Here is a 144,179-nt window from a genome sequence, read left to right as displayed (position 1 = left end):
CAAAACCTAGTCACTTTTATTTGTTGCCTGCTGAACAGCATAGACAGAGGCAAAGTGGGTAACCATAGAAAGATTATAAAAGGTTATGAGTGAATAAATCTGCGCATCACTGTAATATTCAAGACTATTCAAGGATTAGACTAGTCCAGCCAATCGTGTAAACCGACACTAAACCACTTTTGTCACGCATAGAACTTCATATTGTTATTTATGGGTTTATTATCCATGTTTCTCTAAAGGTTATGTGTGCAGAAAATTCAGTAAATCTGCTACCAGCTATCTTAAGCTCTACTCATCATTCCATCATGAGTGACACTTGAAAGTTGGCTGGAAGCCAATTGTTGTCACGCACTATGATAAAAGGTCTTTGAGTTAGCATGTTTGCAATATACATGAAAGAAAGTGTATATGGATGCCTAAAGTATACTGCTACACAAAGTGTGTTCCTTCACTTTATGTTGATTTCAGTGATCTCTCTATTCTGTCCGTTAAAAAGTACTGGCAGACGCATAACAGTTCCCATTTACAAAATTTGTCTAACCAGGCGTAGGAAGGTGTTGATGGTGTTGAAACTGTAAGCTAAATACCTGGACAGTCAGCATTACATCTCTCTTCATCTCTAGACCCAACTTCTACTCCATCACAGACCTCATTACCAGGTCTGTACTGTGCGAAGCGGATCAAGTAGTAGCAGCCATCAGTAAGACTTCTGTCGGTCTAACAATCAAGGTAAGTATACTCTGACTGTTTACCGCTGCACTGCCAGACACTTTTTCCTTCTGCAGGCGATGACATGATGTCCAGTAGCAGCAGGCAAACAAAGAAATGAAACTTCACACTGTCAAATAAAAGGGCACATGCAAACTTGTGTTGTCTCGCATTCCGTAGACATCTACCAATTTCTGAAGTAAATCTCAAAACTTACAATGATTAACAGGATGATCTGGTGTAGAAGTGAGTATTGTATGCATGATGCTTACCACCCAACTATCAGATCATATAAAAAAAAACAGAAAATATGAGAGACGTTACAATCTTGGATAAAATTATTTATTATATGTAGTTGCAGTACTTTTACAACATTATATGCATTTGCAGATGATGCCACATGATGATTTATTGTAATCTCTATATACAAATATTTTGAAATAAAACTAACTTTTAGCATACAATCTCAAAAAATTCTCTGAAAACTACAATTTTACAAGGGATGAGAAAAATGAGCTGGAAATTAAAACCGACACATAAAAATTCTGCAAAAATACCAAAAGTAAGTTAACTGGATAAAGGGTTATTTTTGACACCCATTTTATTACTAAACTTTCGTATTCCATCTGCTGGTCTCTACGACAAAGTTATCATAAACCTTTTCAGATTATTAGTTAATTAATTTTTAGCCAAAATTCAAGTTATAAATTTCTATTCAAAATGGCATCGCATAAAATGTTTTTCTCTGCTAAAAAAGTTGCTAGGAAGCTAAGATCAACTAGCTCAACTGGGCAGAAAAGGAATTAAGGTCAAAAGAAACGGTGGAAGGTATCGAACCGCCAGAAAAATATGAAATGGTTTCAAACGAAGGCAACAATCAGAACGCAACTGGCCGAGCAAACGATGCTAATATTTTTGTTTTAAAAATGTTAATATTTGTTTTAAAATGTTAATTTTGGTTGCCACATGTATTATAATTATGGTATGCTTATATTACTGGTTCTTGAATATATATTTAAAGTATTTGATAGATTATTATTATAATAAAACTCACAAATCCGCATATATATGGTATGATTGCGGTAATCTGAACTCAACTTACAATAGATCAATACTCGTACTCATGTTCTATGGCACATAAAAAACCAGTTTTAGCTTTGAGCTGTATCAAACATATCGATGAATGCAATGAGTTTTTATGCAATCTTGTAAATATAGTTATAAAATGAAAATCCTATTTGAAATTTAAAATGAAATGAAAAACTTAAAAACTTCAACAAATGGCAACTCGGGGTATAAGATCATTGTAGGTTAATTGTAGGCCATAGATATCCACCGGTAGAGACATTTATCAGCTTTGTCATGCGTATATATTTAAATAATCTACCACTAGTTGGAGGTATGTTAGCAATTTGTTGCCTCCAAAAGAGTTAATGTCGCACCGATCGAAGGAGAGTGCAAAATATAGGAGACATTCTCTTCACCTGTGAAAAGTTTAAATATATCTTCTCAACATCCTGATGAGGTATTTGAAAAATACAACGACATCTTTTATTTGAAGTCCAGGGTTGGCTTGATATATATCGCTTGATATATATCATCGATATATATCAAGGTGATATATATCATCGATATATATATATATCATTGATATATATCGCCGATAGATGTGATATTTTGGGTCAAAAAAATCGATATTTTTGAAAAACATTCATTTTATCATTCCGTTTTCACCTAACTACTATTGCTAACAGTCCAAAAATGCTAAATAACACTTAAAATCATCAAAAACTTGCATAGGGGCCTATTAGGCTTACCCAACACAGACAAACAAAGACAGCCAGACCAAGGAGGTGACATTGGCTGGAGTCCGCTAGGCCAATTAATTAGTGTTTGAGTTGAGAAGAGTTTTTCAGATCTAAATTGTATTCCTTCATCCCAGTACTATCTCCCTAACCTGATTATCTCATCTCATGTTAAACTGTTATATCTTATTGCCTTATTGGAAGACCAGCCTGCTGAAAACCCTTTGAACTTCATAGTCCATGATTTTGAATTGAACAATCTGACACCCAGAAACAGATTTGTAAACACATTACACTGAGATGACAGAGTAACTCATCTCATCATTGTCTGTAAAAATCTTTCAATGAATAGCTTCAAAGGATTCTGGCTCAGTATAAAATCTATAAATATGATGATATAACTCTGACTGCTAGTGTTGAGTGTGTGTTTTCATCATGTAGGCTGGTTCACAGCAAGTTGAGAAATCGTCTAGGTGTGGTGAAGGCTGGCAAGCTGGTGTTTGTTTACAAATACCTAAAGTTCTGAATGTCACCTCTAACAAAGCGCCACTGAGGTTGGTTGGAAAAATTGGGGAAAGGTTGAAAAATAGAACGCCATGGCATTCACTGTTTCGCGGTATGTTCACTCACGCAAGACAATTCACTACAATAGTACAGCCCACTTCAAAAAGACATATCAAGCATTCATCATAAATGATCTACTATTGCATAATTTCACCCGCGGAGCTATGCATGAGATTGCAAAAGTTGACTGCTAAATTATACAGGATAAATGCATTCATTTTTTATTCTTTCAATTTTATGCCATGACTAAACTATGTCCAAGTTTGGGAAATGGCCTTAACAGTCAGGGCTTATGTCAATAGTTTGAATAATCATGTACAGATTGCATTTACCAAAAAGTGATAGTCAAAGTTAGATGGCATTCTTATAACAAAATCTATTACCGTCACTGCAGCAACCCTACTACAGAAGTTAATTTTTCGAGATTTTATCTCCTAGTTTTAATTTACAATATTTGCTAGCTCATCCAAGTGCTTGCACAAATATTGCTATTTCGACAGTCTATCAGTACCTTATGAAGGTAATAAATGTAAACTTTTAGATGCTAAGATAAAATATCTAGTAGCTACAGAGAAATTGTCATATAGGTTAATTAATAGCTCACCTTAACATTGTAGCTAGAAATGTGAAGCTGGGTGTAAAACAGATAACGTTATGCTTTAGCCGCGTCTAATGCCTTAATGGTTATTTTATGTTCCGATCTTGTGAATCAATCAAGGATGGTGAGTATGGGGAAATCCCAGGTTTCCCACTTTTCCTTACTCGCTACTCATTTTCTATAAAATATAGAAATTGTAGATATCGTTTTTGTAAGAAGCCTGAATGGTTATTAACTTATTATATGTTGAAGGTTATTTGAAGCAATCAAGGACTGTGAGTGTGGGAAAGATTGCTTGACATGCACCACTTTTGTAAGATGCCAGAGCAGATGAGATAATAATATGGCTTGATAGTATCTTCTCACTCTTTCTCCATGTTAAAATGGTTCTCAGTGTTTTATAGTATTTACTTAAAATCTTAATAGCATACTTTTGGCCAGATTCATGTATCTTAAGTTACCCGCTTCACATCTTCGATAAAAGCATAGAACTAAAATACTGAAAAGGAATTAAAAATGATGTCTTGCTGTACGTGTCCAAGATGCTGGGTAGTGGTCCATGATAACCTTGGGTGGGGCACTATGCACCAGCAGATTCATAAATTGTAGCATTGTATGAACTTACATGTAACAAAATGGACATTGGACAATATAATAATATTGTAATAATAATAATTATATTGAATAATTATAATCAATCATGTTTATAATTGGACAAAATGTTGACATTCCGTTGTCTGCTTCTTAGTCCGTAGTACCCCAGTTACCTCCATATCTGGAACATTGCTCTTTGATCGTATTCAAATTTAGACTGTTCTTATACATTCTAGTGAGCTTCTCCCTGTTTGAATGCTTCCAAATAATTGGATGAAGCATAAAATTGTTGTTGATTTGATTTGCTGTGACACTTAGCTGTTTCACAACCTTTTAAGAAGACTTTCAACAGCTAGAACGAGCAGCTATGTATGTTATAATTGATTATAATCAATTTCTTTGAGTATCAATGAAAATATGTCATAAGTGATAAACCAGTGTCATCGTATTGACTAATTATGTACTGATGGATTCATCATGACTAGCAATCCTGTGTTGCTATGTAAATAAACACCTTCAGTCGCTTATTAATGTGTTGAAGTTTTTCTGAAGATTAATAAAAGGTGGTAAGTAGATATTAATGCTTCTGAAGATACAAAGACTAGAAACATAGTACTCAAGTTTCATATTTAGCTCTAAGCTATAATTCACCCAGAACAACACAGAACTGGGTGAGAACAACAGAGACATCCTTCATCTGACACATAAAAGCCATGCTAGCTATGACACAATTATATAGGCATTCCAAAGTGAGTTAATCAAATATGGATAATCATTTTAAACTCTACGAAAGGTCTGTTGCCAGCGACGGTTAAACTATTTACAAGGTCAACATTATTATGGCGACCATCAAATCATAAGTTTACGGCTTCCATAGCCTTAGCAGACCATCCTCAGAGTAAGTTCCAATAAGATTCTGGTGCGGGTGGTGGCAGATACCTATCACATCCATCTCATGCACCTGAAAAAAGATTTATGTGAAGACTAAACAAAAGCTATTTGAGACACGTACAACTCTTCAATGTCATGCCATTTTGCCACATTAGAAGATCAGTACAAATTAGGCCGATGCAAATGAAAACCTCAACGGAAGAATGATCAATGTCACAATTGTTCAAACTTGAGATATAGCCATTTTAAAGTTTACAAACTTTTTTTTAGAATGAATCACAACTTATATCATAGAAGTTATTGGTCAATAAAGATGTTACCTGGGAATGTGATCAACAAAGCTGTAGAAATAATTTGGTGAGGTACAACATGGCCTAAGTTAAAACCACTACACGGACATTGATCATTTTACTTTGGAAATCATTGACAACTCTCCACGCATTATGTTTTATTAGGTGATAATGTTATAATATTCTGATTTTAAACGCTATATTGCAGTAAAATATGGAGTTTCTAACATCTAAATTTTAACCAAACAAAAATGAACAGGTCACAATACTACAACAACAACTTCTTGACAGTGTCCTAGAAAAACTGTGATATTTTGTTTTGCATTACACTACACGCTTTTGCGCACACCTTTTTTGGCTTATCGAGTACTCTTCGAATATTTCCCTTCATATCCACTGCCTCTGTTCATTGTATCAAGTTATTAACCCTTTCACTGCCATCCATTAGAAATGTAGCTATCGGCCTACTGTCAGCCATTTTGCCAAAAATTGCCGATTCTGCTTCATGATATATGTACAATTTTTTTCAACTTCAAACTCTATCTAGAACATTTTTGTTATATATTTTATTTTGCCGACATGTTAACAAATAGTACTGCGCCAAAAATTCAATGTATCTATACTTTGTGCATTGCTAAAGCCATGTGAAGCTACGATTGCTACAAAGCTAAAACGATCCTCTACAATGTTCCTTACTTTTACAAAACTACTACTTTCACCACCATCAGAGTCAGTGCTGCAACTTTAATTATTTGTGTAATCACAAAAATATGAATGCGAATTAGCTATAATGTCACCAACATAAGTAATTCTCTGTTTTCTAACTCAGGAGGTACATAGAAAACCTACACAAAAAATGCTCGTTTTCAAGTTGGAAATTTCTAAACAAGTCATGCGTTGCTATTGGCTGAAAGTAATCATGTGACTGGACAATGATCGCTATTGCTTTGTAGCCCTTGGAGCTTGATGAGTTTTGCAAAGAGCTAGTTTATTTCAAGCAGGAATATCTCTGGACCTTGATAATTTTTGCTGAAAGTTTGTTAGAGACTAAACTTTGTGACCAGAACTATTTAAGGGAACATAACTCTAGAATTTTGAGAAAATGTGACATTGATCATTCTTCTGTAGAGGTCTTCAAATGTTTCATCGCAACATTTTCATGAGAACAGCTTTCATCCATTTTTTGCAAATTGGTAACCGCTAGGTTGATAAAAGTGTTGTCATACAATTGAAAACTGTTCTTAAAAAAGGTTGTTTCAAAACATCGATTGAAAGTTTTGAGAAAAAGAAATGGATGCAAAATAAAACTACTAAATTTAAGAGCTCAGCAGTTTCACATGAATTATTCAGAACTATAAAAAGGGTGAACCATCCAAAGCTTCAGTCTAGCAGAAAATAGTGTGATTTTGTGCATGAGCGAACACATTCTTCTAGACGGCCAATATTACTCCGATCAGTTACAATAGCTAATAGAAATAGCATAATCCCACGACCAAACACGAGCGGAGCAAATGTTTGAGTTTTATGATAAATGCGTGTGCACACAACTCACGAAAATTATTCATCAACAACGTCGCAAACCCTTGTACCGAAATCTCATCAACAAATTTAACCATTTTTCAATGGAGTCGTTTAAGTATAATAACGATACAAAACACATAAAAACCTATTTAATATGTTACCAAGTCTTTGCAAATTGTCGACAATATCTTAAAACTTACCCATCTGATCGGATTATACACAAATAGACAGATTAATTTGGCCGAAAATCGTTATTAAAACTTGCCAAGCCTTATTTTTATCAAAATTGGGACCGGCAAATGAAATGCCGAGCGACAGTGAATAGAACGACTAAGTCGTCCGCATTTCACGAAAAAATAACGTGCACATTTCACCAGTCTATAGCATTGTCGAATTGCCAAAGGTTTCTGTAAGTATCGTAAAAGTACTGAAATATAATTGTTTCTTTTTTGCCGATTTCAAAGTAACTGATATTTTGGACACTTTTGAGTACTCTGGTATTCTAACTAATGTCCAAAGCAGTGAAAGTAAAGGAAATGACGATGATATTTTTTTCTAACGATTCTTATGAGATTATTACAATATTTAATTATAAGTTTGGATGACTATTGAAGTCTTATAGTCACACTAACAACATCGATGATGGGCAATATGTTACTGTTAATATTTTTTCTAAATAGTTTTGTTAAATAGATTTTCTAAAAACTATATAAATATCACAACTTCTTGATATTGTTAGCTATGACGTTTTGAAATGTAAACAAAATTGTGCACTGGTTTTCTATTATTACTGTATTAAGTACTATATTAATAATATTGGTTAATCTAATAATATCAGTGCATTTTACTTCTAATATTGGCCAATATTGCATTTCTCCTATTGCAGGGGGAGAGATATAAACATATAATCTTTTCCATTCATTATTGCTGTTTGTTGTACATAATAACACCCACACCCAGTACATTACAGGTATCATTGCAGTTATCCTATTGCACTGCAGTGCCATTTGACTGCTAATATTGCATTTCTCAACCATCAGTACCTTTTCTTTTTTCCAATATCACTTTGGTCGTGGGCTGAATAACAGGGAAATTTCTAGTAGGGTTAAATTTAATGGTCAACTGGCAGAAAACAAAAAATAGCAATTTTGTGTGAAACATCTGGAAAAGGACATTATTGGCCGACCAGTGTAGCCGATGAAGGCGAGGTTCTTAGAAGTTATACAAGCACTTTCAGAATGGAGTTGAGAGCACTAAATAAACCAAGCTAGGTACAGAAGATACTCACACTAAGAGTTCGCTCCAGTTTGCCAGATTTAGCATTAAAACAGTAGAGAACAAGGTCCTCTCCCACGCAGTAGTACCAGTCCCCACGGGGAGAGATACAGGCAGAGACAAAGTCTCCTCCCTCCCTCTTACCACTTGTGAAGCTCCGTACGATCTACAACAACGAGCGGGGAGAGCAATTAGAGAATATGCGTGGCCAGAAGTGAAATGGAACAAACTTGTAGGATTAAAAAAAGGAAAAAGTTAGCGAGATACAAAAGCATAGAAACTGGTTAGGTGTAAAAGGGAACAACCTCTTACAAGGATCAGTCACATAAGTGGGCGAGGCTCTCTGAACCACGTAAACTTTTGACCTTTCGCTTTTAGATGCTATTAAATTGATAACAAAAAAGCCTACTAATCCTCTAGGTAATCTTCTTTGGTATGCACCTGATGCGTATGTCGTATCTGCATACCATGGCTAAGAATAGTTACTTACAAGGCCATATTAGATACCTTTTAACATGACTTTTAACATTTCGTAGCGATGGGTGTATGACAGCAAGTATTACATAAGCTGTCAGTTTAGACAGGGCACGCTGACTCATTGCTTAGTTGTTTTTCTATTTACGCCATGATTACTCAATAGAAACATTTGAATATATACAAAAAACAAAGGTTAGCACATGCTGAAAATTAGGTGATACTCGAGCATGCTTTATTGACCAATCAGTGACAAAGGGTGTGGGGATATTCACGGTAATCAATGAAAGGCAAGACCGTGGCAGCAAAAGGGCAGCGTACTTATATAATAATAATGAAACAGGTCACTACCCAACAAATACAAAGAGCTGAGAGGAAGGCAAGCTTCTAGTAAGTTTCTTTGAGATATACCTTTCACAACTCATTTTAAAATAACTGCAACGAATGATGGCCACCCCTTTCGGTCAATAATTTTTTTAAATTTCACTAAAGTACAAATATTTTTTTTTAATTTTAGTGGCTGAATGTCCGGGAAATAAAAAGTCTTTGGACAGAAAATTTATTTTTATTTAACATATACAACATTTACCATTCTAACGTTTAAACTTCATATCATAGGAAAAGTGTTTTTTGTGCAGTCCAAATGAATTAAGAGACACTTCGGCTTGAGTATTTCTAAGGAACAAAAACAATAAAAGCAAGTTTTCATTTACCAATCTTTGTTGATCTAACTTCTGTTCTTCATGTTTTAAATAATTTTATTTAATCCTTTTCTTTTAATAGCTCATGTAATTAATTAGATTTATTAAGAAATTTGTAGGTTTTTGGCTGTAGAATGAATGAGAAAAATTGGGGTGCAATCTCATTGGAATATTTTTTCCCATATACATGTATGACTAGTTTAGCAAACATGTACAAAGCAAATGTCGTGACTAGTAATTTTACGATGTAGACGTCTAACTGCAATCCGACTAAATGGAGGGTCTTAAATACTCGAGAATCGTCTACACTGAGTAACAAGAATAGACTCCAGACAAGTAGATCAGATAGTAAATGTGAGCGTACCTGCCCTTGCATGTTCATGATGGAGATAGTGTTGCTCCTATTGCACACGAGAAACTGGTCGGTGTTTTTGGGTAGAATATGCACACTGTGCACAGGAACATCTGCGGCTGTTGTACCCCCCAGGGATTTGAATGTGGATGTACACTCCGTTGACTTGAGACTCCACATTTTAATTGTACCATCTGAGCTCCCGCTGCGTGTGTAAATAATTTCCCCAATTAATATATATATATATATAATATTAAACAACAATCAATTAAATTTCACAAATTATTAGATATGTATTATACTAGCTGCGCCACCCGGCGTTGCCCGTGTAATAGAAGAGTCTATGAAGAGAAAATTGATTGGTATTTAACGTATAACAACATTTGCCATTCTAACTTTCAAATTACATATCATGAGAGAAGTGTGTCGTGTAGTTGAAATATATTAAGGGAAAAATAAAAACAACTGTAAAGGTTTTAAAACTTTGTCAGACAACTGTACCTTTCAAGCTAGTAGCCTGGCATATTGCCAATGGAAAATTCCACTAAGCTAGTTAATAAGGTTAGGCTTCCAATGACGGTAAGCCATGACTTTGAGTCTGCATTGTTGTCCAGCTCAGCTGTTCTAATAATAGCTATAGCCGAAAAACCTACACACATACGACAGACATACTTTGAGAAATATATATATATATAGATAATAGATATATATATATAGATATAAGATTAAAAAGCAATGAAACACTTACTGATCAGGCGATGATAATAGTGCTGATATCAATGCATGGATTTACTAAAAGAGCTTTAAGATGTTCATTACCAGTTAAATAGAACGCCCCCAACATGACAGGATAAAGGAATATAAATTGCACAAGTATTAAATGCATATCAGCTTCTGCATCAGCAGCCAAGTGATAAAGCAGTGTCACCCAATTGGCAACTTACATAACGTACTGAAGAATTCATCATGAGTAGCAAGTGAAAGGCTCAAGTGTTGCTATGTAAATAAACACTAACATATCCTTATCAATGCGTTGGAGTTCAATCAGGAAATTAATAAAGGTAGTAAGTATATATCAACACTTCTAAAATGGATACATAACAGATGTACTCAAGTTTCGTAGCTCAAACATTAGACGCGAGTTAAGCGAAATTTTTACCTTAGAATATAGTGGTTGTCTTGGGTGAATGAGACATCATTAACGAATGACATATGACCTTTAAACTCTTTCAGTAACTTGCCGGATTTCAGTCCATGGATCCTAAAATGACACAAAATAGTAACTCTATCAGCCGCCGTCAACGACAAACATGTGATCGACCTTCCGAACGATCAACTTTAGTAAAATATAAAGTCGCGACATTTGTCAGTCGATCCATGACTCCTCACAGGCTCGATATGAACACTAATTGAGTTCATGACGTCTCTCGCTGTGCATTGATGAACAATACGAAAACTGTAGCAGCCATTTGGAGGCAGCATTGATTACATATTCATGGTTTTAGTTCAGTTATTTGCATTGTTTTTAACAAAACATTTTATCATTGAAAATAATTCCAACAATACTTACTGATTTGTGATGCCTTGGCTATATTTTTGGAACAATTGACTCTATTTTATTACATAAACTATATTTTGACAAAGGTCTGATCTTTCTAACTGTATTGCAACAATTATATTGCCAACTTTTACTCGATCCTTGCTGATAAAAGGCTGACAAATGGCGACTTTTACCAATCTTCGAATGTATTTTTGTCAATCAGAGAATGTGATACGATTATATCTTTTTTTAATTATTATATAGTTATTAATTTCAAACATAAATTTTCAAAAATTTCTGTTTGAAATTATATAGGCCTACATACATAATTGACAGAAATTTAATTTCAAACAAATTTCTTCAAAGTTATGCTATGCAAGAAAAAAAGTGAAATGGTTAGTCAATCATCTCGAATAAATGGTGTGACTTATAGTTGACACATTCTTGGCAATAAGCCAATTCCCTTCCACATAACAAAGATTTCTATAAATTTGTCAGATTTCAAGTGCTTCAAATGCCCGAATTCCCAATTACTGTTGCTACAAGAAACAATGAGGGCGTAAACAGTTAACAGGTTCCTGGTGTGTGATTCGTTAGGCAAATTCTACATAACCAAATCATGATAAAACTTAAAGGCTGATTCACATATCACCATATTTCCTCCTTAATCTCACAATATATCAGTGATCGTCTGTGTTAACCATGTTCAGGATATAACAAATCCATCCACATTCACCTTAGCAAATAGTCCCGAGCTTAGCTTCATATAATTCAGCCTCAGAAGTGATGAAAAAGCCCTGCTGCAACTAGCATGAAGGGAAATATAGAATAAATAATCCGCGATAGTTAATCTCCGTGGAACAAGTGCACATGGAACAGGCTGTCTTTGATGTTAGGCAAATTGTCAGAAAACTTTGACAGTTGAAATATTTGCTGGCATATATTGCTCAGTCAAATATACAGTGAAACTCAGCTAACTCGATCTTCACGGGACCGAGAGAAAGCGTTTGAGTTATCAGAGCATTCAAGTTATGAGAACACTGTCACAAGTGCATGTATTATTGTATTTATCAGTACATATACAAACTATATATAAATCAAAAGCATTGATTGCTTGTTGCAAGTTAAGGGACCTCTCATGTAATGTTTTAACAATTTTTATCAGAAAGTATAAATATTTTCCATTATTACTTGAGATTCGTTTGCTTGTTTTTGGTGATGTGACTGCCAGGACGTTTTCGGGTTAAAATAGGCAAAACCTGATCGCGGTTGAAACTCTCAGAAAAAAAGACATATTTTTCTTTTGAGCGTTTTAATAAAAACCAGTTTTGCCGATTTTTCTTAAAGTTTATCTGCCGGTTACCTCGCTTCTCCTTGCTTGCGGAGGGCTATCCCCAAGCAGATGTTTGGTAAAAATTGGTTTTTTGCAAACCTTTAGAAAAGTCGTTAATGAAAATATTTTGCCGATAGTGGTAATAATGATGCCTAAGAACTACTAAAAGTTGTTGTTTATCTCTATGGCTTGGAATTAAGTGATATTCTAAAGCGATAACAACCGTCTCGGTAGCCATTGGGCAAAAAAACTGTTCGAGTTAACGAAGTTAGGGTCGAGTTATATAAAGCCATTTATCATTGCATGGGAACGGACCAAACAAATCCGTTCGAGTTACCCATGTGTTCGAGCTATCCGAGGGCAAGTTATCCGAGTTTCACTGTATATGGCTCTGCGTTGCCTCGGTGATAACTTTGGTTTGCGGCACACATAGTGAATGAATAATAGCTGAGAGGACAGCTACAACATGTGAACCAGCCTCTAGGAATTACATGGATTCACTCGTCATTAGACTATAGATCATTGTTTTTGTTATTTATTCCAGCTATATTATAAATATATTATATATTATTATATATTATAAATCAAGTCTTTCACTTGCAATGAAAGATCAAAACCGGAATTGCCTCATAAACTAAAGAGCGCCAGGTAAATTTTCTCCCAAAAAGCGACTCACTGGTAGTCAGCTTGAAAACGTTCTAGAAAACTCTTTTCTCAAGTGTCCTACCAATCTGACTAGCCCTTGAACTACTCATCTATCAACGGTAACAAAAGATTTATATCAGCCAAAGGAATTATATGATCAAAGCTCAACGACGGCGACGAAAAACCGTAAGCAGCAAGGGAAACACATTACCTTATGCTTTGATCAAAGGAGGCACTCACTATCTGCCCGTTATCCTTGGAAAACTGAACGCATGTTACCCCTTTGGTGTGAGCTTTTTCATACCGCCGCAGGCACTGTCCACTCACCACCTTCCAAACCTGCCAAAAGAAGCGTTGACTTACATATAAACTTACAGAAAATTTTAGTAGAATTCATCAAAATATATCACTATTTTTTTATCATTTGAGATTGCTTCTGTATGTTTGAGGTGATCTGACTGTCAGATTGTTTCAGGATTAGTCAACAAAACTTGAGCACGGTTAAAACCCTAAAATCAATTAAAAGTGCGATTATGACATGTATCTTTGCAATGAGACCGACAGAATAGAGACGTGTAACGCTACAACTTAACTCAATAACCGATATCAATAACAAGAGAGAGACAGGCAGAGCAACTAGTGACGTCATTTCAGCACATATTTATCTTCTGAGCGTTTTAACCGTGATAAGGTTTTATCAATTTCAACCTTAAAACATCTAGATGTTTTAAGAATCTCAAATCACCGCAAAAATAAAAATCGCAACTGATTGAAGAATACTTTCTGATAAAATCTAATGTAATTCTGAGTTTCACCTTTAAATACTGTGCGGTGTCAGGTTATAAGTACAGCTCATTTGTAAAGAGTGACAAGGTAACTCAGGTGCTACTGCAGTGTCAGGTTATAAGTACAGCACATTTGTAAAGAGTGACAAGGTAACTCAGGTGCTACTGCAGTGTCAGGTTATAAGTACAGCGCATTTGTAAAGAGTGACAAGGTAACTCAGGTGCTACTGCAGTGTCAGGTTATAAGCACAGCTCATTTGTAAAGAGTGACAAGGTAACTCAGGTGCTACTGCAGTGTCAGGTTATAAGTACAGCTCATTTGTAAAGAGTGACAAGGTAACTCAGGTGCTACTGCAGTGTCAGGTTATAAGCACAGCTCATTTGTAAAGAGTGACAAGGTAACTCAGGTGCTAAAGATGAAGGTATTAAATATATCCAAACAGTTTGAACCGAAACACTGACACATAAGCAGTTCTCATAGCACCGCCATTCCACAAGTGCTTGTATTTAAAATCACAACTGCAGGGCTGGCACAGGCTGTGTATAGGCAGTCAATACTGATATTGATTTATGAATCATGCTGATACACCAAAACCATAAGAACATCAACTTTATTTGCTTTAAAAGTATGATAAACAATCTAGGAATCTAAATAGGTGAGATGCGACTAAGCCAATGCTAATGCGCGTATCATCTTTGCCTAAACGCATTAGCATTGGCTTAGTCCTACTCCAATTATATTTTGCTATCATTTCATGCAATGTTCTTGTTTTGTGAATAAACGATAAAAATTTGCAGGCATCTGAGCCTCAACTGCAACCCTTTAGCATCAAATCACAAAACAAGAGCCGCATGAACAATAGCAAAAATGTAATTCAATTCTTTGTAGCACTATAGATAGGTCTATTGAATAAAGAAAGCTGCAGACGACTTCAGACTGGCATGTTCAGCTCTCGCATTATCTCCATGCTATCAAGTGTCGATTGGAGAGTTACAAAGAGCAAGACGTAAAAATATTAATGAGAACAGTCTGTCCTTCTTTTACTACACAGTATTTAAATGCACTTAACATTCAGAGAGAGCTATGCACACACCAGTGCTAGCTTCAACGCTCGCAATATATATATATATATATATATATTTCAGTTTGTATGCGTGTTTGTGCAGCTATAGCTGTTAGCATATTGGAATGAAAAATTCGCAACGCATAAGATATCATCTCGGACACTCCCGTTTACGAGTCCGATCCCTTACAAATTAAGCCACACGAGCTTGACGGATTCATTAGGCGATATATGTCGTTATATGGGTGCAAAATCGCTATCGTTCTCAGTTACGATGCAATGTGATGGCGCATCGTCACGGAAGTGTAACTTTATGTAGGCTCAATTGTGAGAGCAAGTAGTTAGCTCTTATTAGTAAGCTTACTCAAATTAGCCATTAGCAATAATGGCATTATAGCAATAATTAACAATTAATAACAATTAACCCATTCAGGACTGTTCCCGATCACTTCGGGAAGAGTTGTGCTCTCCAGGGCCCGTTCCCGAAGTCTTCGGGTTAAACTTTGATTTGCTCTATTGCTTAGCTGTTTAGGTACATCGGTTTTATTCATTCACCAAACGAAATTTAAGAGTCTGGGCATCATTTTGATACCAAATATGTGATTGGACAAGAAAGTTTTAACTAACAAATTACGAGATAGATATCAACTGTTTTGAAAATTTGTTGAGCGCCATTTCGGAAAAAGTTTATCCGAACGATGGCAAAATTTTTAAGTGAATTAGATGTGATAATCAGCTCAGGGGAAGAAAATAGCAACAAAAGTAATGTTCAAGAAGAAAATGAGAATTTTCTGATGGAAGAAGGTAAGTTTTATGTGGCTATTTATAGAATTTTACCGAAAAAAAAACGATAAAAAGCCGAAATTTTTCTTGTGAATTTCTAACAAACTTTATTCTAACAGTGTAAGATATGGATTTTTTCATGATACACATCATTATAACATTTTCAATCCAATAAAATTTAGATCTTTTTGCAGCATGAACTCATCACTCTATTACCCCATAATAAATAATAGTTTTATGATTTCCTTGTAGAACAACAAGATAATAAAAATTGCTTATTTCATTTATATCCAATTGTTCAACCCACAATTAGTCAAACATATAGTTCTCAGCCCCAACATCTACTATGAACTAGCCCCAACCACTAGGCTCTAATATTGGTTGATAGGGGAGACTTACCACAGTAATCATCTTCATGACTTTCTGTGTTTATATCTACAGTATCAAAAAATATTTGCAATTTGTATTACCAATTGTTAGCTGCAGTAGACTACTTATTTTCAATTTGTTATCAAGTATTTACCCTGAAAAGCTACTAAAGCACAATTTTTTTCTAGGTTGTATGAGAAGTTTGAAAGCAAATAGGTTGCTTACTACCGATCATATTTGCTACTTGAAGGTGAAGACAGTCAAGTGCTTGTGAGTGATGATGCCTAGTGCTTCAACACCAATATCTGATGAATACTGCATCAACTAACTTATAATGGGAGCAAATATGCATGTGTAGTTGGCATCAAATAACTCTCACCGTGTCATCATTTTTTTATGAACACACCCATATTATACATGTATATATTGTTTCGTTTTCATGCATATTCATTTTTACTGTATTTTTTACAATATATTTTACTGTATTTTTCACCTATTTTTTTCTGGTGATTGATTGTCTGTTAGCTGGTAATTTGAGTATCTTTTTTATGCATAATATATTCATAATAACCTCTGCAATGCATTTCAATACAAAATTAACAAATTGTTTGATTATATAATTGATAAAACTGTCAGTGACGTAGTGTTGGTTAGAAGCTAGTAACACCTGTTCTATTGCTTGAAATTGAGAGATCTTTTTTTATTTGCTGCTGATAAAGTTTGCTATCAATCTAACATAGGTCCAACAATGTCAGTACCAAAAACTGCTTGTGAGCTGCTATGAAACATAAAAAACAATTTTAATCAAAAAAAGTTCACAGAATGATTAGAAATTATGGTTAGTAGAATTTGTAAAGGTGCACAAAAATTTATATCAAATTGTAGCCTGGAATGTCTTTGTTAAGCTGCAAAAAACAAATCAAGATTATTTTGAAAAGAACTCTAGTTATACTCAATTTTGTGTAGCTCTATTTTAATTGTAAGGCTAGTGAAAAATTAATTGGGCTGGGGGAGCAGTCAACCAATAACTAATTAGTCCTGAATGGGTTAATGGCAATATCATTGGTGCCAGGCTAAGAGAAAATGGCAGGCAACTGCATTACCTCTCATGTTTATAAGGTGTTTTTAATACCCATGCAACGCCGGGCTTCCCGCTAGCCTTCACTATAATAAGAGCCGTGTCCCTCCATCCAAAGCCACGGATGGATGCTGGGAAAAATGATTTGCATGTATGGGATTCAAACTTAGGCATTTGGCTAACTGCCAGGGTAATACTATTAATAACTGACAACCTCTCAGAGTATACCATACTGCCAGGGTAATAGCATTAGTAACTGATAACCTCTCACAGTACACCATACTGTCAAGGTAATAGTATTAACAACTGTCAACCTCCCACAATACACCATACTGTCAGGGTAATAGTATTAACAACTGTCAACCTCTCACAGTACACCATACTGTCAGGGTAATAGCACTAATAACTCTCAGCCTCTCAGAGTACACCATACTGTCAGGGTAATAGTATTAATAACTGTCAACCTCTCACAGTACACCATACTGTCAGGGTAATAGCATTAATAACTGTCAACCTCTCGCAGTACACCATACTGTCAGGGTAATAGTATTAATAACTGTCAACCTCTCACAGTACACCATACTGTCAGGGTAATAGTATTAATAATTGTCAACCTCTCACAGTACACCATACTGTCAGGGTAATAGTATTAACAACTGTCAACCTCTCACAGTACACCATACTGTCAGGGTAATAGCACTAATAACTCTCAGCCTCTCAGAGTACACCATACTGTCAGGGTAATAGTATTAATAACTGTCAACCTCTCACAGTACACCATACTGTCAGGGTAATAGCATTCATAACTTTTTTTGGCGTAAATATCATTGCTTGGACTGGACACAAAGCTTCCTGATGTTAGCTTCTGCCATCAGACTGGAATAATTACCTTTTGCACAAAATCGGTAAAAAATGTTTATTCCGCATACCAAAGCAGAATAGTTTTTGCTAACATCATCTTTTTGCTTAAATCATGATGACTGGTATTTATCTGTTATTATCTGATATTCAATCAGTGATATCATTTGATATCACTGATTTGTTCAACAGAATATTGATTGATGGCTGTTTTCCTTTGGCATGGAAACATGGTTAATCCATAGTTTAAAGAAGGAGATAATAGCAACCCATCGAATTTCCGCCCTATCTCAGTACTCCCCATTTTATCTAAAGCCTTTGAAAAGCGTTTAAATATCCACATCTACTCTCATTTGTCCAAACATGATATTTTACATCATTATCTGTGTGGTTTCAGAAAAAGTCACTCATGCACTGATTCTGTTCATAAACTGATCTCAGACTGTCTATATTCGGTCAATTTCAAAAACCGACCCTAAATCATCGGGTTGATTTAGGGTCGGTTTTAAAATCGAACACAACCGATCCTGAATTGTATTAATTTCAAAATAGCATAGCTTGTTGAGTTCACCTTGATTTTACCATCCTGCGAACCAGTGGCAAGCATCTCTGAGTCTCTGCTGAAGGCCATGCAAAGTACGGCGGCATCCATCATCATGAAGTTGTCCTAAAACAATATTAGTAATACTATACCAAAATATATGGAGGGCCGAGTGAGGAAAAGGAAATTAAGCTATAGTCTGCAGGGATTTCATACGCAGTTATCAGTGCTCACAATACTTTAATGCCTTCGATCCGACAGCAAGAAATCGGAAACCGATGCTCTTATCTACATCTGAAGGAGAGGACTTGAGACATCAAAAATAAAACTAATCAGAACATTGTTCCCTGCAGCAGCCGGGATTGGACAAACTTAACTCATAACAATCATATCAATGTCCACAACTTGCTGTTCACTTATATCATAACACAAAATAATGAGAGCACAACTCCGAGAGATAGACAAGAAGACAGAACAAACCTGCGCTTGATATTTGAGATCTTTCCTAATCTTGCCTGTTGTAAAGTTCCAAACCTCTATGAATCCATCTACACTTCCTGTTACAAGATACTGCCCATCAGGGGAGAACCTCGCTGACTCTATATGAGACTTCTGTCCAAACTGTAATACAAGCATAGACGTACATGAAGAAGCCCTGGCAAACCCTGTGAGAGGAAATGGAAAACAGCCTCTAACTAAATCAAACACAATAATCCTTATGACTTGAGGACACTAACGTTTACACGCACACTGCTCTTTATCGCTTTTATGGTTGATGCGACAAAAATATCATCACTGTTTGCAGCTCACCGCAAGGAAACAACCATGAATGTTGTAGGAACTTAAGGTTTAATTACATTCTATTGGCTATTAGAGACTTTACACGGAAAAAAAACGGATTAAAAACTAGAAAGTTTTGCAACTTTCAAGTGAAATAACTATTTTGATGAAAATGAAGCATTTTTATGAAGCCCATAGACGAGTATTATTAAACAACTACAACAGCTTTGTAAAGTGCTCTAAACAGATTTGCCATGCCAAAACCAATATTTTAGAGCATTCATCTGCTTGTATAGTTTTTGTAGCATCATCATAATTAAACTGTTGCTAGAGTTTCAGCATAAGCGCTTCGAGGAACTAGTGGATTTCACGAGGAGGGAGACGAGAATATTTGTTTATCACTTATTTAGTTGATAATAAAGCGGGTTATAAAGCCAAGAACTATCATGATTGTTGATTGATCAAGGCAATTCAATTATTGAAGTTTATGACACATTGCTCATGAACCATGCAATAATGAGCGGTTTCATTGTTTTCACTGATGATACCTTCATATTACACTATGTAGACTGTAGAGGGTATGTGTTTGTGTGTTTGTGATCATGTGCAGTAGATGCTCCTATAATATTAACTTTCTGTAACATAAAATCCACATAATGTAAAGAATGATTTTAAAGTTTTTGGTGCGTACAATATAAAAAAGTTCCATACAACATAAAATGTTAAGTTGGTGTAAATTTTCAAATTTGATTTGAATAACAAGCATCTCACAGTTAACATTAAAAAATATCACTTCCTCTTTTGTCACACTTTGGAGAGAAAACGACGCATTGGCTTTATATCTATTATATATAATATTAACCTGGCAGACTAGTGCACCGTGAGAGATCATCATGTGTGCAGATAGAGCACAGAGAATAAGTAGCTGCACAAGTATTCACAACTACTTAGAGGCAATCGAATGGTGCAGGTGTTAGAGTCTCAGTATAACTAGATGAATGTCGCGAGTTGGAGTCCCGTCGAAAGCAATATTTTATCCTAACCTCTAACAATGACAACAGATGGATGGACAGACAGACACCACTCTTACAGTGTACAGTCATTAAATCAAAAAGTTAAGGTTAGTTTTTTCCCTTTTGGAAGGGCCAAAGGGGTGAGTTTAGGGAGATCCTTGAAGAGATTAGGCACTTTGCATACATTTTACTGTCCATACAACATAAAATCCTATAACCACTATGTTTCCATGGTGCCATGATGCACAAATTTGAGCCAAGCCACCGGTTAACCGCATCATGGCAACGTAAATCTGCAAGCTAAGCGAGTTCGAACGATTGCTGCTAAAGGGGTGGTCACACGAAAGCCGAAACGAACTAAACGATATCGCAGTTAGATGTAAACTGGTCGGCTGAAGACATCTCTGGCCGAAATGAACCATTTGAGTCTTGCTCAAAATTTCGTGGCTGAACCCTTGCTCTTATCGGCTGGTAAAAATTCTAGCGAGCACGTGTCACATTACTCGTTACGTGCGTGTGAGCCAAGTCAAAAAATACATGGAACGATCTTTTTATTTCGTTAAATAAACCACATGAAGATTTATGACAAGGCTCACCCGGACTTGTGATTGTGTTGTATAAATGTAAGATGTTGCACTCAAGTTTTGCATAAATGTAAGAAGATAGTTGTGGTTTTCTTTTGTGTAGAATAGAAGTAATGTGTCATACTCATCCTGATGAAGAATCGTTGACTGATTTATTTATGTAAAACCACAGTACTATGATAAAGACTGTTTTTGTTTGTCATGTACTCAACATAGAAAAACATTCATATGTTAACAAAAATATAATTTTGTTGATGGGAAGAGTTGGCAAAATCTTTGTATCCAGTGATTTATTTTGAGCAGCTGAACAATCGTCTGATAAATCTGCTGTGTAATTATAATTTATAATTGTTCCTCAAAGTTTTTTGTTCACAATAGAAATATTTAGCTCAAATACATAAATACTACCAATGAAACAGTGTCCTGTCTCCATGCGTATGGTATCTAGGAAACGAAACGAAGTGACTTCGGATGCCGTGTGACATGTGGCTTAGCCGAACCGAAGAAAAACAACCTCCGAATCAAACCTAAGTCGGTTCAGCCATCGTGTGACCACGGCTTAAGCTTAGCGTGACAAGACTGCGTAGCTTTTGAGTCATTAATTAGGTTATACTATGGGGTTATACTATGTTAGACCTATGGGGTCAAGTGCTGGCGTTAAATGCACTTCGTACAGATGTTCATTGAAATGCTCGATAGCAAATTAACACAGCGCACATTGGCGCACAGCCCCAAATGACTATCATATGAGTCATGGAAACACAGTGATTGCAAACAATCCCCAACTGGATTATTTACAGCAACAGGGCAGCAAATGACATAATTTACATTCACTCCTTGTTAAAGTAGGCCCTTTACAAGCACTTGTAAAAGAACTTCACATTGAAAGGTTTATGAGAATACACTACACAAACAAAAATTATATATAGATTTGCCATTAATTGTGATCCATTTATTATGTAGATACCAATGGTCCACTCTAAACTTCCCAAATTCTTTCTTATGCGCGTAGAAAGCTTCAAGTGTAATATGTTAACTTGTATGGTAGAACACATTTTCCAGATTAATTTTCATCTTCTTTTTCATCAAAGTTGACTCATCAAGCCTCTCAGGCTAGCCACCTATACGTAAGAGTATCAGAATGCATATTTGGTGTTCAAAAAACCATGATCCACTGGATCTGTGGCAAAAGTATCCTTTTATGACATGAATAAACATTTGAGAAGATAAGACATGTACTCCAGTTCTGATTAAGCAAAATGTATCAATAGCCAAAGTTTCATGTGTGGAATCAGTATACATGGTCAGTTGATACTTTGTTTTTCAGGTTTTTCATTGAAATTCTGTCCAAATAGGTGCAACTGCTTATGTATTGCTATAAACTCATTAGAGGAACTATGCCCAGCGTCTGTGTTTTTGTGTGGGTTACTCGATATGTCATGTTAATTAGAGTGAAGGAATAGTATTGATGGTAGTAGACCTTAAACATTATTGGTATTGATATAGTACTTCCTTCTGATAACTTCACAAAATCTAATTGTGTTTCTGTCATAGGAAAACCATCTAAATCAACTAGTACTAATAGCTATAGTTGGATGTTATATAACATGACTTTCACTTTATCTAGCTAATATTGGTGTCAAACGGCGTGAGCTATGTACATATTATCAGTATCATTGGCTTTTACATAGATGTCATCTGTGGACTTTCTCTCTTTGGCAAAGTTTTATTGTGATTTAAGCTGACCTTATTTGGAGATTGACACCCTCGAGAGACACCAACATGAGCCCCAACATATTTAGATGCTGCGGTGAAAAATTTACCACCTCGTTTGGTCAGCAATTAAAAAGCCGCTAGAGTTCAGAGTGAGAAATTTTGTCATAACCTTATACAGTGTCCCTCAGGATACGATTACCCTGATATACAATTTTTTCACCTTACGAAGTGGAACATGATGAGTTTTTCACCTCACCATACAAATCTTTTTCCACCATACGAATTCAACAAAATTTTCCCCGAGTTTAAATTTGGCAATCGGTAGGCTTATTACACATGTCAAAATAACAAAAATGTCAAAATGCTGTACACCGAAAATATTTTCACACGCCTGAAAGAAACACAATGACTGATTTTTTTCAGTTCAGCGATTCTTGTGAGTAAAACGGTAAGTTTCCCTTCAAAACCAATAGCAAAATTGGAGTCGCGATCTCTCCGAACGGAAGGTCAGACAACTTCTCTTAACCTGCCAACAAAAATATACTTCATGATTAAAGCAGCATACACTTTAGTTCGGTTTTTTTTTGCCAAATTAGGTTGAAAAATGTTTTAAACAGGTCCACTAAAAGTTATAGTGAAAGTGAAGACAGAAACTTATAAGTGATAAAACTTAAAACTTAGTAAAATAGTTAAAAATACATATTAAAGCTTAGCTTTAAAGGTTGACTTGCAACAAAATTCACATTACAGTTATTTGATATCAAAAGATTCACCATGTCTTACTCTGTTGTGTTGTAGGTGAAAAATATATGGGAATGTGATTACAAGCGCTTAAAAGCTAAAAACGAGCAGTTAATCGCAGCCACACGAGACCGCCGTAGTTTGGATTCTCTTTCCAAAATGACTCAAATGTGACGTAGTTGTGGTAGATGGTTTCTGTTTACACTTTCATGCAACCTTATTCGTCGAAATATTTTCCCAAATATACTTCACACATTCAATACAACCATGTCTATTGTTCTGACGCGTCTGTTTTATCGTCATTGTAATGCTATCGCTTTTAGCAGTGATATCTTATAACTTACCATAAAAATTCATTTAATTTTTTAGCCTTACCTCGAAGGAGTACATATCATTGTCTGATAATCATGACGAGTCTGTTGGTCACCTGTGATAATCGAAAAGTGGTACAAAAATTATTTGCAAAGTATTGGGTCACATGATAAAATTACGACTTGACGATTAGATCAAGCCGAAACAAAACTGTAAAGTAGCGAGCATCTATATTTGATACGGGGTCTTCGGTAAAACCCGAAGTGTTTGTCATAAACTAGTGCTACGATAAGTTTATATTGAGCTTTTTACTGGCCTTTCAATTCACGTAAGAACATCACGTGACAAGACAACCAAACTGTCATGACTACATCAGAGAAATAAACAGATTCCAATCTACGGCGGCTTTTCGTTTTGGAGCTTTTAAAAGCTTGTAATCACATTTCCACATATTTGGCACCAACCAGACAACAGAGTAAGACACGGTGAATCTTTTGATACCAAGTAACTGTAATGTGAATTTTGTTGCAAGTCAATCTTTAAGTGTGTGTTTAGTAAGCTAAACTTATTTGAGTTAAATTCGAAGTTTATGTAACACGTATGAATGTCTTGAAGGTAAAGAACTCCCTACGGTACATTATAATGCTACATTTTATTGCAGATCAACACCAAGTACAATAATGTTACTGTAGGTAACTATAGTTACTACGGTTAGCATACTATTTTGGAACTAAGTTTTAATATGTACAGCACGTATATGAAATTTTGATGATTTTTACTAGGAGATGTTTGCATTATATAGTTACTATGGTTTCTATACCCCTACATATGATTTTTTCACCATACGATTCCAACTCTGAAACGGATCAAAATCGTATGCTGAGGGTGAACAGTATTGTGACTTGACAAAATTCAAAGTTTCCCTCTAAATGCTCGGGCATACGCAAATATATCTTCTGTGCCAAAATGAACCCCATCAAGCGCAGATAAAATTGACGAATTGCAATCTGTCCGATGAATTCCAGCCTCAATCTCCTTCAGACGATCTTGTTAATTTAACTCTGTTTATACATCACTGGCCAATGAATATTGGCCCTTGAATAAATTGGGATTGTTCTAGATGTCAGAGTCTCCCTAATGACCAACCTGATTTTAGTTAAGGAAACTGAAAGTGCATGGATTATGTGTGGCCACATGTGGTAATTTATACGTCTTGACCAAACATCGATCAGTGGTAAAACATTACTTGTTGATTACGATACAAATACCTGAGGTTACATTGCTACTGCTGTTCATATCACCCTATCTACTTTTTTCATTTAAATCTCGGTGCTAAGACAATGAGACATAAAATGTTTCAAACTTTATGCAATAATAACTTTTTGATAATTACATATCAAAGCAAAAATTTGATTGAATTTTAAATTTGATTAGATTAAATTTGATTAAAAAACTCAGTCTGCCCTGCAAGCAAATGCTGTCAGTTAGACATTTTTGCTAGTGCTGGGACGATATCAAAAGTTCGTTTCGGTACGATATGATGGCGTAGTCAAACGATATATCGAAATATCGGTTACGTTATTTGGAGTTGTCTTGTCTGTCAGAAAAAGCTGCCATGAGAGAACAATTCCTTAATGAATCCATGTATCGGTATAATTCTTTGAAGAATCGTGTGTCAAAAAGAGTAGAAAATCCTTCGTTTTTTCTGACGTCATTATATCGTTGTCCGTCATCTTTATGGAGAACTTTTATCGTTAAAAACACGAAGCTTCTGCAATTAATTATTGCAAACAATGCTTTTGTTTGCAAAAATTTTTATTTTAGTATCAAAACAACTTGGAAAAATACTATTAATCATGTAAACATCAACGATACTTACACAGTTAGATCGTACAGACCATATTACACTCATCAAATTATTAATAACAATCAATCTTGCTACAATCAATACTCATAGAAGATCTATTGTTCAGACCTGAACTCTTGTATATAGTATCAATCAATTTATTTTTGTAAAAGTTATCATGCATTACTTACATTATTTGAATTCATCATCTCATGTAAATTTTCTTTTAATTTTTACACCAACAATCTCAAACTAAACATGAATTGCTCACTACTATCTTGCATTCAGGATACTTTCACAGTTTCCATTTTATTTGATGATATGCCTGCAAATAGAGGCTTTTTGTTATTTTGCTATCGGCACAATTAAATATTACTAACTAACATACTATTAATCAAGAGAATGATGATAGTTTTCTACAGATGGCGGCTTTTTCGTAGACGAGCGCAAATTCAAACAGGGCGATGACATCAAAAAACCGATGAATCTATATTATCGTCGATATCGTCAAATATCGACGATATCCGATATTTTGGTATGGGCAGAAAGCACTCGGTACAGTCGGTATCAGAGAGTGATATCGACGATATACCGAAATATCGTAATATCGTCCCAGCACTAATTTTTACTCCTGTTTATGCAATGCTTGATACAAAAAAATTAAAGAAATATGCCATATTTTTCATGCAGCTATAATTTAAAGAGCTTTCATGAGCTAATTTTTGCAAACACTAAACAAATTGAACAAAAATGAAACTAAAAATTGTGCAGACATGAACTTTAATGATTGCTGCATTAGAGACCAAATCTTACTTGTCATAAAACATCCTCATATCATAAGAAATACTTTTTAAAAATCTATTGAATTCCCATGTCATTATATTTCACTCATTTATTTTTTCAGTATTATTTGCTTTTGTCAGCAACGGCTGATGAAATAAAATTAAGATCGAATCAGCAAGAGTTCCTAATATAATACTTTAACATTTCAACTTTTTACTTTCTCAAAAATAATCGAATAACTACACAACTATAATTAATTTTTAGTAGAACCTGTTTTCATGGAAAATATTGCTTCATTATAAAACGAACAAAATTTTAACAACATTGGTGTAAAATAAATCGGTGTTGAGATATTATGCTGCCCATAGAATACAGTTATCCTTAGTAGATAGTTGACTACAGAGCCTCAAGGACAGTAGATTGTTTACCATTATCTTCTGCTACTTCTCGTGCGCAATCGCGCTGAATGATTATAAATTATTTCATTAAGAGGTTACTCCGGATTGAAGAAAGCTTTCGCAAAATAAAAAGGCTTTGCTGTTGTCAAAAATATTTTACACTCATTTCACAGGAATTGCGAAAACTCGCCAATGAAGAAATAATCCAAAAGTACCTTTATGGTTTTGGATAGCATTGTAGGACATTTTTCATCTTCCTGTTCCCTCACAGCAGCTTTTCCTCTAAATACGTCGATTGTAGTACCTGCGTTGGAAAAGTGCAAATACCATCTTACCTGATTATCATTGGTAGGTTTAAGAGATGCCTGTACTATCATGGAAATTGTGCAGACGAGATACTAATGCTATACTGGAGGAAGGATGAAACACTGAATCAAATAAGGGAGTTGTCTTTTCCTGTACAATATAGGGAGAACAACTTCAAATATTAACATTTCTCAACTGAAACTTTCAACTAGTAGGTTATGGAGGAAAAAGCTTTTTGAAGAGCAGTATTGAACAAGGGAAACGTTGAACAAGGTTATGATGGAAAGAGCTCTTTGAAAAACAACTACATTTCAATATTGGTCCCAAAAACTAATCTTATCCTTAATATCATCAACCCGATACTTCGGAATAGGCACAGCTGAGGAACTAAGTCTATAGAGTATCATTATATTGTAAAAGTTCAAACCTAAGCAATACTTGTGGAGTTTTTATCAAACTATTTAAATGTGTCAAAAAACAAAAAAAAAACTAACAATTATAGTAGTAATATAAAAATAAATCAACTTTCTAATTTTCTCACTACAGTGCTCCGCGCGGTTACGGTGTCTGTTTTATGGTTTATCCACCTTACGATGTCGAACACGATGTTTGTTCGTCTTGTCGTTATCACATTTTTTCACCATATGACATCAAAAAGTATTTCTCGACATTCAAATCCAGCAGTCGGTGTGCTGAATACGTCGGAATCATGGAGATGCCGATATGCTATTCACTGAAATCCGTGCTAAACGCCTGAAAGAGACATGATGCTCGCTCGACATAATGTTTGATATTGCGTGAGTGAAACAAAAATTAGTGAAAGGTAAACAAAAGTGAGATTTTATTGAAATTTTTGGCACTTAATATAATATTTACTATTAATATGATTCATATTACATATCTATATCTATAAATTTGCTGTTTAAAATGAAACAGTGCCTGACAGCACTGTTTCATATTAATCGATGCCTTTTAACCTAGTGCCTAACGGAACAGTACCGTTAGGCACTGTTCCGTATTTTCTTTCACCGCTAGAGGCACACTAACCGGAGATTCTGGTTAATGGGCACTAGCGGTAAAAGAGAAAGCCACAGAATATCCACACCCTTATATAAGCCGCATGGCTCAAATCGTCAGAAAAAAGTAGCGGCTAATAGTCCGAAAAGTATGGTACTTAAATTAGCTATTGACAATTTGCAGGGCTGATGGCAAGTGGGATTGTTTATAAGCTGAGTTTATAAGTGTGACATGGGAATCACTGTTTATAAGTTTATTTTTAATATCCATGCAACACCGGACATACTGCTAGTATAACTAGCTATATTATATAACTTTAATTCGTTAGCCATGGGTCCTAAAATTGATAACGACGTTAATGGAAGAGGTATAAAAACGATTCCCATGACAACAAAGCTAGCGTTAGTAGGTTACCTATAAGTTTATTCAAGTTACTAAGGTTAATATGCTATTTTGTTACTAACTTTTAAATATGTATACAAAATTTTGATGTTTTTTACCAGTGGGTGTTTGCATTAGATTATCACTATGTGTTTCTATATCACTCTACACGACATTTTCGTCTTACGATGCTAACGCTGAGAGGAATTAATGTCGTATGGCGTGGGTCGACTGTACATGCATATTTCTGAAGTGATAGTCAACAGTCTACCACGATGTTGAAAGCAATCCATGATGGAAGAAAGAAACAATTTGTCTGCACAAGAAATCATTAAAGTTAAGTTGCTAAATTTTTGTGTCAAACCACCTTCAAAGTATGTAATCGTTGCTCTGATAAAATAAACAGTTGAAACCCACCAGGAGGCAACAGCCCTTGGTGCTGCTGCCATTTCAGGGCTTGACCCAGCAAAGACAGCAGTCTAGAAGGGGGGACAACATGTACCTCTGTGCTCAGGGCCTGCGCTATAGCTGCCCTCCGCTTTTCTTTTGATTGACCATCAGGATAGCCCTTCAATACACATCGGAGTGGAGGCTTAACTTAGTCATGTGCAACAGTATAAGACCACTATATCATGTTCATACTGATGAACTTTAGTACTCAAGCCCACTATAGTCAACACACAAAAAAGAAAGTTACATAATTATCGTTTTAATCTTTTATATGTAGACCTTTCTGTGATGTTATTGCGTATTGTTGGCGACTTGACATGTATCCCTCCTAATTACATAATACTCTCACACGATGAGATCTTCTCCGTATTAATTAAAGATTAGCAAAAGTGAACAAGTGGTTATTCTTTCTTTCCAGCTAATGTGCTAATGTTTATGAATTTCTGTTAAATTTTTGACATTTCTACTTTCTTAGCCAACATTCAGACATGTTCGAAATTTTAAAAATTTGATGTCAGCGATAATTTGTAGCTTGATAGTTTAGGAGTGCGATTCTTTCTTTGAGTGCGAGAGGTTTAAATACAAATCCCGGTTAGACTCAAACATAATTTTAACAACAATATGAAAGTACGTTTCCATATAAATGTCTCTTTTCATGTTGCTATGGAAACAATACTAGCCAGTTGGAATTTGTTTACCATTTCCAAATATCTGATTAATTAAGGCTTGATGGTCTAAGGAGGGTCTTGAGACTCATTTCTCAAAATAGCATTTAGTAGAAAACATTTATTCGACGCAACAGCCAGATTACTGTTTTAGCACTAGTAAATAAGAACAGCAGATAGAGAAGACTCTGAACACTAAAATGACATCAAGTTACTGTATCCGCACAATTTTTAAGATAAATTCCAACTGATTATATATATTTCAGAAATACTAGAATATTGCAATGCGTACTATACTTTTACACATGACCATAAATGTGGAATACACATAACCCTGAATAATCAAAAACAGAATTGAAGTAAAGCTTTTAAAACTTGTTTTTGAATCAGATATCGGGACACTATAAAGCAGCAACATAACGCTATCAACAAACTATAAAGTTAAGATGATTTAAGGTACAAAAAACTATACGCGATCAAATACATCGAAACTTCCCAAATACTTGCTCTCATGAGAACATTCTAAACAAATCCAAATGTTCAAAGCAAACAATGGTGAGGAGCCCTCACGTATCCAGTCCTTTTGGCACTGCACTAAAGAGTCACGAATAATTTTGAATGCAGAATACGGTTCTCGAAGCTAGATTGACGGATAAATTATATAAAGGATGATACAAAGCATTTCTCTGCATATATTCTTAATATAAGACAGCTGTTTGTCATACAGTAGCACTTTATTAAGTCTTCACGCTTACATGGGTAAGACAACTCCCAAAGTAGGACAACTTACAAATCAGCCATTCTGTAAAAAACAACTAACCAAACTACTAATTCTCCACTCCTTGTTCCAGCACTAGCATGGGCTTTCCTCTCACACGTTAATAAATAACTCCCATGAAAATGATTTTTTTTGATAAACTTGTGTCCATTCATTTTTGTTCCAAACTATTTTTAAACTTCAGTTAAAAATAAACTTACAAAATTTTAGTAGAGTTTATCCGAAAGCGTTGATATTTATTCATCAATTGGGATCGTTTTTGATGTTTCAGGTGATCTGACTGCAACGATGTTTCAAGACAAAACTTGACCACGGTTAAAAAGCATGATGAAAAATACTGATACTTTCTGAGAAAATCAACTAAAATTTTGTTAAGTTCATCCGTAATCTCGCTAGCTGTCTCTAACAACAATAACATTCACAGTTACGAACAAAATGAATTACCTCTCGTGGATCAAAATAGGATCGAGCGAGCATGTTTTCTAGGTGAACATATCTGTCTGCCTGGTTCTGCTTCAGCATGATCATTGGATCAGTCTGTCTGAGAAGGGAGCGTGCTGCTCCCAACTCACGTAGCTCTATCAGCTCCAAAACTATCTGCAATCACATCTGGCATGACACAGCAAGTGCATACAATGCTAGTCAGCAATTATTTAATACAGTTACAGTACACGCTCCTACAACATAAATAATCCGTTCCAATAACGTTTACATTATATAGGGATTTTACGTTATAAAAACAGTAAAATACATGTCAATTGCGTACTCTGTTCCAAGATATTTTCAAACTGACCCCTTTGAGCATACAGAAACGAAAAACTTGACTGTTTAATTTGTGGGCTGTACCATAACTGCAGCATTTCTAGTTTGCATCGACAACGTTTTTCTTTTTTATGATTATCTCACTGGGACCAGTAATTATCGCGGTAATTTTACAATAACTTTATGGGGAGCGCACATCTTCAATGTTCATTTAAAACGATTTGCTTATTTTTCTAAAAAGCAAAGTGCACTCTGTGAAGTAAAACTAATAACAAATATTTTATACATCTACAACAAAGCAAAACAACCCAAATATGTTACCAAAAGCAGTACTGCCTGTTCATCGTCTATCAGTATCTAGGGGTCAAGGTTAGAATAAAAGAGAACTTTCGGCGATACTCCAATCCATGATATTCGGATTGGTGGCCCGACGCTGTAACACTTGCACCAATCGATCGTCTTTGTATTTATAAACGATGCACAGCTACCCTATTCTCAGTTTTGTCAACACTTCTAGCGAACTATCACAACGCACTAGATTGGTGCAAAAGCTATATATAATCGGTATAATGCTATACGCACGTCGTTTTTTCTCTCACAAATGCGGCGTGATAGATTAACATTCAAATCGATTTTGAGAACTCACTCGACTTGGCCTTTGTCGTTATATGGAAATTATTACGTAGTAGGAAACAAAAACTGCACATAAATTTTTTATGTTATCTGAAATTAAGGTACAGGAAGTATATGTTATAGGAGCGTCTGCTGTAAGTCTATGCTTAACGCTTTATTTCCATATACCAATTGCCCAACATGTAATTTAAAATTTTAACTTGACTCTAGACTCTGATGTGTAAATTCTAGTATGCAATGTTCACAATCTTTTAAAACATGATAGTTTTACAAATAAATGAAAACGAAAGTAAAAATTAGAAATGAACGCAATAAATTAGTTTGTTTCAACTTAATCTGGAAAAGGTCACAAAATGTTACGCTGTTTCTCTAGAGTCTAGACCTTGCGAGACACGTGTCTCCTATGTAAAGCATTTATACTATGTAAAGCGTGTCTCCTATGTAAAGCGTGTCTCCTATGTAAAGCGTGTCTCCTATGTAAAGCGTGTCTCCTATGTAAAGCGTGTCTCCTATGTAAAGCGTGTCTCCTATGTAAAGCGTGTCTCCTATGTAAAACAAAAAACCTTTTTTTGATTATTGTTTCATCAAGCTCATTTCACATCTACTTTGTAACATAGTTTAGTGTAATGCATTTAATTTATGTATAGTTTTATGAATTATTTACGATGGTTTTTAAACTGAGCAATACAGTGCACCCTCAGGATTAGATCACCCTGATATACGATTTGTCCTTTTATAAAGTGGAACATAATTTTTTTCACCTCACCAAATGAGTCTTATTTCACCATGCAAATTCAAAAATTTTTCACCCGAGTTCAAAGTTGGAAGTCGGGGTGCTTATTACGTATATCAAAATAACAAAGACACCGAAATGCTGTTTGCGGAATACATTTTCACAACGCCTGAATGAGACACGATGATCGATTTTCTCCAGTTCAGCAATTCTTGTGCGTAAAACGGTAATATTTTCCCTTCAAAATCCAAAGAAAAGTTGTGGTTGCAATCCCTTCATACAGAAGGTCAGACAACTTCTTATAACCTGCTAACAAAAATCTACTTCGTCACAAAAATGGCATCATTTGGAGTTTCTTTCCGACTAAAATTTTTTTTTCAACAGGTCCGCTAAAAGTTATAGGGAAATCAAAGACAGCAAGTGATAAGTGATAATATTTTAGTGATAAAAAATTGAAATTCAATAAAATAGTTACAAATACATATTAAAACATCTTTAAAAGTGTGTTTCGTAAGCTAAACTTATTTAAAGTAGATTCAAAGTTTTTGTTATACGCAAGTCTGTCTTGAAGGCAAGAACTTTCTACATTACGTAGTACTGTTCATAGCACATCATAACATGACATTTTAATGCAGAATAACCATAATAACCAATAACCAGAATAACTAATAACCATAATTAAATTAACCAATAAATCTACTAAATATACTAAAGTTACTGTACTATAGTATAAATATACTATAGTATAAATATATGTATACTATAGTTACAATGGTTATGGTTAACACACTATTTTGGTACTAATTTGAAATATGTACAACACTTATATAAAACTTTGACAATTTTTACCAGGGGATGTTTGCGTTATGTAATTACTATGGTTTCTACACCCCTACATATGATTTTTTCACCATACAATGCCAACCTTGGAACGGATCAAAATCGTATCCCAAGGATGCACTGTACTTGATTATCGAAACACAGTACTTAAAAAAAGTACAGGATTTCTATAATAAAAATATGCTTCAACTTTAAATGATTTTGACATACCACGGAACAAATCAGCTTCGATTCCTTGTTCCTCGATCCAACGTAAACTAACAATTAAGCGGACACGTTCTGCAGGTTCCCTCAATTTATGACATGTTATTTATGATTGCTGCTAAACAAAGCTAGAAAGTGCTACCTTCTTAAAGAAAAGACAAAATGAACCTATTATTCATATTTCAATGTGGTTATCTGCACAAAGTGCGACAATATTAACATAACAAAAATTATTTGCTTTTGTAAAGAATAGGCAAAGAAGGCGTAATAAGGCACTAGGAGTTAAGTAGAAAGAGGAAGACTTGCATCGTAGACGTTCAACTAGTAACCATAAGTGTAATGAAAAGACACGTGTGTAATAAAAATGTAAAGAACCACGGCTGATCAACGATAAGCTACAAACTTGTTATAGACTACTTTGATTGACAATTAACGATTGCATGACCTGCTAACCATCTAGGTCTAGGTCTAGGTCTAGGTGTTTTAAGAACCCGTAAATCCCGAAATCGGGCAAAAGAAGGCCGTTGAGAACTTTATTTAAAAATAGTCAATAAAACATAAAATTATGGTAAGCCGCGCAAGTCGCGCGATGTTCTAGGTAAAAAACTATTCATATAAAACCCGGTGTTTGCACATACAGCTGAAGGAGCACCCCCCGTAACCAGTCTTGTTTCATGACTGTGAAGAACATTTTGTATTTGGTTAAAACTTTCGATAAGAGATTCATGGCAGTCGTCAGATAAAATCTTTAGCATGAGAGACATTCTTGCATGTTTGCGTCTTAGTTCTAAAAGTTCTAGATCTATAAAAATTCTTGCCTCTGTAACACTCTGCCTACCTTTCAAACCAGATATAAACCTAACCGCCTTTCTTTGAACTGCTTCCAATGATGCTACCTGTCGCATCAAATGAGGGTCCCATACTTCACTCGCATATTCCAATATTGGTCTACACAGAGTGAGATATGCAACCCTTCTAACCCTCATCGGCGCATTAAACAAAACATGCTTCATCATTCCCAATCGCTGACTTGCCTTAGATATGATTGAGTCTATATGTAAATCCCAATTAAAATCATTTGATATAAAAACTCCGAGGTATTTAAAACTGTCTACTACAGATAAAGGTCTGCCACTTAGGTAATACACCACATCTGGGTTTCCGCCACTCTGCCTTGCAAAACGAACGATTTGGCATTTATCAGTGTTAAAATTCATTTTCCAGTTATAGGCCCACTGGTCTAATATGTTTAAATCCTCCTGGAAATTCACTGAATCCTGAAGGGTGTTTACCTGAGAAAAAAGTAAAGCGTCGTCTGCAAAAAGCTTGATAGTAGAAAAATTTAGATTATCGGAGATATCATTTATGTACACCAAAAATAGGGTGGGCCCGAGGACAGACCCTTGTGGAACGCCCGATGAAACCAGCAGGTCAGAAGATGCAGCACCCTCTATCACTACTCTTTGGAGTCTGTTTGACAGAAAGTCCCTAATCCAATTTACCATGTACGGGTTTATGTTTGATTTTATCAATTTGTCGATCAACAAGCCGTGAGACACCTTGTCAAATGCCTTAGAAAAATCCAGTACCGCTGCATGTACTATATTATTGTTATCTACTAATTTCATTATTTCATTCACAGTAGAGACTAGCTGGGTGGAGCAAGATAGGCCTTTTCTGAAACCGTGTTGGTTAGAATATATGACATTTACCAGATCTTTATTGATGTTACTAAGCACAATATGTTCTAACAATTTGCAAGCAATGCATGTCAGAGATATGGGCCTAAAATTTCCCGGATCTTCCCGACTGCCTTTTTTATGTACCGGAACTACATTGGCCACTTTCCAGATATCTGGAAGTTTTCCAATGTTCAACGAGTACTGGAATATGCTCGCCAATATCTTACTAATAATTTCAGGTTCTAGGCAAAGATCTTCTTTTCTAAACTTATCTGGGCCCGGGGCTTTCCCGCGCTTAAGAGTATTTAGAAGTTTGAGAACTCCATCACTTGTTACTTGTATAGGGCATTTATCTGCAGAAAGTTCAGCTTGAGTTGTGGAAAAACAGTCACTATTTGAAAAAACACCCTGAAAAAATTCGTTAAAAATCTCAGATGATTCTAAGGCTGATTTATTTTTGAAAACCGCAGTGCCTTGTGAGTTTTTTCCAGTTTTCCGCCTATAAAAAGAGTAAAATGGTTTGCTATCACCCCTTTCCAAGGGTTCAAACAGCACTCGGTGGTAATATTCCTGCTCCATTTTACGAAAACTCTTTCTGTTGGTACGCCTAGTTTGTTTATACTTGGAGAAATCTACTTCTAACCCAGTGTGCTTACTTCTGTCATAAAGTTTTCGCTGTTGTTTCACTGCACGCCTGGCTGAGTTATTAAACCATATTGGCTCCCTGTTATCATTTTTCTTAGGGATACATTTAGGAACAAATCTATTGACAGCTAGATTCATGGACGTCTCAAAAATCTGCCAGACGGAGTTGATACTCGTTTTACTTTCAATTGCCTGTACTACATCTGTCAGAGAATCAGTCAAAAGTTCCTTAATAGCAGTAGAATCAGCCTTGTGGTATAATTTGATAAAAGAAGGCTGTTCATGAGATGTCTTAAAATTTGCTGCTACACAGAGTTCAACTAAAAAATGATCGCTGATACCGGGGTTGATTATCCTGTAGTCATAAACAAAACTAGACTTATTTGTCATAACTAGATCTAAAGTGTTTCCTAGCTGATGTGTTTGTTCCATTATAATCTGACGCATATCATGAGACAAGATGCATATCATCTGACATCAACATATCAAATTTAAATATTAAATTATATATTTAGGCACAATTGTTGGAGTAAATTATCTTGATATTGCTTAGCGATATTTCTTACTTGCTCATATAAATCTATAAGTTTGTTGTCAGGCAGTTTGAGATTTTGAATAGCGTGAAGCACAACGTCCCAGTGACCATTATGGATCTCCGACTGGAAACTTTCAACTGAGTCTACAGTATTTAACGAGCAGCCAGTTTCCTCTTGAAGTGTCAATAGCGTTCTCTGTAAGTTGTTTTCTTTTAGATACTGTTCTATCAGCCGTACAACACTATAAACATAAAATAATTTCAATAGCTAACGGATACATTAAAAAATTGTACGAACACAAACGTATAAAAAATACAAAAAAGAACTTAATGTTTCTGGAAATCAACAAGTGGCGCGTAAACATGTGTGTTAATTTAGCTATTAAGCAAACTCGCAAAGTGATAAGTTTCAAACCAAAAAAGACAAAATTAATACTAATAGTGCATATACAATGCTTACTCCGTTGATTCGATTTCGACCGCCATTACGGAATAACAGGATCGCAGATATAATATGATAGTTCCGCAGCGAATCTGGTAGTATTACAGTATTACGAGGCGTAATGCCCAGTTTTTTCAATCTCCGTCTGAGAAGACAACTCCGAGGTTTTCGTAAGGCTCTACAGATGAAACAATTTAGAATTTACATTGCTGTCTTGATAAAACACGACGGCAGTCGTGTTAAAGATAACAGTGGTGAAGGAATTTTTAACCTGCGAAAACCTCATTTAGGTTTAAGTCTATCTTTATCATTAAAACTGTCCTTATGACTATAACATATTGAATAAATGTAACATGAATACCATAATGATTACTGATAGGAGTGTAAGCAATGATATACAGCCCCCCATGGGGTGCTGTATATCATTGGTGTAAGACAATTTAGGAGATCTATGCAAAAAAATTCGGACTTTAAAAGGAAATATAGATACTAGCAAAAAATAAAGCCTGCAGTCGGTATGTATACCGCTAATGAACAGTTGTTCACCAGCCGCTGAGCTGATAGAATACGTACTTTGTTTAGATACAAGCTGATGGCCCGGGATGGCACCTCACAGCCCTCTCATTAGGAGAGCAGCTCGTGCATATACTAGTATATAATAGTGTGTTCCTTTCTGTGCAGTAGAACAAAAATAAGTAGAACTTTTTGTTAAAAAAGACCATTCAGCAAAATACCTCTATTTGGTATCATTTCACTACAAAAAGGTATTATTCCACAATAGTGTGGCAAATTGAGATAGCAAATATACCGGAATATTTAAAGTATTTTAGAAATAGTAGCAAGTATCCTTTGTGTGTCCTTTTTCTAGCATGTGTAGCTAAGTATATTTTCTATCACTGATACTTCTAGAGGCATAAATACAAGATGAGCAACTATAGCTTAGCAAATGGGTTTTGGCCATTCTTAGACGAGCATCGAATTTTGTACGTGATAAGATAACACATAAAATAATAGAAAGATAACACAGATAATCAAGATAACACATAAAACAACAATGAAGTGAAAATTAATATTGCTGATGAACTAAATTTATAGGAAAAGCGAAAGAAAAAAAAGCAAGAAAATTCATTGATAAGAGTTTGCAAGTAATCGACTTGAAGTTATCTCCTTTTAGCCTGCGAGCACGGATGATTTCTGAGAAGGAAGACCTGTACTACAACACCCCAAAACAAAGCTTCCAACCGAAAGCAACATAATTACGCCTTGCAGGAACAGTTTATTCTTGATATCAAAAGGTGGAAACTCAAGCTATTGGAACTAGAATCTGCCCCTTTTTGCTCAAAAACTACTAAAGATTTCCGCCGACCAGTTGTAACTGCCAAAATTTTATGCAACGGCAGCTCTGCCAATAAAAAATCTGGTGTTACTTGGCCTGGATGTTGTGTGAAACGAAGAGCTTGAAAAGATTCTGCTTTTTTGATGCCCATATTAGAAGTGAGTAGTACCCTCAATATTCGGTTAAAGAAGTCGATGCTTTTTATAGATTATATAAAGAAAAGTGTTGTTCTCATCCAAATCATTCGTATCCAAATCATTTAGCCAAATTTCTTTTAGTTACTGATTAATTTAATATTGTAGTGTATAATTAAATAGTTTGATTATTCTCTCAGTGACTCGACTTATTTATTTATGTACTCATAGATTAATTTATTCCATATTATGTGACTATTATGTTTCTGATGTGTAGATTTGTTGATGTACTGTCTGGTTGTATGTGTAGTGGTTATGCGCTGATACTGAACATATGCTTTAAAGATCAACAGATGAATTTGTTATAACTACCATGTGTTGCAATAATTATAATTAGATATTGTACAAGTTTATTTAGTTTTTTATGATAAATGTGGATACTTCATTTCAAGCAGCAGTTACTAACTTGGAGTTACTGCCCTCACACCTTATCACACACAAATTGCTCAGTTTCTCATCATTCCTAAGTTATCATTCAATAATAACATTTGCTGGAATAAGAGCTACTGTAAAATTTCTAATTGAACACCATGGCGCTCTATTTTTCAACCTTTCTCTAGTAGCGGTGGTCAAACAGAAGGGGCGTTCAAATAGAGATGGCATTCAATTAAATGGTTCACGACATATACATTTGTTTGTAGCCACAGTCAGAGCTTAAGGAAAAAAAGAAAATTGTATCAAGCACGAATCAAGCCCACAACTTTCAGCATAACAAACAAAGATCTGCACCAATCATTCACCTTTTAGGTTATATAATTATTGTGCATATAGTTCTTCTCAGTGCTTGTGACCCTGGTATTCATTGTACGTGTAGTTATTACACCTGGTAATCTCTTACGACACTCGAGACTGCTGGTACTGGTCTTTATTATAACAAGCTATATTTGTCCATCTGTCTGTAACCACAATTGGAGGAGTTGAGAAAAGGATTGTAGCGCGGTAGATTGAATTCCACAGCATACTCGGTTTTCCCAGCCTGCAGACTACCATCATGATGAAGGTCCTAGAATCATTGTGCACATACTTATTCCCTGTGCTTTATCATCACTCTTGACAATCTCTCACAGCAAGGTAAACTCTTGAAGTCTTAGTGGTCATAATATAAGTAGTAAGTACTTGGAGTAATAATAACAGTAGTAAGTACTAGTAGTAATAGTAGTAGTAGTAGTAGTAGTAGTAAGTACTTGTAGTAATAGTAATAGTAGTAGGTACTAGTAGTAATAGTAATAGTAGTAGGTACTTGTAGTAATAATAACAGTAGTAAGTACTAGTAGTAATAATAATAGTAGTAAATACTAGTAGTAATAATAATAGTAGTAAGTACTATTAATAATAATAGTAATGAGTACTATAATAATAGTATTAATATTAGTATTAAGTACTAGTACTAATAATAGGAAGTACTAGTAGTAATAATAATAGTATTAAGTACTTGTAGTATTAATTATAGTAGTAAGTACTAGTAGTATTAATAATAGTAGTAATAATATGAGGCTATGAACATCAGGTTATGGACCCTAGCCAGATATCCCGGTATCACCGGCGGAAGAGCTGAGGAAATCAACCAGGCCAATAATAATAATAAGATAAGTGTGAAACCAGGTGGAAACTCAGGACTCAGTATCTTTAAAAAGATGTGGCGTACCATAAGTATAAAAATCAAAAATGTAAAAATTCAAATTATGAAAAGCATTTACCTCCATATTAAACAGCAAACTGAATTAAATTACTTATTCGACTCACTGCTTGATGAATTTTTCTAACCCAAGTTTTATTATAAAGCTTGCAATGAAAATATTTCAAATATAAATTAAATACATTTGATATGAAAACACACAAACAGCTTATATCAAATAGGAGGCTTTAGGAATCCCATGACTTGAAGAAAAATGGATATGATAACTTTAGCGTATCTATTCTGAACAGTTTTAAATCCTACTCAAATCACAACAATTATTTAATTAATGAAGTTGCTAACTGATGTCTGCATAGAAGCAGTTTACAGGACATCTGCCTACGCCGGTAATAAATCTGTTATCAGCATGCCTCAAGCTGTCAGTTTATGACAAGCTATAACGGTTGTTGGGGCGTTAATTACTTAACAAAACTGTGACAGACAGCTGAAAACAAAATGATACTTGTTGACTTAGAAATGTAACTATTTCTACAGGGATTCGTGTAATTAGTCACGGCTGTCATACACGCTCATTAAAACAGACATTCACATGGAGATGAAGCTAGCTTGAGATCATCAGAAGCCAAGATATAAACTCATCTTCATTGACCTTTGTGATTATTGATTTTCATATAGATACGTGTGTCTCATCAGGCATTGCCTTCCACATCATCTCCTCGATATACAATCATACGCGAGCTCAGCCTCCACAAGTCAGCAATCAAATCAGTTTTTATTTTAAGTCCGTAAACGAACTAACAAATGGAGCGGAGAGGAAGAGAAAATAAAAGCAACGGCATCGATGCTGATTATATGAAGGAAACGGATGCATCTTTCTACGGTGGTGAAAGTAGCAAAGACGTTAAAAAATGGTTGCGACTGGCAGTTGTCTTCTTTTATTTACTCAGTGTCTCGTTGGCCTCTATTGTTCTGGCTATCTACTACATTGGATTTTGGGATGCGAAAGTTGTCTATCAAGAGTATGTATGCATGTTATATATTATATTATACTTATATTATACATTATTTACATAGTATTTATATATGTTAGTCAAGCTTGGCTCATGTACAAGTATGTATAAACTTTTATTGGCATTGGTGATGGTAAAAAATAATGTTTTTCATTACAAGCCAAAAAAGACAAGAACAAAAAGGTATCAAGAAGTATTATGAGTTGAACAAACGCGTTTTGAAAGTTGGTAATCTAATAGCATTGCGAAAGAGTCAAGTAGTGAATTGAAGGTTGTAGTAACAGATATAATAAGATTTGTATTCATAATGCATGAACCTGTTGGTAACAAAAGGCATACGCATGACTCAAGTGCAACTAGAAGACAAACATCTAGTTACAATATACGGTGTAATATAGCATTTTGCGGAATATTTTTGTTGTTCACCATGGAAGCTATCTACCTTGAGAAAATCTAATTATTTTTCTCAAATTGCATTATGTTTATACAATGCTTGCATCCAGAACAAAAATTGGGATTTAAGGCAAAAATTCTAATGAATTCATTAAAGGCCAGTCGTTATGAATTAAAACCAATAAGCAGAGAGTAACAACGCAATCATAAAACAATTTAGTAATCAATAAGGAATGTATGATTGATGACATTGACACACTCCTCTGCTAGGGGGCACTCATACTCACCGGACCTCACCAGTGCTATTGATATCGGTAACTGTAAAACCTGGCTGTACCGGACAATGATAACATTAGGCACTATTGCATATATTTTCAGTATGAAAGTTTTTATTTGTGCTGGAGGTGAAAATATTTAAACATTTGCTTAACAATTCAGTTAATCTATATTATTAAATTCCGATTGGTCATTGGGTATGTCTGTTAGTCTGCGCACACGCTATTCGTATACAAGTTTTTTTTGTCAATTTTATGCAAACTTTTCACACATATTTTCCGTGGCTTGTGCCACTCTTCCAAAAACATTCAAAACTCAGTCTGGTTTCTGAAAACAATCTCATAAATACCCATCAATTAAAAACTAGGCTTCCCATGCATTCAAAACATCTGCCATCAATGAATGCATCATGGGTTGTTGTAATGAACTTAGTGTAGCAATTGTCAAGAAAATTCAAAAAATCTCAGGCAACGCTTGGATTAATGCTCATTACGCATAAAATATGGACTAACTTGGGTACACCAAGAAGCGTCGATGCGTCATCCCATGAGTATGAAATACGGAGAGAGCTCAAGGTACAACGCTACAACAGATCAAATATACGGATTACTTCTCCCATGCATCTTTCATGTAACAAACTGCTGATTGTATTGACTTTTGTTTGTTCTCAAGTAAGACCATGGCAAAAGAAATGCGACATAAATTTAATTGATGGAGGCTCCATGTGCATAATAGCTTGGCTAATCGTGCTCCAGAAACCAGTCGGCAGGCAGTAAGCCGCTCACATAGATAATAAATCACATCAAATTAAAAGAAAAATGACAGCCCAACAACGCCTGCCAACTACTGCAAAATTACTCTATCCTCGACAGCGGGTGCCACTCCAAGACTGTCCTGAATAAATCAGTATTTTTGGCTCCATGGATGTCAGCAGGCAGTTGCTTCCATGCTTCTGAGGCTAAAATGTATAAAGGTTAACGATGTTAACATAGGTGGCTCTTATCACTTTGAACTTATGTTCATGGCCCTATTAAAGATTTCACCAGCAGAGCCGTGATAGTCTTCTCTTTCGCAATTTGTGTATCTCTTGATTTTCTTTCCAAAAGCCATATAGACATAATAGTTTCGTTGGTAAACGGATGAACAGTAGTTGGTCAGTTTAATATCTGCCTCAGTGCTATAGTCCTTGTTTGTTCAGCTTTTTGCTTTACCTGTAAATTAACATTATCAATATAAAGCTCTCTTGATAGCGCGTTTAAAATTTTTATTCAAATGATTAAAAAGTAAAAAAATATGTTCACTATAATACTAGAGTTTTGAAAACCAATCTAACATTACCAATATTTAATACTGCTTCCAGTCGAAAAACGATTGAGTATAAAGTTTTATTACAATAGAACGATCTTCTGATAGACTTACTAATCTGGCTTTACGAGCCACTCGTGGCTCGTAAAGTCAGATTAGTGGCTCGCTTGGCCAGTGGCTCGAGCCACTGGCCAAGAGCCACTCGTAAAGCCTAGACTAGTCAAGACCGACTTGCTATTTAAATGTTGATGAAATGGTGAATGTTGTTTTCATTGCCTAGTTATGCCAACTTCTGTGGGTGCAGCCCCTCGACTAGCTGCAGTGCTTCTGCAAACGTGAGCATCATCATACCTTGATATGTAGGAATTAGGCATTCAGTCAAATAATTCCTACCTTGATAATGTAGGAATTATTTGATTGAATGAAAACAAATAAATGAAAACAAATCATTTATTTGTTTTCATTTAATCAATATCCCAACCTTATTTATTTTTCCTGTTTGTTATATTTTTCCTAGTTGATAAAATAAACACACCCACTCACGCACATATACACCAAGGTGTTTTGTGCAATCCACTTAGAAATGTCGCTTTGGTCTAATGGATGAAGAGAAACAGAATAGGCTCCTTTTTAGTATTGCAGGCACAATAACAGTTGTCATTCTTGTTAGTAGTGTAATTATCTAGATAGTTGTGAAGTGCTCTAAAGCTGCCTTCTCTCAACAGTCTGTGAGAGTGCAAGTTGCACCTCTTCTTGGAGGTTACTGATTAACATAGAAAGCATTGCCAACTTTTTGAGTATTTGAGAGCACTTTTAGGGTTACTAGGTGATGCAAGTGCCAATTGACTATTTTACAAAGTACTATCAATTGTATTGATTTTCTGCTATTAAATTGGGAGCTATCAAACAATGATCTACACGAAGTATTTATTGACTTGTTTTGAAAATCAATATACAGTGGATACAGAACACATGTACATATTTGCAATATTTGTCAGACGATTCATTCCTAATGGGCTCAATAATTACATTAATCGAATACATGACGTCTCTCGTAGTGGCTTGATGAACGATGAAGTGAAAACTGTAGCAGCCATATCAAAGGCAGCATTGATTCCATAACCAATGATAGTTCTATTTGTGTTATTTATAATACTTATCAAACCATTTCATCACTGAATATACCTGACTAATAATTACTAATTAGCAAAGGCAAGCCTATTCTTTGGCATGCTTGAATATTTTATTCAACAAACTATATTTTGACAAAGGACTTATTTTTTTCACCACATTGTGACAATTATATTGACCCACTTTCTATCAATATTTACTGATAGGAGGCTGACTAATGGCTGTTTTTTTTACTAATTTTCAAATGTACTAACCTATTTTCAATCAATTTTGTGTAAAAGAAAATAGCTCAAAATGCCTGATGAAGAAACTATATAGCTAAAAGAGAGCATCTTTCTACCAGCCGGACATGAAACAAGATATTTTTGATTTGTGAATTAATCCAATACATGACGTTTTCTTTTGTGTGTATTGATGAATATTGAAGTAATAGATGTATCAGCTACACACAAAAAACTTTTTGTTTTTTTAGTTTTTTGTTTTACCAAAAACTTTAATACTGAAAAAAATTTGTGAATTCTGCATAGGCCTATCATTAGAAACATTTATCACACTACAAAGCTATGGCTGCTTTTTAGCTATCATCTGATCTAATTTCCTAGGCAACCATTTCATAGAGCACAATACTATATTCTTTTTTTAAAAATTATACTGCAGTGCAATACTTGACTTTTATCAATCAGTGCTGATTTTTTGTCAGTCAAGCAAAATATTTGCTAAAAATCCGATGCGTCGACCATCTGTCCATCAAAGTGATGCTGTACAAACTAATAAAAAGAGGCATTAGAAGTTCCAAAAATGTAACCTAAGATTGAGTATTTGGAAGCATTAAGGGTTAAAGCCTAAAAGCTATCGCTTAAAAGCATGAGGCCACACACTAGCAGCCTATTTTTTTTTAATCAGGTAAAGTTGTTTGCTTTATACATATATACAGTAAACGCTGTGACTGGTGGTTTTTAGTGGCCCTACAAACTGCTTCTTGCTGTTTGCCTGTCTGTTTGTCTATAATCAATGTTAAAACGAAAGAATAAGACTAAAGTTTCGCAACCTTCAAAGCAGAATACCTGCTAATTGTTGACACCTTGAAGCGGGCACCTGTTGACATTTTGAAGCCAAGGCCCATATGCTTGGGTAAACTCAGTTTCGTAGTTTTTTTTTGTTTTCTGCACTACCCGTTTACGTTGGATTACAAAATTGTTGTCACTTTGGGCGCGACACTTTTTAAGTTAATATCTGAAGGTTCAAATCAATTAAGCTATTAGTTATCAAAATGTTATCGCAATTCACTTCTAACCGACTGAGAGATAAAAAGTGGCTGTTGACAACACATTAGTTTCTGATGACATTTTTGGTAACCAAGAACCCAAGTAGTACAAAGCTAGAAAGCATCTCCTCAGCAACAAGACTTTTACCCTAACGTTATTCATTTATTTATTTATAACAAATGTACAAACTCTATCAGACTCAGTAGATTAGACTCAGTATACTTCAATCATTATGTTTCTTCAGTTACTGTACCTCTAAAACATCGCTATTTTGAAAAAGTGCAAAAAACTATTCTCGTTGTTTGATTTCTGTTTTTTTTTTAACGAGTTTCGCAAGCTTGGCGCTACACTATGATGAAAATATACAGTTTCAAATAATTACCCTATACTAAAGGTCTTTAGTTAATGGGAAGTTATTAATGCAGTCTAGGATCAGAGTACCTGTTTGAATGTACCACATTACGATTGAAGATGAACTCACACAAGCCTTACTAGATTTTATCAGAAAGTATCGGTATTAAAATCAATGTGACTTGATCTTGGTTAAAACACTAAAAACAAGTGTAAAATAAGAAAAAGATAAGAGAAAAAAAAGATAAGTGCAAAATGACATCGCTAATTGCTGTCGTCGGAATAGTTGATATCAGCTATAGCGTTCAATCAAGCTTTGTCGATTTTATTCTCAAAACATCCTGACAGTCAGATCACATCAAACATAAAAACAATTGCGAGTAATAGAAAACATTGATACTTTTTGTTAAAATCAACTAGAATTTTGTGGAAGTTCATCGTTAACCTCTATTAGAGACAAGTAAAGAGCAGCAGTCTCCTGTGTTACTACAAACAGCCACTAGCAGTGTTCACATAATATTTGCAAAGCAAACCATTTTATCTGATCACTAGCGTATAGCCTCTTTGTACATTGTATAGCCTCTGTATACATTGTATAGCCCCTGTATACATTGTATAGCCTCTGTATACATTGTATAGCCTAGTGTATAGCCTCAGACTTTGTACAGACATTAATAGAGTAAACTAAACAGCCGACAGCTCAATCTGCAACTGTAGCAAAAGTTTTTTAACTTGAAACTAAAAGATGCTAGTTAGCTTCACAAAGTGAGGGCAGGATACAACTATTCCTTGGCTAGAGGAGCGGAAACGCAAGCCATGGTTCAAATTATTCATGAAGTCAGAGCAAGGGTTATCATAGGGGATACATAGGGAGACACGCTGAGAGAGTCTCATCATACGAGACAGTCTGAGGATCTGTTTGCGCCTCCTATTAAAACTATTGCTATTATCAACTCTTTTTGACCAGCACTACTGAAAGGTTAAAAATTGTGTGGAGTAGGATGGAAGGTCAAATGCTGGATTCACAGAATATGTTTTTAATTGGTAAGATAATTTAGCTGCAAATGGAATAAAAATAAGGTGAAAATGGATAAATACAAGACACGGAGTTCTCACTCTCTTTTTACCTCATTCGATGTTCTTAGTGAGAAATTTGAGATTAGATTAGATACCTGAAGCAGATAAAATGTTTGTGAACCTCATGAATAGTTTTGCATTAATACGACTTTCTTGTCATTATAGATTCAACACAAACATGACAAATATATCAACCGCCAACTGATGGAAGAAGCAAAGACAACAATAGCTTTGTACACGTATCATTATTAAACTGAACTTTACCCTGGAGAGATCATGATACAATATTGACCCGACGGGAAGTGCTATCACATTTTTATACTATTGTTGATTTGAGAAGTATGTTAAGGCTATCGGCCCAAGGCAGCCATTATCCCTAGGAGCATTTTTAACTGAATCTCTGTTGACTTAGGTTTCCAACTAAGTGCTTACAAAATGTTTTTATATAACAATTTTGTTTCCTATTTTATTTTGAATACCTTCTGCGCAATATCACCTAATAAGTTCAAAACAAGATTTTTTTATAATACATATACCTTACACAATAACACAGACCGCACCTTTTTGTTTTAGAGGTTTGTTTTTAGTAATTCCCTGATTACATTTTGCTATAACAAATTTTCAACAGATTTTTAATGCTGAGATTTTTACAAAACTTGATTGCAGAAAAAATAAAATTTTGTTATTTAAAACATGTATGCAATATTATCCAATGAAATATTTGAACAAGCACAGGTAAGGCTTGATTGTTAGGCATGCAAGTTTTTTCCAAAGCTCTAACCACAGTTATATAGATAAAAAAGCTTTACATAATCATGCAACTGTACTGATTTACTCTGAAAACAAATTTGAAGGACTACAATCTATGCTCCTGTTCTTACAAAGAAATGACTCATAAACATGCACCTCAGGCTATTCGTAATCTGAATGAGGTTGAGCAAGATCATTTTAAAACATAATCGGTATTTACGCAATGGACGAATCACATAGTCGGCGATGCATTATGTACACTACATAGTCAGTCAAGCAAAAGATGCACTACATAATCAGCCATGCAATAGCTACACTTACATAGTCAGCCATGCAATAGTGTAGGTGCACTACATAGTCATCCATGCAATAGACGCACAACATAGCCATCCATTCAATAGGTGCACTACATAGTCAGCTACGCAATATGCACACATCATGAAAACATATAATCTTCTTGTACTTGCTTTGACTATTATGCTGGCTTATCGTACAACAGCTTATGAACAAATTGAGCTAACTGACTATCTCAGACTGACTGTTTATACGGTAAGTGGTAGTGTCTGCAGGTCAGGCTATATGAACCTATGACCGGTAATACATGTAATTCGATACTACCTAAGCTTGGGTCAGACAGACTGTGAATAAACCATCAACTCCCATAGAAATGGGAGGGTGAACTGGGTACCCTCACATAACCACACACAACATTGGTGCTATACCAGTGATGCACTGTGGTAACATCTGGAGGGCGAGGATAAAAAAACGGTATGAGAGGTATAAGCAACGGTATGAAAGAACCTTAACCCAGTTTTACATTGCCCAATCGTAGGAATAGTTGCGTTAGTGAGTACCCCTCGGAGATGTCTGCTTAGCTATGATGTCTGCATATCTTACTGCAAACAGAGGCTGTTCGTGGTTTACAGAGCATAGTTACACAAGCATTGGTTCAGTGATCTTGGCTATACAAGCGCAATCAAGTCAGTTGCATCGTATTTACTGTGGCGAATTGCATTAGTATTTCTCTTGCGTATCGCGTTAAATGATTCAAACTGTATAAATTGCGAAAGCTGCTAGAGTTATGCTCGCTAATAATTTGTTCAGCCAATTAAAAGCGTTTCGTCGACGATTTTGATGTACATGCACAACTCTGACAATTCTGTGAATTTTGGCGGAATAATTCTGTGTTTTTTCGTTCATTTAGTGATTTTCGCAAGAACTAACAAAAAAACGACACGTGTGGCCATACCTTGAGTTCAGTGGCAAAGGAACTTCGATGACTGGAGACATGATCAGTTATGGAGCATAAACTAAGGTGGGATGTCATTGCTGTCACCAAAGTAGACTTTTTGAGAATGGAACCCCAACCTGTTGTTTGGAGACCTGACATTTTGGATCACTGACCACAGCTGATGTCAATGTTAGGTGGTCAAATCTGTCCAAGTGGTCTGACCATTCTAGACCATTGCAGCGTCAGACAGCTTCTCTGTTGATTAGTTACTTTGTATTGATTAAAAGCAATGTTACGACTTGGAATAGTTTTGAAATGTAGTCATAGGTATTTACCAATATTGATGAGGGTGTTTACGATTATCCTCTGACATCGAACAGATCATGCAAGCAGTTTAAGCACGATAGACAGGAACTTTCTTATCACTCACCAATGATATTTGAAAAAAATTAGAAAAAAAATTAAACAAGAAGGAAAAACAGTAGAGTAAAATCATGCGAATTAAAAAACCACTTAAAAAATTTAAAAATAAAATTTCCAATAAAAAAATTAAAAAACACTTTTTGCTTAACGCTGTTTTTTAACGTAAATTGGTTATTGTTAGTGCTTGGTATAAGGTGTAGGGGATCTGCTTAGGAAGTGGGAATGCAATTGAGGGTCAGATTGATTGAGGACACGATCTATGTATTTTATACAGCAAGTATCTAATAACATGGCTAGCTGATCTACATTAGGGGCATTTGAACTGAAGCATTTAGCATTAAAGATAAATGCACACAAAATTGTTGTATATTCTACCAAAAAGTATCGGTTTTTTTATTATCTTTGATTGCTTTTGATGTTTGAGATCATCTGACTGGCAGAATGTGTCAAGATTAAAATCGATAAAACTTGATCGCATTTAAAAGATTCAGAAGAAAAATATGTGCAAGATGACATCACTAGTTGCTATCGTTGCGATAGCTGATATCAGCTATTGTGTTCAAGTTGCTGTGTTACGTATATCCACTTTCTGCAATTATATAGGCCATAATCGCATTTTCACTTTATCTGAAAATTTTAATCACGATCAAGTTTTATCAATTTTGATCTGGAAACATTCTGGCAAACATCAAAAACAATTACAAATTATAAAAAAAATTATACTGCTACTCGCTGACAAAATTTACTTACTATTTAGTGCAAGTTCATTTTAAGGGATGACATCTAACCAATTACCGTAGTATTTAGGTAGATCTCAAAAATGTAGTGGAACGAGGCTGTCAGTCAGGTGCTTTGCAGCTATCTATTACTGTGGTTACATTTAGCACTTGTTGGAGGAAGGGTTCAGGTCAGTCGTGTTTGAGCAAAACACTGAGCATAACAAAAAGACAATCTGTATGGAGTGAGAAGTCACTTGTTACATGGTCAGGAGTAGTCAACAGTAGTCAGGAGAGGTTATGAGAGGTTATGAGAGGTCAGGAGAGGTCAGGAGAGGTCATGAGAGGTCAGGAGACGTCAGGAGAGGTCAGGAAAGGTCAAGAAAGTGAACACAAATAAATTTCTCTATCCACAAGGGTAAAGTGTTTAGCAGTGTTCTTTAGCTAATAAGACACCTTTGTGCAGGTGATGTCCATTCTCATTCGCATTCTTAATCAAAAAATGAAAACGAAGTTTTTTTAACTGAACAAATAGCAAAAATATCGTGTATTACATTAACACAATATAATATAGTAACAACATTGTTCATAGCTTCATGTCTTTAATAAAGTTTGTTTGACATTTATGTGTGGCCTCCGCCTTTTAGGGTTTTAATAATTTGTAGGTGTTGTAACATCGGCTTATATTAAGTATGACTGCGTGTTCAGAGCCTCTATTTTGCCATATAAACTGTACTCTTGATATTTGCAATGTAAACTTAAATCTTTAATGGTAAATATAGTGTATTTGTACCAAAGAAGACTTATTACACTGACCTTCACTTTGGTGAAGGCAGCGCTAACCCTGTTATAGGCGAAATAGAATTTAGTGCTAAAACTAAAAAGTTAAAAGACAAACCAACAGACCTGCATATGAGCAAAACTTGTGAAAGACATAGACCTGGCACGAAACATAATATGAACTAGGCCTGTAAATGGTCCGGTGCAAACTAGGTGTAGTGAATTGTTGTTTGATGTTAAACAATCCTTACTTTTCATTCACAATCCTATTCTAATTTCAGTCCCTGATGAGTTAGTTATGATCAGACAGGCACCTGCGTAGAATATCAACTGATAATCAACTGGACAATCAGCGGTGTTGACAGCATTGCACCGCCTCTTCCTTGCTATTTCTTAGAAATCTACATGAGAAGTTAGCTAATTACAGCGCATAATGACATGTATTGATTATAAGTCATCTTCCGCCTCCACGGACTGTAGGCGCGAGGCATTTCTTCAACAACAACGCATTCAGCCTCAGAGATTAAAGTTTTATTGATTTCAACACAAGCATCATTCAAAAATGCTTCATTCCTTAAGCCAGGAGGATCACACATTTTTCATGCTTTAAAATATTTTGTTTAAGTGTATATGTGTATGTCCTTCGGTATGTCCGGCTATACCTAGCCGTAACGGTTAGCTATTAAAATCTTGGAATTGAAATCTCCCATCCTGCTTGATTTGAACTTACAAATATTTGCGCTACTGCAGGTTTGTTGTCCAATTGTCTAAGCATGAAAATAGAAAGGCTCTTATAAGATTCATAGCTTATATACTATACACTGTATACACCCTTTTCTCTATGTCACACGCTAAATGACATATCAATTGTAACTCTATGAGCTCTATTAACCCTTTGAAAGTTGATGCTTTTTCATCCTTCAAATTCAGCATTTATGTTACACGCCTCAAACGGTCTACGTTTATTACAAAAACCTTCGAATAAATTCGATTACAAGTAAACAGTACCATAGACTGGTAAAATGAACACGGTTTTCTCGTGAAATACGCACTACTAAATTGTTCTACAATCGGTCGAACGGCTTTATTGGCGTTTCAATTTTCGGTCTTAACTTTTATTAAACCGAGCTTTTCAAGCTTTTTGTGGCGATTTTCGTTCAAATAAATCTGTCTATTTGTGTATAATCCGATCAGATGGGTAAGTTTGAAGATAATACCGACAATTTACAAAGACTTGGTAACATATTTAAATAGGTTTAAATGTGTTTTGTATCGTTATTATACTTTTACGACTTTACATTCCGATGCTTAAATTTCTTGATGAAATTTCTAGCCAAGGGTTCGTCTCATTGTTGATGAATAATTTTCGTAAGTTGTGTGCACATGCATTTATCATAAAAAACTCGCACACATCGCTCCGCTCGTTTGCTCGTGGGATAACTTGTGATTGTAATCGGAGCAAAACAGACTTTAGCCATTACTTGCTAATGATTTTACATTTACATTTAAACACCTTTACAGCTTTATTTTTCTTCTAATTTATTTCAGCAAAACACTTTTTTCATAATGTAAAATTTAAAAGTTACAGTCATTTGAAAAAGTTTGAAAACCTTTACAGTTGTTCTATTTTTTCTCACAATTCCTTTGAACTGCACAACAAACTTTTTCCCATGATATGAAGTTTAAAAGCTAAAGCAGTAAATGCGGTATATGCTAAATAAAATAAATTTTCTGTTAAAAAACTTTTTTATTATCCGGGCAACCCCGGGCATTCACCTAGTCATACAATAAGCTCTAGTTATAGAGGCAGAAATTTGAGTTATCCTGTGACGGTGTTAAAAGTGTTATCGAATCAAACCTAAAAGATAATTGCCTTTTCAGGAAACTGTTGTAATGACTGCTCTATGGTGCCTTGTCTGGTTTACAAGAAAATTCTGTTGATGACTGCATGACATTTACATTCATAATTACACTAAAGGCAAATCACAATTCAAGCGGATCTACCCTCACTGCGTAACACTCGCAATAAAAGTTGCAAATGACTAAGTCATTTGGGATTTCATTTCGGATGTTACGCAGTGCGAGTAGATACTCTTGGATTGTGACAAATGTATCTGCACAGATATATCTACCAGATATCTGACATATATATATCTGTCTGGGCTATCTTACTTGTACATCACTTTTAAAGTACTACTAACACTAGTATATTACTAGTATGCTGACAGTCCCGTGCATCGTGAGAGGTCGTCTTGTGTAATAATTATGAGCACAATTATTCTTAGATATGGAAAGGTGGATGAGTGGTGTAAATAGTGGAGTGCTTGGCTATTAGTCTGAATATCTGGGTTCGATCCCTGTGCGGTGCAGTCTTTTTCCTAACACTCCTAGTGGCTTAGGGCAGACATGACTGTTATTATAGTAATTATCGCTTTCGCATAGAAAATATATTTTAAATAGGCCAAGTTTCTTTACCCAAGGAATTTGATTAACTTGAGCTAGTCTAACTCTTTACAATAATAAGAGCCGTGTCTGCCCTCTCAAGCCAGTGTTAAGAAAAAAGATTGCGTCATGATCTCTCATGCAATCACGATCTTCAAGTGAGGTAGCTGAAAGCTAAAACATGCTATTTTGACCATTCGGCATTAAAGATTGGCAGGTGTAATAAGTATGATGTGCAAAATTATTCCATAGTATGGCCAGCTAGAAGCATAGAGTAATGGATAGCACGCTTTTCTGCAGAACTGGATGTTCCAAGTTCAGATTTTTGGTTTAGATGTTTCGTTCCTATAACTTTATAGCTATAAATGGAGACTAAGACAAACAGACGACCAACAAACTTGAGATTTATGTATATCGATATAGATTACTGGTTTCTACCTTAGTGAGGTCAGTTTATTTATCGAGATGAAGAGATCAGCTTATAGGAAGCCTTATACCAACAGTACATGTGTTTGTAAATATTTAAATGCCATAAAGATAGGTTAGCTTTGGCATTAGAAGCAAATACAGCTCACAACCTCCGCCACTGACTGGCTGTATACGGTACATGTACAATGTAAGCACAAATTGTAGCTGAGGTAGTCCACTGGTCTGATCTGCCTTGTACAGCTTGAAGTTCAATAGAATTTGTTATTGATGGACATAGACTGCTTGATGAAAGGTTAATCACTTGTTTTATACTGCCATTATTAACTGCTTGCTTATTGGTACAGTAGCCACCCCTACAACGTAAATACAGTCAACGTCTGCTTGTTTGGACTTCACTTCCACGAACTTTCAATTGTCCGAACAATGTCCAGGGTCAATGTTTGAACAAGGTCTGCAAGACTGCCCGATTTGGCCATGTTTGTTCAATGATTGACAACTTTAACTGTTAGGTAGCCCTCGCGACAGATGATGCAAGTGATGCATGCACCTGAATGAGTATTGTACTGTAATTTTTGTCTATTATTATTACTGTTATTAATATTATGCTGTACCCTATTGTAGAAATAACCATATTCTAATCTCATGTAAACTGTATATGCATAATGTACCATATTGTAGCCTAAGAGTACGTGTGGAATACAATATACGCAGTTTAATGTACAGTATTCAATTTTCTATGTTCAAACATGGATTAGTATGTATTAGTTCGACCAAATGAGGATTGACTGTAAACCTTTACGTTATAAAGATTCTATGTTATACAAAGAATAAAATACATGTAAATAGCTTAATTCATTCCAAGATCTTCTCAAACTCTTCTCTATGACCTTTAACTTTTTAATTTAATGGCTGTACAGTAACTTTAGTATCATTGGTTTATGCTGACAACTTTCCCCTTTTTTCTTATCACCTACACGCGGTTAATCGTACATGATTATGGTAATTTTACGTTAGGTTAAATGGAGCACACACCTTCGATGTCAACTTAAGTCGATTTTTTTTAACATTTTCCCAAAGAACATTGCATATGCCTAAAATTAAGTAAAAACTATAATAAATACCTTTATGGGTCATATCCTCTTCAAAGTGCGAACAGAGAGAGAACAACACATTTAAGGCTATGGGACTCTCGTTATTCAAAACGAATCTTAAAATTTGCATAAAGATTCGATGCTTTACATTATATGAAATTTTCTACGTAATACAAAATGAAAACTTAATATAAACTCTTTATGTACAATGGAATTTATATAAAAGGAGGTTTATGTTACTGTTATGTCTACTGTAGTCTTGCTCCACTTATGGCGCCAAAACACTCGAGTAAAATGGCCATGATAAACCTGTTTTTCTCAAGATTCACTGCACGTTTAATTAGTTTAAGGCTTATTAGGCACAAATCAATCAATTCCAAATCACAAATCAATCAATTCCAAATCACAAATCAATCAATTCCAAATCACAAATCAATCAAGTCCAAATCACAAATCAATCAATTCCAAATCACAAATCAATCAATTCCAAATCACAAATCAATCAATTCCAAATCACAAATCAATCAATTCCAAATCACAAATCAATCAATTCCAAATCACAAATCAATCGATTCCAAATCACAAATCAATCAATTCCAAATCACAAATCAATCGATTCCAAATCACAAATCAATCAAATCAAACCACAAATGGTTTCGCACTTGACAAGCTTCAACGCATGCTTAAACAGCACACGGCGCTTATAAACAGATTTTATATTGTTTAGATTCGAAAACAAAAGGGCCTTCAACAGCTTCAGACGACAGAAAACAATGCGACTATAATGCATTGCTAGAGGCAATAAAGTTCTCTACTAAAACCTGGTTCATGCTATATAGCAGTGGGTCCTTGTTTTGCTTTTGGTGTTCATCGTCGATTATGTGAACCATAAACCGATGGCATCGACGAAGCAATGCGGACACGTCGGGAAAGTTTGCAGCTGTCAAACTTTCCCAATATTTGGCCGAGCATCACCAACAGCTTTTTAAATGTGAACCATTTCGGCGATGGTAATAATCAAAAAAGCGTTGTGGCATCAATGCCAAGATATGACGGCATAGTGTGAACCAGCCTTTAATTGAGTAGGTAGTCACTTGTATAGTCATGACAATGCTACTTCACATTTCATATTGACTCGAGTAAGCGCTGATGCCCAAGTACAGTAGGCTCAGCAACTAGTGGTTTTATTAGAAATTTGCTCTTAGCTAATGTAAAGTTGTCTGCCAGTAGATATTTTTGTAAGCTGTCTATACTTTTGCTGCTACCAGACATCCTTTAACTAACAGTTTAACACTTTAAAGCCGGGTTACAAAGTAATTTGGGAGTTGTTCTCCCAAATGATCCAACACCCGAGTAAACTCAGCTTTGTAGTTTTGTTTTTCCGGTTCACATAGGAATACGCAAAATTGAATGTTTCGTGAAGTACTTGTCTCCAGAATAGTTTAACCCTTTGAACCCTGGCCGTCCTTGCCAGCGTGTGTCAGTATTCCTGGGCGATTTGCCCAACGATACATAATTTTGAAACCTTTTTAAATATATCTAAATATGGTCATAATCTAATGATATTTGTAAAAATACTAGTAAAAAAGTTTGGCAACCCACAGCAAATGTAGCAAATAAAAAAAATGTTTCACAGTTCTTCCAGCTGAAAATATAAAAATTTGTACGATTTTATAAACTTTTAAGAATATATACAGTAGCATCATATCCATCAAGCACACATTCATCATCGTTGCTTGATTCAAAATAATCTGCAAAATTATATTTAGTATCATAAACTTTTTCATTTGCATCACAATCATCCATGGCCTACCAACAAATGAATCATAACAAATATTTTCGCGATATCGTGACAGTAAAACCGTTATTATAATGAAGGAAGTAGATAAAGGTATTTAAAAACAGCTAAAAATGGAAGTGAAATCTTTGGTCTAGCGCCCTGTGTAAAAACTGTATGTTAAAAAACCTATTTACTATGTTTGATTTTTGTTCTTCATTATATTCTACAAGCTTGAAGCTTCAAAATGATATACAGTTCAAAAGGAATTGTTTTATTTAAATGCTTTCACAGTCGATTAAAACTCGGTAATACAATCAAGGCTCTAGAGACCTGCATGTATATACAAGGTCAGATTTCAAACTGCTAATGTAAATGCTCTGAGTGATTGCCAGTGAACTGATGAATGAGCAGAACCTCAACTGATCAAGGTTAAAAAAATGAAAAAGCAACCCAAGAGACTTAAAGGCTATGCACAAATATTTCCCCTAATGTGAATGATATGGTTACAAAGCCTAAGAGAGTCAATGCATGATCTTCTACTAACACAATGTTTTCTTGCATTCTTGCGCAACATGATTACCGGGATATGGTATGCGAGGATTTACGCTAACGACTCACACTGCTTTATCAGTAGATTTTTTAATCTTTTATTTACAAACACTGCCCGTTGTCACTTCGACTATTTTCTACTTAATACACGCTATGTACTTACATCTGGCAAGTGAGAGATGTAAATTAATATTTTATAATAGCTGTACAACTGTTATGATAGCACCACAACATCACAATTATAGTCTAGCGAGACAATCTTTGTGAAGCATCTGCAAGTTATTGAGACAATAACCATGATAAGCTGCAAATGACATGTGAACCAGATCTACATGTAGTGCACTGTGTGGTGCATTTCTGGGTACGAAATCAGCGCAATATTTTCCAAACAATGATAAAATTACAGTTTTGACAAGATCATACATTTTTGAACTAGTTGCGTACATAATTGGATCCATGTTCATCTTAGTTTTCTCACAAATGATTGGTTACAGATGACTAGGGTCTACTTCAAAGCTGATTGTAAGATAATATTAGACACACATAAATACAGACATGTAAAAATACTTTAAGGTATGCATTCCATGCTTTACGGAACCGAGCTGATACGTCAAGTCAATCGTTTCTGAAATCAATTTTTCTTATAAAAATCAAATAGATACAAAGTAATCCGTTTCCGCCAACTGAAAAACACCTAAAAACAAGATAAAACCATAGAAAAATATGTTTTTAGTTGTTCTAATTTCCACTTTTTTTCGCAAAGTAATAAATGCTTATCTAATGGTTATAATCTGTAATAAAGTGTGCTATTATCAAGTGCAAAACTATATGGAGTTCTTACCTTTGAAAAAAATGGTAGCGGCTAAAGGCAGTGTGACACAACGTAACATAGTGCACACTTTAGATCTAGCTTACATTAACTTGGCAAAGAATATACACACTTGAAACTAAGTCTAATTCTATGTCACACTAAATTTAATTCTAAATTTGTTTTATTTTCAATTTTTTGTTTTTTCTACTTTCGGCTTGGATATCTTTGCCTTGTTTCGGACTCACTCCCATCTTCATATTCAACCAGTGATTTTAGAAACTTTTTCAAACGTACCCGACCAGAAAGACAGAGCGATGCAGTTCTTGTCAGCAGACTCTCGCATACTTTGCCAACTAACCGTCGAATCGAGAACTGTCTCCTATGTTTGATCTAAAATTTACCAAACTTGCTTAGAATTTTCCTCGGATCTCAAATTGCTAAAATGTTGGGACACTCATATCTAAAGGTCTTACTGTAGTTAGAAATTGCTGTTATTTCAGAAACTAACACAAAAACTATTTGGAGATTACAAGACGATAAAATATTTTGCAAAGAGATTAGGGAGATGAGATGCCTTCTACTCAGCAGAAAATTGTAACTTCATAAACTTTCTGGCGAAAGCAAGAACTTGAGTAAATATACCACAAGATCGGCCTAAGCTTGTCCGCATAGTCATCCGTGACAGACAAAATATACATAGATATTGATCCGCTGACCCACTTGAGGCATTATCATCTTTACACCGCTGGTTTTGACGTCTGTCATTCAAGCCTCTCACACCAGGTAGGCCTACTCATTATATTTGAATAAAAGACAAGGACGATTTACATTAGATCACAGCATAATCATAACTGTAAAGGTAGCAGCCTTCTTAGACATCGAGTTTGAACAGAGCTGCCACAATGGCTACATCTTATTGGTCAGTGGGGTAAGGCGTGGAAACATTTGTAAACAATTTTATCCGATAGCAAAAATACCAACTAGTGTATGGCCTGATAATTTTGATTGAATCGTCTTATTCCTTTACCCTTTATGTTTCCTTAAACATGATCTCAGGCTACTTTTTGAAGCTACTAATGTAAGTTCTTTTTTTCAAAAATTTCAACATGTTGAACAGCTATCTTGGGATATGAAGAGCAACAGGGCTGAAGACAATTTGCAACAAAATAGATATTACAAACCATAAAGCATGTTAACTTACTAGCTGTTTGACTTAAAAACCAAATTTTGGGCTGAGATTTTCAAGATACAATTGTATAGTGTTGAGGGCGCTTACTGTATTAGTTAAACTAGACCACCTGACTATGGTGAGGTCAATGCAGCTCAACCAATCTCTTTTAAACTATCCTGGAGAACCAGCTCTAGCACAAAGGTAACCTGAGATCAAAATGAGACTGAAAATTCAAATAGAAATTCAGAGTCCAGCAGTAAGAGAAGTAACAAATTGTTTACTAAATGTAAAATAATTATGCCCTTGACAAATTTTGGCAAAAAAGAATGACAAATGAAAAGTGATTTTGAAAAAGAAAAGTTAAACACATCATTTAACTGCAGAGGAACAGCAATATTCCCTATCCGAATTCAATACTCTTGTCTGACTCTTTTGGTAAGTCAGTACAGAGACTAGATGTATTGCAATTGCTAGTGACAAAGTTAAGGATATTAAACTCGGGTTAGACAATGATAAAAAAGCTAAAACACATGCTGACCAAAATTTATGCTAGCTGATTTGATCAATTAAATAAAGTAAATTCAGGCGCACCTGTGGAGCCGGCGTATAAGTCGACATCTAAAGTTTGATTCAAATGTCCTGGTTTTAAACTGTACTGTAAATGAGTCGATCTCCTTCTCTGGCTCAAATCATTCGATTTCTAATAGTTCAGTCGGCATCAGTGGTGGCGATGCGTAATCTATGGCACTCAAAAACACCTATGATTTTTATGTGTCGTCGGCAATTTGTACAACAATTAACAAAAAAGCGAGAAACAACAGTTCTAGTGAAGACCATGAAGCCCAAAAACAGTACTTCACCATCGCATTGGCCGCCTTGCCCATAGAATAATACTGCCACCTTCTATATTATGTACATTTTTGACAAAAAAGACATACCAAAAGACAGATTTCTCATCATTTCTGTTAGGAATCATAATTCATGTACAAGAAAAAGGATGGATAATAGTGGATGTGTCAAATGGATCACCAAAAGTGTGAGCTTGTAGGCAAACACTACCAAAAAGCATTAAATAGAAAACCACATGTTATTCCAGAAGGGATACTCGAGATGGCAACACAAATGGTGAAGAACAGGATTTTGCGTGTGATCTATCTCATGTTGAGTAGATTTACTAGTACTTATACCATTTTATAAATAAATCCCTATATGTCATATCATATAATTTTGATCTGCTATGGTTTTTAAGAAAGCAATTTTATGCTCGAAATTTGCTGTCAAATTTTTGACTTATACGCTGGAATTTACAGTAAGCTAATGTACAGGTAAGTGTAAAATTTCATATCAAGCCGCATGATGCAAGGGATGTTTTTAGCCTTTCTTTGGATATCATCTGAGACATAGTGAGCTGCTGAAGATATTGGTGGGTTGAAGAAAAATGCAAGGTTTTATCTACACGAAACACGGAAACGCGTTTTGGATTGGCAGTGTTATGAAAATAACTCATGCAACGGTTCATTGTTGTTTTTGACAGGAAGTCTGGCAAAGACACGACAAAAATTCAAATAAATACAGCTAATTACGTTAACATTCTCTCATGATTTATTAGTAGACGTATAACAATACAGGTAATCATACTAACATGATTTTGTTTGCGAATATATAACAATGCTGATGATTCTATAAGATCTTTGTGAATATGTAGACATAACAGCTGACCACAAAGATCCGCCAATGAATACATGAAGAAGGATGTGATAAGTGATATGCCAGTGCCCTGAATATGTAGACGGTCAATAGAAATAGGAAAGTTTATTAGACTTGCTGTACAGTAGAGTAAACATAGATATAACTAACACTCGTAATAATCCTGGTACACAATGATAACATGTCAACATACAAGAGGATTGTATCTAATACAAGTTAAAAGGATGGATGCATCCTTCATAACTTTAACCAATCCAATGCATAAGTAATATTGATTAATATTGATTAATAAAAAGCCATCCAACAGCTTCGACTAGAAATTCTACCGATGAGCCAGATGATTGGCAGAGATAATGAACATCTACTGGCAAAATGTAGTATACAAACGATATCAATACAAAAGCGAAAAAATCTCACAACCCAAGATGTGGTTGAGCTTTCCATAGAAAAACCTTTCCATTCTATAACATAAGATTTGATAAATTCGCTTGCAATCTATTTTAATAATCGTTGAGAAATCAGACTAAGTTTATCCAAAAAATATACAATAGTTTTAGCACCCTGCCAAGATGGAAGAGAGATGTCTGTAGATAGGATAGAGGGCTCAGTTGTAGAGTTCAATAGATATATCGCATTCAGGAAGTAGCGCAGAATAGCTGTCCTTCAAATACTCCGCCTCACAACTGTCGACATCCATCCTAAAGAATGAATAACACACTTTACCTAAACACCACTTCATGATGAGTCATTAATGAAAACATTAGGTCTATGGTAGTCTATGATAGTCTATGGTAGTCTATGATAGTCTATGGTAGTATACAGCGGAACCTCTACTTCCGAAAGTAATTCGTTCCGGAAGCCGTTTCGTAAGTACAAACTGATTTTAATTTTACCACCTAAATACCCTAAACCGTTCTGAGCCTCCACATATGTCAGATATAACATTGTGTATAAACTATGAATAGATTTAATGGTTAAAACCTGTTATAAATACATGTTAAACTTATACTGTATTACTAGGTGAGAACTCCAATTGCTAGAAACCAAAATTGTCCTCACTCTGTATGTGATGCATGATAACTCCAAGTTACACAACAAACAAAATCTAAACACTTGCCATTTACTGACTTATGCTGGCAAAAGAAATGGGATAAGCTGTGTTTGAAGTCGCACCCAAGACAAGAAAATGGGCCAAAGAATGACACTAACAAAGCAACCAATATCTTGAAATATCTTTTGTAGATCAAAACAAAATTTCAAGCAAAAAATGTTGCGTAACTTAAAAAATTTCATAAGTAGGTAGAGGTTCCACTGCATTCGAGGGGTTAATAAAATAATAAAAAGTCACCTAGAATATTGCAGTCCCAGCCTTCGCATGTTAGTGCAGTCTTTTAGTGAAGTGAAGAGAGCACCTGGGTCAGACTGTAACACAAGTGAGACAAGTTAAAAGTAGATCAAACACATAACTCCTATTGCCTTTAGTACAAAAAAGCAGATAACTCTTATCAATTCTGTAATCGAATCACTAAATGATAACTTCCCATGCTTTGTGGAAAAGAAAAAAATAGATGATACCTCCAGATATCTTCTGTTCAAAGGAATAAATAGCAAATAACTCCTAGATGTTCCTCGCACTAGATTAAACATAACCCCCTATATGTTTAATAAAAAGAAATAGATAACACGTGTGCCCAGGAGCAAACAAACAGGAGATGGACAACTCCCTATTAGCAATGTTTGCAAGTACAAGTAAATAACTCTTCAATAGGAACAGCGCTATGGAGCAACAATGCACCAAGGATTGTGCTCTGTTCATAAGTAAATGATATTGACAACTTCCAGCTAGTCTGGCAGGCTGGTAGACTGAACCAACCGGTGAAAGAGTGTAGAAGCAAATATATACACATGTTGGAATGTAAAGACTTGGCAAAACCCCTAAAAACTACTAGCAATGATATATCTTAGCAAAAGAGGGAAGGCTGCCTACTGCTACGGGAAAAGGGAAACAGCCTTGACCTAGTTACTGAACGCCAGTATTGGATCAGTTGCACAATTATATGTCCAAGAAATCCTGAAATCAAGACATGATTTGCAATGGAAAATGAAGCGCACACAAACGATGCTAGATTATGAGTTATTACCTAAAAGTAGGCACTGTCTCGTACCTAGATAGTTTCTAGTAGCTAGTTTGAACAGTAAAGCCAACACACAGAACTATTAACAGGATATTTATATTAACAGGATGTCTTGTAATCTTGTTCCATACTGTCAAACTGAAGAAATAATTTAGGTGCTGACTAATGCATTTGATAAAACATTACCATGTTCAGGGCTTAAACTTATGATATTCAGCTAACAGCACCAATGTACTAACAACTGCGCTAAACAGACACCCCTGTTAATTTGCAGTAAAATATTTACTATACTAGGAGTGGTGATGTTCCGTGATAGTAAAAGATTCTCACATGAAGAAAGGGTTATAGAAGCAGACTTCTAGAGCTCTACACGCTATCTATAGCTTAGTTAATGTGCAAAAACATGCTCACTCCAAGCAATTCTAGGCTCAGATCTCGAGCTTGAAAATCTCGGATCTATCAATTTTCATACAGATGCCCCATGATCAATCAAATTAGAAACCCAAAAATGCGCCGGTCCATGCATTCATAATAGTAGTGTAGCAAATTGCATTGAAAATGAAATCAATCCTGAGCAATGCCTGGCAAACGGCTAGTATAATATAAAACTGGAGTTTTAATCAACGCGTACAAAAAGAAAGAGGTAGCAAGATAAATGTAGCTCTCACTCACCAGACATCATTATTGGAACAAGTTGATACAGTAAAACAGTGCAATACAAAACAGAAATATGAGATTTCTTACCTTTTCTTCAAATGGATTGTCACGGTTCGCCGCGATGAGACACTCGACAGATTGAAGAGAGTCAGCATGATGCCGCGTCAGCAAGTTAATAATAGTAGCGATGTGCGTTGAGACGAAGTATTGCAGAGAGAGATGAGAAAGAGCAGCACAGGAACTGAGTTGATCGAGTGTAGCGAGTTCGGGCTTACCATCCACTCCACCCGTAATTTTTAGGCTTGTCAGCTTTGGCAGACTGAGAAACCTGACTAAATGCTGCAAAAAGCAAAATAGTTTGATTATGAGAAGACCAAAGGTAACTTCTGTATAGTAAATCTCTTTCATCGCTCACTATAAACAGATGAAAACTGGGTGTCTGATTGACCCAAAAATTTTGCTATTTACCCACATAAAAACTTGTGTGTGCATGTTGGCAAGGATGTACACATTTGCGCACACATAAAGCTTCTGGGTGGATATCACACACATAAGCACTGCACTGATTCTGTAAGTCACCGATCTCTATCTACTCGATTGGGAGCTGTCATTTTTGAAAATTTGCAAAATTTGATGCATGTAGCTGCTATTGTATGCAACAACAAGTGAGTGTTGTCATCTATGCATGTTTTTATTTACTATTCAAAACCTTTAATTATCAGCTTTTTTGGCTTCTTAAAGATGAACTTGCACAAGCAAGACAACTTGAGCAGATTTTATCAGAAATTACACTAAATGCTCTTATACCTTAGGACACTTATATTTCGCTAGTATTTAGTTTCGTGAGTAGGATACAGAGTAAAATTTTGATGCAACTTAATTTCGCAGCTCTGATGAATGCGAAAATATAGTGATGTGAAAATAAATGCAGTGGAACAAACAAATTAGAGTCCTCAGGTTCGGTTCACCGGTAAGAAACAAATTTTCAATTTCGGACTAGTTTGTAATTGTGAACCGCAGGTAGAATTGTGTGGCCGAGATCGATAATGCAAGTTGATCGCTTGCTGCCGTCTGTTTCTTGGACTATCAATGAACAAAGCTATTTAATTCCGCATTTTCGCTCGTTCGTTATGATAGTTTAGTTTCGCTCATGAAATTTTCGCGGGAGGATGACTTCGCGGAAACGCGAAAGTTAGATGAGGCGAATACATAAGTGTCCTAGGGTAACGTATACATCCTATCACGTGAATTCCACATAACATAAAGTTTCAAATCGGGAGAAGTTCTCCATTTATATTTGAATAATGAGAATGTTGTAGTTAGCCAGAACATATTGCTTCTTCTCTTGCCGCACTTTATTACACGTACTAGTAGTAACTGTGGCAGTCTAGTTCGCCGTGATAAATCAGCAGGTGTGTTGTAAAAGTACAGAGAATAAGTAGCTGTGCGATTGTTTAGAAATACAGTCATACTTCAACTTACGAGCTTAATGCGTTCCGAGACTGAGCTCGTATGTCAATTTACTCGCATGTTGGTGCAATTTATTTATATATAGAACAATTAAATATACATTGATTGGTTTCCCTACTCTAAAAAAGCAAATAAAACACTCAAAACAAGATATTGTAACAGAAAGAACATGATGGTTATTGTTCTTACGTACTACATGCTTTCAAAAAGCAACAAATAAAAAATAATGCAAGGAAATGTGATTAATTAAAATGTAAAATTAAATACATACAATAGCAGTTAACACTCGCATTTGCCAGGGAGGGAGATATAAGTTATCCTTCGTTACAACATTTGACTTTGATAAATTTGGATTTTATCAAAGTGTTAAAAGACAAACTTAGAAGCAAACCTAAAAGCAAACTTTCATTTTCAACTAAACGTAATTAAAATTTCTTCGGCGTTCATAGTTTGAAGTTTCTCGCGGGTTAGCGAGAAATTTTTCGCTCTCACGACTAGCCGGCCTTTTTAAGATAAACCTATCTAAGGACGTTTGCCTTTGTCGCCCTTGCAACATGTTGCGATTAGGACGAACACAGGTGTCGTCACAAATGGTTAATGCACGACTACTAGCCAGCTTGTCCGAATGTCTATTAAACAGTTTGGATAGATAGCGCCGGCCTTTTCACATAGCATCGCTTCAGTTACGCTGTCACCGGCCAGTTGTTTGTCCAATGCCTCCAGCGGTTGTGAAGATCGCTGCACCGCTTAGAAACTATGGTTAGTCCTTTTGCGAACTAAATGCCCAGAATATAATCCTTCTGTTTGATAATTATGAATGTATTTCTGTCATATTGCCGAGCTAGCTCAATCACGCATACACATTTCGCATATTTTTCAATATTTTTCCGTTTAATATCAATTGTTATCATTTGCTTTTTCTTTGTATTGTCTTTCATTTTACTGGCAAACTTTCGGTCTACGCACAGTACGATTAATTCACATAATTCTGCACAGAAAATCGTGCACAAAAAAAACACGGTACAACAGTATAACCTGAGCAGTTGAAAAATACAGAGTGATGCTGTTCTCATAAAACACCTCCGGCATACTTGGCAACTGACTCAAGTGCTCGTATCTCAAACATGACTCGTATGTTAGTGCTAAAACTTGCTTAAAAGCTGGCTCGTATTCAAGTTTCTCGTACGTTGGAGCACTCGTAAGTTGAAGTATTACTGTACTTGAAAGCGATCCATGGGTGCAGGTGTTACAGTGTTGGTCTATGAATCTGATTGCCCTGAGCTGGAGCATCTTCAAAAACTATCATTCATTCTAACCTTGACCCCTTAGTGGTGGATAGCTGACAGACAGACATCGGTATAACTATGATGATTACTATTATGATTATTGGTTTTAATTTATTGTAGACAAAAATATTTGTTATTGTTTGTTGCCTCAAAATACAGCTCGTTGTAAGTTAACGTTGAAGATTTGCACTCCCCTGGACTTATTGTAAAATTACCGCGATCATGGCCCATAAACCAAGTAGAACAGATAAGAAAAACCGTTGTCAATACAAACCAATAATACTGCAGTTACAGTACAGAAAATGAATTAAAAGTTATGTCTAATTTTTTTTTGTAGTTCCAAAGGATTGAGTTTAAAAAGATTTCGAAACAGACTAGGCAAGTAATATTTAAGGTATTTCACTGTTCGTATAATGTAAAATCCTTATAGCGTAAATGTTTTCGGATCAGATTGTTGACCTTGTAGGAGCTTCTACTGTAGCGGTATTTTTCTATCATTTGGCATTGTTTTTGATGTTTGAGGTGATCAACCATGCAATAAACTGTCAAAATGTTTCAAAATTGAAATTGACAACTTCATAGAGGTTGAAATGCTTAGAAGAAAAATATGTGCGAACTGACGACCTTTGTTGGTAACGTTGCCATAGTTGATATCGGCTATTGCGTCAAGTTGGAGCGTGATGCGTCTTTATTATGTTCGGTCTCTTTAAAACTATAGTAAATAATCCCGTTTCTGTTTAATCTAGGAATTTTAACAGCGATCCAGTTTTGTCAATTTTAATCTTGAAACATCCTGGCAATTAGATCACCAAAACATCAAAAACAATCTCAAATGATGAAAAATACTGATACTTTTTGATGAAATCTACTAGTTTTGTGCAGGTTTATCTTTAAGGATGGACAGAAATACCTGCTGTCAACTAACAATATGCCATCTTTAAGGATGGACAGAAATACCGATCTTTAAGGATGGACAGAAATACCGATGCTGTCAACTAACAATATGCCATCTTTAAGGATGGACAGAAATACCGATGCTGTCAACTAACAATATGCCATCTTTAAGGATGGACAGAAATACCGATGCTGTCAACTAACAATATGCCATCTTTAAGGATGGACAGAAATACCGATGCTGTCAACTAACAATATGCCATCTTTAAGGATGGACAGAAATACCGATGCTGTCAACTAACAATATGCCATCTTTAAGGATGGACAGAAATACCGATGCTGTCAACTAACAATATGCCATCTTTAAGGATGGACAGAAATACCGATGCTGTCAACTAACAATATGCCATCTTTAAGGATGGACAGAAATACCGATGCTGTCAACTAACAATATGCCATCTTTAAGGATGGACAGAAATACCGATGCTGTCAACTAACAATATGCCATCTTTAAGGATGGACAGAAATACCGATGCTGTCAACTAACAATATGCCATCTTTAAGGATGGACAGAAATACCGATGCTGTCAACTAACAATATGCCATCTTTAAGGATGGACAGAAATACCGATGCTGTCAACTAACAATATGCCATCTTTAAGGATGGACAGAAATACCGATGCTGTCAACTAACAATATGCCATCTTTAAGGATGGACAGAAATACCGATGCTGTCAACTAACAATATGCCATCTTTAAGGATGGACAGAAATACCGATGCTGTCAACTAACAATATGCCATCTTTAAGGATGGACAGAAATACCGATGCTGTCAACTAACAATATGCCATCTTTAAGGATGGACAGAAATACCGATGCTGTCAACTAACAATATGCCATCTTTAAGGATGGACAGAAATACCGATGCTGTCAACTAACAATATGCCATCTTTAAGGATGGACAGAAATACCGATGCTGTCAACTAACAATATGCCATCTTTAAGGATGGACAGAAATACCGATTCTGTCAACTAACAATATGCCATCTTTAAGGATGGACAGAAATACCGATTCTGTCAACTAACAATATGCCATCTTTAAGGATGGACAGAAATACCGATTCTGTCAACTAACAATATGCCATCTTTTAAAGCTCTAATATTATTATATTCATCTAATAATTTTTGACATTTTATTTATTTTCATCAATTTTATGTATTCATCCATGACAATTACCGCGATGAGTAGATTATACAGTGAGTTTTATATAAAGATTTTCACCGGCTTCATTTGAAAAATATTTGTGGTTCATATAAACATTCAGATGTAACTAATGCTGATACAGTAGATACCCCACCAACGTGAACAATCCTTTTCAGGAATGTTTATATACTAGGGATTTCAAGTTATAAAAACAATTCCTTGTAAATTGCTTAAATCGTTCTGAGATCTTGTCAAACTTACCCCTTTGGCCCTTCAAAAAAGACTAGAACTAACTTATTAATTTAATGACTACCGTAACTATTATTGGTTCGTACCGTATACTTTTCTCCTTTCTTATACCTTTTCCAAGCTCATGGTACATGATTGTGTCAATTTTACAATAAGTTGAGAAAAACGCACACCTTCAATGTCAATTTAACTTGAGTTTTTCTTTTATTTTAGACAGCAAAGTCTATTTGCAATACAAAATGTTTTATATGTTTAAAATAAAGCAAAACAAAAATATAACTTTACTATAGTAAGGATGGGGTCTATCTGTTGCAAAGGTTTAACAATATGAAATGCAATTTCTAAGGCTAATCACGAGATGCACGTTTGAGATCACGAGATGCCCAAATTGAATATACGAACTTGCACAGACATCACACTTTACGCTATATGAAATTTTTTCAACGTAGTACAAAGTAAAAACATAACTTTTTTACGCTATGTGGAATTTAAGTTTTAGGAGGTAGATGTTACAGGAGCATCTCATGTATTTAGTATACAATATGAAGGGTGATGTCTGAGCTCGCGTCCCGCCACTCACCACCTTGTGGTAATATATTGACCAACCACCACCTTGTTGCAATAGGTTAACCTACCATGACTTTAATGCAATAAGTCGACCAATCATTGCCTAGTTATCTTAAGTTGGTCCTTCGCTGTTTCATTGCAATAGGCTGGCCAATTACTGCATTGATGCAATAACTCGACCAATCGCCTTGTTGCGATAAGCTGGCCAATCACTGCCTTGTTGCAATTAAGTCCACCAATACCTTGTTGCAATAAGTCAGCCAATCGCCACCTTGCTTCAATGTTGGCCAATCGCCACTGCCTTTTGTAATCAGTTGGCCAATCACAGCTTTTGTGCAACAATTTGGATAACCAGTGACTTATTAAAATTAGTCAGCCAATTACTACTAAATCATTAAGGCTACTAATTTCCCCTAAATCATCAACAGTGATTCAAAATTTACTATATGTAAGGGTTGTTGGCATTGCTGGTACTCAAAACAAATACAATGTCTCAAACATGTGCTATAAATACAACCACCCTGCTATGAAACCTAAACACACTTCTCCTTCCACTTGTAGTTGTCACAGGCGTAAAGAACTATTGACCAGATGAGAGGTGCTGAGCATTGAGAGTACTAGCTTCAGCCTAACAACAACGTAAACAGGATCTCCTGCCAATTTCTAGTAAAAACTATAAACAGAACATTCCTTAAAGGTTGACTTGCAACAAAATTCACATTACAGTTATTTGATATCAAAAGATTCACCATGTCTTACTCTGTTGTGTTGTAGGTGCCAAATATGTGGAAATGTGATTACAAGCCCTTAAAAGCTCAAAAACAAAAAACTGCTGTAGATTGGAATCTCTTTATTTCTCTGACGTAGTCATGAAATTTATTTATTGTCTTGTGATGTTCTCACGTGAATAGAAAGGCCAATAAAAAGCTCAATACAAAGCTTATCGTAACACTAGTTTATGACAAACACTTCGGGTTTTACCGAAGACCCCGTATCAAATATAGATGCTCGCTACTTTACAGTTTTGTTTCGGTTTGGTCTAATCGGCAAGTCGTAATCTGATCATGTGACCCAATACTTCGTAAATAATTTTTGCAGCACTTTTCGATTATCACATGTGACCAACAGACTCGTCATGATTATCAGACAATGATATGTACTCCTTCGAGGTAAGGCTAAAAAATTAAACGAATTTTTACGGTAAGTAATAAGATATCACTGCTAAAAGTGACAGCATTACAATGACGATAAAACAGATGCGTAAGAACAATAGACATAGTTTTATTGAATGCGTAAAGTATATTTGTGAAAATATTTCGACGAATAAGGTTGCATGAAAGTGTAAACAGAAACCATCTACCCCAGCTACATCACATTTGAGCCGTTTTGGAAAGAGAATCCAAACTATGGCGGTCTCGTGTGGCTGCGATTAACTGTTCGTTTTTTAGCTTTTAAGAGCTTGTAACCACATTCCCGCATATTTGGCACCTACAATACAACAGAGTAAGACATGGTGAATCTTTTCATATCAAATAACTGTAATGTGGATTTTGTTGCAAGTCAACCTTTAAATATATTTTTCCAAATGCTACTCTAAAATTTAATTTTAACCTGAACTAAAAATGATTTCAGAGCAACCTCTTCTATCATGAAAAAGCATGCGAAAAAATCAACTATTCCGAATAGACTTGAATACCAGGTCAACAGAAGCTGCAATGTCTATGACCACCAAATCGTTATCATACTGGCTAGATGCTTTTCCATTGCGCTGCCATCCTAACATTGTTACAATCCCTAGCATGATAGTGACTGTAGATAGCGCTTTAATGTAACAAAAATGTCATCTCTACTAGGCCTACATAGTCACTATGTTTCCATGACACAGGTGGTCCGCGAGTTTGCACCATCTGCCAGATGGAAACGAAGAAAAACCAGTATATCAAGTGAATTTTGATTTGCTTGATATACTCGTAGATTTTTAACAAATGCTTCATGCTTGCGACATGAGCACTTGCGAATGATGCGCAAGAGAATGCTGAGCAAACCATTCCATTTTAAACATTTCCCACAATTCAGTCACTCTTATTTTGATTAGAGACAGGAGTATGCTGCTATGACCTCTGGAGTACAATTCCTTATTTTTATTAACAAAGCACCTGGGAACGTCCATTGGAACACTTACGGCATGGTAACTCAACACGCGCACATTTCGACGTCTGCATCACCCAGACAACGGAAACAATGTAATAGAAAGCTACTGTCTAGTGTGAGTCATGTTCAAAGCCCTGTGAAGCTAGTAATATACAAGCCGCCACAGCTGGATTTCAGTTGACGCCAAGCAATATACAGTATATATCTTCTGGCGTCTTGTATATCGCCAACATAGTAATATACAAGACGCCAGCTGGATTAAGTGCACAGTTGAATTCCAGCCAAAGAACAGCAACTTTAGCTTATAATTAAAGAGGCACACATGTTTGGGATGTTACTATAAACTCTGTGCAATGGGTAAGTTAGGGACCAGCCATTTAATCATCTGTACCGGAGTTATACTCAGTAATTCCTCCAAAACCAGACACACGCGTATTGCTCTAAAGGTGCCCTCTCAATACGAAAAGTAACCTGCATGCAAGCACAACTCCTCATGATTCAGCTGCTCCTTTGTATACTATATAAATAACATGCCCTACATGACAACATTATTCAGAGAGTTATATTTCACCAAGGTTGTCTTTTTAATGCATTTTCGCTAACTATTTTATTCGTGGAATTATATGCTAAACACAAATGCGAATAAATTAATCTGTTAACCCAGCAAACAATAGAGAGCAAACAATAGAGAGCAAACAATAGAGAGCAAACAATAGAGAGCAAACAATAGAGAGCAAACAATAGAGAGCAATACATTAACATGCGTATAGCATGTGTTTAACTTTATGTATGACTGTTTTATTCGTTATGTAATCGTATCTGCAAATCAAACACGTACCATGGTGTCTAAATCAAAATCATAATTCTCAATTTCATCAACTTCAGTATTAGAAGTTGTGGGAGGTGATTTCATAGTAAGAACGGCAAGAGCGACTTTTGATGACAACACGCTGAATTCTGAAATTTTTTTAAAAACCTTAAATAATTTTGTAAAGAACTGCGATGAGTTGGCTATGGGAGCAGCTCTAACCCCCGACGATGGTCACGAGAAAGTTTTGAACTCAGCTATGTTTACTAACTATGCATGGCAACTAGTTTTTAATCTCATGTAGTAGTTATTCTCCCCTTTCCTTTAAAGAAAAGAGCATACAACTCTAACTATTTGCAGATTATAATCAATCATGGAATTGTTTGTTTGGCAATTCTCAAATTTTTAAATCCATAAACGATATCATCCTAGTAGTTTAAAAAGAGCGAATGACAGTCTAGAAAGAATAGAGTAAAACCAAAGATTATTCACCAATTACTAAAGCTAGATTTGAGCCTAAAAAAGAAAAGAAAAGGGGGTTCATAAGTACATAGACATGTACAGAGATTTAAAAAATAAATAGACTGCCCTAGAATTTTGACTCATTGCCGAAAATACGTTGTCACAGTTCCTAGTCAATGCTTCGAAGTTGCACCTATTATATCAAAGTGAAGCTCGGAGACTCCTCTATTTGAATATGTTATTACAAACACAATTAAATTATTTTACTTCCCAAAATGCTGATTTGTGCTGCTTGCTAGTACAAAAATCAGTGATTATTCTTCAAACTACTGTAGGTTTTGCTATAATCATGCGATGCACTGAGATGGAAGAATTACCTGCTCAGTAAGCCAGCTGTGTCCATCTTTGAAGCAGTCTAATGTGAGGGCAGAAAGGCCTTCTAATCCACTGACCCTCTCCATAAATTCATTGGAAAGAGCGCAATCCAGTTTACCCAACTTCTACAGAGATACACACTGACACTACAGAGATGCGCACAGACACTACAGAGATATGCTTAGACACTACAGAGATACACACAGACACTACAGAGATACACGCAGACACTACAGAAATATGCACAGACACTATCGAAAAACGCACAGACACTACAGAGATACGCATGGACACTACAGAGATGCGCATGGACACTACAGAGATGCGCATGGACACTACAGAAATACGCACAGACACTACAGAGATACGCACAGACACTACAGAGATATGCACAGACACTACAGAGATATGCACAGACACTACAGAGATATGCACATACACTACAGAAATATGCACATACTACAGAGATATACACAGACACTACAGAGACATGCACATACACTACAGAGATATGCACAGACACTACAGAGATACACATAGACACTAGAGAGACATGCACAGACACTACAGAGATATGCACAGACACTACAGAGATACACATAGACACTACAGAGATGCACACAAACATGACAGAGATACAGACAGACAATGCGGAAATGCGCACAGACACTACAAAGATACACACAGACACTACAGAAATAAACACAGACACTACAGAAATAAACACAGACAAATAAACACCAAAGAGATGCACGCACAAGTGATTGACCTCATAAATGTATGAAATAGAATATGTATGATTATATCATATGCTCACAAAGTGCTGGACAATGATTATCATAGACATTAACGTAATAATTAAGGGTGTATACTTGTAGTTGGTAAATATAAAACAATAAGTTAGGTTCATGACCTATGACCTACATGTATGTACATGCTTATGTATGAACCCTATAGGAGGTGGCGCATTGTGCGCTTACGAGGGATATAACAGCTAAATGTAAGTTATTCTCTCCTGAACAAGCAATACTATATTAGGCAAAAAGTATTAGGCATTTGAGCCAAAGTCGAAATTGTCATCCCATTAAGAGTATTTTCAACAGAGTAAATCAAAGTATATCCTGAATAACATCAAAACACTTTGCAAGTAAATGCTATGGTTAACAGTTTGTTGTACTAAGATTAGAAAGCGATTAATGAATAACTAATTTATCCTATAAATAAACATAGCAATAAAGAACAGTTCATTCTATTAATAGAAATAACTGTAAATGGCAAACAAGTTTGTTCTATACATAGGCATAGCAATAAATAGAAGGATAGTTTTTATGTAAATAAACATTGCCTTAACTACAAAGGTAGTTTGTTCCTTACTATGTGGCAATAAGCAGAGCTAATTGTGAAACCTCTATTAAATGCAATGGCGCTCTATTTTCCAACCCTTCTTCTATAGAGACGTTTTATTAGAGTGACTTTCAAATAAAGGGTTGCACTGTATTTTTCGACTAGCTTGTCAGAATTTTGAGAAAATAAATTTAACCCTTTTACGAGCAAAGCGATGCTAGTGTAGCCTATATTTCGAAGTCTCCTTCGAGAGGAGAGATATTAATATGCTCGGCCTCAGCATTTTTAACGTCGAAGCATCAGACGAAATTAAACAAAGAGCTAGTTTGAGTAAAATAAATTGGATAGAGCTATGAATTATTTTGATGTTGCCGCTTCAAAAGTTTTGAAGAAAACAACCGAAAAAACGGACTTCAGTACGCCACAAAAATGGCTGCTATTACGTCATACAGTGTTCCTGAAGAGTCTCATCACTAATCGAAATGCTTTAAAGTCTTCAGGTAAGTCTGTAAACCACATTAGAGATGGATCTAAAAACAAGGGATCGGATTTAGACTTGAGTAACTTGGAATCAGAGTGTAGTTCTGATGATTGTGACAATCGATCTTCTTGGGCGTATTGTCATTAAAACCCTGGCAACCACTACAGCAAAAACAAAATAATTAATTATTAATGATGTAACGGAGCGATTATTGGTGCCATTTTGTGGACACTTTTTTATTGATCACTTTCAATAATGGGTTCGTAAAGACCAAAGAATGTGAGAGTGGCAGTGAAATGGAGGTGGCATTCAATCAAAGGGTGACACTGTATTTTTCAACCCTTCTCCTATAGTAGCATTCTAATTGAGATGCCATTCAAATTAATTGTGGCGTTGAAACAGAGGTTTGATGGTAAGTTGTTCTATGAATAGACATACCAATGAGACGACCTGGTTGGAGAGCATCTTGAACACATATTCCTGTAGCTTGCTGCACAGTGGAGTTGCTCTCATGATGTCTATGTGAGTGTTCTGGTAAATGTAAACAGAAAAGAAATCCGTAAAAAGCAAACTCAGTCAAGCCTAACTAAAACAAACAATGTCAGCATCTAAACAAGCATCTTGACAAACGATAAAAAAACTTGTGTTTTTAAAGATTATTTCTTGTTAGGATATTCTATAGCAGAAAAGAACGGGTAGCTACAAAGACCAGACCTTTCCGCGGGAGCTTTTCCTTGGAATTTATCCTCCAAGAATGGATCTCTCGAGAGAACATTTGACAAATGAAAATGTCAACCTTGAAAGATTTCAAGATATTATTAGTGGCAACTGAAAGATTTCAGCTGCCACTAATGAGCTAGCCAGGCACTACACTGCCGGGAACTGGTACCCTTAATTTTCTGTACAGTTGTCTGGTCTGACCAAATGTTACAAACTTTGGTTGCTTTTCTTGAACTATGTACATTTGGAGGACTCTGTTGGCTTACTGCAACGAGACCTTTACAAGAAGGGACTCGTGATAATACCCGCAATATCTACTAACAAAGCCCAGACAATCTCTCTTCCCACATGCTAAAATGGTCATTCACACCTGAAGAGAACCGGAATAATAACCTTACCTTACAGCGCTGCTTCAAACAATTTACAATCACTAATCCTATGATTATGGCTGAGTAATCTCTTACCAGTGAAAAGTCCTGAGAAACTGCCCGCCACATCTTGCAGACTTGTCCAGCTCTCAGTCTATCGTAGATGGAAAGATGGCTGAAGATTTTGAGCAGACATCCATAGAGTGAACCAGTCAAAGAAAAGCTCAAGTTGTAGTGATTGTACTGACATCTGTAAACGCATCAATAATACAACTAATATATACATCTGATAAATAAGCAAAGTTATAACGCCTGATGATCCATTACTTCATCGATAATAATTTCATTTTAAACAGAAATGTTCCCTGCTAAGAGATTGGATATTAGATAAAGCATTGTTAAAGGTTGACTTGCAACAAAATTCACATTACAGTTATTTGATATCAAAAAATTCACAATGTCTTACTCTGTTGTGTTGTATGTGCCAAATACGTGGAAATGTGATTACAAGCTGTTAAAAGCTAAAAACCGAACAGATAATTGCAGCCACACGAGACCGCCGTAGTTTGGATTCTCTTTCCAAAACGGCTCAAATGTGACGTAGCTGTGGTAGATGGTTTCTGTTTACACTTTCATGCAACCTTATTTGCCGAAATATTTTCACAAATATACTTCACGCATCCAATTAAACCATGTCTATTGTTCTGACACATCTGTTTTATCGTCATTGTAATGCTGTCGCTTTTAGCAGTGATATCTTATAACTCACAGTAAAAATTCGTTTAATTTTTTAATCTTACCTCGAAGGAGTACATATCATTGTCTGATAATCATGACGAGCCTGTTGGTCACTTGTGATAATCGAAAAGTGCTGCGGAAATTATTTGCGAAGTATTGGGTCACATGATCAGATTACGACTTGGCGATTAGACCAAACCGAAACAAAACTGTAAAGTAGCGAGCATCTATATTTGATATGGGGTCTTCGGTAAAACTCGAAGTATTTGTCATAAACTAGTACTACGATAAGTTTTATATTGAGCTTTTTATTGGCCTTTCAATTCATGTGAGAACATCACGTGAAAAAACAATAAATAAATTTCATGACTACGTCAGAGAAATAAAGAGATTCCAATCTACGGCGGCTTTTCGTTTTTGAGTTTTTAAGAGCTTGTAATCACATTTCCACATATTTGGCATCTACAACACAACAGAGTAAGACATGGTGAATCTTTTGATACCAAATAACTGTAATGTGAATTTTGTTGCAAGTCAACCTTTAAATATGAATATTAATATAATTTTAGTAAATTTTATCAGAATGCATCGGTATTTTCCAATCATTTGCAGTTTTTTATGTTTGAGGTCAATTGATTGCCAATATGTTGCAAGATTAAAATCGATGTGGTCATGACATCTATAGTTACAAAGAGACCAACAGAATAGAGACATGTAACTCAAGAACTCAAGACTGTCTGTCTGCTTAGATGCTGCGAGTTTCCACATTTTTTGGTAGATTTTATCCAAACTACACAGACGCGCGCTCCGTGCCTTACACCAGATCGCGAGAAATATTTGGATTTTAAAACTCAGACGAAGTTTTAAAATCCAAATATTTCTCACGATCTGGTGTATGGCACAGAACGCGCGTCTGTGTAATTTGAATAAAATCTACCAAAAAATGTGGAAACTCGTAGCATCTAAGCAGACAGGCAGACACTGACTCGGGCGCATGACAAAGGCGATTCCTTAATATAGATTCGTGGGTGTTTTCTGCATCTTTTTAGTAAAGGAAAATGATAATCACTTTCACGGTATCTCTTCAAATACTTCACTCTGGATCTGATTGATTGTCCTGAAAACTGTCCTAAAATCTGATAGAAAAGGAATAAAATCCCGAGCATCTGCATGCTGTCAGTACTCTAAGAACCTTTTAAAAATTCTAAAAATCTACATCGAAACGTTACCAGATGTTCAATCCTCATTGCTGGTACCAAAAACGCTATACTAACTAACTGGTTGGTGTCACATTAACCATATTTTTCGCACCTAAAGACACACATAAAAACCTAAAGAAGTTTTTTACTTTGTCTTGAAATTAATAATATGGTCAGCCTTATGTATTGGTGAAGTACAGGAATAGACCACGGAATTGAGACTGCAGCCTATGATATGGTGCCCCGCATGGTGTGAAAAAAAACAGTATATAAAAAATAATAGGTAAATGGAACGGACCATCGATGGAAGCCACATGGAGTTTTGTAATTCTGTTAAACCGCCGGCGCTAACAATCAGGGAAACAATCAACCTCTGAATGGCCTTACCTAACTTTAGCCTTGTGTTCTAGAACAGGTGTCGGTACGTCTGTCTGAGCGCCTTTCTCAAACTTACACCTCTTAACGGCTAAATCGATGAGCTTCTTGGGTGGCTTAGAATTGGCTGAATCAATCACCCTTTTCACATTCGTGCCAGATGTCAAGGTCACCAATGGCCGATTGTTCGCCTTAGAGACAGAGGTGACAATCAAAGGCTTGTCTGTAGATGAGCTTGCGAGACTCAATATAGAGCTTCCAGTGGCCGATGGATTGACTAGAACATATTTAGTGTTGTTTCCAGGTTGCAACTGTACTTGCACTGGCTTTAGTGATGCGCCTGCAACACATATTGAAACATAGGCTATTATATATGCAAAACTATCATTAGATGCAAGACAAACCAAGAGTTAGCAAGCCAGTCTTGCAAGTACCTGGTATATCTTGAAGATATTCAACAACTTTCATATGGGATCCAGAAACCACAGGCAGAATTAAAACAGTGTTTGAAAAGAATTTAACCATAAATTAATCATCTTCATTTCATGGTTGACTACTTAGATATATAGCTTTGCTGGTATCGATAATCACTGTTGCGTAGAGAATGGCCATGACAGCGCTAAAGCCTGGTTCCCATATATGCCACAAGCACCGGCGACAGCACCGCAGGCTATCAGCTGTGAAATGTGAACCTACGCGCTGAGTACTGCTGGCAGTTGCCGGCGATCAACGCAAGAGCTTAGCGCTGTTCAAATTTCGTGAAAAGCCGCAGGCAAAACCTTCCCGAAATGCACTGTACAGACGAAGGTCAGCATTATTGAAACTGCATGACAAGCGAACATTTTTATGCGATTATTAGCGATTCGGTTTTATGTGAACAGAAGCCGCCAAGCCTAGTGTCGCAAGTGTTTTGCTGCGCAAGATTACCATCGGGGTCTCGCAATCGATATGGGAACCAGGCTTTAGGTGCATTTCCGCTGCAATCACTTTGGGCAATTTTATGAAGGAAAAACAACTTTTTAACGAACTGGAAACTAGATTCAGCTATTATGTAACACGAATACCCATTTGTCAAAAGTTACAGAACCACACTCAAATTTGTGAACAATCAATTAAAGTATATAATTTTCAAGACACAATGGTTAACTCGATGTGAAATGAATGTCACATATGACTCAAAATTTTGGAATATTTGTGAAAACAATTAAAACCCTAAAATGTTGGCTGTCTTACTAAAAGCTTGCCTGAATTACTGTATTTGGAAAGTCACCAAAAAAGCAATTAAACATGAAAATAAAAAAATTACACCAGATTGTTGTGAAGGCACAAAAATAGTGAACTTGCCAAAAAGAGGCCAAAAGGTCGGGCTAACTGACATGAGAATGAATAAAAAAGGTCTGTATTGTAAACAAGCGCTCATGTTAAAAGTTCAACTTCCTATAAAGGAAACTGATGTAATATTTACAAATCGAATTTCACAGCTCATTGTACAAATTTCAAGTTTGGCATGCAATGTTCCCCCGCCACTTAATTTTCTATATTTTTTAATGAGCAATAATACAGATACGACTAGTGTGTATCAAATAAGATACGGTTGTGAAAGTCTTTGACACGATCACTAGTAGACTAGCTACGCGACTATTTTTATTTGAAAATGATCGAAGGTCTTTTTATTCAACTTACATCTAACAACCACAGATCAGATAACCACAGACGTAGAGCGCGACTAGATAGGTTATACTATACACACTGTTGCGCACCTGAACACTAGTAAAGTTGTAGTTATGTTCCCAATTATGATGACCATGATGCAATGTGTTTGCTTTCTCTATTCTTTAAATGGCTGTCAATAGCAGACAGCCAACAGACTTCAAATGAAACAAGCTAATGAATCTACATACATAATGATGGCACAATAAAACACGGGCTCAACCTTTGGTAACCGACAAGCAGTAACCGAGAGATATGTTTGACAGGTATTTTTCATTACATATCTGATAGAACCTGACATACTTAATATATACACTGGTAGAACATGGGTTAGTGTACTTTTAATTCATATATTATTTAGCATTATTAAGTCAATACTGACCAGATATCCAGCTCTGGAATTAAAAAAAAGCCTTAAGGCAACACACTTGCAAGCTTAACCCTGTTATTAATGAACATTTTTGAAATTTATTTTTCCAAAATTAAACTTTGTTAAGATTTTTGGGAAAAAATCATGTTTTAAGCTTGTAAGCAAAAAATCACAAAACATAATTGAGAGAATCGCCACACAGAATCAGGCTATCGTAAAGCGATCAGCTATACAAAGATATCGACCTATACAGCCATACGTCAACTCCCAGCACCTCATATAATACATCATGTTCCACATTCTTGTATCGATAAAAACCCTACCATAACTAAAGATTTAACATATTCTGCTATGTACTAACCAGCAGCAGAGCCATTCATAGTAGAAAGACGGGAATTGGCAGCGCGCATAGGCATGCGGTTCTGATTAGACACGATAGTCACAGGTATGGAAGGCAAGGAGCTGCTGATGGAAGCTAGACTGGAACCAAGCATCATCGGTCTCATTGGCAGATTGGTAGAGGGGATGGTGTTGGGTGACCCTGACAGCATAAGCACTCCCCCATTCTGGATAAAATAACGCTTGTACAAGCAAAGATAATATATATCTAGAAACACTGGCTTAGCATCGAGTTTAATAAGAGTGACAGTGAGAGACAATAGGACAGCGACCTCCATGAAACTCAATTTTGTAGTAGTGTATCTTTAGTATGCTATACAAAGTTGGGTAGAAAACTTATACAATGATAACAAGAGGTAACAAACAGAAAAGCACATTTCCAACCAATCTCTTTCTCCTCTCTTAGCTATCACCTGACGGTCTAGTCAACACCAAAGTACCTTTCAGGTAATTGATTTGCTACTTCTAATGGCAATCAGCAGCCGTGCAAGTGCCAATAAGGAATGACATTGGACATCATTAGAAAAGTCAGGCTAGAGTCTATCTGTTACGCATCAGCATGCCAATACTGCTTGAACATATATTAATGAGTGTTGAATATAAACTCAAGGACATTATATGTATATATATATATATATTTATACATATACTTCAGCAAAAAAATGTCTTTGAATTTGTATACATTTCCTAATGTACTGTATGATTATAAAAAAGATAACTACTTATGTAATGCTAATAAAGAGTGGTCCATATGAAGCTAAATCTTTATATATATATATATATATATATAAATTTTTATATATATATATATATATATACTAGCTGTACTACCTGGCGTTGCCTGGGTAATAAAAAATTCTTCGGACAGAAAATTGATTTGTATTTAACATATATATAACAACATTTGCCATTCTAATTTTCAAACTACATATCATGACAAAAGTGTTTTGTGTAGTTGTAAGGAAAATGTTTTGTGCAGGCCAAATAATTGAAAAAAAAACAACTACAAAAGGGTTTGAATGTAAATGTGAAATAATTAGCAAGTAATAGCTAAATTAAGTCTGTTTTGCTGCGATTACAATAAAAGATGATTCGGTAATGATACAATACAAACTGAAAAAAACAAAATAAAAATTCTGAATGTGTTGAATTAATAATATCAATTCTTGCATAGAAGTGTGTGTGTGTGTGTATTAGAAAGGTTGCTGTTCCAGCAAAAGCTATCCATCAAAACTTTGAATACAACGATACTGGTACTTCTTGATACTGTACAGATGTAAAAATGAGATATCGTACTATCTTTGTCTGACCGAACAAACAGAGAATGTTGAAGCTCTTCCTAAGGAGATCGTCAGCGTGAAAAGAATTAGCCTTGACCGCGATATAACAATTGAACCTTACAAAAAACCAAAATTAGAAGTTCAAGAAACCATGAAAAAGCATCGCGTTTCATAGAGGTAATAGAATTCATAGAGTTTCAAATAATACGTCATTTAGCGTGTGGATACTCTATACGGTATATGATAACATATCTGATCAATATGTCTTGAATAGCTCAGTGGTAGAGGGCGTGGATTTAAAACTTGCGGTTGCAATCTCCTTGAGTTTAAGTCCATCAAAATGCGAAATTTCAATTGTAAGATTTTAATAGCTAATGCTGGACAAACACAAACTGAGAAATATATGTATAGAGATATATATATCTACAGTGAAACTTGGATAACTCAAACTTAACGGGACCAAGCAAAAGTGTTCGAGTTATTAGAGTGTTCAAGTTATCAGAGCATTGTCACAAGTGCATGTATTTATCTGTAGATACACGTACATATACAAACTATATATAAATCAAAAGCATAGATTGCTTGTTGCAAGTTAAAGGGTTGAACAGTTTTGTTACATATTTTATTTTTCCAATATGTTAAAAACACTGCCATGCAATAAATTCAATGTAGGCCTATCTATACTTTGTGCATTGCTAAAGCTATGTGAAGCTACGATCGCTACAAAGCTAAAACGATCCTCTACAATGTTCCTTACTTTTACAAAACTACTACTTTCAACACCATCAGAGTCAGCGCTTCTACTTTAATTTTCAGTAGAATCCCAAAAATCTGAATTGGCTATAATATCATCAACATAAGTAATCATCTTTTTTCTAACTCGGGAGATAATTACAAAAGCTTATACAAAAAATTTTCGTTCTCAAGTTGGAAATTCGCAAACAAAAATTTGAAATTGCTTCGTTATTTTAAGCTAATTTTATAGAGAAATCGTCAGACAACACTGTCAACACCATAAAAGCCCTAAAGATCGTTGGTTATGTTGTCAACGAATAACAAAATTAAGCTACTCCGCAATTGCTAGGAGATTCGCAAAAATGACCATAGATTTCGCTTAAATGCGCATACGGCAGTGAAAGGATTAGGTTTATTCGAAGGTAACTACGCTTTTCCTTGCTTTCGCAGGGCCATTGCAAAGCGGATGTTTTTTTAAAATGTGATTTTTTGCAAACCTATAGAAAAGTCGTTATTGAAAATATTTTGTCGATGATGGTAATAACGACGCCTAAGAACTTCTAAAAGTTGATGTTTATCTCTATGGCTTGGAATAAAGTGATAAAGTTATTCTAAAGTGATAACAACCGTCTCGGTAGGTGTTTGGGCAAAAAATCGTTCAAGTTAATGATGTTAAGTTCGAGTTATCTTAAGCAATTTATCATTGGGCGGGAACAGTCCAAACAAATTCGTTCGAGTTAACCAAGTGTTCGAGCTATTCGAGGGCAAGTTATCCGAGTTTGACTGTATATATTAATATCTATATTATATGAAGTTGTTTCATGGCAAGAAGTCAACTCCTCGTTGGCAATGGGAGTTATCTCTCTCTTGACAGCTCTGGGCTGCACAAATGTGGCTTCAATTGACGAAACAGTAGAGTCTGAAGCATGAGTATTACACTCTCTTATTTCGGTTTGGTTGAGTGCTTCGTGAGAGGTGTGACATTGCTAAACCTTAATGCGAGGTTTAACAATGCTTTAACCGCATTGTTAAACCTTAAAGGCTCATCACTTTAGTGATTTGAGCACTATTGTGTCAGACATTGACTTTCTTAAAAACAGTGAGACAACACAGTTGTTTTATGACACAAACCAATTTTCATTAGCAATAGGAGTTATCTCCCTTGCGAGCAATTAGCTGTACTGATGAGGCTTTAATAGCTGAAACAGTACTGTCTGTAAGATGAGTGGATATATATCTCAATGTTTGTATGTTCGTGTGTCCAGCTATAGCGATAAAATTTTAGAAATAAAAATCTGCTGCACACTGGGTTTGAAATCAGAACCTCCGGTTCTGCAGACAGGCATATATCCAATAAACTATGCTAGCCAACTGGCTATACTATAGAATAAATTGGGCACACTTATTACTTATGCCAATATTTTATGGCTTCATGCTTAACACTGCAGCTATCGTTATGAACAAAAATGCGTGCCAATGCATGCCCATACCTGAAGAAAAATGCTTAAACTCACATGGAAAACAGAACTATTGCTATCCGTATAGATCTGTAGTAAGTACTGCAGCCAGTACAGTATTAATTACAGAGAAATAAAAACAGTACACAGAAATGTTGTATGTATAGAAATGTCATATACGTGTATATACACAGCGCTGGACATTCAGCGTGCAATAGTGGTAAATGCAACACTGGGCATTTAGGGTGGAACGCTGAATGCCCAGTGGTCTGTTTCAGGGTGCAATGCTGGATGCCAGCAAGGCAAAAGGACGTTTCACCATAAAAAAATTATTTTTACTCAACATACAACACTTACCATTTTGACTTTTACATGAAAGTCTTTGTTCATTTGCGTGTGTGTCCGGCTAATGGATAATTCAAATATTTGAAAGCTCATAGCCAAAACAGATTGTTGTAAAACATTTTACGGTAGTTAGAAAACATTTCTTCTTATGCGACACATTTGCTTAAAAACAGCTTATAAACATTGGAGGCAATGCAGTAGCCATTGGCTAAGTTTCTTCACCTAACGAATTTGAGTAACTTAAACTAGTCTTAATATATATAATAAAGTGGTTGTCATTAGCAGTTTCTATCAACCACCAAAATTTTATAAGATGTGTAATATCTAATGAACTTGATTGTTGTAACACACAAAGTTCATTACATGAAAATGGCAATACAAACCCTCTAAAACTTCATATTATGAGAAGTGTTTTGCGCAGTTCAAACAAATTTATTGAAAAAACCAGCAGTACAGGTGTAACACCTTGCTGTTCGCATGGACAGTTGTATATTGCGTTATCTCAAGTAGGCATTAGAGATGGCCTATACATTCTCTCTGCTCGGTCAGACAAAGAACATTGTTTACTCTCGTGCGTTTCAGTGATGTATTTTAATCCGATATCGCATTTTTATGTTTGTGCCAGTATTGCTGTAAGTCAAAATTTTGGGTACCTGTTTTTTTTACAATAACCTCATTCATACAAACACTTCGATGTGCTCATTGTTATTAGTAATTCAACATATTCATGATATTTATTTTGTTTTCTCAGTTTGTATTAACTGTATCGATAACAAATAATTTCCATTGTAATCATTGTAGTTGAACAGATCTTATCTAGCCATTGCTGGCTAATTATTTTACATTTAAACACCTTTACTGACGTTTTATTTTTCCTCTAAATTTATTTGAACTGCACCAAACCAATTTCTAATGATGGAGAGTCTTGGAGGGTTTGCATTTTCATATAATGAACTATGTGTACAACAACTAAGTGGTCTAGATATTGTGTAAAATTGGTTTTACTTGTTGTGTAAATGGTTTTACCCATTGTGTAAAATTTCGGTGATGATATATCCACTGGGCACCCACCTTTAAAATGGACAATGCATAATTTGTCTACCTCCTAGGTGGTGCAGTAATGACAAAAGTAGGTGTCAGCTAGTTCAAACATACGGGCCAAAGATAAAAAAAATCAGATATATAAATAAAAAACTACGAATGAAAAACACTTAAATATATATATTTAGACTAGCTTAGGCTACTCAGATTTTCAACCATCGGTTTTAGCTATGCCTTGAGCTTTCGGATATTTGAAACATGGATTGGCTGGACACACACAGAAATAAACAAATGCCTTCATTTAAACGTTAGAAAGGTAAATGTTGTAGATGTTGATTAAGAATAAACTTTCAATGCAGATTTTTTTATTACCCTTTAATGCCGGTCATTCATCTGGTATCATTCTATACCTCACTGTTGGTACCTGCTGGCTAGCCATCATAAACTTGAAGGTAAAAGCTTTCATAGTTTTAGGCTAACACACAACTGGATACTGAATAATATGCTAGCTGACCGCCGTCGCAAAAGATAATAAAAGTTTCTCCAAAGAAAACTTGTTTTTATTTACCATATACAACATTAACCATTCTCCATTTTAAAGGAATGCATTTGTTTATTTTTGTGTGTGTCCTGCAAACATCTTACGGTTTTAATCTTCTCTCGGTCATATGCCAGTCTTTGCTCATGTTGCTCATCCGTCTCTCGGGATCTTGTTGCTGCCATCCTCTCTCGTTCACGAGCCAATCTTTGCTCACGTTGTTCATCAGTCTCTAAGGATCTTTTTGCTGCCACCATCTCTCGGTCTCGTGCCAGTCTTTGCTCCCGTTGCTCATCAGTCTCTTGAGATCTTTTTGCTGTCAACCTCTCTCGGTCACCTGCCAGTCTTCGCTCACGTTGTTCATCAGACTCTAGAGATCTTTTTGTTGTCACCCTCTCTCGCTCATATGCTAGTCTTCGTTCACGTTGCTCATAAGTCTCTAGAGATCTTTTTGCTGCAATCCTCTCTCGAGCACGAGCCAGTCTTTGCTCACGTTGTTCATCAGACTCTAGATATCTTTTTGCTGCCATCCTCTCTCGGCCAATTCCTCGGCTTAGTTGACGTTGCTGATCAGTCTGTGATGCTCGAAGTCGTGCTGTCCTTTCCCTGTTTTTTGCTAAGCGTTCATTTCTTTGCTGCTCAGTTTCCAAAGCTCTAGCAGCTGCTTTTCTTAACCTGTCTTTTTTAAGGGCTTCTTCTCTTTCCTGTGATGAATCATTGCAGGTTCTTTTTTGGAGGCAGAAGATCATGTATAACTTCAAGATTTACATATTTAACAGACTACTTTAAATTAAAAAAATTAATTGAATATGGAACTCTTTTGTAATTGAATTTAATTGGAACAATATGTCTAAAAATGGTTAGATAATAAAATACTACAGTGGGTGTCTGAGTTATGGTGTCTTTACCTTACGATTTTCTCACCTTAAGATGTGGAATACAAAATTTTTCCAGTACTCGTTATGGCATTTTCCCCGCCATACGGTATCAACGACATTATCTCTCTGAAATTTAAATTTGAACCACATCGCTCGGACTTTCTTGTCGAGTTAGTTTAAGACAATTTTAATAGTCGGCTAAAAGTTACAGCGAAAGCAAAGCGAAAAGCATCAAGCCGGAAACAGATGGGTATTAAACAATTGAGACAATGACAAAATTAATGTGAAGTTTAGTAAAATATTAACCCTTTGAACCCTAACGGCCGGTTTTCCGACATTGGGTAGGGTGTGTCAGAACCCTCAACGCCGGAATTCCGGCATTCTCATGGCTTTGTTTACAAAATCTGTTTCTAAGTAACAGCGTAAACCACTCAAATTAATTCTTGCACAGGATGTTAGACCAGAAATTTCACTTCCATTTGTAACAGTTTAGAAACATCTTTACCGACTTCCTTCATTTTAATAACAAATTTTATTAAAACGATATCACGAAAAAATCAATACGACTCGTTTGTTGGTAGTTCATAAATGATTGTGATGCAAATAAAGAATTTCATAATACTAATTATAATTTTCCAGTATATTTTGAGTCATGAAATAAAGATGAACAAGTGCTCAATAGATATGATGCTACGGTAAATGTTTTTATGAGTTGTTTAAAATCGTACAAACTTTTATAGCTTTAGCCCGAATAATGGTAAAGTACTGTTTTTTCTGTTTGATGACCTTTGCTGTGGGTTGCCCGACTTTTTTTACTGATGTTTTACCAAATATCATTGTATTATGAGCACATTTAGATATATTTAATGAAAGTTTAAAAATTTTGGATCGTTGGACAGGTTGCCCAGGGTTACTGACGCGCCTTGAAGAAAATGGCCAGGGTTCAAAGGGTTAAAACTTAGCGTCAAGTGTGTGTGTTTGGTAAACTAAATTCATTAAGTTAAATTGAAGGTTAACAGTATGTTCCGTAGCGCACAAAAGTCTAATGTACCAAACATGTTGCTGTCAAGTCTCTGTCACATCGTCGTTAGCCACTACATCTGTCTCGGAGGTAAGAACTCCATACAGTCCTGTTCATACTGATAATGATACATTTTATTGCAGACCATAACTGCTAAATAGGTAACTACAGTTACAAAAGTAACTATGCTATTGTATTACTAATATTTAATATGTACAGTACATATCACAAATTTTGACATTTTAAATGCTTTCAGTGGGTTTGCACTGGATAATTATTATAGGATCCCAGGCTCCTACATGTGACATTTCTGCCTTACGATCCCAACACCAGCACCAGAACAAATTAATGTTGTATGGCGGAGTCCACTGTATTACATGTAATAAAATAGTTTGAACCATGGATGTTTTTTAAAAATATAACTACTTAACAGCACCAAATCAAAAACTTCAACCTATATCTACTTAACAGTAAAGGGTGAATGGAAATATAACTACTTAACAGCACCAAATTAAAAACTTCAACTTATATCTACTTAACAGTAGAGGGTGATTGGAAATATAACTACTAAACAGCACCAAATCAAAAACTTCAACCTATATCTACTTAACAGTAGAGGGTGAATGGAAATATAACTACTTAACAGCATCAAATCAAAAACTTCAACCTATATCTACTTAACAGTAGAGGATGATTGGAAATATAACTACATAACAACACCAAATCAAAAACTTCAACCTATATCTACTTAACAGTAGAGGGTGATTGGAAATATAACTACTAAACAGCACCAAATCAAAAACTTCAACCTATATCTACTTAACAGTAGAAGGTGATTGGAAATATAACTACTAAACAGCACCAAATCAAAAACTACAACCTATATCTACTTAACAGTAGAGGGTGATTGGAAATATAACTACTTAACAACACCAAATCAAAAACTACAACCTATATCTACTTAACAGTAGAGGGTGATTGGAAATATAACTACTTAACAGCATCAAATCAAAAACTTCAACCTATATCTACTTAACAGTAGAGGATGATTGGAAATATAACTACATAACAACACCAAATCAAAAACTACAACCTATATCTACTTAACAGTAGAGGGTGATTGGAAATATAACTACATAACAGCATCAAATCAAAAACTTCAACCTATATCTACTTAACAGTAGAGGGTGATTGGAAATATAACTACTTAACAGCATCAAATCAAAAACTTCAACCTATATCTACTTAACAGTAGAGGATGATTGGAAATATAACTACATAACAACACCAAATCAAAAACTTCAACCTATATCTACTTAACAGTAGAGGGTGATTGGAAATATAACTACTTAACAACACCAAATCAAAAACTACAACCTATATCTACTTAACAGTAGAGGGTGATTGGAAATATAACTACATAACAGCATCAAATCAAAAACTTCAACCTATATCTACTTAACAGTAGAGGGTGATTGGAAATATAACTACATAACAACACCAAATCAAAAACTTCAACCTATATCTACTTAACAGTAGAGGGTGATTGGAAATATAACTACTTAACAACACCAAATCAAAAACTTCAACCTATATCTACTTAACAGTAGAGGATGATTGGAAATATAACTACTTAACAGCATCAAATCAAAAACTACAACCTATATCTACTTAACAGTAGAGGATGATTGGAAATATAACTACATAACAACACCAAATCAAAAACTACAACCTATATCTACTTAACAGTAGAGGGTGATTGGAAATATAACTACATAACAGCATCAAATCAAAAACTTCAACCTATATCTACTTAACAGTAGAGGGTGATTGGAAATATAACTACATAACAACACCAAATCAAAAACTACAACCTATATCTACTTAACAGTAGAGGGTGATTGGAAATATAACTACATAACAGCATCAAATCAAAAACTTCAACCTATATCTACTTAACAGTAGAGGGTGATTGGAAATATAACTACTTAACAGCATCAAATCAAAAACTTCAACCTATATCTACTTAACAGTAGAGGATGATTGGAAATATAACTACTAAACAACACCAAATTAAAAACTTCAACCTATATCTACTTAACAGTAGAGGGTGATTGGAAATATAACTACTTAACAGCATCAAATCAAAAACTTCAACCTATATCTACTTAACAGTAGAGGGTGATTGGAAATATAACTACTAAACAACACCAAATCAAAAACTTCAACCTATATCTACTTAACAGTAGAGGATGATTGGAAATATAACTACTAAACAACACCAAATCAAAAACTTCAACCTATATCTACTTAACAGTAGAGGGTGATTGGAAATATAACTACTTAACAGCATCAAATCAAAAACTTCAACCTATATCTACTTAACAGTAGAGGGTGATTGGAAATATAACTACTAAACAACACCAAATCAAAAACTTCAACCTATATCTACTTAACAGTAGAGGGTGATTGGAAATATAACTACATAACAGCATCAAATCAAAAACTTCAACCTATATCTACTTAACAGTAGAGGGTGATTGGAAATATAACTACTTAACAGCATCAAATCAAAAACTTCAACCTATATCTACTTAACAGTAGAGGATGATTGGAAATATAACTACTAAACAACACCAAATCAAAAACTTCAACCTATATCTACTTAACAGTAGAGGGTGATTGGAAATATAACTACATAACAGCACCAAATCAAAAACTTCAACCTATATCTACTTAACAGTAGAGGGTGATTGGAAATATAACTACTTAACAACACCAAATTAAAAACTTCAACCTATATCTACTTAACAGTAGAGGGTGATTGGAAATATAACTACTTAACAGCACCAAATCAAAAACTTCAACCTATATCTACTCAACAGTAGAGGGTGATTGGAAATTAATTAACTGATAATAAGAATGATGCGCAAAATTACCAATATTTAAACTTAAAACACTATTTTAAAATTATGTTTCCAAAAGACCTAACTCTGAAATAATAATTTCTAAAACAATTCGAACTTTAGTGTAATAATTACTTAACAAATATAAGATAATGATGAATGATTGACAATGATAGCCTTACACAATAGAACAGTAACCATGTTTGTCCTGAAATGTCTGTGATTAAATATGTAATTTCGAAATTGCAATAATAAAAACCTTGTTGTAAAAATGTTGATAATAACATTAGAAGAAAATGGGTAAGATAATAATATACAAGATAATTTTAGGAAATACATCATAACAACTTTCGTCTGTTGAGGAAAGGAAATTGCGCATGTTAAATTCCTATATCCACATTAAATTAAAAATAGGCGATGTTCATACAAACCACGTTTTAAATGATACTGATTAAAGATAGTTAAATAACGAGAAAGTTTTAATAAAAGATAAATCAGAATTAGCGCAAACTGTAATGAAATGAAAAATTAGATATAAAAATTTTTTAAAAAGCGACGGTTTAACTTTTCTCAAAAACAAAATTTGGCAGTCGGTGTGCAGATTACGTCAAAATAATGACAATACCGATATGCTATTTGCCGAAATCCCTCTCACAACGCCTGAAAGAGATGCGTTGCTCGCTCTCTTTCTGTATAGCATTATTCGTTAAAAGTTATATTGACAACTAAAAACACATAGGTGATAAAATGTTAGAACGTGATAAAACTGACGAAAAAATACGCCATATATAATATCTCGCATACATATGAGTCAAATGTATGTTATAAATACATATGACTCATAATAAACGTGTAATAAAATCTTAGACGATAACAAAATTAAAGTTTAAAAATGTATATATAAACTCAAGCATGCATATACATTGTACATATAAATATATATATATATATATATGTATGTATGTATGAGTATGTGTATACATTTATGCATGAGTACGTATATATTTAAAGTGAGATATGTATATTTTCAGTGTTGGCACTATTTACCTGATTAACTGGTCTTATAGTGTGTGTTGACTGTGTTTTAGGAATGAGCGAACGTAGTATGGTAGAATCACTGCTCGCTTGAGAGCTCTGTTTGCCGTAAGTCTTGATAGTATTGGCTGACATGGCCTCTCTCTGCTCGTAGAGTATCTGGAAAGTATGATGTATCATTTTCCTTATTTAGTAGAGTACTAACTGAATGACCGGTGTTGCATGGGTAATACAAAAGTTTTTGCGCAGAAAAATCATTTTTAATATACAGCATCTACCATTCTAATTTTTAAATGAAGGTGTCTGTTTATTTCTGTGCACTGGGTTTATTTTTGTGGTGCATTAGTCTTGCTGTCCATGTAAGTTTAAGCATTGTTCTTCTGGCCCACAATTCTAGCTGGAATGTTTTGCGAGAAGCCATGAAAGATTGGCAAGTGTAATGGGCATGTGCACAATTTATTACGTAGTATGGTCAGTTGAACAGTGTGGTGTATTAGGTGAATTCCTGTCTGCAGAACTGGAGGTTTCAAGTTCAAATCCAGTGCACAGCAGACTTTTCATTCCTAAAACTTTGTTGCTATAAATAGACGGTTAAACAAACACCGGGTTTTACATATGTGCCAATCATCGAATCACATTGCCAACTAGCACATACTGTATTCACTAAGTTCTCTTCATATAAAAATTTTTTTAATCTTGGTTGTTTAGCTTAAAGGAATATGTTGAAATTATTCACAAAAATTTTATGATAAAACTTTAGTTATTTGCATTGTGAACTCAAAATTCTAAACCTATACAAAATATGCAGACCGCATGTTTTAAATGGCATTAAACGTACTGTTTGCTAAAATGCTGCAGCTTTCAGAGAGCAAAGACATCATAAATATACATAACATAATAGTGCAGACAACTCCTGTTTCATAAAAATCATAAATAAAATTCCCAAACTTATATTGGCTGTTATCAGCCCACTGGATAACGAACACGTAATTAGAGTGAAACTGTTGACACATTTATGTATAGCCTTTAGTAAATAGTCAACCTAAATTCCGCTTTACCAAATAATCAAAAAAGGAAAGACAACTACTAGTAAAATATTAGTAAATGACAAAGACACAAAGGTCATTAACTGTTGGTAGAAAAACTTCTATGAGTTTTTATGCACAGATCTGAGTAAAGGAATTGTCTACCAGCCAACTCTATAACATCCCTCAGATCCAGGTATAAACGGTGAAGGTCAAGGATCCATAAAGGTACTCACCTCAGACATAGAACCTGCTTGACGCGCATGGGTAGGTCGCAGATCTGTCGGTTTATTCATACTGTTAAGTTTCGATGTGAGCGCATCCTCGTGAAGCTGATTGGTTGACACTTGAACTAATGGATGTCCTTCACTCTTTTCTTTCTTTATAGCTATGAAAATTAATCAGCTTATAGCATCACAGTTTGTCTTTTTTGTAGCCAAGCTATGATCTTTTAATTGCATGTAGATAAAGAGTAAATGAGGCGAGTTGTGGTGGTTGCAATGTGACAACAAAACAAAGTGCACTTTTGCTATTCGCATTGAAGATCAACTTGCATAAAATATTGGTAAATTTTATCAAAATAAATTAATATTTTTTATCATTTGCGAATGTTTTTGATGTTTGAGGTGATCTGACTGCCAAAATGTTTCAAGATTTAAATCGACAAAATTTGATCTCAATTAAAAGCTCAAATTCAAGCACAAGTGCCATTATGACGATTCAAAGTTGCACTTCGGCAATGAGACCGAGAAAATAGAGACAAATGCTGCAACAACAATGCATAACCAATATCTATATAGGAAGAAAGACAGGCAGCCATCCAACCAATGACGTCATTTCGACACAACTTTTTCTTTTGAGGGTTTTAACCGTGATCAAGTTAATCACAAGGAAGAATGAGCTTAAATATCTCATAATGCCTCTTTATGCTGTTGACTCTCAATCAAACTTGATGTGAAACTAATAAGTAGCCCTACTTCACTAACTTACATGTAGTTTACACATTATGATTTTACGTGGCTTTCGAATGTAAGTAATATACGTAAGAATTTGCCAGACTAAAGCAGGTAAGTCATAAATACAGAAAAATGGACACACTAGACTTCTGATGTGCAATGCAATAAATGGAAAACTTCCTTGAGCAAAATGAGTGAGAAAATCACTAAAAATATTTTAATAAAAAATTCAATATAATCCCAAAAACCGTGATGTATTTCTAACCCAAGGATATATCTATCACAGTACTTGAAGGATAGACCAATAACCTAGAACAGCCCTTGTCAGGTCTTACTAGTGCGAACTTTTTGATTTTGATAAAACTGACCTACTTTTAAAGTAAATGCCCTACTACTCACTACATTTATAAGCCATTAAAATGCCTGTTGCTTTGCAATATAGTGGCTAAGATAGCCAATTTCTCCCGAGGCTTCACATTGGCTGGTAATTCTCATATTGACATTGGCAATTTATACCTCTGTGCTTTACTGAAAGAATAGAGAATGTTTTAGGTCACAGCCAAGAGCTTGCTTTGCAGTGTTCTTGAGACTAAAACCGGTTTTTGCACCAATAAAATCTAAATCATTTATGAAAAGTGAACGATCATGACTATTTCACTACAAAAACATGTAAAATTAAATGTCGTCAGTTAACTCTTACATTGCACGTAGTCTCCACTGAAGTACTCTCTATTACTTCCGAACCTAAATGTAGCAAATCTGACACTTCTCTTTGTGTCTTTAAAGTAACATAACAACCGAAATGTCTTTTTACTACATCAATACATTACTAAATTCTTAAAGAGCATTTTCTGGTAAAATGTTAAAAATAAACCAAATTTACCTTTTTTACACACTTTTTACACAGAAGGAAACTAAATCGAGATACAAAGAACAAAATCTGTTTTTCGCTTGATGGTAATGTGGATCTAGTTTTTTTTAGATCAAGAAATCTCGGGTTGATTATGTTTCATATTAGGAACTGCCGAGATGGCTTGTGGTAGTCGTATTGTTATAGATGGCTGGTGGTAGTTGTATTGTTATAGATGGTTCGTGGTAATTGTATTGTTATAGATGGCTTGTGGTAGTCGTATTGTTATACATGTAGATGACTCGTGGTAGTCGTATTGTTATAGATGGTTTGTGGTAGTATTGTTATAGATGGCTCGTGGGAGTGGGTGTACTGATTTTGCTTAGTAAGTATTCAGAGATATTTCGTGTACCGTCAAATATTTAAAAACACAAGTTCCAAATATCGTGGACTAGTCCGTTAATGGGTTACCGGTAGTTTAGCTTTCATAAACATTTCAAATTTTTAAGTTTGACCTTTTTATACAGTTATATACAAAGCATTTGCTTGATTGTTATATGTAACTAAAACCCAGGCAGTCTAGATTGTCATAAAAGATCGCCAGAAGTGCCAATTAAGCATAGAGAAGAGATATCTGCATAATAATTCTACAATCCTTCAAGGTAAACGATTGGCCCAGGTGGTTGGTGGTATGCCAGGTGGTAGGCGGGGTGCCAGGTGATAGGTGACGCACCAGGTGGTATGTGGTGTGCCAGGTGGCAATGCAGAATGTCACAGGCTCAAATCGAGTATGAAAAATTATTTCCCAATCTCAAACAGTATCTTTAGACAGACTAGTACACCAGGCAGTCCAGTATCTTTAGACAGACTAGTACACAAGGCAGTCCAGACAGACTAGTACATCAGGCAGTCCAGACAGACTAGTACACCAGGCAGTCCAGACAGACTAGTACACCAGGCAGTCCAGACAGACTAGTACACCAAGCAGTCCAGACAGACTAGTACACCAGGCAGTCCAGATGGACTAGTACACCGGGCAGTTCGGACAGACTAGTACACCGGGCAGTCAAGACAGACTAGTACACCGGGCAGTCCAGACAGACTAGTACACCGGGCAGTCCAGACAGACTAGTACACCGGGCAGTCCAGACAGACTACCACACAGGGCAGTCAAGACAGACTAGTACACCAGGCAGTCCAGACAGACTAGTACACCAGGCAGTCCAGACAGACTAGTACATCAGGCAGTCCAGACAGACTAGTACACCGGGCAGTCCAGACAGACTAGTACCCCAGGCAGTTCAGTACGCTGTGAGAGTCAGCCAGGTGTGATGAAGATAATGTACAGAGAATAACTAGCTGCACAATATCTCCAAAACACCAGAAGATGGTAGGTTGGTGCATGTATTAGAGTGTCGGTCTACCGAGCTAAATGTCGCGAGTTTGAATACCGTATGATGTAATATTCTTTCCCAACATCCAAATGTGGAGTCAAAAAGACTTATCATGGTGAAGATTGCTAGCAGTATTCATTACAAGATTGCCGTAGGGTTTTTGAAATGACTTCAACGAAATGAATCATAATATATCTTTAAATGACAATTTTGTGCAACACAGGATAGTTTTAAGACGCACAGCAGATTATGAAGCAGACTACATATGCAGAGATTTGACTGTACAAAGCGTGCTCTTCACTAGCAACTCTGAGAAGTCAATATGATGAGCATACTAATACTTGAACAGCTGCGATGTACGGAACACTCTAGAATAATCTGCAGTCTCCAACTAACCAATTTACTAACACAAAGATAAAATGAGAAAGTACAAATAAAAATTACAAGAAAACAAAAATACTAAACTCACTCTCATTCTCCCACGAAGAAGCGGATTAAAGCGACAATTTAGTAAAATTGTCAAAACATTAAAAACATACCATATGACTGCTCGTCATCGATATAACAAGTGATTGCTTCCAGCATGGAATCCATCAAGTCAGCTATGATTTGTGTTAGGTCTTCACCAGCCACTCTGTTAGCATCCTGTCAATAGATAATTCCTACACAATACAGGATGGAACACCGCTATCAGATAACATTACCTGAGGACGAGCCATTCAAGTCAACATGTGTTACTTTATTGCAACTACAATTTTATTTGTGACAGTCTATGACTGTTTACACAAAATGATTTCAAGAGATATATGTATGTTGTAAACAGAATCTATAAGGAACATTTTACTGGAGGAATCAAGTTGAAGGTTGAAAAAGTGCGGAGATTAGACTACTCAAGTGTAAATTATTATTTACTGTCTAATTATTGTTATACGAATGACAAAAAATTATCTTACAATAAGACAACAATTTAATGGCTAATCTTGCATATACGCGAAATATCCGAAAACAACACTTCAAAATTTCATTTCTAATCTTTCTGTCTCACTTACTGTTTAAGAATGGATTACACCTTAAGATTAGAAATGATCCCTTCACTTCAAATGATGAACACTTCAAAATTTCATGGCTAATCCGACATATACGTGCAGGTCCCCTGATCGCTGGTCGTATTAACAAGTTTCAATCGACTGCAAAAGCACTTAGAATAGCAACTTAGAATAGCACGATTTCTTTTGAACTAAAAAACTGAAAACGAATAGAGTAAATAACCTTTTTACACTCTCTCAAAGAAATGACGTCTTGGAGGTAAAAGAAGAAACATAGTGACTGTAGTACACAGAGTCTGATAGAATGTGTCTATTCGTTATGAATATAAAAACAAACAGTTTTAGTGAAAAACTCTTGTTCCTGAGGAGAAGCGTTCTAGCGGTTCATTTCATGGTTAACACTGACCTCGGTATTTCAACAATATTTTAAGAACTAACAGTCCTATCGAATTGAAACTTTGTAACTATACTCAAAACATAATATGCACAGGGCAAAAAAAAATTGTAATCCTAAGTAAACCGTAAATACAAATAAAACTAAGTGGAACTAAACAGCCGCCAAGTTTACTCAGTTGTAGGGTCAGGTAAAAACAAATTTCCCGAACTATCTTGGGCCGAGGCTTCATAGTGTTAACAGAAGAAATACAGTATTACAGAGTGACTGACTGTCTATCATCCGTTTGACTGAAGCATCACCTCAACTGAGAAAGATTGCTAGACATGCTGCTGCAGTAAGTCGGTTAAAGACTAAACATAATATTGAACAGGTAATAATGTCGATGACCGCTAGATAACCTGTGCGGGTACTACAAAATCCTTATTTTTTATAAACAATTATGGCATGATTTTAGGTTTATTGCCGCCACAAAGAATTTTGCTAGCTTTGTTTTGAGTATTGTCAAAGTCAAGCGTTGGTTTGAGTACTTTCAAGTATTGAGGTTTGGTTTGAGTACTTTCAAGTATTGAGGTTTGGTTTGAGTACTTTCAAGTATTGAAGTTTGGTTTGAGTACTTTCAAGTATTGAGGTTTGGTTTGAGTACTTTCAAGTATTGAGGTTTGGTTTGAGGGAGAGTAAACAGCACTCAACTTGACAGTGCCTTAGGACAGCAGACTGTTTAAGATATCAAGGAACATCAGAGCATGAAAAGATGAAAGCTTAAAATGGTTCTTGGTGAAAGACATCGTCACAAATAAAACAAACATTAGCGTTACTTAAAAGAAAACAGCTCGCAAGACAAAAACTTGCAAAAGCAATCAAAGAAGAAACTCACCATGTACACATTTGTGAGCAGTTTTAATGGATGCTATTGAGTTAACCTTAATCAGGTTAGCAATAGATGCAATTGAGTTAACCTTAATCAGGTTAGCAATAGATGCTATTGAGTTAATCTTAATCAGGTCAGCAATAGATGCTATTGAGTTAACCTTATTTAGGCTAGCAATAGATGCCATTGAGTTAACCTTATTCAGGTATTTCAGGTAACATTATTCAGGTAAACTTATTCTATGACAGTACAGCAATACCTTGAGATGAGGAAAATTTCGAACAAATTTTTCCCTTACGAGCACACGAGACGTCTGCTAAAAAAACTGGCTAAATGTGAAAGCGGGTCGAAAAGCGAGGCGTAAAGAGTCTAGCTGGAAAGAGAGAATCAAAAAATGAAAACTAGAATTAAGTTTAGCGTAATGTAAGAATAGAAATTATTTTACTGGTGTGTGTGCGTGTGTGTGCGCGCGCGCGTATAGTATGCCGAGTTTATTTAAGTCTATTTAAAGTTCATGTTATGTTACGCAGTGTCACAAAAATGTAACGTACCGAATGTATTGCCATCGAGTACGTACCGAATGTATTGCCATCGAGTCTTTCTCACAACGTTGTTTGCTGCAACCGTCTGTCTCGAAGGTAATAATTCTATTGAGTATTATACATCACAATGTTACTTTTTATTGCAGATGATAAACACGAGATGCATGTAGGTATTTATTCCTCTGTCAGTGTAAGTGGTGAATCAGATCGATTTAAAAAATGTTTCTCCACTGTAGTATCCTGTGCTTAGGATCTTTACAGGAGGTTCGGAAAGCATTAATTTATACTTACCTATTTATTATAGGAAAATTGATTTTAGATACGAACAAATTGACGTAAGAGAACAGTCCATAAAATAAAGGGCGTATGTCAAGGTATTGCTGTATAGAGTGACCGTAGCATAAAAACCTCAACTTTCTGTTTGCTTACCATTTCTTTCTGTTGGGACAAGGATCCATCAGATGTAATTTCATTGGTTTCTGTACCCGCATCCATATTGACTGAATCAAAAGTTTCTCCGACAGCATTGGGATCGGCTACTGATCGCACACTGCTGATGCATGGCCCAGCATCATCACTAGTCGGAGATATGACTTCTCTTTTAACAGTTTGCCTTTCACCGACATGTGAGTTATCCAGATCAGAAGAACGAGATTCAGGAATGTTTTCATCAGATTTTGGGCTTGACACTCGATTGTAGCAGTCAAGCACAGAGCTGTATTTCTTCTAAAGACAACAAAAACTGAGTGATGTAAGAGTTGAGTTGGTCATCCAGTTGGAAGATAAAACATGATGAGTTAAAGTCACATTCTAACAAGAATAATACGGTAAAAACCAAATAAGGCGATGCTACCGCAACCCTCAATGCTATATTAAAGCCAAGAATATCACAACCCTGAGATACAACTTCCATATCATTTTTAAAAACTTTTCACTAGTTTGCAAACCAGATTGGATTCAGCAAATTGTAGGAGATGTGAAGACAACTCCCATGATGAAGTGAAGCTATCAAAGATGACTAAATTGAGCTTATTGTCTGTCAAGCTTGAAGCACTACTGTATTGCCTGAAAGACAATACTAATAAACCTCGGACATTCTAACTCATTGGAAATGGCTCAATAAATTCACCATCATACCTTGCCCATGAGGTGCAACCTTTCACAAAATAATCAAAAATTATTTCTGCATTTTCAACAATACTATAGAATCCAAACTGTAACCAATGTTGGATATATTTTATCTACCATATATTTTGGAGTATAAGGTGATTTGTGGAGCCAGGTAAAATGAAGAATGCAAATGGAAAAACGTTTTATGAATATCACATATCCGTTGTATAAGATGACTGCTAAATTAATTGTGTTAACATTTTTACAAAATAAAAAACCGATGCAACCTTCAGCTAATTCATCAATTAGCTCGCTGTAAACAACGGATAGTGTCAGTGTCGCTCTCAAGCAGTTCGGGAGGATTTTTGGCGAAAAACGTATCAAAGTTTTAGTGATATTTGGAGAGCCCTGTTAGTAGGAGAAATAACGTAACTAGGGTCCGCAAAAAACATCCTACTCCACATCATAACCGTATCCTAGGGCCACTGTATCCCATGGTTCAACTGTATTGTAATATTGTATTGTAAAACTTTTATTGAAAAAGAAATAAATCATGAGAAATAAAAGCGCATGTAATCAACAATTTTTATTTACAACCAAAATGATACCAATTTTTTGATGTAAAAGGAAAGATCTGCCCGGAGAGTTCTATGCATGACTTTTATATTCGTTGTTTAATGTTTAAAGGTGATTTTTAACTCTAAGGGTCAAGGTCATCTTATGTGCCAAAATATATGGTACTTAAACTAATGACGAGATAAATCTTTTGACCAAAATGAAGCAACTCTTTTGCCAATATATACAAATATATCCTTATTATATTTGTTAATTAGCTGAATGCCGGGTGTGGCCCGGGTAATAAAAAATCTTTGCATTGAAACTTAATTTTTATTTAATATATAAAAACAGTTACCATTCTAACTTCCATAATTCATATTATAAAAAAGGGCTTTGTGCAGTTCAAATAAATTTATAAAAAAAAACAAAAAAACAGTTAAAAGTGTTTAAAAGAGAATGTGAAATAATTTGCAAGTAAAGTCTAAATAAAGTTTGTTTTGCTACGATTACAATGAAAAATGATTTGGTATACAATTATGTGAATTCAATTCAGTTCAGTGTTGGTATCGTAAGGCGGAAATGGCGTAAAGAGTGGCCTGGAAACCCATAGAAATTATTTAATGCATACCCTGCCTAAGAAAAATCATAGAAATTGTATGTAAATACTATACACATTACAAATTAGCTACAAAATAATATATTAGCCTTAGTAACTATAGTTACCTATGGTAAATTTAGTTTATTTAGTGGTTATAATCTGCAAAAAATGTAACATACAGTACGTACCATAGGGAATTCTTACTTTCAAGACAGGTGTATAACATGATCATTGAATTTATCTTAAATGAATTTAGCTTACTAAACACATTATTAAAACTAGATTTTAATATGTATTTTACGAAACCAAAATTCAACTCTATCATAGCCTTAAATTTTATGACTTATCTGTTTTCGGTTTCGTTTTCACTATGACTTACAACAAATAAGGCTGAACTGAGAGAGAGAGAGCAAGCGGATATTAAATCTCTTACAGGCGTTATGAGAGCAATTTTGACGAATAGCATATCAGTATCTTTGTTATTTCGATGTAATCAACAAATTTTTAATTTCGATAGAATTTTTTGTTGATATTGTGTGGCGAAAAAAAGCCAAAAGTTTTTTCAAAAAACATTGTGTTCCACTTCATAAAGCGAAAACATCGTATAAGAAGGGCACCGTAACCTTAGGGCGCACTGCATTCATTAATAATAAAAAGTGCACATTTAGCGTGTGCAATTGTAAAAAAGAATATACAGTATATGATAAGAGCAATCGGCGTGATAAGAATGGACCAGTCTTGGGGCTACGCGAACTTGCAATTTGAATTTCCTGTGTTGAAATTCAGTACAAAGGTGATTTTTCCTTGCTAAAACTTGATCGCTATAGCTGGACAGACAAATGTGCAGATGGACAAAAGACAAACAAACATTGAGATATATATATAGAGATATAAATCCTAAATCGTTGTACTAATGAAAACATTTACGTTCTCAAAAATGCTTCTAGCTAGCTAATTAAAAATGACCTACATCAGATTACTTTAGACAATGTTATAAAATCAACAAACTGTTACAACAAACATACTCCATGAGCAAACCGTACAATTCGATTATCAATGAGTTTAAAAGAGAAAAGTTGTGGATGAACGTAAAAATTACTGACCTGAACGGCCGGAGCAGGAGGGCTAGGTTTGACTGGTACCTCTGAGGGCTGCAACACTTGATCATTCTTTATAAATATCTTGACTCCTGCAATAATATTTAATTTCAGCCTCAACAATGCCGGCCTCTACTAACTATGAGTAACTACAACTCACGCGGTTTCCTGTCAATAATCGTAATGAGCTGACACGCCTGTCATCCACCATCGACGACGACCAGCGACGTCAGGATATTAAATAAATTCGTTATGCTCAAATGATTAATCCACAAATTTTGGTCATCCGCAAGTTTGCACCATCCAGAAGATGGGAATGACAAAAACCCAAAAGTAAAGCGAATTTATCACATTTATCACCCAACGTGCACACAACTCCAAATCCGCACCATGAAAACACAGTGACAGGAACCTAAGCAGTAGAAACAAAAAAATTACTCGCGATTTAGAACTAACTTTGCTCACAGCCAATCTTATAGTAAATCCTAAAGGAACAATAAGAATCATAATATCATCAATGTTATGATGTAGGAATATGCAGACGTTAGCAGTTAGTAATAGCTAGTATTAGTAATAGCTAGTATTAGTAATAGCTAGTATTAGTAATAGCTAGTATTAGTAATAGCTAGTATTAGTGATATAGTGACACAGTCAGAGTAAAAACTCGTCAATAAGTAGAATTTCGATTGCATTTTTTGCCCAATTGCTTTTTCATGAACTTTTCACATTTTTATAAAAAATAAATGGCTGCCAAAATACGAAAAGCATTTTAGCCTGTTCAACATAAGCTAACAGTCACTTAATCTATAATCACAAATACTTCTATAGACCAGAATCCTGATGTGATATTAATCAACTAGTAGAGCTTTTAGGAATGAGTCCATGGTATTGGCAGGCCCCGATTGAGGTTTAAAGACACAGTAAAATACAACTTAAAGGACAAGAAGATACCAATTGGAAGTTGGCAACCTCTCAGGCAAAATTGAAATCAATGAAGAAGTGTGATTCATCAGAAGCCATTTTCGAAAACGAAGGAGAACTGATTTAAGTGCTATACCTCTACTAGTTTGCATTTAAATGTTGTCTTTTATGTACATCTACTTATCAGCTTATACAAAAATCTTTAATATTCGACTGTGTTGATTGAATACATCGTGATAGTTATTGTTCTGCAAATGTTCTAATATGACATGAAAATACAATGTATGGACAGACCCAGATTACTGTAAATATTAACAAATGTACAGTATTAAAATTTTAATGAAATAATGTCAGATCCTGACAGTAAATAGTGACGTTTATTTGGTAAACGACTTTAAAACTAGAAAACCAGGAGTATAAAGGTTCCTGACAATTACTGGCAGAAACATCTAAAGCAATCGGAGTGATACCTTGAAAGTGACTGCAATGAACGAATTTGCCCACTTTATACAAAAAACTACAAAACGAAAAAAAATCTGGTTTGAAATACTACAACAGATTGACCTGCTAGGTTCTCTTTTGGTCTAGCCTAAGCTCCTGTAGTCTTTCGTTGTCTCACAAAAACTCAATGAGTTAGGTTTGACAAACTAAACGGCCGATCATTCCACAGACATATCAGTGTCTAATAATTGTCTTTAGATTATCACCTACATAAACCTGATACTGTAATGCCACACTCACAGACAGGCTTTAGATCACCCTGTTACGCGCCTGACCAATAACCTACCGGTCTTTGTAGAGATGAGACGGGAAGGATCGACTCTGAATGTCTCATTGTTCAGCTTAAGAGCAAAAGGGGACGATGTGTCAATCTTCTCAAGTACATGATAGGGAATGGTGACGAGACGGCCCTTACTCTCTTTAGGTGTAGCTGGTGCTGCAGAACGACTCAACGCTTGATTGATCAAGGGTGCCGTAATCTTGCTTGTCGGAGGAAGTTTCTAGAAATCGATTCAAAAGTGCCATACTTAAATCAGCTCAGCTCTTCACTGAGTAGTTTAGACAAAGAAGATAATTCGGGACAAAAAATAAGAAGTTTTCAAAAAAGGCATGGAAATAATTCTATTTAACAAAGACAGGTGTTATTGCTAGATTTTTAGCTTCTTTTAACAAAACCTGACAATTACAAAGAAGAAGCTACGTATGAATGTAGGGAACTCTATAGAAATTCATAGAAACTAGACAATATGTACGCACTGATGTATGCATGTACGTACGTATGTACTATTGTTGCGGCACAGCGCCGTGACCAGAGCTGTAGGGACCGAGCCTTCCTGCAATCGGAGAAGGCTCGGCCACCGATGAAAACACTCGGATGACCGACTAACACAAACAGAAGAGCGTAAATAAAGAGAAAAGTGAGCGGAGCCTAATAAAACAAGAATTATATAAAAAACGCTATCATTTTGGCAGTTGTATTGCGCGCACACTCTGCATGTATGTTCACGGTTAATGGCTTGACACTCACGTATATAAATTATACAAATAAATATACGTATATAAATATCGGTGGCTAACACTTGGTTTGTTTATTGCTTGACTGTCTTGTGGAGAGTAAAGGGAACCAGCAGTTTACTTCACACTACGGTATACAAAAGTGAAGGTCAGACCTAAGCTTAGTTGACACAAAATCAAAGGCAAAAAGTATCAAAAATCACAGATTTGTTACGTCCATTCATGTACCTATTGTACCGTGTTCAAGTGAACCACACCGTTAGCACAACATTACAGTCTTTTACACATAATACCCCAAGTTCTGACCAATTAAAGATGAATTTACACAGATTTTTCAAGTTGAGAGAAGAACAAGGCCTTACAGATGAACTTGAATAAAGTTTTTTCGTCGGAAAGTGTAGGTATTTTTCTATCATTTGCGATTGTAATTGATGTTTGAGTTAATCTGACTGCCAGGATGTTTTTAGATTAAAATCGCTAAAATTTGATCGCCATTTAAAATCTTGAAAAAGAATGCGTGCGAAATGATGACACTAGTTGTTATCGTAGCGATAGTTGAAATCAGCTATTGCTTTCAAGTTGAAGTGTTACGCGTCTCTATTCTGTTGGTCTTTTTGCAATTATAGACGTCATGATCACCCTTTCAATTGATCTGAATGTATAAATCGTGATGAAGTTTTATTAATCTTAATCTTGATACATTCTCGCAATAAGATCAACTCAAATACCGAAAACAATAGCAAAATATATTTTTGATAAAACCTGCAAAAGTTTTGTTGAAGTTAATCTTTAAAGCCTGGTTCTTCTCTCCACTTGAAAAATTGCCAATACAATATTTTGTTGACACCGTAACGGACAACTTATCATTTTACTTTTATCACCAAAACTCGGGTGATTTGAAGCTTTACTATTTTTGTAGCTGGCCACAGTGTGTATGATTGTAACGAGTTGAAGATATCTACGGCCTCATACAGCCAGCCATTTGATAAGGCTGTATAGCCCTGAGCGCCATTATTTCCAAAAGATTAAGTCGAGTTCATGAAGGATTCAGCCAATCACGGCCTGTTTTTTGTTCTCAGAATGATAATACCCTCATAAACATAAAGGTGACAAGGTGACCATAAAAACAGCACCAAACAAATAAACTTCGTCCATACATGACGTGAACATATTATTTTTCAAAAGTTTACAAACTTGTTAGATGAGTGATATTATTTTAAATCGTCAAAGAGGTTATAATGACGAGGGGGGTTCCATATGTCGTCAGAGGTAATTTGGCATTATTCAACAGTATAACTGTGAAATCTAGCTTAAGATATCAGCATCTACACTTTTGGCTGACACGCTGTTACTTCATTGGTCAGCTAGCATGAAACACTGCTGAACCAAAACATGCTCACACCATAACTAGTGCCTATAGATTACAAAAATCGCGTTCAGAAATAGATGATGGTAATGGCCTATTTATGTATTCAATTACTACGTAGTTGATAGAAAAAGAAGTCTGCTAACAAACCGTGATATTTTTCTTATGATCTGGGGCATCCAACCTCGAGTTCATGATGCATATCTGTAAAGACAGGAGGACATGTACAGGGAAAACAGAAAGATCTATTTTTTTAAAACAGTAAGTTACCTAATTTTTAACATATATATCAGAAGCTTGAAGGCCAGGTTAAATCTCTGGAGCTCAGACTACCTAACCACCCTGAGCACTGAATGAAAGACTAATTATTCAATAGCTTAATATCTTTACTATAATAAGAGCCATTGTTATTTCCTGTACACTATTGAGTCAGCCGCATTGGGCCTAGCAAATAATTGGGCACTATTATTTCCTGCGCTCTGTCAGCTCACCTGACGATCCCACATAGTACATGAAACTGCTAGAGTACTAGTAACTAATAATTTCAGGTCTTTCAATGACAAGTTAGCATATTCAACTCTATCTGTTTGAGAAGATGAACTATGCACTCTTACATCCAACACCAACTGCAGTATGTTTTTATGGAATACTGCCAACATATCGGTCAAAGATTATACAGACTAAAGTCATTATTGGCCTATAAAGGAATAGTAATCATTTGACCACTGTCGCAAAAACTACGCTCACTGAGATTTCAGATTGTAACAAAGCAGAACTTCTGAAACTATAGTATGAAATCTGTGGTAGTTTCCCTCTAAATTTGAATGACAGATTTGTCGCCTGCGGATTTACATAGAGCAAGGTTTAGTGCAAGTTCGGTAAAAATGACAAGCTTCTCTGACAACAGCATCATCATTAGAAGCCTTCCTAAAGACAGCCATAACAGCATATCCGGAAAGCATCGCCAAACAGGAGAGTTGTGTTTTGGATAAAGTTAGGTACCTAACTAGTTTTGAATTCGCTGATTCATCAATAACACTTACAGAGCATACAAAGAGGGCATCTCGTCCACCAGTAGTCCAATTGATGCATTCTGGGTGAAATAGAAGAAGACATACTCCGCATTGGACAGAAGGGACTGTGTTAGCCACTCCTTTACATAGTTGAGAACAAGGCTGCGGCTTCTGTAACAGACACACATATGTTGACAGTGAAACCGACTTGTCGATTTAGTCAGATCAGTTCTATAATATGAAGCTCCGCAGCACATAATTAAGCAAATATGCAGTGAGTTACCTACTGATGACCTATATATGAGTTTGTATATCTCGCTATGATTGGTTGGCTCTTAATAAACGGTTCTATTATAGTTGGTTGTTGTTGCTAAAGTCAAATGTCTATAATAATTCGAATATGTTTAAAGATGGATTCTACATCAAATCTTGCTCAGAGAGTTCAGATTTGCTGAAGACGCAAGGTAAACCATTATATTAACCAACCACAGCCAACTGAATGTTTTAATAGTCGGATGAAAACTCACCAGTAACCTTACTGCTAATGCTAAATCTTTCATTACCAAATCCCGCACAGCCCGAAGCCTAATATGTAAACTAAGCCTGATTCTGCATGAATGTCTCTACAAATGAACATACTTTACTGCCCTATATTATATGTATACCGTAAGTCCTCACGCTCAAGCCGCGCGGCTCGTGCTCAAAAACAGTTGACTCGTGAAAGAAAAATAATCCTCCAACAAGCCGCATATGCCCACAGACTGCGGCTAATGACTGAGGTTTTGTCGTCCTTGACCCCTTCGGGAGTGAGAGTGTTGACACGGGTTTCGCTATACCCCCATCGTCTTGAATAAGAAAACAAGCTACATCAGTACACATGAAAAGAATTTTCTTTTACTTCAAAGTTCGAATTAAAATTCCTAAACCCTTGCATCAAGAACTTACTTACCATGTCTCAGCTAGATTTTTATTGCGCTGTTAGAGGGCTTCACGTTTATGAAAAGATGCCGGTCAAGAATGAAAAGGTGTTAATAACCTATGACTGTGGTGAGTTAAACGAGCAATAAATTCTTCTTTAGTCTAAAGTATTCCATAAACATGACCTTGAAAATAAACGAGTAGATCGCCAAAACCCCGTACATTTAAGTGTATCATGACTGCGATTCTATGGTTATAGCGCGAAACTGATCAGAGACCGCATTTATCGACAAGCCGCCCTGAGCCCCACATAAGTTTTATAAACTTGGCTTTAGACGCCGTCTATGACCTTGAACCAGAAGGCGCGCCCTACGACAAGCCGCGCGGCTTGAGCATAAGGACTTGCGGTATATACTATATATATACATATAACAATATGTATATATAGTATATATAGAGATGTATTTATACTATATTTATACATCTATATATACAAATATATATATATATAAATCTCAATGTTTGTCTGTATGTTGTTCGGTTTGTCCAGCTATAGCAATTAAAATTTAGGAATGAATTATCAGTTTCATGCGGGATTTGAATTGACAAAGATTACAACCCCAAGTTTCTAACCAAGCATTCAGTCACCAAGCTACGCTGTTCTTACGATTCTATCGCTCATCATACACCGTACACTCTTTTCTCGATTGCACATGCTAAATGACGTATTAATTGAAACTCTATGAACTCTGCTAAGTCTAAGAAACACGATGCTTTTTCGTCCTCGCCATACTTGGGCTAAGTTGTTTTACGCCATAGAATATCAACAAACATTTATTTCGAAACTAAAATTTGGTGATTGTAAGTTAAGCATCGTCCGTTATGGTAAAAATGGGTTTGCACACAGACAAGTGATAAAATTTTTGTTAAAGTGAATACTAAAACTTCCTTCAGGTATGTTTTTAGTAAACTAATATCGTTTAAGTTAGATTCAGCGTTTATGTTACACGTCTGTCTCGAAGGTAAAAACTTTCCACATAGTACATTGTAATGTTACATTTTCTTGCAGATCATAACCACAAAAAGCACTAAATTTATTGTAGGTATCTACAGTTACTTTAAGGTTAACATATGGTTTTCTTAATATTGTTAATGATGATGATTTAAATGATTTTTACCAGAAAGTGATTGCATTAGATAATTACGATGGGTTTCTATACCACTCTATACGTTTCTATGGTATTTTCGCCTTATGATGCCAACACTGAAACGAACTAAAATCGCATAATTGTATACCAAATGTTTCATTGCAATGCTATTCGCCGAAATCCCTCTCACAACGTATGAAATAGATAGAATGCTCGCTCTCTCTCCGTTCAGGCTTATTTAATGTATTTTAAGGTATAGTAAAAACAAAAACGGCAAAGATATCGGTGATGAAATTTTAGTCGATGCTGCAGCACGCAGTAATTTTGCAGTGCATTACCAATTTCAAATGTGCAGTCGACATTTATCGCTACTATTGCAAATTCTCCAATGTGATCTACCACGCATTACTTCCATGACACATTACCTGAAACTCAGCAAGTCATACATACCGCAAAAACATACTCTCAAAAACCTGAAACTGCATGCGTACTGCAATAGCACATTTGTAAGAGGTTGACACTGTAGATTAACTGACATTGCTTGCTTTCAACACTGCAGACTGTGCAGTAGGTAATACTGCCACAGCACCAATACCGCTTATTGTGTGCTAGAAAATAATGTACTGCAAACTGTGTAGGTTTACTGTGTAGTAGTAAAAGAACACAATGCCATTACATTGCATACTGCTACTGCAATGTTAATGCAACTACATGGATATCCAGGTAAACTTATTGCAGCTGTAATGCATTTTACATCTGAGCATCAATGAATACTTATCAATGCGTCAAATTAAAATGGGTCGCGGCCACAGAAACCATGGTTAAGTCGCAAATCACGAAGTTGAGCTATCCGACTTTAAAGTTACACTAACTGAACTTATAATATTGGTAACGATATTAGTAACACATACCTTTGGACCAATCAAAGTGTGATCTTTCTGAATCTGAAGTCAGTTTAGACAATAAATGTCTTTAAACCTCGAAAAAAAACCTTAAAACCGTTGCTATGCTAAACAGGAAGTACTTAAAAATGGCGTCCGAAAAACGTAATCGTTTCTTTTTTGCCGATTTGAAAGATAATTCTGACATTTTGGACACTTATAATGAGTACTTTGGTGTTCCAACTGATGTCAAAAGCAGTGAAAGTAAAGGGAATGACCATGATCTATTCCTAACAATTCTTATAAGAATATTACAATATTTAATTATAAGAATAATTTATCGATTTTCTAAGATTTAATTATAAGAATAATTATTCGAATTTACAAGATCTAAGTATATAGTGACCGATGGTGTGCAATATGTTACTGTTATTATTTTTTTAAAGATTTTGTTGATCATACTACGGTTGTGCTCAATATCGCGACACTTGAAAGCCGTTTTTTAACATCTGCAAAATTAAGTAATACATTTTTTATAGATATACAGCTAATTCTATGACAACCAACCAAAATATGTTTACATTTTTGAATTCAGCATAATGTTTTGGATACCAAGACAGAAATCTAGATAAATATCACAACCTCTTAATATTGGTTGCTATGGCGTTTTGAAATGTAAACAAAACTTTGCATCCGTTTTCGTTTCACAGACTTAAACACCAGTTTTCTCGGAACTATGTTTTCGCGCTAATGGTAAACGTGCATTCAGTTTATTGACCATAAAATCTGCTGTAAATAAGCTAGAATCAAAAATCTTTTTGCAAAATAACCGTGAGAATTTTCTCCATCTGCTAGTGTAGATAACTCTGAATCTTATAATTCCGACATAACCATGGTTTCTGTGATCATGACACAAATTTTCTTCTGATGTTCCCAACATCACTACACAGAGTACAGCTATATACATATATATACAGACAGTTCCAAACCTACGAACGAGTTACGTTCCGAGCGATTGTTCAAAAGGTGAATTTGTTCGTAAGTTGCTTCAGTGCTATATTTTGTGTTATAATTTATGTTTAAGGCCTATATAAGTATATTGAAGGTTTATATAAGTATGTTTAAGGCTTTTATAAGTAACCTGTATTGGTTTGTACTGAAAAAAAAATTTAATAAAATGGAGATAATACTTTGGTGGATGCCGGGCCATGACACTGCATTTCTTATAATTATGTCTTGTCCTTTTTATTATATTGTTGTTTTAATCGTTATGCTATCACTTATAGTTGTTGTCTTATTTTTTGTATGTGTTGTCCGTTTATTATATCGTTGTTTCACTCGTTATGCTATTGTTATATCTGATATAACGTCATAACACTATCACTTATCGTCACTTATATTGTTGTCATACCAACGTGGTAGCGGTCCTATTCATTCACCTTGTTAGCCGGTGTTCTTACCGTTTGCCGGAATGGTTGATATTATTGTATATAACTGAGTGCGCTCATTTAGTTGAGCAGAGCCGATAGCCGTACGCTCCTCGGCTAGTGAAATTTCCTTCGCTAATTAAAAGCTGAATGAAACTATACACACTCTCTTCTCTTTATTTATTAGTAGAGATCGTGCCAAGTAAAGGCCGGCAAACCCCTTTACAATACGTATGTAAAGTTCAAAGTTCAAACAAATAACTCGAAAGTTATTCGAGTTACGAACAACATACATACGTTCGTATGTATCGTTGTTCGTAACTCGAATGTTCGTAAGTAGGGAACCGTCTGTATATTATTAGTTGATATTTACATTGACAACCATACAGAGTTCCTGATGCATTAAAATACATGTACCACAAATGAATTGGCAAATAAAAGCCTTACCTTGATGAAAGCTGGTGGCTTCCCTGGTGGTCCGACCACTCTGACAGTGTGCTTAGGAGATGACGTGGGTGAGACCGTCGGTTGTGAGTTGGTTATCAGGAACTGCTTAGCCCGAACCACAGCATCCTTGTCACCCTTTATTTTCTTTATTATCGGTCGATCGGAATTGCCAGTGCCAGGACGTTTTAAAGGACTCGACTTGAGGCTTGCATTTTTAGGCTAAAACGATCAATAGTGAGACCAGCTTAGGCCGATGAAGTCAAAATCAGCTTGTTTCAACTCGATCTTACCGACTGGACCTCTACCAGAGACTCGCTGTTCGCTATGGATAACTCATTTAAAAAATGATCTTACACAAAGTGTTAGTAGATTTTTCAAAAAGTACCAGTATTTTTCTGTCATTTGAGGTTGTTTACAATGTTTGAGGTGATCTGACTGCCAAGATGCTTCAAGATTAAAATTGACAAAACTTTATCACAGCCAAAATGCTCAGATTCAAGTGAAAATGCTATTATCACGTCTATCACACTTCAGCAACGAGTCTGATAGAATAGACTCAATAGAGACGCATTACACTGCAATTTGAACATAATAGCCAGTAGTAATGACAAGAGAGACAGGCAGCACTTCAACACCTATTTTTCTTCTGAGCGTTTCAACAGCGATCAGGTTTTGTGAATTTTAATCTTGAAACATCCTGGCAGTCAGATCACTTAAAACATCAGAAACAATCGCTAATGATAGAAAAATACTGATACTTTCTGATAAAATCAACATTCTTTAAAGATTCAACTATTACATCGATCCATCGTTATAGCAGTCCATCAGATCCACGAACAACAGCGATACCCAAATTTACGTAAAGTGAATACTCAGTATTTACAAGATTAAGTTAATATGTATTTGAAATTTTTAAAACCTTCAAGTACATGCATAAGCGCAGCTAGTAAGGATATGACTAACAACTTCAACACCCCTATATTCTACACCCCTTTTATAAACCTTCAAGTACATGCATAAGCGCAGCTAGTAAGGATATGACTAACAACTTCAACACCCCTATATTCTACACCCCTTTTATAAACCTTCAAGTACATGCATAAGCGCAGCTAGTAAGGATATGACTAACAACTTCAACACCCCTATATTCTACACCCCTTTTATAAACCTTCAAGTACATGCATAAGCGCAGCTAGTAAGGATATGACTAACAACTTCAACACCCCTATATTCTACACCCCTTTTATAAATCTTCAAGTACATGCAAAAGCGCAGATGATATGGAATATGACTAACAACTTCAACACCCCTATATTCTACACCCCTTTTATAAACCTTCAAGTACATGCATAAGCGCAGCTAGTAAGGATATGACTAACAACTTCAACACCCCTATATTCTACACCCCTTTTATAAACCTTCAAGTACATGCAAAAGCGCAGCTAGTAAGGATATGACTAACAACTTTAACACCTCTATATTCTACACCCCTTTTATAAACCTTCAAGTACATGCATAAGCGTAGCTAGTAAGGATATGACTAACAACTTCAACACCCCTATATTCTACACCCCTTTTATAAACCTTCAAGTACATGCATAAGCGCAGCTAGTAAGGATATGACTAACAACTTCAACACCCCTATATTCTACACCCCTTTTATAAACCTTCAAGTACATGCAAAAGCGCAGCTAGTAAGGATATGACTAACAACTTCAACACCCCTATATTCTACACCCCTTTTATAAACCTTCAAGTACATGCATAAGCGCAGCTAGTAAGGATATGACTAACAACTTCAACACCCCTATATTCTACACCCCTTTTATAAACCTTCAAGTACATGCAAAAGCGCAGCTAGTAAGGATATGACTAACAACTTCAACACCCCTATATTCTACACCCCTTTTATAAACCTTCAAGTACATGCAAAAGCGCAGATGATATGGATATGACTAACAACTTCAACACCCCTATATTCTACACCCCTTTTATAAACCTTCAAGTACATGCAAAAGCGCAGCTAGTAAGGATATGACTAACAACTTCAACACCCCTATATTCTACACCCATTCACTGCCGTAGACGCATAAATGCGTTTTCGTGGGACGACTGCCATAGACGCTTTTTGCGACTTTCCCAGCAATTGCGTAGTTACCTAATTTTATTGTTCCTTGACAACATAACCCACAGGTCTTTAAGACTTTTATGAACTTGACAGTGTTGTCCGAAAATTTGTCTATAAAATTAGCCTAAAATAACGAAGCAATTTTAAACTTTTGTTTGATAATTTCTAATTTAAAAAGGAACATGTTTTTGTGTGAGTTCATTAATTACCGAGCGTGAGCCAGAAAACAGGTAATTAGTTATGTTGATGATATTATAGCCAATTCAGATTCAGATTTTCGTGATTAAACAGATAATTAAAGCAGCAGCACTGTCTCTGATAGTGGTGAAGGTAATAATTTTGTAAGAGTAAGGAACATTATGGAGGATCGTTTTGGTTTCGCATTAATCGTAGCTTCACATAGCTTTATCATCACACAAATTATAGATCCATTGAATTTTTGCATAGCAATGTTGGTGAAAAAATTGGCAAATTAAAATATGTAACAAAAATGTTCTAGATAGAGATTGAAACTAGAAAAAATACTGTTTACACATCACTCAAGCAATATCGGCAATTTTCGGTAAAATGGCTTGCACTTGGCAGATACCCGAATTTGTACATAGTTGGCAGTGAAAGGGTTAAAGCCACTATATACTTTAACTACAGGTTCCTTCCTGTTGCATCACACAGACATATAACCAAAACACCAAAATAGTCACACGACTTGAGATGGAACACTTTTTGTGAGGTTGAACAAATGATTTTCATTTCATTTGTCTCATATTACTTATGTTTACTTACTTACTTACTTACTTACTTTACTTACTCGCTTATTCATGTGTCAAGGTCAAATATTTGCACTTTAAAAACTTTCCATTGACTTCTATTTGGACCAACATATAAGAGAGAAGAAAATCTCCAAATAGTTGATGAAATTTGAACCTGATAGCCTTGGCAACAGAAAGTGACAGTAAAGTTAGTGTCTATTGAGTTCGATGCTCTAGAAGGCACAGGTACAAAATACAGATTGTCTTTTTTTACGGCACTTTATATAACATAACTTTTTATTCAATAATGCCCTATCTGATTGTATAGACCAATAAAGCTATGGGAATAGGTTTATTTTTAACCATTCTGTTGCCCAGAAACAAAAAATGGCTGTAACTGCACAAAAAATAGCCTAAGTATTACAATAACTATCTACTACCGTACTTTTCAGACTATAAACCGCACCACTATATAAGCCGCATCTGCTTTTTCCAAAAAAAACAATAATAAAACAATACATAGGCTGCACCTTTGTATAGGCCGCAGAACTCAGGACAGTGCTTTTTTAACACGGCAGCAACTTTGCTGTTTAAAACGGAACGGTGCCTAATGACACTGTTTCGTATTAACCGACACTTTTTAATCTAGTGCCCAACGGAACAGTACCGTTAGGCATTGTTTCGTTTTTTCTTTCACCGCTAGAGGCGCACTAACAGGAGATTCTGGTTAATGCGCCCTAGCAGTGAAAGAAAAAGCCACAGAACAGCCTCACCTTTATATAAGCCGCATGGCTCAAATCATCGGAAAAAAAGTAGCGGCTAATAGTCCGAAAAGTACGGTAATTGGGACAGCTGGACTAAAGGGCTACGGCAATAGCATCCACACCGGCGATAACTATCTATGTACACAGGATAGTTTTCACATCCTGCTACACCTAAAGGTGCAAACACACTAGGCAATATTTAGTGCGCTGCGTGGCGCTAATCTGTGCTAGAACTCACTCAGCGAGCTTATGCAAAGCGATAACACTAGAAATTTTCCATCATAACTTTATCGCGAGCGAGATGCATTTTGATCGGTTGGTTTTTAAAAAGAAAACAATTCTATGGCTGGGGAATTTTTTCGTATCGATGTTTATCCATGTACAGCAACAAAATTTTGCTACCTTGTTACGATTGAAACATCATCAAAATGAACACTGAACTGTTCATAGATTAAATAAGAACACACATAGTCCTGTACGACACAGCACAAATATTACAAAGAAACTCAGTAAAAACCAACATTTGTAAGTCAGTCGTTGCGCAGGCTGACCATCTTGAAAATAGTAAAAATTTATTATATTAAAAATTAAAAAAATATTATAAAGTGAACTACATATAAAAATCATAAAATATTGCTGTTAAAAATACAATAATCATTTTTTTTTCTCTCATGTCTTCTTGTAGTGATTAATCCATGAAAGTGAGATAGGCCTAATAACAAAATCGGAAATTGTTTACCTCATTACCTAAAAGGTGCCATATAGACTTAAATTTATTAACAACTCCCAAGAAACTTACGATACAGAATTTTAGTGACAGCTTGTGAGCGTGCCCAATATATCGTTTGCTGGTGAATTGCTCAAGTGTGTTTAGGCACACGCCAGCAATATCTCCGCTCTTCTCATGATGCACACGATAAAATCGCCTAGTGTGTTTGGATCTTAAGACAATGTGGTTTCGAATATTTGCTATAGTAAGAGCCAATGGCCATCGGATGTTAGTCATAGGATTAGGTGTTGGAAAAACAGATTATGTTAACCTTTTCACTGCTCTACGCAAGCTTGTGCAAAATCTATGATCGAATGCCGTGAATACATTTTTGTAGTGTTTGGCTGTGTAGTAACTGAATATTATTGATTCGCGACAACATAACCAGCGATCTTTACTATTTCTAAAGCATGGACAGCAATGCCCAAATCATTCTCTAAAAAAATTAGCATATATTGGCGAAGCGGAGCAAGGATCAGAATAACGATCATAAGGTAGGTTAAACCAAATTTAATCTCCAACAGCACGTACCTTTTTATCAAGAAGTGTCGGATCCTTCAACACAGCTGGGGAAGCGATCACCTCAAACTGCTCTGATGAGGAAGCTAACGTCGGCGTCGTCTTAGGACTGATAGTTGGAGTCTCGGGTTCCTGTTTAATCGATTTGGTTGGAGTGCTAGCGGCAGATCTTGGTGATTTCTTTGCTTTGGCTAAAACTAAAAAATTATAAATACATATAAAAACCAATTCATAATAAAATAAAGAACTTAAATGGACCAAATTTCATCAAAACTTTTGAGCTACCCAGAGCATATATAAAAAAGTATTTTGAAAAAAATTACAACTTACAGGCCTTTTGAATAAGATAAACTGCATCATTGGTTTGCGACAAACACTAACAATGCTTGGGAATCCGAGTGCTGCCGCAAGAGACAAGCGATGCCCGTCCCCCCAAAGGAATAACGACATCCAATAATTGAACCTCAATTCCTCTGCTTGACTGTTGAGAAAACTCGAAAGTGAACACTTGAGTGTCTTAAACAATACAGGTTATTTAAAACTTTCGTAACCAGCACAGTGATACACAAGACCCTGTTTGTACTAAAATTATGGCAGAAACATACTCGGACCTATCACTGTAGATTGGCATGCACCCAGAGTTGTGCACATGTCCACAATATACATGGCTTTATTCAAATACCAGTCTCCTACCATTATTAACACAGATTTTTTCAAACGACTTCCTTCAACCCGGACTCGACATGCATCAAAGCATGACATGAAAGTGTGTAGCCACTGGCAGCCTCACTGAGAGCGATAAAATGATAGCTGGTCGGCTGTGTGATTAATTTAAAACTGTAGATAAAAACATAAGCCGATTTTTCTACACAAAAAACTTGAAAGCTTCTCATGAATCTTATCTACATCTCAGCAAAATGATAGATGCCACTAACCATAATTAGCACAAGCATGAGTTTAGAAAGGATGGCTCACACTATTTAGCAGTATGTCGGTGCTAATACTACAATACATCGGTGATCGTCAGTGAAAACATTGTTCACACTATTACAGACTATTATAAACTCATCAGATCAGCGCCTACAGCGACAAATAGTCTGCAGGGGGGGGGGAGCATGACGCTTTCATTATACAATATGGCTGCAGAAACAATAAGACATTAGTCCCGCAGCAACTACCATGAAGGGAAAGATACATTCCGAAAACCGCAACAGCCAATCACCTTCATCAAAGCGGTGCACAATGTACAAACTGCCGTGAATACACGGTGAAATATCGGAAAAGGTTAACGGCTGCCATCGCTTATTGACTCGATGATGGAATTGTTTGTGGCGCACATATTCGATGAATAATCATCGAGAGGGAAACCTCAACACATGACAACATAGCATGTACTTGCCTTAGAGTAATGAACAAAAATTTTATGCTCGCTTATCAACACTTACAAAAATCAAATGAATGCACGAAAATGGCTTGGCAGACACTTTGGTATCCAGTTTCGATAAAGAATGCAAAAGGCAGCAGACACACCGAAATGTGTAGTCAAAACAATTCGTAACAAATGGTTCTACTATGGTGGCACCATAGTAGCGCCATCAGCTGTCCAACACAACAGCCAACACAGAGAAAGACCGAGTCAGAGTTTACGGGGGACAGTCCGACGAGCAATTCAGCTCGCAACTATGGGTAAGGCCACTGACATAAAGGACAGACCTTTTCATCGAAAACATAAGGATATGCGCTTCTATATGAATTATTTGTATATTTCACAAATAAATATTCATGCAACAAATATGTACAGTTATCAGATGTCAGCCACGAGTTATTCTCTTGCGCGTCGGTGTCGTCAAATGAAGGATTGAGCTGACTTGAACTACACTACTTTACGCACATATAAATCTTTAGCACGTATTATGTGCATAATATAATAAATGCAGTGCATATAATAAATGCAATGTAATGCATTATTAGCAATGGTTGTTTATAGAAAGTTCAGAGCAATTCATTCACACATAAACTAAAATGTATACATTATTTTTATGGTGACATCATCTTCATGAGGTGATTACAGCTTTAGTTATCACTGAATACCCTCTACACGTTTATATAAATATTTACCACTTATTGCTCAAAAATAATTCATTAGTGTCATTTGAGGCTGAATAATTCAGGATGAAAAAAACACGATTGAATTACGTAACGAAAATATCCCTTAAGTTTTAACAACGGCTCAAACCGGTCGAATTATTTGAGACTGACCTGCAGCGAGCTTTCGACTGGTGAACCGGCCAGCCAGCCTCACAAACTCCTCAGGAGGCTTGTATATGCTGCGCTTGGCAAAGCTGAAGTTATTAGAGGTAAGGTTGCTTATGTCCATGTCCATCACTAAAGGAGAGACAGCAGGTAGTAGTAAATGACAAAGAAGTAAAACGCGATTAGTGAAAACATCACTACAGAAAGGTGATGAGGGAGCGTGAGATGATCAGAGGTAAATGCAGCTAGTTAGTAATTTGAGGAGTTCTCTCTGCACTGTTCAATGTTAGGAAAGTTGATGAGTATTTTAGAAACTCTATATGTAGGATATAAGATGTTATTTAACAGACTTTCTTAAAAACACTCCCTTACTTTCAATTAAAGTGTTGTGAAAGTTAAACAGAAAAGAAGTTACAAATACCATGTTGAAGACATTAAAAATTATATTTAGGTAACTGCATTTTTCATTATACGATGAATATGGCTATTTCAAGGTCATTACAGTCATGATGCGGTTGTAGGTATCAAGAAAATGTTTTGAGATGAAATACTTTGAAAAGGTTCAATTCAGTAGTTATTTGAATTGAAGAAACACAACAATGAATATTAACCAGCATTCTATTAGGAACCACATACACACTAATATTCATCTAGAGAAGCTGATGTATTTAGGATTTGCAGGACTACAATATACTTATTTCACTAAAATGAATGGTCTCTACACATGTATACGCTACAAGATTATAAATAACTGGCTATTAACCACTGTTACATTAACGAGAACAACACAAAATTAACTAAATGAGGAGACAAACGTCAATATTCAAGTTACTTACGGAAATCGGCAACTCTCACAAGAGATCTCTAGAAAGATAAATGAAACAGAACTGTAATAGACATGAGACGATAGCGACTCATCTCAACCCCTACTGCCAAGTTAGAGAGGAGATCCTGAGTACATTTTATGAATGTCTTTAGAGAAAAAATATTAAAAATGTTTTAATAAAGATTAATGTTTCAATTAAATATGTTTTTAAAATCTTTACTTATACAATTGTGATATTATATTCCCTTTAAAGGTTGACTTACAACAAAATTCACGTTACAGTTATTTGGTATCAAAAGATTCACCATGTCTTACTCTGCTGTGTTGTAGGTGCAAGATATGTGAAAATGTGATGGCATGCTCTTAAAAGCTCAAAAATGAACGGTTAATCGCCGCCATCACGAAACTGCCGTGGATTAGAATCCCTTTCCAAAACGACTCAAATGGGACATATAGCTGAACAAGATGGCTTCTGTTTGCACTTTCATGCAACCTCATTCGTCGAAATATTCTTCACGCATTCAATAAAACCATGTCTGTTGTCCTTACACATCTAATTCATTAGCATTGTAATGCTGTCACTTTGAGCCCTGATATCTCAAAATCCACTGTAAAAATTCGTTTAATTTTTTAACCCTAGCTCGAAGGAGTGCATATCATCCTCTGATAAACATGAGGAGCCTGTTAGTTACCTGTGATGGTCGAAAAATGTTGCAGAAATTATTCACTCTGTTTGGCAGGAAGTATGGGTCACATGATCAGATTACGACTAGACGATTAGACCAAGCCGAAACAAAACTGTAATGTAGCGAGCATCTATATTTGATAAGGGCTTCCCGAAGTGTTTGTCATAAACTAGTGCTACGAAACGTTTTATATGGAGCCTTTTATTGGCCTTGATTTTCACCTGATAACATCAAGTGTCAAAACGCTAACCACAATGTTTGAGTACATCATCGAAATAAAAAGATTTCAAGCTACAGCGTTTTGCTGATGGCTGCGATTGACTGTTCATTTATGAGCTTCTAAGAGCTTGTAATCACATTTCCATATATTTTGCACCTACAACACAGCAGAGTAAGATATGGTGAACCTTTTGATACCAAATAACTGTAATGTGAATTTTGTCGCCAGTCAACTTTCAAGGGTGTTTTTTATACTAACCATTGTAGTACACTCATCTAAAAAATCATAATACTTTTTGCATAGTGACTGACTGACTCATTTATCTTCTTTTCAAGTAAGTATTTGATAGCGACAAAGTCATGGTGAAAATGAAATAATGCTCAATGACATCACTTCCTGTTAAAAGAATAATTAGCAGGTCAAAAAGCGATATAATGAAACTGGCCAGTGTTAGCTGTAACAGAAAAAGTTAATAACTGCTGACAATGTTATCCACTGCCATTCTAACAGATACTGAAATGTGTACAAATTGACTCCTTCTCTGGACAGACAACGCATTGTCGCTGCTCAACATTGACTTAACAATAAACCAACCAAAGACGCCCTCCCCCGTCACTGATAGTGTTTGTGCAAAAAGGGAACCATTGTGCGGTTTTTGAGACTATTAGATAAAAATGTACATGAAATGCGGCAGCAAAATGAACAAACCCAATGACTATCGACGGGACGCCTGATAGTCATTTGGCTATCAGGAAATGATAGCCAAATGATTATGAGGAGTCACGAGTACCATAGCACCTCTTGTTGAACGCCTTGGCGCTGTATGTTCCAACCCTTACCACCGTAGTGGAAATTTATTAGGGGTGACATTCCAAGCGAGTAGCACTGTATTTTTCGACTAGCTCGTCAAATTTTGAGAAGATAAATTTAACTCTTTCACAGATGAGCCGATGCTGGGCCGCCTAGATTTTGCACTCTTTTTCGGGCGATGTGACATTAATACCGTCGATCTCACCATTTTTGTTAAACCGTTTTTTATGTATGTTGTAGTATCCGACCGAGTTAAACAAGGAACTATTACCAGCTGGTTACAGTTAGTAATTATTTCGTTGGCGCCACCATCAGAATTTAAACAAAAACGGTAAAGCTTTAGGAGTTAAAAATTGACTTTGATACACTATAACAATGGCTGCCATAAGGTCGTACGATGTTCCTAAAAGGTAACCTCATCAATCATCCCAATGCTTTAATGTCATGATGCTAAGATTGTAAATCAAATTATGGATGAATCTGAAGACAATAGATCGAATTTAAAACTTAGTGACTTCGAATCAGAGAGCAGTTCTAATAATTGTAATGATTGATTCTCTCAAGTACACCGTCACTCAAACCATGGCGACTATTACAGCAACAATGAAAAAATGAATTGTTTTTTATGTATCATTATTAGTATTATTATAAGTATTGTTAACATTGTTCTAATTATTACAACACTTTCATTCGTCATCAGTACTATCTTAAGGACATTTTTCTACTAATTACCTTCGATTGTGGGTTTGTACAAATCAAAATATGTCAAAGTGGCAGTAAAATAAAGGGGTGTTCAACTAAAAAGTAGCGCTGTATTTTCAACCCTTCTCACATAGTGGCGGTAAATTGTAGTTTTATTGCAATCAACAATATAAGCCATTGCCATGATCAGATACAAAAACAAGACCATCACCTATACACTACATGAAGATTTAGTAACCACAACCTTCAAACATGGCTTTAAGCGGCCATTAAAACTAAACTATCAGACATTCGAAGACTCACCAACTTTACGGATCCATACTTTTCAGGAGCGTAGTAATAGGCATCGGCAGCTGTGTGTTTTCTGTCAAGGTCACGCAGCTCTTCATTCTGGGGATTTCGTATGACTAATTCTCGTATCCAGCCTAAATCCAGACAGAAAACATATAGAGCTGCATCAAGAGAATATGTACGCAAAAAACCATAGGTCTGACAAGCCTATAGGCAGCCATTTTGGGTTCCTATAGGCAGCCATTTTGGGTTCCTTGAGTAAGTTCAGCAAAAGGGATATACAAATAAGAGATAAGAGAACATCCAAAATAATTCCTTTAAAATGCGGCACGACTTGAGTTTTCCAGACAAGATGAATCACAAACATGGTTGAATTTTTCAGACTGTCACTAGAGTAAATGGATACCTTTCACACTTTTTATTCTTCAAGAGTTAAGGTGAAAGGAGGATATTATAATGATAATGGAACATAACTAACATTAAGATTTCACTCTACTTCATTAAATATTACTGTAAACAGAAACACAACATAGAAGGATATACAATGATGGATAATAGCTAAGTAAACTCACCGTGTTTAAATGGAAGGATGAGTTCATCCGGCGTATTTTCCATAACCATAGATGGGTGAAGGTCATCATGTGTGACTACAAATAAATTGTATATAGTGTAATGTAAGTTACCAACTATACTGTTACTACAAGTCAATTATATATAGTGTACTGTGTGTTACCAACTATACTGTTACTACAAGTCAATTATATATAGTGTACTGTGTGTTACCAACTATACTGTTACTACAAGTCAATTATATATAGTGTACTGTGAGTTACCAACTATACTGTTACTACAAGTCAATTGTATATAGTGTACTGTGAGTTACCAACTATACTGTTACTACAAGTCAATTGTATATAGTGTACTGTGAGTTACCAACTATACTGTTACTACAAGTCAATTGTATATAGTGTACTGTGAGTTACCAACTATACTGTTGCTACAAGTCAATTATATATAGCATACTGTGAGTTACCAACTATACTATTACTACAAGTCAATTGTATATAGTGTACTGTGAGTTACCAACTATACTGTTACTACAAGTCAATTGTATCAAGTGTACTGTGAGTTACCAACTATACTGTTACTACAAGTCAATTCTCTACATTTTTTCTCCATTCGATCAGACAAGGACAGTCCGATATCATATTTTTACATTTGTAACAGTATTGAGAGGTACCAGTATCATCGTATTCAATGTTTACATGTATAGCTTCTGCTGGAACAGTAACCTTTTTTTATACACATACACTTCTATGCACGAATCGTTATTATTAATTCAACATATTCATGATTTTTATTTTCTTAGGTTGTATTAATTTTATAATTACCAAACCATCTTTTATTGTAATCGTAGCAAAACAGACTTAATATAGCTATTGCTTGCTAATTATTTCACATTTACATTTAAAAACTTTCATATTTGTTTTATTCTGTTTCTAAATTTATTTGACCAGCAGAAAACATTTTTCTCATGATATGAAGTTTGAAAGTTACGGTTGTTTGACAAAGTTTGAAAACCCTTACAACTGTTTTATTTTTTCTCCTAACTTAATTTGTTTTTTATCTCTTGATTTTAATGCACAAAACACTTTTTCATGATAATTATGATGTTTGAAAGTTAGAATGGTAACTGTTGTTATATGTTGAATAAAAATAAATTTTTTGTGCAAAGACTTTTATTGGTGGGCAACGCCGGGCATTCACCTAGTAACTAACATATGTAGGATTTTTTAAGAAACACTGTAGCTGTAACAGATGACAATTAAAAATTAAACATGGCAGACTCACTACTGTGTTTGCTGCTTGATGTGAGAACTGGAGGAGGTCTTCGCCTGAAAGAGTCAGCATTGGACCTCAACGGCTTGCCGGGTCTTTCTGGTGTCCATTCTTCCTCAGTTTCTGTTGTAGCATGATCTGTATATGCATCAGCCCATGAGGGCTTCTTTACGACTCTCCCTAAAGACATTACAAATTGAAGAGTGGCTTATCAAGAATGATAGCTAAAAGGCCAGCAGAGTAGGCTTACTAACCAGTTATTAAAAAGTAACTTGCTAAGCAAGGCATGAACCTTTGGTCATCGTTTGAGAAAGTGAAAATCCCTTTACAGAAATGACAGCATTTTGGCAATTCTGACTGATAGCTTGAAGCTTGTTTCCCAGACTAATCTTAAAAATCTACCAAAGGATTGGATTGAGCATTGGTAATGCCCGAAATATGATGATGTTTTGATCTAGAGTAACGACAAAAAAGCTTACATTGTTGTTTGTACTAAATGTTACTATATCTACCAATCTATCTTACCTTATTTTTCAGCTGGCATCACCAATTGGACACAAAAATGACAACACGAAAAATAAATAGCAAAGGTTATTTATTTTGGTATCATTAAAACTGAACTTTTGTATCACAATACAAACATTCAGTTTTAGTAACACTTGTATGAAATTTACAGTTTCAGAATGTCATCACAGCTGTGTATTTCAGTGACAAAGAGCATTAAAAAGCGATTCTAATGATGGCACCAAGATAACCTGCTGCTCAGCAATGTGGCCTTCATTTTATTTTGATCAAAGACCTCCATTTGCAACTCTCACCACATAAATTGAGTAAAAAACATTTCGATGAAAGTAGTTATTTCACGAATAGTGAAAATTACTTGGTATCAGATCTGCCTAAAAATGTTTAATTGTTTGAAACTTTGATGAATAATACAAACTCGTAATAAATGCGGGAGGAACTAAAAATTGCGATGATCAAGACTATGTACCAATAAATTATCAGCTTACAATTGAGCCCAACTATTATTGACATAATGATGATCAATACAATCTGTGCATCTTGATACCTACCACTGATAACTTACCTTTGCTGCTCACTCGCATTGGTCTGAACTCATCATCTTCTTCATCGCTTTCAATCTCCATTGCGGGTACTTCGACGGGTGTGACAACCGCACAGTCAGTAAGAAGAGTATCAATATCTAGAGAAAATAAGTAATTTTTATTTGTAGTCTTTCTATGATCTATAAATTCAAACCTATAATTTTTTTTATTTTTAAATAGTCTAAACTGCCTTGCCTCTAGTTTTAAACTAGGTATCAGTTTCTTTTGATAATATTGGGCTATGTGTGTTTTATGTATGATCTCATTATAACGCAATAAACAATCACGTACACACACATGCAAGTGTACAAACACACATGCACGCACACACACAGGAAACTATCGCAAATGTAACAAGTCCATTGAATAAGCCTAATAATATATATTATATATATACATATAATAAGCCTGATGTGTGATAATAAAACCACTGTTAATAAAACTATTCTATTCTGCGGAACAGCTGTAGCTTTTTGGAATATGTTGGCAACGAATGTTTATGGTCAGCAGAAATAATTAACACACAGAACTTTGATAACAAACCATAAACAATGATTAGAAATCAAACCTGGCACTTGTATAGTGTGACCATCTTCGGATAGACTTTCTGATGAATTATTATTTGCCGATTGTGGAGTTGCTTGTTTACGTCTTTGCTTTGATGGTTCCGAATTGACTTTTGGTACATCTTGAGAAGATTTAGGAGAGCTGACAGGTGGTACAAACTTATGAAGAGGTGGAGGTGTAACTAAAGCTGAATCACAATCTGTAAGGCTTGCATCAGAGATTGAAGGAGTTGAAGCGATGGAAAAGTCAGGGTTCCCATCCTTTGCTTGCTTGTTGACTAGCAGTTTTCCGACAACAGAGTCTAGATTTGATGACTTACTTTTGCTAGCATATAGTGAATCAGAATCTGAAAGATCCACACCAACTGGTTCATCTTCATTATCTGATGAGAGACACTCTACATTACCGGTGCTATTACTTTTAGACATTCGCTTTAATGGCGGTGGAGCCCTTGACATAGCTCGCTGTAAATCTGGTCTCGCCTGCATTGGGGGAGGTGGAGGCGATGACAATTCATTATCTTCACCAAAACCGTCTGTTCTTACAGTTGAGATGCTAAAGACATTTCCGACTGCTTCTTTTCTATTTTCTGTCATCGAATCCGTCATCATCCTTTCGATCAATGCTATCAACCTAAAGTAAAATCAACTACAGGGTAAGTATTCCAGTACAAATGTCAAGTGATATGTGGCATTTTGCTCTCTTTATTCGTAAACATAACATATGACCTTCTTCCATCTCGACAATGCTCAAGCGAAATTGGTGCAACTACGGCTAACCAGGTAATATAGTCATATAGATACAACATCATTAGCACTTTATTCTGAACAACAACAAAAAAGCATTTGTATAATTTAAGGCGCGATTAAAAATTTTCATCACTGCCAAATTTAGCAAAAAATGAAATAGCAGCAGAGAGTTTAAGTTGAATTGCATAGCAGCGCGCTATTGTGCTAAAACATTAATACACAGCAACATATCTAATAAAACCAATGTGTGAATGGTTAATATTATAATATCACTGAAAGCCCCACATAAGAGATATAATATAACTATATCAAACATGGCTGCGGGAAGTACGTCACCTACACAATTGCATGCCATTGGTTGATTAGGTTGACCCACATACCGCTAAAGAGTTTGTTGAGACACGCATTTAGGCTCTTACTAGACGAGTGCGTGAGTTTGGGGCCAAAACGTAAGAGCTCACAGTATTATGATTTAAAATCAAAACTTACATATTATTATGTTACGGCTAATGAGTATTGCGGATTTCTAGGCAAAGGGCTCGATTGTGGATATACTTTTGCTGATTAGACATTGCCCTACTATTACCTCTAACGTGTTTCCAATGCTTCCACAAATGATAGCATGTTCAATTAACATCCCATAACAAACATCAGACAATCATTAACTTTCATAACGCACAGCTGCGCTGGACGATGTCTTCTTTGTAGCAATATTCAATGCGTCGAAACGTTAAAAAGTGGTACGCGAAAAGTTCGTAACTTCCGGGAAACGAAAGTGTCGCCCTGTGGAAGCGTAGGACGAAATTCCAATATGTAGTACCCCGGCGCCTTATGCCGGTAGTATCGTGACTCATTCGTAGTAAGGCAACTGGTAGTGATTATGATATATGACTCCACCTTGTATTGTTATACAATGCTCTGAAAGACCGGTAACACGTGTAATATGTGTAGTGTATACGATTTACGTTCATAGTTAAATGATATAAATGATAAATCACGATAGGTCTCTTCTTCACAATACGTTTATCTATTCTTTTTGCGATTACATACAACTCAAAATTAGTTACTGGCTATATAGGCCGTAAAGTGATTGTCAATGTAGGCCATTTCACAAATCAACATGTTGTTTGTTTAGCATACGGCACCGACATCCATCTTTCATAATAGAACTAATGAATTTGTAGGTACAGCGTTTCAAAGTGATTTATTAATGCAGATATGTAAGGGTCGTGATTGGTAATATTCAGCTTTACAAAGTGGTCGTAACTGAAATGCTGAAACGCCTCTGAACAGTAACGTGTTGTAGTAAACCTAAATACGTACTTATTGCAAAAGACGAAAAGGGTCGCAGGTAAACAACTCCGCAGCGAAAGCCAGACTAGAGGGAGGCGATCTATTCCGGTGTACTCATGAAAAAAAAGACCGCCGAAACTTGAAATAAAAGATGTCGGGCGCCTTTCATCGAGATTTCTAGGCAATTGACAACAAATTTGTACCTAATGTTTGTATATTATCATCTATTTACCTTCATGATTGCTTGTCATAGTTAAATTACATAGATAAATGGACTTAGATGGATCTTAGATGAACAAATGTCATAAAGTTAATCTAAGTAATGTCTTTCCGTTTTTGTTTTAGCGTTATATGTTCGAAATAGGTTTTGTCGATTTATTGTGATGTGGTTACAGTTTTTTACCCTCAGGTTATTTCTTAATGTTTTTAAGAGTTCTGTTCCTTCCTATTATGCGCAATTTTCCACTGGCTCTCTGTTGGTGTTTAGTTAGTTGCGCCATAATGGTTTGTCGCCACTCATTACTTTTTTGACAGTCAGCAAAGCGATGTAATTGTTCAGTTTAACTGAGAACTGTTGCACCCTAGTCTGCCTGCTTATGCAATATAACTACTGCAGCATTTTGCTAGGCAGGGCAGCATGTGTGTGGCCCTCGAATGAGACATAATATTATAGCTAAAATAAAATCGTTTATTCGTTAGAGAAATATTACTTCTTGTCGTTATTAAATGATTAGCAGCAAGCTCGGCCAAGCTTACAGTATTTGCCCAAAAATCGGTTGGTCTGAGTTGGTCTCAGCAGGTTGTATTATCAGAAGCACTGGGTTCAGCAGAGCACCAGTAAGTTGGTTTCAGTTCCCTGCTGTTGATTTCAGCAGGTTGTATTTTAGGAAGCTCCAGAGATTTTTCAAGGCCTTGAAAATGACTTGATTTAATCCAGTTCTCATCATAAAATTTGAAATTCGATTCCCAATTATTTTGCTTCATAGATCAGGTAAGGTTCGATTCCTTTCACTTCAACCAGCAAAACACTACAATTCAATTTTCAATTACCTATCATACTTTCTAATGAATTGATTCAATTCAGTTCTTTAGACAAAGTCAATTCTCTATCAATTCACCACATGTCCACTAGCTAGCCTGTTCAGCTTTGCTCAGAATAGATGTTGCTCACCCACACACATGTTGTTGAGTAACTCCTATGCAAAACAAGCTTAGAAATAAAATGAACATCGATTGTTGCAGTTTTATATTATCATATATCATAGGACAGCTTCTCAATAAACTCGGTAGTTACATTTACAAAATATAAGTCCTGCTAAAGTTCCTGGGTCATCCTCGATCTATGGGGGCACATGATGATACCCCCATGACTAAATATGCACTCCACGGAGGCATTGGTTGCAGACGGAGTGCATAGAATCTCTTTAATTTCAGTCAACTTGGTCATCTGCCTCTTGTGTTTACTCCAACACTTTTTACAGAGACATGTGTCAACTTTTTCAGTAAAGACAATCAAATTGCTTTCTACAGTTTGTCCAGAATGCTGATTGAACAGCACCAGAGCATGACATTTTTCATTTATAGAAACTAGCTACAAGATTTGCATCATCACCCACACTTCAGTGATATCACATTGGATTCGTCGACACATGACTACACAGCTTACAGTTACGGCAGCTAAAAGCAAAAACTACTATTAGTATTACTATTTCTGCCAGCTGGCATATTCCAACAACCAAAATAGAATAATGCAGGTGAAATTACCTTTATGTGTAGCAGCCAACTCATGATATTGAAATAGTTCACCTTCTAAGCCAATATCACACACTAAAGGAACAATGATTTTTTTCTTCAGTTTGCTGAAGAGGCCTGCTTATGCTCCTTGACGACAACAGGTGCAACTGGCTGAGCAGAATGTAATACCCATTTTTCGAGTTCTAAAAGCATATATAAGTTAATAAAAGCTATTAGTGGGTGAAAAAATTGAAAGCACGATAGGCAAACTGCTTGCGGCCAACTGAACTACTGTGTTGGTTTATTGCCAATGTATACATTGCCACATTAGGACTGCAGATATTATTACATATCCACCTTGTCCACCATCTGATGTACACACTGGCAAAGGATTGCCAATAGGACTAAGATGAATGTGCATATACATACATATATGCATGTGAATATATGTGTATATACAGTGAAACTCGTAGGCCCTATAACTCGAACTTCATGGGTCCAAGCAAAGTGTTCGAGTTATTAGAGCGTTCAAGTTATTAGAGCAGTGTCACAAGTGCATGTATTTATCAGTAGATAGGTGTACATATGCAAACTATATATAAATCAAAAGCATAGATTGCTTGTTGTAAGTTAAAGGGCCTCTCATGTAAAGTTTTAAAAATTTTTATCAGAAAGTATCAATAATTTTCTATTATTTGAGACTTGTCTGTTGTTTTAGGTGATATGACGTTTTCAAATTAAAATAGACAAGATTTGATCGCAGTTAAAACGCTCAGAAAAAGACATCTTTTTCTTTTAAGCTTTTTAACAAAGATCAATTTTGCCGATTTTATTCTAAGTTCATCTGAAGGTTTCCACGCTTTCCCTTGTTTTCGAAGCGATATCCCAAAGCAGATGTTGGTAAAATTTGATTTTTTGCAAGCCTTTAGAAAAGTCGTTAACAGAAAATATTTTGCCGATGATAATAAAAACGTCTAAGAACTACTAAAAGTTGGTGTTTATCTCCATGGCTTGGAATAAAGTTATATTCTGATAAAGATATTCTGATTCTTCGAGCGATCCGAGGGCGGTTTATCCGAGTTTGACTGTGTATATATATACCTCAAGTATATATATACAGTCAAACTCAAGGGATATACTATATACTCGGTATATATATATATATACCGTAAAACCTCTATTTGAAATCTATGGCGCTCTATTTTCAACTCTTTTGCAATATGGGCGGTCAATATAGGTGGTGTGGCGCTCAAATAGAAGCCGGCGTTGTATTTTTCAAATAGCTTGTCAGAATTTTGGGCAGATTAACTTGACCTTTTCACGGGTGATGCAAAGGTCACCTATATTTTGCACTCTCCTTCAAACGAAGGGACATTTAGCCTTTTGGATGCAATAAATTTGCCAATTTGCCTCCAACTTGTCAAAGGTCTCTTAATAAATATGCATTGGAAATTTGAAAAATATCTCTGCCAATTGATATCTATTGATTGAAAATAACTTGTGATGATATAATAGCCTGTGCTCCGCTGTGCTATTTGTTGGAGCTTTCAATTTTTTATTTCATTCTAAATTTGAAGGCATGTTTTTGTTTTATAACTATACTAGCTATAGTTATATTAATCTAAACAAGCTTAGTAATTATTTTCTCTCATGGTCAAACAGCTCCATGTTTATTATATGTGAATTCATCTGCGAATTCAATTTTCTCAGGTTGCGATCGCGAATTTGGTTTTTAGGCTTGACACCGGTGATAGTTTGTGATGATACGTATCTTTTGTAGGCTATATTTTGCCATTGATTTTTTTCACTGCAGTTCAAGGCAAGTTTCGGTTTTTAGTCATCGACAAAATACATCTAGTAGGTCAAAAGTTTGTTCGAGCACTATGAAAGACCGAAGAACAACGAGGCTGCGTGCTACAAAGTTGTACCTCATCTTTGCCTAAAAAATCCTTCCTTAGCATTGGAGAAAATGTTCAGCACCGCTGGAAACATTTCTAGAAAACGAAATCGCATCGAGGAAGGTATCGTCGGTATGAGCAAATTTCTAAACAAAAACTATATATCGCTACAGCAAGAGTGAGCAGATCGACAGTGCTTCCACCAGACCAAATGCTTCATATCTTAATATTATGTTTACCCATTTGTGATTCCATGTTACACTACACCAGCCTTGAATACAATGAAGTATTGCAACTTATCTGTTCCTAAACGAGATATTGTCGTTGCCAACACAGGAAACAGCTTTTTGAAATTTTTGTGTTGTATACTGAGCTGCAGGACAGCAGTTCGTAGCACTTGTGCTTGGGAATGCATGTCAAAGTTGTTCCGTTCTCGTCTTGCAAATCACTTCTTGTCATGTGTCTAATTTGACATCACTAGCCCTTGTGTACTATTGTTTATGTGAAATAGATGTCTGCATATGCTATCCTGTTGCCTCTGTGTACCTGGGACAAAATTAGTTTTCATAAATTATTCCGTCTACTCTTTGTTTGGCTCGTGTCATGCATATTTTTATCAGTACGAGTTATCGCCATGTTTACGAGCTAAGGTCACCCTAAGGTGAGTGTTTATTCTGCTGATGAGCTCTTACAAACAGATATACTAACAGATAAGAATCAAACAGCTATGTATTTGATTCGTTCATCTATTGCAAACTGTTCAATCAACAGTTCACAGAAGCAGCTTGATAGCAGTCCTACATAATATCAGCTTGATAGTTTTAAATGTACTTTAAACCTCCGCTTTAGAATTTAAAAAAAGAAGAAATAGATTAACTAAAATGTATGTAAAAAAAACTAACCGGCCAAAGCAATTTTTAATGGATATTCAGCGAAACAAACAATTTCATATAGTGACAGGCACAAGCAGAGGTATATCACCATATTACAGGCGCCAGCCAGATTTACAACTTGTTGAAGCACTGTAGCAGTCAACATACACCAGATAAGCAACCATTCATCAGCAAGACAAATATTACGACACATTCTTTATTATATTTAAAAATAGCTTGTAGAATCATTTTATTCTAGACCATGTTGCATTGTATAGCAGTAGAAAATATAACATATCGTAAAACCTTCATTTGAACACCATGGCATTATATTTTTTAATCATTCTTTTATGATGTGTAATTAGAGGTGATCTTCAATAACAGGGTGGCGCTCAATTTTTAAACTAGCTGCTCAGGATTTTGGAAAGTTGAACTTAGTTTAACAAATGATAACATAACATCTAAGATAAAATTCTCTAACACAAAATAATTTAACGAATGATAAAATAACCAATACACAATTATAATCCAAGAAATGGGGTCCAAGACATATTATCCAAGTTATTATCCAAGTTGGTAATGCCAGCATTGGTCTGCGCTTGCTGAAGACATTCCTGTCCGATCTTTGATGATTCTTGTTGATTGCTGACGATTCTAACGATGATTCTTATTATCCTCAGAGCTGTCTAGATCGTTGGTCAGCCTACATCCTTTGAACAACTTGACGATTAGCGTCTTCGGGTTCGCGCTTGCTCGAAAGGCTCTGAGGAGGTTTAACACGCATGCGGTAGGAGAGTTTTAATTGAATGCAAATGCCTCAATATAGTAGGCTCAATCTCCTATCACTATGATCCAGGTGTGTTCATTCACATGCTTGGTGCTTAATCAATGCATTTACATGTAATATTGGGAAATCGCACTGGTCTTTTAGCAAAGGATTTGATTACTAATAGGCTGAATGTCAGTGCTGCTCAAATATAGGTGGTCTTCAAATAAAGGTGGTCTTCAAATAAAGGTGGTCTTCAAATAAAGATGGCCTTCAAATGAAGGATGGCACTCTATTTTTCAATGCTTTTCTTATAGTGCGTTCAACTAGAGGTGGCCTTCAAATACACGTGACGCTCAAAACTTCAAATATAGGTTTTACAGTAGTTATTCATAAACTGCAATATTGTATTTTATGAGGAAATATTGACGAAATGGCTGTGAAAAGAATGGCATAGAATAAAAGAATCTCTTTTGCGTCATGTAAGTTAGCTACCTAGTAGCAGACTTAGGATGAGGATTACTGCAAATTAATTTCACAATATTACTAAAAATAGTTTTTGAGTTATGGCCAGTTTTGTCACACTTTGTTACCAGATTTGAACATTTTTGGTGTATCATCTTGGGATTCCAAGAGCAGTGAAGAATGTTAGCTCGTCATAGGAATCCTAAGATAGATATCACACAACGAAAGATACAAGAACCACAAAGTAAAACAACCAACCAACCAATGACAGTTGGCAATGACACAAGGACAAGTATAAAAAAGGGCGAAGTCAGTGAGAAAGCAGCGAGCCAAGGAGTGACCTTGTGAGTGGGCGAGCGAGGTAAGTGCCGAGTCGTGGAGAGAGAGAAGAGCCAAGACAGGAAAAGGCTGATAAAATCCAAAAATAGTCAAAGAAACCTGCAGCAAATAACTTTTAGAGAATCGACTCATCTAGAAGAAAATACACAGCCAACACAATTCACCCCGAGGGATGGCAAGCCAGAAAGCTATAAAACTCCGAGACAAGAGAGTTTATTCAGCCCTTATTCAGAATGTATTTGAACGCCACTTCCATTTGAACGCCACTTTGATGATCTTTGTGAACCCATCATATCGAGGGATCAACAGAAAAGTAGTAACAACTCAAAATCGTATTAATAATGAATCGTTGACATTAAGAACAATAAATACTCTTGGTGTCACACTCCAAAGCTTTTAGCTTGTTTTTTGTTAAAACTTTGAAAGCACCACCATAGAAGTAATTCACAACTGTCTCAGGCTAATAATAGTTTCTTGTTTAACGTAGTCTTGATACTTCGAAGTACATGTATATAAAAACGGTGTAGAATTGTGATGATATAAAGGTTATGTTTAGCGAGCAAAACTTTTACGCATTGCATTTGTGCTAAATGCCACGCGTAAAGGTTTTGCTCTGCAAAAAATTTTTTGGACGCTAATATCGACTAGTTATGCAGTGCAGAAAAAGAGTTGAGGTCAGAAGACTCTGTAGAAAGTATTGGGCAACCAGAAGATGTTCGTTCGATCGAAAGCAACAATCATTATGCAGCTATCCAAGCAAACTATGCAAATATTTTTGTTTTAAAAGCATTTATTTTTGTTTTTGCATGTAATATAAGTATGGTTTGTTCATGTCACTTGTTCATAAATATATCTTTGTAGCATTTGATAGATTATCATTATATAACTTATAAACTTGCAAATTTATAGCATATTATTTAATAGCGTCATTGCGGTGATCTGATCTTACAATTGGTCAATGCTCGTAACTCCTTTTCTATAGCACATAAAAAGCTAGTTTTGGCTGCACAATGTAGCAAACATATCAAGGAGTGCAGCAAAATTTTACACAACATCGGTAAATATAGATATAAAATAAAAATATGTCTTCAAACTTGGAATGAAATGAACATTGAAAGCCCAAACAAATGGTCGAGAAGGACACAAGCTGAAATATCACCGCAGGTCGATTGCAAGCAACAGACATCAAATGGTAGAGATATTTCTCGGTTTTTCGATGCTTTCTCGATGCTTCTCGGTTTCTCGATATTTCTCGGTTTCTCATATTTATTAAGAAATCTTTGACAAGTTGGAGGTGAGTTAGCATAGATTTATTGCATCCAAAATGTTTAATATCGCTCAACCGGAAAAAGTGGACAAATTATAGGCGACATTCGCTTCACACAGAAAAGGGCTAAATTTATCTTCCCAGAATTCTTACGAGCCATTTGAAAAATACGACACAGCCTCTATTTGAATGCCGCGTCCAATTGACCGCCACTATAGAAGAAGAGTTGAAAAATAGTGCGCGATGGCGTTCAATCAGAGGTTTTACAGTATTAACATTTTATACGCAAACGTAATATGGTAAAAGAGTGATAGATCACCTAAAGATATCTGGAGTTTTAATTTTTATGCTGGTAGGCTTTAATATAATTAATCGGGTAAAAACAATTTGTATGGTCATCAAAAGACAGATAAACTGAGCAACTAACTTATATTAGGTTCATATTTATTCAACACTTTCATCATACCAGCGTGTTTAATTTTGTTTCATTAAGTAGCAAACTTGACGTGTGATCTATAATCAGAGAATTTTATTTACTGTTCCAGCCCGTTCATACTTCGGTGACTAATAACAACTACTGCTCTATCAACTGATAAACAGCAATGTTATATATCTTCATTCTGTGACTAGCGTTTGGTTATTTGTATCTCATGCACTTTTCTTGTTTATGTCTCTCGATAAACTAACAAGCAATTTATTGCTGAGCTGAGAGGGTGATTACCTACATTCTATTTCTGTCCTTGGTTTCTTTATGCGTTTAGGCTTTCAGGAACAGTTTTGTCTCTGCCAACATGATTGGCTGAAATGTCATTTGTGAGTAGTAAAGAGATATGATACAGCTAATGAAGATCCCGTAGCTGCTAAACTAGGAGCTCTTGATGAGAGAAAGATACTGCTGAACTAGATTAATATGTTGCAGCCTTAACCTGTGTGCGTGGTAGATGAAGATATGAACAGCCAAGCATGTTTATAGATTGGTTATGATAAAGGAATACATAATTTAAGAAAACCTTTTTCAACTAGCAGCCAAAATACTAATGATTCCAAATATTGCACGAGTAAAAAAAATAATATGAGTATATCTCCTCATTCAAAGGCCATCAAGATAGCTAAACAGAGTTGACATCTCAACAGCCATTTCAAATCTGCCCGACTGTAGTTTTGATACGCAGTAAGTCTTTTTAACCGTATTTCCATTTGCATAAATGTTTACACCGGAACACATATTAGTAACATTTTTACATTTGAATTCAACATTTGACATTGTACTTCACATGCGTCTAAGAAAGGAAACATCAACGAACACATCAGCTCTACATTAGTGATGCCCAAAACAAAAATTATGACAATGATTCAGTCAAGACAAGATCTAGTTAAGATCAGTTCTAAACAATAAATCTAAGCAGTACAGAAGTTATTTTCTCTCATGGTTCGGACAACTCAATGTTTATTATATGTTAATCTATTTGCGAAGCTTCTCAGGTTTTTTTTTCGCAAATTCAGTCTTTAGGCTAGACGCTAGTCATAGTTAAAAAAAAACATCTTGCATAGGCAATACCTTGTCATTTATTATTTTCGCTACAGCTCAAGGCTGGTTTCGGTTTTCAGTCGTCTACGAATTACGTCTAGTGGTTCACGAAGTTTGTTTTAGCGAAACAATGTCAGAAGTGTGTAAACACTATGAAAGACCAAAGAACAATGAAGCTGCATGCTTCAAAGTTGTACCTCATCTTTGCCTAAAAGGTCCTTCCTTAGCATTAGGGTAAATGTTCAGCGCAGCGGGAGACATTATTTCTACAAAACGAAAACGCATCAAGAAAGATATTATCAGTATAATCATCTTTCTAATTCCTAAATTAAATCACTAAACTATCTGTTGCTACCGCAAGAGCGAGCAGATAGACATTGCTTCCACCAGATCAAGTGCTTCATATCTTAATATTCTGTTTGCCCATTTGTGAATCCATGTTACACTACACCAGCCTTGAATACAATGAAGTATTGCAACTTAACTGTTTCTAAATGATATATTGTCCTTTGCCAACACAGGAAACAGCTTTTTGAGATTGTTGCGTTGTATACTGAGCTGCAGACCACCAGTTTGTAGCATGTGTGCTTGGGAATGATCTACCTGTGTATGGTACTTTGTATGTTGTCCTAATCTCGTGTCGTCTCACAATTTGCTTCTTGTCTTGCTTCACATGGCTAATTTGACATCACTAGTTCTTATGTATCATTATGTTTATTCATAATAGATGACCTCTGTGTACCTGGGACAAAATTGGTTTTGATATATCATCCTGTCTATTTTCTGTTTCATTCATGTCACGCATATTTTTATCAGTACGAGTTATCGCTTTGTTTAAGAGCTAAGGTCAACCTAAGGTGAGTTCTTATTCTGCTGATGATCTCTTACAAGCAATACCTGCTTGTGACATATTTTATATTAAATAGACTGAGCTTAAATTGAACACAAAGTTTGGTTGGCCAAGATTACTGCTTTACTAACTGGTCATAGCTTTTTAATCAGACTCAAAACTTTGACGTAACGGCTGAAGTATATCAGATGTATGTGGAACCAGCATTACTATTATCATACCAGTCTTTTAGGCCGCAATTACCATTTCGATGGCTGTCCATAATTACCAACAGTGGAATATTTTTGATTTGCCATGGTGACTGCAAGAAAAATATTGGTCACTAACCTAGTCCATATTTAACCAACCAGTTGGAGAAGCATCACCTTGTGCACCAGCTAATGTTCCACTTTCAGCTCATTTTCGAATTACAGCTCCATTTTCAAAAATCTGCACAAACTTATCTGTGTCATAATTCTCACAAGTTCTGCTTAAGCAATGTAGCGCATGCAGTTTATTAGTTGGATTTTCTGGCACAGAGGGAAACTTAGAGTTTTAGTCAGGCTAGAAGAGATGATCTCTGAATTTTCAGGTTTTTTATTGTTTCTTTGTTAAGCTTCATGTAGTCTTTGAAAGACTGAGCCTCTAGATGCACCTTAGAAAAACTTGATCATCCGACTTTCTATTGCTACACAAACAGAAGAAGAACATGAAGTTTTTATAATCAAAATAATCATTGTTGTTAGCAATTCAAAATATTCCTGAGTTTTATTTTGTTTTATCAGTTTGTATTATTTGTTAGAACAACTTTTTTAAAGTTTGTATGCATTGTAAGCATTGCAATAAACTGTGTACAACTATGAAATTCTTTCGATATTAGGAACAAAGCTTAACAAGGATAAAAAGCTTTCAACATGTGTTCTTATAATAACAACTGCTGAAGTCATTGTTGTACTATACTGTCACCGACCAGTTTAAATTTAACAAGTGATGTTCTGTTTTTGGAGAAGCGCGAAGTGAAAATTAAAAGACCTTACTCAGTAAATATTCGCAATTGTTTGTTCACTAGACATGCAGTGGTTGGGAATGATCAACTTTATGCTCTTTCTCCTGTTTTAGCATGCATTTATTGCACCAATAGCAATCGGAAGCGAGTTTACCCTAGCGATATTTAAAACGTGTCGAAGAACTCTATTCATCGTATCGGCTAAAAAAACTTCAACATTTGAAGGTTATGCCTTTATTCCAGATCGAAAAACTTGATTCACGGTCGATTTAATGATTCTAGCATATTCTTGAATGATGAAACCAACTTACACATGAGCAATACCAATAATAATGCAGTTTTTGTCTTTGAAATACCTGTAGATTTATACAGGAATATATATATATATCTATAGGGTATTTTGTATTGATGTACTTAGTCATTATTAGTATGATTTTGTGGACACTTTTTACTCATCACTTTCTATTATGGGTGCGTAAAAATCAAAAAATGTCAGTGGAGGTCAAATAGAGGTGGCATTCAAATGAAGGTTTTATGGAATCTGTTTTAGCTATGCCTCGAGCTTTCAAATATTTGAATTATGCATCGGCTAGACACAGAGGAATGAACAGACCTTCATAGAAAAAGAAACTTTCTGTTCAAAAGCGTTGTATTACCCGTGCTATGCCGGGCATTCAGCCACTTAATAATTAAAAAGTGCATACAAATGCGCCTTCGAGTTATGATGACTTTGTTATAAGATTTTTCGCCCGGCAATGTAAAACATGCGGATTTTTCAACCTCTTCATACAAACTATTTTACGCCTCGGAAAATCAATTAAAATTTCTCTTGATTTTCAAATTTGGCGGTGGGTTTACTGACTATGTCGGAATAACAAATATGCGGATATGCTATTCGCCGGAATCTATCTAACGACGATTGAAAAAAATATGATGCTTGATCTCACTCAGTTCAACGTGTTTGTGAAAGCAAAGACAGAAACAAGTAGGTGATAAAATTTTAGTGATGAAAAAGTTGAAGTTCAGTAAAAAGGTTAAATATGAATACTTAAAATATTATAGCTTTAGGTATGTGTTTAGTAAGCTAAATTCATTCAGGTTATATTTAACTGAATGTTATATGTCTGTCTTGAATGTGAGAACTCCGTAAGAGACATACATTGCTGCACATATTACATTGTAACGTTCCATTTAGTGCATATCACAACCACTAGACATGCTAACGTTTCTGTAGGTAACTATAATTACTTAAGTTAAAGGTTTACTTGCAACAAAATTCACATTACAGTTATTTGGTATCAAAGGGTTCACCATATCTAACTCTGCTGTGTTGTAGGTGCAAAATATTTGGAAATGTGATTACAAGCTCTTAAAAGCTCAAAAATGAACAGTTAATCGCAGCCATTACGAAAACGCTGTAGTTTGAAATATTTTTATTTCAATGATGTACTCAAACATTGTGGTTACTGTTTTGACACGTGATGTTATCACGTGAAAATCAAGGCCAATAAAAGACTCAATATAAAACGTTTCGTAGCACTAGTTTATGGCAAACACTTCGGGTTCTGCCGGAAAGCCTGAATCAAATATAGATGGTCCGCTACCTTACAGTTTCGTTTCAGCTTGGTCTAGTCGTAATCTGATCATATGACCCATATTTTCGGCCAAATGGTGCGAACAATTTCTACAGCATTTTTCGAGTATCACAGGTGTCCAACAGGCTCATCATGTTTATCAGAGGATGATATGCACTCCTTCGAACAAGGGTGAAAAAATTAAACAAATTTGTACAGTAGGTTTTGAAATATCAGTGCTCATAGTGACAGCATTACAATGATGATGAAATAGACGCGTAAGGACAATAGACATGGTTTTATTGAATGTGTGAAATAAATTTGTGAAAATACATCGACGAATGAGCTTGCTTGAAAGTGTAAACAGAAGCCATCGTGTTCAACTACATCTCATTTGAGCCATTTTGGAAAGGGATTATAATCTATGGCGTTTTTGTGATGGCTACGATTAACTGTTCGTTTTTGAGCTTCTAAGAGCTTGTAATCACATTTCGACATATTTTGCACCTACAACACAGCAGAGTAAGACAATATTGAATCTTTTGATACAAAATGATTGTAATGTGAATTTTGCTGCAAGCCAACCTTTAGGATATTATTTTGTTAGTGATTTTTAATGTGTACAGGATTTATATAAAATTTTGATGATTTTCATTAGGGGTATTTGCATTAGATATTTGCTATGGGTATCTATACCCCTCTATACAAAATTTTCACCTTACAATACCAACACTGGAACGAATTTAAATGGTATGGTGAGGGTCTACTGTACTTAGCTCAAATCTGCAATCACGGATACAATAATTTTTCAAAAAGCAGATAACTTTTGTCTTACAAAAAGTGGTAATATAACTCCGATATGGCGAACTAATATTTTATTAGCCATTAGTTTTTCTCTGTTGACAATCAGTAGTTAATGGACATACACTCGACAAAAAAATAAACATTTGATTTTATATGACTAGCTGTACTACCCAGCATTGCTCGGGTAATAAAAAAGTCTTTGAACAGAAAATTGATTTGTATTTAACATATAATATTTGCCATTTTAACTTTTAAACTACATATCATGAGAAAAGTGTTTTGTGTAGGTGAAATAAATTAAGAGAGAAAATAAAAACAACTGTTAAGGTTTTCAAACTTTATCAAACAACTGAAACTTTCAAACTTCATATCATGGGGAAAGTTTTTTGTGTAGATCAAATAAATTTAAAAAAAACGACTATGAAAGGGTTTAAATGTAAATGTAAAACAATTAGCAAGTAATAGCTAAATCAAGCCTGTTTTGCTACGATTACAATAAAAGATGATTCGGTAATGATCCAATTAATACAAACTGAGAAAACAAAATAAAAATCATGAATAAGTAGAATTAATAATAACAATTCGTGCATAGAAGTGTGTGTGTATAAAAATGGTCACTGTTCCACCAGAAAGCTACCCATCTAAACTTCTCCACTAAATACGACGATACTGGTACAAATGTAAAAATGGGATATTGGACTGTCGTTTTCTGACCAAATGGTGAGATAATGTAGACTACATTCCTACTCGAGATAATACAATTGTCTGCATGAGAAGTATTGACCTTCACCGTGATTTAGCAATTGAACCTTACGAAAAGCTAAAAATTGAAGTTCATGAAAACGCAAAAACCATCAAGTTAATAGAGCTTAAAATAATACGTCATTTAGCGTGAGCATAGACTATATGACAATGTCCTTTATCAATATACCTTGCGTAGCTCAGTGGTAGAGCTCATGGTCACAAAACTTGGGGACACAATCTCCAAGAGTTTAAATTCATCAGGATGCAAAATTTTAATAGCTATAGTTAGACATACCAACAGAAAACAGATGACCAGTTTGGAGAAATATATATATATATATATATAGATTAACTGCTCCCATAAGCTAGGGTAATAGTGGTTTTTGCAAAGATAATTCATTTTTGACTAACTTGGACAACATTTACCTCTCTTAACTTTTAAATGAAGGTGTATGCCCATTTCTGTAGACTGCGTTTATTTCTAAGTACATTGTATATTTCTGTGTAATTTATTCTGTACCGGCTGCAGTGCCTACTACTACTTATCTACTCTTTACAATAATCTTCTGGGCCACGTGAGCTTAACCTTTCGAATCCTGGCAGTCCATGTCAGTGTGTGTCAGTATCCCTGGCCAATTTGTCCAATGAGCGAAGTTTTTAAACTTTTATTAAATAAATCTAAATACCCTAGGACACTTATATTTCGCTAGTATTTAGTTTCGTGAGTAGCACACAGAGTAAAATTTCGCTGCAACTTAATTTCGCGGCTCTGATGAGTGTGAAAATATAGTGATGTGAAAATAAATTCAGTGGAAAAAACAGATTACATTCCTCAGGTCCAGTTCGCTAATAAGAAAAAGATTCAATTTGGGACTAGTTCGTATTTGTAAACCACAGGTTGAAATGTGTGGGTGAGATCGACAATTTAATGTGATCACTTGCTGCCATTTGTTTCTTAGACTATCAATGACGCCTAGGTCCCTCCCGCTGTGACTTTCACACTCGAATCCCAATAAGAAGAAAATAGATAGGTAACAACCAACTTCACAAACAAAACTGTATAACCCTTACGCTGCCATAAACGCATTTATGCGTTTTCTAGGGCCACTGCCATAAACGCATTTTTGGACTTTCCCAGCAATTGCGTGGTAACCTGGTTTTATTATTTGTTGACCACATAACCCACGGTCTTAAAGAGTTTTATGAAACTGACTGTGTTGTTCAAAGATTTATCTATAAAATCAGCCTAAAACAACGAAGCAATTTTAAACTTTTGTTTGAGAATTTCTAATCTAAAACGAACATTTTTCTGTGAGTTCATTAACTACCCCGCGCGAGTCATAAAACAGGTAATTAGTTGTTGATGACATAATAGCCAATTTAGATTTTCGTGATTATACAGATAATTAAAATAGAGCTTGAAAAATTACTGTATACATATCATGAAGCAATATCGGCAATTTCGGTAAAATGGCTGGCACTAGGCCGGTAGCGAATTTGTACATGGTTGGCAGTGAAAGAGATAATGTGGTTGGACCTGATGAGGGTTGATATTGTTTTTGGTTGGTAATAGAATTCATCACTACAATAATTATTCTTCAATTTTATGACTTCACCTACCAGACTTTCATCCTCATCAGTTACAAATTCGGTGACTAAACTGATATAATATTAATTTGCTTTGCCATGCTGCTCAGTCAGTGTATTAGCTATAATGAGTTTACCAGAAATTTCCCATTGATCCCAACCACAGACGAAAATTGCCTGCATTTCTAATATGACGATTTTATTGTGGATATCAATGAATAAAGCTATTTAACTTCGCGTTTTCGCTCGTTCATTATGATAGTTTAGTTTCGCTCATTAAATTTTCATGAGAGGATGACACCGCGAAAATGCGAAAGTTAGATGCCGCGAATACATAAGTGTCCTAGGGTA

The 144,179-nt window shown here is 35.5% G+C and overlaps 2 protein-coding genes across 2 annotated transcripts; both read right to left on the bottom strand.

Moving 5' to 3' along the window:
- Positions 1-4,879: 4,879 nt before the first annotated feature.
- LOC137397624 (WD40 repeat-containing protein SMU1-like) lies at positions 4,880-37,065 on the bottom strand. The gene is made up of 12 exons (XM_068083918.1): positions 37,034-37,065; positions 36,605-36,815; positions 30,984-31,136; positions 29,064-29,214; positions 27,158-27,246; positions 19,250-19,390; positions 18,800-18,895; positions 13,503-13,630; positions 10,933-11,034; positions 9,786-9,978; positions 8,260-8,412; positions 4,880-5,230 (listed from the first exon to the last, which is right to left on the bottom strand). Exons 1-12 carry the CDS (start codon positions 37,057-37,059, stop codon positions 5,132-5,134), a joined length of 1,542 nt encoding a protein of 513 aa, XP_067940019.1. The 5' UTR covers positions 37,060-37,065; the 3' UTR covers positions 4,880-5,131.
- A 23,894-nt stretch (positions 37,066-60,959) lies between these two features.
- On the bottom strand, positions 60,960-127,834 carry LOC137397622 (uncharacterized). The gene is made up of 26 exons (XM_068083915.1): positions 127,709-127,834; positions 126,375-127,006; positions 125,788-125,904; positions 124,713-124,880; positions 123,434-123,508; positions 122,874-122,995; positions 120,163-120,190; positions 119,333-119,458; positions 117,086-117,270; positions 112,145-112,363; positions 107,354-107,494; positions 106,461-106,514; positions 104,217-104,430; positions 102,515-102,600; positions 99,575-99,871; positions 96,832-96,937; positions 93,329-93,480; positions 92,080-92,226; positions 80,794-80,998; positions 78,365-78,692; positions 76,137-76,290; positions 75,391-75,483; positions 73,130-73,252; positions 63,749-64,000; positions 62,218-62,291; positions 60,960-61,567 (listed from the first exon to the last, which is right to left on the bottom strand). Exons 2-26 carry the CDS (start codon positions 126,982-126,984, stop codon positions 61,474-61,476), a joined length of 4,170 nt encoding a protein of 1,389 aa, XP_067940016.1. The 5' UTR covers positions 126,985-127,006; positions 127,709-127,834; the 3' UTR covers positions 60,960-61,473.
- Positions 127,835-144,179: the final 16,345 nt, after the last annotated feature.

This window comes from Watersipora subatra, chromosome 5, assembly GCF_963576615.1.
Source record: "Watersipora subatra chromosome 5, tzWatSuba1.1, whole genome shotgun sequence".
Lineage (NCBI taxonomy): Eukaryota > Metazoa > Bryozoa > Gymnolaemata > Cheilostomatida > Watersiporidae > Watersipora > Watersipora subatra.
The sequence above is the reverse complement of the archived record's forward strand: the minus strand, read 5'-3'. Positions and strand labels throughout refer to the sequence as shown.

Bases quoted from the DNA above. Each gene is read 5' to 3' on its own strand.
- LOC137397624 (XM_068083918.1), bottom strand. From the start codon at position 37,059: ATGGCGGTCGAAATCGAATCAACGGA. The intron at 36,816-37,033 runs GTAAGCATTGTA...TTATGTTTATAG, and splicing joins GTCGAAATCGAATCAACGGA to TGTTGTACGGCTGATAGAAC. The intron at 18,896-19,249 runs GTTTGTTCTGTC...ATATTGTTTTAG, and splicing joins ATCTCAAATATCAAGCGCAG to GACAACTTCATGATGATGGA.
- LOC137397622 (XM_068083915.1), bottom strand. From the start codon at position 126,984: ATGATGACGGATTCGATGACAGAAAATAGAAAAGAAGCAGTCGGAAAT. The intron at 96,938-99,574 runs GTAAGCAAACAG...ATCTATTGACAG, and splicing joins TGTCCCAACAGAAAGAAATG to GATGCTAACAGAGTGGCTGG. The intron at 80,999-92,079 runs GTAAATAGTGCC...TATTTTATCCAG, and splicing joins CTATAAGACCAGTTAATCAG to AATGGGGGAGTGCTTATGCT.